The sequence below is a fragment of the Centropristis striata genome, chromosome 10, assembly GCF_030273125.1.
Source record: "Centropristis striata isolate RG_2023a ecotype Rhode Island chromosome 10, C.striata_1.0, whole genome shotgun sequence".
In the NCBI taxonomy this organism is placed as follows: Eukaryota; Metazoa; Chordata; class Actinopteri; order Perciformes; family Serranidae; genus Centropristis; species Centropristis striata.
In genome coordinates this window covers 33,833,774-33,977,952 of record NC_081526.1, presented here as the reverse complement: position 1 = coordinate 33,977,952, position 144,179 = coordinate 33,833,774, and the positions used below count along the sequence as shown (strand labels likewise).

The 144,179-nt window shown below is 41.1% G+C and overlaps 1 protein-coding gene across 1 annotated transcript; it reads right to left on the bottom strand.

Moving 5' to 3' along the window:
* Positions 1-27,717: 27,717 nt before the first annotated feature.
* On the bottom strand, positions 27,718-110,579 carry col6a3 (collagen, type VI, alpha 3). The gene is made up of 43 exons (XM_059342626.1): positions 110,339-110,579; positions 107,489-108,082; positions 105,879-106,511; positions 105,206-105,781; positions 49,856-50,467; positions 49,006-49,623; positions 47,952-48,548; positions 47,242-47,850; positions 46,768-47,102; positions 46,242-46,320; positions 45,975-46,120; positions 45,793-45,885; positions 45,629-45,682; positions 44,906-44,977; positions 44,772-44,798; positions 44,589-44,633; positions 44,334-44,387; positions 44,167-44,229; positions 43,074-43,139; positions 42,892-42,945; positions 42,765-42,800; positions 42,609-42,671; positions 42,285-42,347; positions 41,575-41,637; positions 41,191-41,253; positions 40,636-40,686; positions 40,232-40,267; positions 40,067-40,129; positions 39,391-39,453; positions 39,089-39,121; positions 38,809-38,845; positions 37,392-37,403; positions 36,805-37,298; positions 36,614-36,716; positions 35,388-36,089; positions 34,671-34,773; positions 34,536-34,588; positions 34,016-34,276; positions 33,272-33,358; positions 31,276-31,461; positions 30,510-30,569; positions 28,674-28,859; positions 27,718-28,557 (listed from the first exon to the last, which is right to left on the bottom strand). Exons 1-43 carry the CDS (start codon positions 110,412-110,414, stop codon positions 28,517-28,519), a joined length of 8,262 nt encoding a protein of 2,753 aa, XP_059198609.1. The 5' UTR covers positions 110,415-110,579; the 3' UTR covers positions 27,718-28,516.
* Between the last annotated feature and the right edge of the window lie 33,600 nt (positions 110,580-144,179).

Below are 144,179 nucleotides of genomic sequence, written 5' to 3'. Positions count from 1 at the left end.
CAGACAAAAAAATTATATATATATTTTTACATTAAAATTTGTATTTATCAATGGTGTAAACCAAAAACTATTTGTATTCTTCAATTGTAAAATTGTATAGCCTTTTTACAGCATATTAAAAAAGTTTTGACATTTAAGTCAACTAAAATGTGCTTCATAGCTTATGAAAGTCTCCGGCCCGGTGCCTTAACCTTTAAGTTTTGCCAACTTTGAGTTTAGTTTTGAGTTCCCCGAGACAGACTTGTTTCAAAATCATATTAATAAATGCTCAATATGACTATTAATAATGTTGGTAGGCTGTTTATTTAGACTTATTAGGTTGTTTATTTTCATTTTAGGCTCAATACAAGGTTTGCGGCCCCATTCCTTGATTTTCTCCCTTTTTTTTGGCCAACAGTGGCTCTTTAGTTAGTAAAGGTTACCCACCCCTAAAATAGATGATAAAGCAGGGTATGGTTTGGGGCGGGGCTACCTTGTGATTGACAGGTCACTAACACGGTGAGCCTTCAGGATGGAACGTGCCAAAATAAATGTGTATCCACGGCACAGTGGACATCTAAACAGTCGTGGACTTGTTTGTCGTGTTCTCGTCTCAGAACTTGACCCTTTCATGGTGAGTTTTCTTTTCATGAAAGTTTATTTGAACATTTTGTTCATTAAAAAATGTATTGTTCAGTGTTTAGTTGTACTGAAAGACACTCCAAGGAGTCCGATAAGTAACATACATTTTGTTTTAGCGTTAAAAGTTTATTAACGCTAAAATGTCCTTGCACCTCCCCAGTCCAAATATGGTCTATCCCGGTTTCAAAAAACAAAGATCGCGTTGGACGTAACCGCCAAATTGATGCTTGAAACAGGCGGACCACAAACCAATGGGTGCATCACGTGACTACGTCTGTTATTTCTATACAGTCTATGATATGAAACCAAACACCAGACTGGACAGTGTAGTGAATTTTACCACTAGGTGCTGAGTTTACTCAGCAGCCGTTTTAAGGCACCTCAGAGCTTGTTTACCAACAGAAGAGACTTCCTTTTTCATCCAGAATGTCTCAGTTGTCTCATTGGCTCAGTTTTAATTTTCTTTGAGACAAACTCTACCATGCTTCCACCAGACCCTACCACCACTTATGTATCTCATCCATGTTGCCGACCTCCTCTCTGCAGCTGATTGCACACAGTCTATGACACACTAACAAAATATTTTTAATCACATCATGTTGCACCATGTCCACGTCCGACACCACAGCTTTATTACTGGAGAATGTCTCTCTCCATTACTCTGCAGAGCATATGTGTTAAATCAAGGCAAGATAATCAATGATGGTGTTGTTATTCCAGACAGACGATATCATTAAAACATCTAAAATCAACTCAAAATCAGTTGCTAGATAAACTTTGCCTGCCCGCCCAGGACTATGTGTGGGAAACGAATACATTTTGGATTTGGCACCTTGACGTCATTGGCACAGGTTGCTGATGTAGGTGACTTGTAATTTGCCAGGAAGTGTCATATTAACAGTAAAGGTTTCAGGTTTGTTCATTGGAAGCCTAAGAATAAACACAACTGGAGAAAAAAAGTCTGGTCTCAATGCAAGCTTTATTTAGGTAACAGGTAAAGTTATGCAGTGCTGGACCTATGACATGGACAGGCCAACAGCTGAAGATTGTGATACACAATGTGTGTGTGTGTGTGTGTGTGTGTGTGTGTGTGTGTGTGTGTGTGTTCTTGTACTCCCTACATAGTGAGGACCACAACACATTTTTAACCAACAGAGTGAGGAAATTTTTGCAAAGTGAGGACATTTCGGCCGGTCCTCACTTCTTTAAAGGCTTTTTGGAGATTTCAGACTTTGTTTTAAGGGTTAAAGGTTACATGATAATGATAATTAACTGAAACTGTATTGTGTGGTTACAAAACGAACTAAAATTAGAGTGAAAATGTCCTTCATTTTCGTCTTTTTCAACTTTTTCATACATAATGAAGATGGATAAGACAAAGGAAATTAAGGCAAAATTTACTGTGACCTCTTTTAATCTCCCACCCAACAAATACCCCATTACAAAAAACTACAACTAACACTAAAACTAAACTAAAACTAATTAATTTAAAATAAATAAACACTAAACTAAAACTAGCAAACTCACTCTAAAAGATAATTAGAACTAACTGAATTTGAAAACAAAAATTCACAACCCAATTAAAACTAAAACTAATGAAAAATTCAAAACTATTATAACCTTGATAGGGAATCCACAATTCCAATGAGGGTCCTCACAAAGATAGAATTTGTGTGTGTGTGTGTGTGTGTGTGTGTGTGTGTGTGTGTGTGTGTGTGTGTGTTGTTCTTACAGGTGTATCTATGAGCTACAAAGGCATGATTGTACATGATTGTAGTCACATCTTACTTCTGTGAGAACATAAACTGTCTGTGCTCCCGTTGGGCCTTCTTATAATTATTCAAATATAACACTCCAAATGCAGACAAACAGCGTGCATGAAATAAAACTGGTGTAAACATATTCACTGGGCCAGGGCAGCAAAACCGGAAATCACCCTGACACTACCAGGTAATGTGATATTGGTGCATATCATAAGAATCAAAGCTATTTTTAGTTTGTCCACATAGAAACAAACTCCAATGGTATGAGCTGCTTCGGAAAATTATTAACATCAGTCCTTCAGTCCACAAACGTTTACATCTGTTACAGGATTTAACCCAGTTTGCATTGGTGAAACATTTTGGCCAGTCATCAAGTCAAAGTTAAATGTCACCATAGGAATGAACCCAGTCTGAATCTGTAATCAAGCAGTAAGTAACATCATGGGAAGTGATGGACATTTTATTTTGTAAAGGCATATCTGGCTGCCATCTGTTCATCAATGCTATGGAGTAAATGTCTGGTGGTGATTTTTCCTAAGTCCCCACTGCATCCTGTTTTCAACAAGTATAGACAGTACTTATTTACTTTATTCCTATTTGATCTACACTAGCTTGAAGTGGCAGACATTAGACGTGATTTAGTGTGAAATTCTGTACATCAGAGCCATTCCTTGCATGTTTGTGGTGGAGAGGAACTAATTTATTTCATTACATGGTTGGCTTTGTTTTAAAATTGCCCTGTTGGATACGATTGCAAACAGATATTTCCGTTTGTTTTACATCTGCTTTGTTTTTTTCTTCCTTGCTCGCCTTGTTAAGTCAATTCTAGCAACAATTGTTTTTCCACTTTGTCATATTCAGTGAAAGTGGCTTTTTTTCACACTTTCAGTAAATGCATCTCACAGCTTCAGATGGTTCTTCTCACCTATATATAGAAACGTTAGAGTGTGTTTGTGTATTTGCTGTATAAACACGTGTTGACTCAAACTCATGTACAGGCTTGTGTTGAAGCAGCATTGGCGTCCTGACAGCACAGCATGCCAGAGTCATTCAGCACAAGTGTGAGCATGAGAAGGTAACTGACCCTGATCACCCTCCTGTCTGTCCCAACCAGAATAAATCTGTACACAGACGCACGTGTAGCCGCACAAATCTAACTGATGAAACGCTCAGTTGAAGTTGCACAGCATGAGGTATGTCAGTGCAAAAATAAAAGTAACATGTATTAATGTGGATAACCTTAATGTGTTTCAAGCGTGAAAGTAAAATGTTATAAAACATGTTGTAACTAGGCCATCTGGCCTGTGTTAATTCAATTTGAATTAGTGGTTTGGGGAAAAGCACAATTAAAGAACAAAGAACTTGTCCTGACACAATCAGTCCTTTCAAAACCACATCAGGCATCTGTTGTCAATGGTCACGGTGAAAACATTCAAAATTGCCGCTTAGCTCAGTTGGTTAGAGCGTGGTGCTAATAACGCCACAGTCATGGGTTTGATCCCTGTACGGGTCAGCATATATTAAGCCCAAATTTAGCAAGTCACAACAATAAACACAACTGGAGAAAAAATATTTTTAATCACATCATATTGCACCGTGTCCACGTCCTACAGCACAGCTTTATTACCAGAGAATATCTCTCTCCATTACTCTGCAGAGCATATGTGTTAAATCAAGGCAAGATAAGCAATGATGGTGTTGTTATTCCATGGTGTGTGTGTGTGTGTGTGTGTGTGTGTGTGTGTGTGTTGTTCTTACAGGGCTGAAAAATTATTAAATTTAGCAGAAAGTCACAAATGGTGATTACATTCCTGATTGGTTCAAAAAGCAACAAGTTCTCCAACCTAAGCGACAGAACAGGTCGTGTGTCAGTACCACAAATTATGCGGCTGGTGAAACATCCCGTGTTCTAAAAATAGCACAAACGTTGCACACTCACGTAAGGCTGCAGTTTCTGTGGATATATGTTAAAAACCGCACTGAGCTAGGTTCAGGGCAAAAAACGTCCAGGTAAGGCGTTATAAAAGACAGTTTGAACAGTAAAAATCTGCCGTTTGTTCGACTCATCAAGGGAATCTTGGCTGTCAATCACAACTACGTCAGCAAGATGGCAGTGAACGCATCACAGCATCTCTCTTTAGACCAGATCTGGCCATCAGGTGGACTGGGGTCCACATCCGGCCCGTTGGCTGTCCCTGTCCGGCCCGCATGAGGTTACCCCGAAATTAGAAATCAATACAACCACAGTGCTTTTATTTTGAAGCCAATTTACGTATGTGCGTGCATGCATAAGCACCTGCACAAATTCATCTTGTTAAAAACACTTTGCTTTTTGCACAGGGTAGATAAATTGTTTTTTCACTGCATAAGATACATAAGAACGGATTCTAGTGATTCAGTACACGCAAAAGAACAGCCGTTACCACCACTAGTCACGAAACCAGAAAATGTTTTTTTCTTCACTACATTAAAACAAAATAAATGCAGAAAGCTTTAAATGACTTTTTATTAATAGTCCATGAATATTTAATTTTAAAAATGCATAATTCAAGTGATGATTAATCACAAATGTAAATATCAATTCATTTGTTAATAAATTTTTATTAATTAGATTTATTTCTCTATTTCTACAGTTTTACTTAATTCAATTGCTTTATTTCTTGAATATTTTTCTCTGTGTTTCTATGTCTGTGTGCTAATAATCAGGGTTGGGTAGTAACAAATCACATGTAACTGAGATTAGGTGACAGATTACAAAAAAATAAGTAATTATCAGCCCACATTACATTTGAAAAAATGTGCAATGAGATTATAGTTACATTGTCAATGATTACCTGACTATATTTTTATTAAAATGTTTTTTTATTTTATCTGTTTAAATTGTTTTTTAAGTGTTATTTGATTTGACCAGTTCTAAATGCTGTCTGAATGCTACTATCCAAAAAGTTAAGTTATTCCTCTCAGGTTGCCATGTTGCCAGTTTTGGTAATGGTGACTTTTTGTTTTTCAATGATCATTTAAGGATAATTGAGTTTTTATTGGTGTGTGTGCATTCGGTGAACATGTCGTAAATAATGATGTGCTTTGGATAAGAGCATTCCTCAGCATTTTAAATGCTGTGAACCAATACATTTGTTTAAACTTGTATTAACGCTGACAAGTTTCACACAGACACGTAAAAACGTCTCATATGTAACATAACACAGGTCAACTTTAAGGCCACCAATAATGGAAAGAAGTTCATTTGTTCAGTTCAGCTCATTTGTTTGAGTCCTGCATGTAAATCAGTCTTTACGGTTCAGTCTTTAAAACCCTTTCAGACCATTAATCTTGAGAAACTTGATGCGTGCGGATAACCGACACAGTTTTAAAGGCTTCATGATACATAAAATATGTCAGGATGATGTTGTGACCCAGCTGGGAGAAAGCTTTGAAGTGAACACTCAAGGTCATACTGTATTTCCAGAACATTTTAACTGCTGTGGGTCCAGCAGTGAGTTTCACAGTCGCATGCTGGTTCAATGAAGAAAAACAATGTGGTTTTAGATGATCTTTGCTATTGTTCCCATGCATGCATTACCCGGCATCCAGCCTCAGAGACAGGGACCAGTAACAACTTGCTTTAGAAAAGGTTAAATGTTTTAACCTTGTGCTACATGAACTCAGCTTTAACACTTCTGTTGGACAAACGGCTGAATTTTACTGGGATTTTTTCATTCTGTCCGATCACTGCTATTTTCATCATGAAATACCAAGAATGTGCTGTTCAAAACAAGTGTTCTGTAATGAACTACAGACGCTGTTAAATAATGTCAGCACTTAATTTCAGTCTTTTTGTGAGTTTCTCACAGTTCATACAAATGGTCTGCACATTTCTGACTCTCTCATTCACATGTTTCCAGTCCAACCTGCTGTCTTTGAAGTGGCTGAGATCACTGTTTTCTATTATTTGTACATCATCTTATTTTTGTTTGCAACGAGCCTCCAGACAGATAGCAAATTTAAGAAACAAGAAACAGAAAAGCTTGTTGGGAAAATATGGATTTTGTTCATTTTGACGTTTGAGTGAAGAAAAAGAAAACTTGTGGGATCTTAACTGAGTCAATGGCCTCACGACTTTTGCACGGATGCTCACAAAAAGCTCCAAAGGGGCTTCGGTGAGGTCATTCTTTCCAGGGGTCAAAGGTGACTTCTGCCTTGTATCATATAACTTGCCGTTGACATGATGTTATAGAGGAACTGCAAGGGAGGTATACAAACACAGTTCTGCTAAAGCTGGGGTTTGTTTCTTTGGCCCCGCTCCAACAAAACTGAGAAACTGCAACAGCCCAACATTATACTTTCTGTTTGTAGGAAGTAAGCATCACCATGGAGTCAGTCAGTTAGCTGGGGGCTGTTTATTACCTCTGCCAATGAGGTTATGTTTTCACTTCTGTTTGTTTGTCTATTTGTCAGCAGGATTATGGAAAAACCACTGGAGGAAGGGTGTATCATGGGCCATGGAAGAGCTGAATCATGCGGCGGATACACAAAATATTATTATTTTTTACTTTAATTAGTAATGCAAGAAAGGCCTTGGTGGCACCATCTGAGTGCCCTTCTACTTTCTTCTTTTTTTGGCAAAATTGGCAGTTCCTGATGTCTGTGTACCTGCTGGTGTACAGACAACTATCACATGATTACTGTGATACTGAAGAAAACTTTAATACATGATGATTTTCAGGTAACTTAATTAGGAGGTATTTTTGCAAATTCACGGTATATAGAGTTATTACTCAGAAAAGTACACAGTTTATCTTAAATTGTGGTAAGCTGGCATGGGTAACTGTGTCACAGCCACTGCTGCTTAAACAGTGGAGCGAGCCAAATCTGAAGCCATAAACTGTATAAAAACAGTCATGTCACACATTGGTTTGTGGACGGCATCAACATCTTGGTTTTTGCAACCAATCATTTATTGAAATTCGTCATTTTGTTCATTTTAAGCGATCAACTTGGTGAACTGAAAACACCAGATTACAAAAACACCACCAATTTACCATCGGTGACTAGGGCAAATACCAGAAGGGCAGCCAGACTATGACTGCTCAGAACAGGTCACCATTACATCGAAAAAGAAAAATAGCGTGTCTGTGTTGCTTTTTGTCTCAAACTTTTTATGTTAACATTTGGTTGCTCTTACTGTTGAATTTTACCATTTTATACAGTCTATGATTTTAACATAGGGCTCCTCACTGATGTTGGCATGCACCTGTCCCTCCACCTCCCTTAGAGGCACACCTTACACCTTACAGATACAAAAAACAACTGTCAATGAAGCTGTTAATCCTCTCCAACAAAAGGCAACTATATACATTGATGTGCTCTGTTTTCTCTTTCTCCTTCTCTCCAAGTGATCTTGGTTTTTGAAACCAATCATTTATTCAAATAATTCATGCTGCAGTGAAACGCAACTTGTTAATCAAAACTATTTTATTAGAATATAACATAATACAGCCTGATATAGTTGCAGCTGCATGGCCGACAGTATGGAAAGCTCTGAATAATACATGCAACATGGCAAATGGCGAAATTACTGGGCTCTGAGGAAAAGTTATAAAAGAGTTATTTTGAGGGTAGTATAGAATTTGCCTCTGTATTGGGAAATAAGTGCACTAAAAGTACTAATATGGGAAATACAGAAAAAAAATAATAACGTTTTGGATTATTGTATAATGCAATAATAGTGTGTGGTTGTCACAAAATCCCATGGCACACGAGTCACGACACACCGGTTGGGAAACGCTGCACTACACAGTGTGAACATAAGGCACTAATAATAAATATGTTCCTTAGATCTCAACAGCTTGCATTCAACACTGCACTTCCTTTGGCCCTCAGCAGTACAACCGCCAAGCATGAAGTCGATTGGATGAACGTTTGAGAAAAACTAGAGACGGAGACTTGTCATGGCTTAAATATTTCAATGCTCAGCAGTTCTGGCAGTGTGAGTATCAGGTGGAGATGATGTGTTCAGCAGTCTCATGGTGGTTGGCAGGTTTCACCTGACAGGGGATGCCTTGGATGGAGAGGAGATGATCCAGTAGAGGGCAGCCTTCACTTACAGTTGTGATCTCACAGATGCACAGTAACCTGACATGACACATACAGCCCACTATTATCAGATACTAAAATGCATCATAGACACGTTTATAAAGCCTTCAGCAATAGTAGCAATATTTGGATAAGAGAAGAAAAAAGCAGATTTCCGGCTTTTTTTTTTTTCAACTTTTCTCTTGCTCCAACTTAAAGGGAGGGGGGGGCGTTGTTTAAGTTTTCATTAACAGCAGTAACAGCTCCCTCACATCCACAGAGAAAATGTTTCCATGTGGGACGATGAGTCATGAGCATGAGACCATGAGAAGAGTCCAAGAGGATGTGGGAGACTGGATGGAGGATAGTGATGAGAAAAAGAGGGAGAAGAGGGGGATCAGAGAGGAAGAGAAGGAGGAGAGATGGTGCGAGGGCCCGGTAGGAGAGAAAGAAGTGGTGGGAGGAAGAGTGAGGGAAACATTTCAAAGACATTGCTGCACGAGTGCCAAGTGGACAAATATCTGCTGCAATGAGACAAAGACAGAGACTGGAAACTGGATATATCTGGGGTAAAAGTGTATTCTCCAGTATCGTATTGTTGAGGTTATGGGACTTTTAGAGCTTACAGCATGGCTGAAGTAAAAATAACTGGGTTTCAAATGATGTTAACAAACTGGAAATGTATGAATTTGTGGCAGCGTTTTAAGATGTGTGACCAGTGGTCTCAGGTCTCAGGCAGCCTGTACTTCAACTTCTTTACTTTAAGGCCACTCTAGGGTCAAATTAATCAAATTAAGATGATTTTTCTCTACTGGAAGGGTACCCTAAATGGCAATTTATCAGGTTTTCTCCATTTTTTGGAGCTCTTCTTTATGTTTTCTACATTCTACAGGCATCTTAGAGGGCACTATCACCCACTCTGAATGTTATCAGACGACTGAATGGGCGTTTATCAGCAGTTATCAGCCTGGAAGTATGAGCAAGTAGGGGCCTACTCGGCCTGCAAGTTAGGCCAGTAGTTTGTTATTAGCCCATTGAATGGGAAGCTATATGAATGTGTGTTGTTTAGCAGCTCCTTCCAGCAATTATGCACAACACCACCTTAGAGAAGTAGTTTTGTAGTCTAATGCTGAGGTAACTTCGGCCTTTTCCTCTCTCCTGCCCTTCCCCTGAGTCCACCAGGATTTCATTCCAAGCCACATCCAAACACATTCTAATGTCTTGGATTCGTCATGGATTCATCATTTGTGTTTACTTTGGCCAAGCATGATAAATAACATACTTATTCTCTTATATACAGACAAAAACCTAGTGAGGACTCTCCAAATGCATGCAACAAGTCCTGTATCCTTCAACAAGCTCATGAGAACCATCAGAACGTGAAAAATCATTCTCACGAATGGAGAATTAGATGCAGTTTCTCTATGCAGCTGTTTTTCCAAGCAGTGTGACCTCAGTAAGAGTTCCCACATAATGGCCACAGGCCCTCACATCTCTTGTCCAGGAGATTTCCTAATCCACTCTTAAAAGTCAAGATCCAGCAGGACTTGACTTGGCTTAAAGTGTCCTGCTGCCAGCCAAAACCTATGAGTCCACTGTGTACGTTTTATTCCTGTCCTGCTTCTGAGTGCATCACCTTTAGAGAAAATTCAGTGAGGAAAGTTAATACAGATCACTAACAGAGTACAGTGAGGACACACAAAAGCATGTTTTCTTTTTATCCACTTTTAAAGTCCGCTCTTATTTGAAAAAGACAAAGTTAAATATAAATATCCTCTTGATGCCAAAATGATTTTTTGCATTAAGGCTGCTTGACTGTTACATAATAGTTTTTGGAAAGTATGAGGCTGGGAGGATGACATTGTTAAGGGGACAGAGCAGAGATGGCTCTTTCTGCATGTCAGCCTCAGCCAGCTGGAATAAACACATCTCTTCTTCAGACTGTCTTTCAGCTGTAATCCATTAAATCAAAATCCTTTCAGAAACAAAAGTGAATTTTATTCCTCATGTGCAATGTTTGCTTGTATACTTGGAGATAAGTTAGACGTGGAAAAACTTCACAATTAAAGGCTATGTCTTATTTTCACGAATCCCACTAGCCCACAATGAATATTTGTATATCTACTTCCTCTGTGGCACAGAGTTCCACTCTTATCTATCTATAAAAGCAAGAAGTGTGTGTGTGTGTGTGTGTGTGTGTGTGTGTGTGTGTGTGTGTGTGTGTGTGTGTGTGTGTGTGCGTGCGTGTGTGTGTGTGTGTGCGTGTGTGTGTGTGTGTGGTTGTGTGTCTTGGGCATATCTTGCTGACCATTAGTCAGACTGACCTCAGATTTCGTATGTGGCTTGCGCATGGCACGAAGGTGTGCATCCTCGATCTTGAAGATTTTCGAATAATTTTTTCAAAATATCATTATTTACGTAGGATGTGTTGCGGCATTGCACTGTTTCCGATCGGACGCCTTTTAGAGGAGCTCCGCCCCATTGTGTGATAGGCCTACACCTGGTCAGTAACACAATTCATTCTGGATTTCCACCCTGACTCATCTCATCTGTAAGTCTATTTAGCCTACCTGTCTTTCAGAGTTTTAAAGTGCACTACAAGGTTCGATTTTCTAATAATATTCCAATAGTTACCAGCAAATATCAATGTTCAATGTGTATGTGCTGGATGGTGTGGTACCTTATGAAAAGTAAGTGTTTTATGGAGTTGCAGATGTTGTTGTAGCGCGATTAGCATGCTAAGCGGAGATTTAGCTTTATTCACTTCTTATGTTGCATTACTATGTAATTCAGGAATGATATTCATGTTACTTAGCGCAATGCCCAAAATAATTTGATATGAGATACTTACATGCAATATAGTATATCAGGTAATTGGGTTCATGTTAATGTACTTTTAGTGCAGCATACTGCGTAATGTGCTATCTCACGATGAGCATGCTAACCAATACATACTTCCTACGGGCACTGCACTAGTAACTATTAAAAACACATCAATGAGTCACACTGCTGCGCTGAGTGACATGTTCCTTCAGTCCCAGATACACAACACTACCTTATACTTACCAGAACACAAATGGAATAAAAACTACAGTCTTTTCAGCCGTGCTGGTGGTGTGGCTTTGGGGATGGCAATGTCAGGTGTTTGGTTAGTTTGGTCCAGATGGAAAGATTTAAGTATTGGATGCATTGCCATGGAATTCGGTGAGGCATTCTGATACTTGATGTGTTGTAATACTTGATGTCTTGACTTTTCATGCAATCATCAGGTATTGCAAAACTTGCAAAACGAAATACCTGAAAAACAATTTACATTCACATCTTTCCCGCAGGGCCAACTGTCTTTTCTATCAAGTTTTTTGGTCTGACCAGTGAAACAGGTAGATGTTGTTTTCCCCAATCATACTTTAACTCTTCCCCTGGACTCAGTGCCGTCAATAAACAGCACTAAAACTAACTCTTTGGTAAGGTTCATTGTTTCCTCTAGGATTCTTTTCAGCAGCCACTATTCCATCTTTATCATTGCATATTTTAATGAATTTTTGTAAAGGAGAATAAGGTTTCTTTTGTTTTATTTAAGGCATCATATTTTGACAGCCTTCTTGTAAATTGCTAAACTAAGTTGCTTGTAGCCTTATTCTACTATTAGAATTAGAAGAGTATAACTCGGTGTGACTGTGCACTGTTCACTCACCATGCAGCGCTGTGAGCTTGTGTTCCCAAACCATCAATCCAAACATGTCATTGTGGTTTACAGGAAGCCACAGACTCCCTGTCCCATGTTATTATATTTCACTTTCTCTGAATTCTCTAGATATTTGAAGGTATTAGTCACCTCTTCACATACCGACACAACTTACACTTCGGATTGTTGTCACACAGGATGGATGTAAGGTCATATTCTCAACTGGCCCCCTCTCTTTTTTGTTGGAAAAGATAGTACAATAGAGGTGGTGGCAGTTGCTTAAGTCCAGGGTTTAATAGATTTGTGTGTTTCTTATGACCACCACAGGCTCCACCATGTCTTTCTTTAATTATATAGTGGGAAAGTAAGATCTGATCACAAGTGTTCACTTAAAGAGAAGATTTATATTGCCAGCTGTGAACTGACGAACTGAAGCTGTTCACTTGTGATCGGATCACCTGAAACACATGTTAATGCAGGTCTGAATTATGAAATTTCAGGATTTTATCAGATTTATGGCTCATACTTTTCCAAGTGCGCTTTTGTAAAATTGTTCTCACTGCCCACATGAAGAAGGACCTGAATAAATAGTGTAAGTATCTTCCCATTTGTCCCCGAGTCCTAAAATGATAAGCCTGAGTTCCCATGTCTGAGTTCGCACAGAGGCACAGTTGCACATGAGCTGAGCATGTGTCATAATATTGTGAAAAGTATGTGCTTTGCGGACAGTTTGTTTGACAGGTTTTAGAAGGAAAGAAAACTGAATAAAGTGATAAAATGGTCTGCTCAGACACTGAGCTGGCATCTGTTGACTTCACACAGAGACAGAGAGAGACAGACGAGCTCACACACATCAGAAGAATGGTCTATTTAAATCAGCGATAATGCAAAACATATTTGGAAGTCATTTTCTTTTTTTTCATTTTCATTAAGTTGTGGTTGGTGAGTTTTATTGGTAAACATGTCTATGCTGTATTTAAGATCAATCACAGTTGCAAAACTGGTGAATCTAAAATTGCCCCTTTCCAATTAAAGCACATTTCATATTTACAAGAAAACTCAATATGTGACCCCAATGTCATTGGTTTCTACAGAAATTACATCTGGAATTTATTTAAGCATTTTGTCCTTGGTCAGAAGCTGCATGTGAAATGCCTCATCATGTACAAATAAGCACTAATGAATGAGGCTAGAAGAGTAACGTTATACCAAGCTGAAAAGCACTTCAGTTCAATTCAAAATCCCAAAATGCCCAAAATCATAAATCACAGATTGTCCTCAGAGAGCTTTATGGTCTGTGGAAAAAAAATAAAAACATTTTTTAACACGGTAAAAAGTAAGAAAGCTCAGGGAGAGCGACAGAGGAGGGGTCCTCTCCCACAATGGACAGATGTGCAATAAATGTGATTTGTACAGAACATATGAATATAATAAAATAAAAAAAAATTACAATACAGATTATGTGAGAGGGGGAGCAAGAGATGCACATCAGTAATAAAATACAGCACTAACACTATAATGATGTCTGTGACTAATAATAGGAATAATCTTAGGAATGAATGTTATAGAATGAAAATATTAAAAGTAATATTACCCAGCATGAGACTCGCTTTGTTTTAGTTGTTTTTGCTTGTTCTTTGTTTTTATTGTTTTTATTGTTGGTCTGTCCTGCCATGTACAGCACTTTGTATCAGCTAACACTGTCTTAAAGGGCTATATAAATAAAGTTGATTTGATTTGAATATCAGTTATTGTAGTAGTTATAATAATAGAAATTCATAATAAAATAATTTCCAGCTTTTTTGCCATTATCGTATTCTAATTATGTTTTCTGTTCTATGTCTATTTCTGCAATGTAAGATCCTCATTGTAAAGCACTTTCTTGCATGAAAGGTGCTATACAAATAAATTGTATTATTATTATTATTATTATTATCATTATTATATAAGCAGTGGCTTCTGTAGGCTCAAGCCGAGAGGAGCTCCAGTTTAGTTCACTTCTTTTAACTCCACATCACCACAATAATTTAAGTCCCCCCTCCAAAAAAAAAAAAAACTCTTGGGCCACAGCCATCCTGTCCTGACATGACATCACATGAGGACATGTTGCAACAAGGTCTTTATATATGCAGCAGTGCTCCCCAACACCTCGAAACAGAGTTTAGTGTGTACATTTGGCGGCGCTCCCCTTGAAGTCCCCCTTTAAACTTGTGCCACTTATTGTCTACTCAGTAAAGTCACATACAGACAAACAAAAAAACTCTCACTGGGAATAAATAGCTGACAGGATACACTAAGCATGAACTAAATAAACACTAAGCACACAAAAAAAGCAAGTCAACAAAAGCACATGAGGACATGTGACTTTGCACTGGTTGGCAGTCTGGCATTAATATTGTTGAGCAAAAAAGTTGAACTGACAGAGGGAGCTGCTCAAAAGAAAGCTGTTGTTGTTCTCTGTTCTTTCTGTGCCAGCATCTCCCTTTGTTAGCATGATTGTTTCCATTTGTGCAGAGGGTAAATAAGGCAACTTGTCATTGCAGTCTAATTTGTAAAGTGAATAGCTGCAGCACAAGCTCTGTAACTTTATTTGGCATCCTGGTGTATCTGGCCTCTCAGTTCCACCACTAAAAGTATTTTTTAATATAATATACAGATGGGGACAATGGTCCCTAACAGCAGTGACGTGACTGGTTATCTTCATCCCTTCCTGTTTTCCTTATCAGAAAGAAGAGATAAAGATTAATGTTTTAATCTAATTTTCCTCTCTGAGAACACTTTTCACACCGCTGACTCAGGATGGAAAGAATGTTTTCCTGTCAGACTAAAACTAAGGAGTGGGTTGAATTTAAGTTTTATTGGTCTGATTAAACTGCCACAGCATGATGTGGAAAAAGGGAAAAAGTAAACATGAAGGTGACTTTTTCAATTTGTTGATTTTTGAATTATTGACCGAATTAGGTGATTATTAGTCATAAGGTACACTAATTATCTCAAGTGTGATCTGAACCTTTCAGAGGGTAGTTAAGAACCAGTGGGCATGAAATATGACAGGCCTGTCTTATATCTCTGGCTGCTTGTGATAAACACAAAGAATTGCCCAATATGTCATTTGAAATGAACGAGGCACCTTTTTGGACATGAGGTATTTTCCTGGTCACTCTCCACACACCGACCTGTCTGAGAGTTCATGCTAATAAACTTGGTACAAGCCCCGGCACACCCACAGAGGTGTTTTCATCTTCAGCCAATTAGACCTCTGCTCAGGTTGAAGCTGTGCAGAGCTCTGTGTGCAATTACATGAGCTCACCAAACACCAAGAAGATACTAAATGTGTCCCACTCTCACAGGTGCTGCAAAACAGCAGGGGAAATGTCAAGTAAACGAAGCCAGGACACGGCCGACCACTTTAACCCGGGCATTAAAGGGATAGTTGGGACTTTTTGAAGTGGGGTTGTATGAGGTAAAGTAAATGTATTAGCTGCAGTAAGTGGTCTGTGCATTCCCAGTTTGGAGAACCAGACACTCCAGGCAGGATACTAATGAATGTATTGCTGCAGAGACTCACACAAAACATATTTTAACCACATAAACATTTTTCTCAACCGTAGAACTTCCATGTTTCTACGCATTAGCGCACTTTTATGCTTTGCCAACGGCTGCAGAACAGCTGTTGGTGAGAATATGGTGGAGTTCTCCGGTTGATAAAAGGTAGTGCCAAATTAAATGGCTGTGGAGAGCAACAAAAATCAGTAGACATATTGTAAATATAGCGTGCACATAAATGGTAGAACATTTTAGGGTGGGCCTTTGTTTAGGTGGTTAAAATATGTTTTGTGTCAGTCTGTCTGCAGCAATACATTCATTCCTTTCCTGCCCTGTCCTGTCTGGTTCTCCAAACTGGGAACGTGCATTTACTGTCATTGACTGTGGGTAAGTACCTCATACAACCAACTTCAAAAAATATGAAATATCCCATTGAATACACCAGCCAGTATGTGATTGTTGAGCTTCTTAATCTAAAACCATCAGCGCTTAAGATACAGTCTGTAACTTTTAAATGAATACATTTTGTCAGATTGACTGTCTTTATCTGTCACAGGTACTCTGTGAAAAACAATTAGGAACCATGATTCTGTTTGTGCGTTTGCCAATGTCTCACGTCAAATGTTTTAAGAAACATTTTTTAGTGTTTAGCTGTAAATGGGGGTTTGCCACAGCTGGTAGGTGGAACTTGTTTTTTCGCTTTTTAAAATGGCTATTGGGTCACGAACTGTGATATTTTACAGCTAAACAGTCACTTAATCAGTCATTTAACTAAACTATCTAACTACGTATCTTTTATTTTCTAAACCTAAACAGTTTGGCACCTTAATAATTAAAGTGAAAGTCAAATGGAACGAAACAGTGAGCGGTCTGATAACAACCTTCTGGACCTGCTAGTAGGTGGAGCAGGCACCTTCTTAACCAGATGAGGCTGATAACAACTGATACTGGCCATTTAATGGGCTGGAACAGAACAGGTAGAGACAAAGTGTGTGTATGTGGACTGTATTGAAGTAGAAAGTTGATCTTTAAAGTGAAATTTATGTTCGTGTTTTGGCTGTTTTGATTCCTCTTCCAAATAGGTTCAACTAAACCTTCTTTGTTCTTAGGAAAACAAGCGCACATTTCTTGTCCCACTGGACTTCTTTATAGTGTCCAGAAACCATAACCAATATAAATGATGGCCAAAACTAAGACCCCCAAGTTGTAATAAATAATAATTATCCTTTAAAAACATACAGATATCTACAACTATTTTTTCTCAAATGTACCTATATTTCTTAAACAGTGAAACTACATGAAGAGTTTTTCAATAAAGCTTTTGTGTATTCACTTGGGGTCTCACAAACACAATAAGTAGTAAAAGACAAAACTGACTCACACTGCTGAGTGTGCTCATAAACAGCATAATGTAGTGCAATAGTCTACATTTTCATAGAGAGCTCACATGTGAAGGATGTCAGAGTGAAAACATCTGTCGCCCTTGAGAGAATCTAAAGAATGTAGTCAGAAAAAGACTCCTTATCAGAATGTGTTTTTAATCTCTCACTCTGGAGATTCAGCTGAATTCCTCCTGTGGTGGTGCTGTTACCTTAACGGGAGGTCAGGGGCCTTCAGGAGTTACGGTCACTGTGAAAAAGATGGAAGCTCTTGTCCTCAGTGCTGAATGGTTTTCAGACTGAGATGTAAGAGGTTTCTAAATTGTCGGTTGGCTGTTTTTGTTGTTAACAAGCGTACACTACGGCCAAATGTTTTATTATGGTTCTAACATACAGTATGTGCATGGCTTAAAACCACTTTCTCTGAAGAGAGCACGAGTTCTGCTCTGTGTTTATAGTTGGAAACCTCAATGGAAACTTAACTACATGCAGATAATTTAACCAAACTAATAATATTAATGCAGAACTCATTTGTGGAGGATGGTGCTTTAATAAAGACAATTAAACTAATGTCTAATCCTGCAATTCGATGTGTTTCATCAAGCAGCATAATTAACTGCAACCAGTTACCAAAAGAAAGATATTTCAACACTTACGATTTATTGCTAAGTGGGTTGTAATTTGTCTTAATGGTAATATTGGCTTGTGATCAGTCATTTATAATTGGTGCCCATTTTTTTCTATTTTTATCACAACAATGTGCGGCTGGAGTCTTTGGAAATGTTTTTTTCTTTGTGTGTCGGCCCTACACTCTGTAATGTGATAACATAATACAACACAACAGCACAGGAAACTACTGGATTTACATTGAACATAAAGGGTCACCCTGTAAATTGTTATGTAATATTCCAAACTAAAGCTAAAGGTACTAGCAACTGAAGAAGACTGTGGTATTTGGTCAAAAGCTCTGGAAAAGTCGAAAGAGGTTATGAATCATTTTTGACACACCAGTTAACACACAGCCCTTGAGCAAGGCAGTTTCAGCACCCTAAAACCCTAATTAGCTTAATGGAATTCAGCCATTATTCATTTAATTATTTACACCTGTGTTTTTACTATAAGGGCCTATTTCAACAGGGCTGTTTTGTCTGTTAGACTGAAGGTTCTGCACTGACATCACTCACATGTGACCTGTAATCAGTCACTGATGCACAACACCTCAAAGTTGCCAGGGTTTGGAACCTTCCCATCCATCCTTTTACTGATGAAATAAATCCTGTCTGGCATTATCCAGAAAAGGCCTAGAAGCCAGAATATTTACGATCACCATGAACCTCATAAGATGTCACATTGTGCGGGTGATCCAGTCCAGCGGCATATGAGTCAATCAATTAATTGAAAGTTGGGCCACTAAAACTAAATTTACTGCAGTAAGCTGCAGCAACATTTGGTCATGGTTGTATGTGATAAGCTTTGCATAACAACAGATATGATTCAAAAGTAAATCAGGTGTTTATTTGCCAATTTTGCCATATTTCTTTTAATTCCTTGGAGGAACATGTTTTTTTTTTCAATAATTAATATTATTATCAGGGGTATAGGGGGTGTTTTGTGAGCAAATATGTTTCCAATCAATCTACAGGCCAAACACCAGTCCATAAACCAATGGGCGACAGATAGAGCCTGACCTACATTTTGGTTGACAGATTCTGTCGGCCGATATTGGCCTATAAGTATCGGTGTCCCATATGTGCCATTATGAAAACGTATTTATTTTTTTTTTTTTTACATAATATGTAATACAGGAAATGTAGCTTGGCATGATTTAGAAATGGTGTCAGCGATTTATTTTTGACATTTTCTGTGTAAATAGTCAGCAAATGCCTGGAACGTAACAGTAGTGAAGAATTGGCTGAATGGCAGTAATACATTGTTTGTATAATGTATAATATATGTTTAATAATCTTAAATGTTACAATAATATAAAATTTTATGTTTGAGAAAGTACCTTTGCAGAGTGGTGAAAAATATGTGCACAATCCACATAAAAAAATATGACTTTATCGCAATTTCCCCCTCTTAATCAGTATCGCCATCGGTCTCAAAAGTCCCATATCAGTGACAAGTGACACTTCTGGTTCCCGAGAGTGAGGCACCATGAATATTCAGAGAAACTTGTACAAACTTCAGGAATTGCTTATCAAGAAAAAAGTTACCAAAGCTTGCAGGCCAGGATCAGCTCATGTGTTCATGGAGTTATTCTGCTTCCAGCTAAGAAAACATTCCAATGTTAAAGAGTCTATACTTTTTTCTGATTTACCAAATAATTTTAAATGTCATCTGACTGAGAAACATTTTATCTCTTTGGTTTTGTGACAATCAGTCAGAACAATGAGAACCGTGCTGACCCTGTTGTCACCATAAAATTATAACATTTTTGAGGAAAAAGGAAAAAAATCCACAAGTGAAGCAACTTCTGCTCCTTCTGTTCTCTCAGATCTATTTGCCCTTTCATGTTTGAGGTTTTACTTGGCAACAGTCAGCAGTCCAGGAAGATTCGCAGACTGTGTGCTCAGCATTTAGCCTGACCATGAATGGGCAAGAGCTGACCAGCATGTTGGGGATGCCACTGGCAAGGGAGCCAAAGTGAAGAGTGGGAGAGGGAAGAGATGAGTCTGCTGGTGGTTTCTGCTGTGACTCAGGAGCTGCAGATAGTGGGAGTGTATTTACAGCTCTGCTGCTCAATGTGAAAGTCATTACAGGCCCCTGACTTTTATGGCTCTTGTGGAAAGATGCAGGGCCAGCAGTGTGAGTCATCGATGGGACGACTGCATGTGTGCTGCTACAGCAGTAAAAACTCTTCACTGCTTTCCCCGCCCCTTGTTCTTTTGGCCACATACAGTATGAAACCACCAGGGACGGAGCAGAGCTCCCACGCTCGCAGTTTAACCTTGCCAAGTTCATCAATTGGAAAGTAGTTGAGCAAACCACAGCTACATAATCTTTCACTTCTGCTTCAAGGCCCCATTAAATGCTGTTTTCCCTGGGTTTCCTAACATCACAACACAGTTTGAATCCCCAGTTATTATTTCACTCATCTTCAAAAAAGTTCATGCAGATGAAACCAATGCAGTTTCCCCAAACTGTTTAGAAAAACCACACGTTCTTCAATGATGTCTTTGAACGTTTAAGTTGGTGGCACGACACTCAGCCTGTGTTTACACTGGCATTCCCTTGGTCATATATGAATCATCAGCCTGTGGAAATGCCCACACAACCACTGGTTTGGTAGAGACACCATATAGTGGAACCAAAAGAAGCCTGTTCACTTAACTGGAATTGATGAGAGCCCCTCTTGTCCAATTGGTTCCTGATAATATGTCCTCAAAACCAGAAGACTACATGAAGTTTCCTTCGTTTGTTCCTATCCTCTAACACAGCTCACAGCAGACTTTCATAAATTACTGCCACCATTTGCAGCAGGGGGTCAACATGTCCTCATACTTAAACTTCGTTGTTTTAGGTTTAATCATGTGATGCAAAACTTCATGTAAGACATAGAACATGATGTACCTACACACTGTTAAAATACAGAAGTAACTTAATGTACCAATGAAGCTTCATAAACCATATTCTTTATTTCATGAGCCTCATAGATGGAGCTCTTGGTTTAAAGAAACAGGCTCAAAGAATGGTAATTCAGCGTGCTTTTGACGTCTTTTTCAACAGAGAGCACCCTCTACTGGGCTGAGTAAATAAAAAAAAGGTTCATTAGCTACTTTAAAAACAATATATGGGGTCATTGTTGGGGAGAGGACAATCTCTAATATTAAGCTTTCATAGAAAGTATGAGAATATGTTGCACATGAGGCTGACGTTGTTGTTTATGTATTTGGAGAGGAGTAAATGAAAGGGCTTAAATGGCAAGCAAGGAAGCTCTAAAGCCACAGATGCATGTTGTATGCTAAAAGTGTGTTGATACTTGATGTTGCTGAACAACACGTGTGCATATCATAAGCCTTTACTTCAGGGCTTATTTTCTTTATTTATCAAATACCAAACTTAAAACTTCCACTGGGGATTCTATGGAAACTCAGAGCAGAGTTCACATCTACAAAACTGTACAAACTCACTGGACTACCCCCAGTGGCTTATGTGAAACCATATAAACTTAGTTTATAGTCCATCCAGAAACTGCCTGGACAACGGATCCAGTACTATCCAGTATCCACACTGTTGTTGAAAGGTTTGAATAAGGACAAAACACCTGGAGAGGAATGGGGCCCTTAGTAATCCAAGTCTCAAGTAGTCTAAGAAAGCATTGGAAGGGCAGTGTGAATTAGTTGGGATAGGAAGGGAGGAGAGAAGAAATCAGGATTGCCCTTTTTCACATGTTCTTTATGACCCATTCATCGCCTTACAGAAACAAAATGATGATTTGCTCTATTTAACATTGCTGAGGTTATTTGTTTTAATTCATGTGCTGCTGGGTGGCAGTATGTTGGACGGGAGAGGGTGGTTTTCTTTGGCATGTGCTGAATGCCTCGGCAGTGTACCACAGTCAGCTGCTGTTAGTCACTTTCTGCTCATTGTGGAAAATCTGACACAGAAAAACCAGTTGCTGTGGCCTCTGTTTTTTGTTTTACATGGAGGACTGGCAGGGTTTTTCTTTTTTTTAGACTCTAGAAGTGTCAAATCAAACAAATGTGACCATGCTGAATACATCCAAACAAGATGGTGGCTTGTCCACTAGGTTTTACAACTTGTTAGCATTAGTAGTGGTGTGTTACTATAGTTACGAATTAAAAGATGGAATATGAGCAAGGAAGGTGTGAATCAGCGTATCGGCCCCATGATACGATTTTATCCCAATACTTGAGTCAAGATACAATATTATTACGATTTTAAGCATTTTGCGATATGGTGAGTATTGTGATACAATATATTTCGATTTAACTGTTTAACTGCATATTGTTTCAACAAAATTCAATTCAATTAAGAATGTTTTTGTCAGATAAGAGAAAATTCTCAGTCTATTCATCTCACTTCAGTCTTTTTATTTCTCCACAATGAGAGTCAAAGCCACAGACTGACCAACAAAGTATTCAGTCAAACTGAACTGATATCAAACATGTATGGACGACAACAACTGCAGCATTTTATCAAACTTTCAAAAACAACAATATTCCCTACTCTCATTTTTTAAATGAAACATTTTTTTAAAAAAGCCGAACTTTCCAACATGATATCCTGATGCACATGGTGCCTGATACCAGGATCTCGAGTACATTCCTAAAAGTGAACCCGCTACAGCCTCCGAAAAAAAAAAAAACTGCGGAAATACTGACAGCGCCTGAAAGCTAAATATCGATACCTGGCGGCCATGAATCAATATAATATCGCCAAGCAAAATATCACAATACTATGCTGTATCGATTTTTCCCCCCACCTCTGGAAGGAAGTACTTGCAGTTAAAGCACCAATACAATGCAGAAATACTCCCATTACAAGTAAAAACCCCAGATGCAGTCTTATCAGCATAGTATACTTCTGTAAATGTTCTTATTACATTACAATTATATTCAACATCCCATTGACTTGCACCAAAAGTTAAGCACCCACACTGCATCAATGCAGTGTGCTTACTGAAATGACAATGAGGCTGAATTTCTTCCATGGATAACTCAACATTTGGGGAAGTTAGATGTGGAGATCAATGCTCTCATATCTGTCCACTAAATAAGGCCTTTTCACGGAGAAATGGCCACTGAGATATGTGCATTACTGATCACCTCCAACTAAATGCAAAGTACAGTGCACCATGCCAGTGTAAGCTCATTAAATGCAATGAAGTTTGCATGTGAATGGAAGTTATAACACTTATTGGCAAGCTCCATACAGCTTTTAGAATCTTTACACATCTGTTCAAAAGTAGAAATACCCACCCACAGAGAGAAACAGACACCACAGGAAGTCTCACCACTAATTGTCAGCAGTTGCTTTCAGTGAGAGATTTGGATTTGAATAATTGTTCTCAAGTGTGATGTTATAATTATACTTACAAGATTTAAGTTGATGTGATGTGGGACATTGGAACACGCCCACATTAAGCAAAGGCTCGAGCAGCAAAGAATGCAAAACCAAAATGACCAACTCAAAGTGTATTCACTGCCTGTCACAGTTACATGGTAACAAGTACATAACAAGTACAACAAGTACATCTAAAGCTTTAATTCAGATGCTTCCTCACTATATATCATCCCTTTAAACTCTAAACTCACATAATTATAGTACTGGCTCACAGAATAGATTATTGCTGCTCATTCCTTTAATCAGAACTAAACTAGGAAAAGTCATTATTTTGCAATGAACCTTATACATACTCTGCAAAAAAGACGTTTGATCATTTTCGTACAATTTTATAATTTACTGTATGTATTTCTTGTATTTTATTATCTACTTCCTAATTATTATACTGTGTTTTAATATCTATCTATCATACATTGTTGGTTTTTGTAAGCTGTTCGTTTGCAAGCTGTAAAAGCAGCCGATTCAATCATTGTCAGACTTTTGTAATAGTAATTTCAATTACAGCCACTTGAGATTTCCAACCTCCCCATTTCTACCACTAGACATCAGGTTCTGATTTTTTTTTGTTTTTTAAATTGTGATGCCCAGACTTAACTTTGCACCTAAATACAAGATCCTTCAGGACCCCCCAAGTGTATGAAATGTATAGGTTTCCCCATCTTCTGGGTCTTTTTTTCATCTGTGACTGCTTGCGTGTTGATTGACCTTTTCTTTGCAAAGAAATAAAACCCTTGTCGGCCAGCAGAAGTCTCTATTTCATTCTTCACCAGCAGCAGAGAAATTTCTACAGCACTATATGTGAGTAGGGGCCTGCTCTGCCTTCTAGTAGGTAGAGCAGTTCATTATCAGCTCATTCAATGGACATATATATCAGCGTGTATTGCTTGGTGGCACCTGGAAGTAAAAGTCGTTCTAAAGGAAAGTGGATCAAACAAACCCAGGACTTTCATCCAGATGTTCATGTCCTGTGTGAAGCTGAAAGGAAATGCAACGTCACTTGACTTCAGTGCGTCACGTTTTTATATAACCAACGCAACTTTGCCACAACTTTTTTGCATTTGTGTGCATTTATTTTACTTTTAAAACTATCTTTATAATGCCTAACCAGACACTTTTTGAGCCCTAACCTTGAAGAAGTAGTTTCGTTTACTGAATCTAATGAAACTGTAGGTTTTTTTCAGTGCCGAAAGTGAGCCGAACACAGCAAGCGAGCTGATAACAACCTGTTGTACCTACTAGAAGGTGGAGCAGGCCATTGGATGGGCTAATAACAGTCTAATAGCCTACTATACGGTATAGTAGTCCCCTACTTGACAATACTTATGGGATGATTCGCCCATTCAGCAGTATGATAATGTCCCTGATCAGGTGGTAAATGGGGACACTTCCTCAAGGTAAAATTAATTGATAGTAAAAAACAGTTATAACTACATGACCTGAAGTACATCGACACCTAAACATCTCATTCTAAAGCCATGGACATTAATGTGCTGCTATAACAGTCTCCACTCTTCTGGTTTCAGGCTTTCCACCAGATGAACCTGGCTGCAGAGTATTAGTGAGGTTCAAAGCTGATGTTAGGTGATAAAGCCTGGCTCGCAGTCAGAGATCCAGCTGGAATCTCACAGCTGTGGCTCAGCAGGTAGAGTGATTCTACATAGTGCACATTGCATGTTAAAATCAGAATTTTGCACACAAAAAATGGTTTTGATTAGGTTATATATCACAAATATAAAAAAACACTAACTTTCAGAAATGGCCTTAAATATTAAGAGAATGTTGAAAGTGTAGAATCCTTGTTTTCATCAAAACATGATGTATGTATTGATGAAGACTGTGGGTTTTAAGTCTTCATCACAAACTTCACTCTGTGTTCTGTACTGGGAAAAGGTGGTGGAGCGTGGTGTTAAATAGTGAAGTGATGACAATGAGAGGAAATCAGGGGAGTTTATAAAAACAATGAGCTGTTTGACATCTGGATGTTTCACTCTGGGGTTGATGAGAGAACACAAACCCATGCCTTTTATATCCACTGACCAAATATTTAATCTTTTCCTCTCCAGACAATGACAGAGCTTGCACGTCTCACGTCTTCACTTTGTTTGCTTTTACATGATTTATGTCTGATCTCTCAAGGGATGTCTACATCCACAGTCAAAGAGGCCAAATCCAGTCTATGTGCAGTTGTTTTTACCCTGTAAAACTAAAAACATTGGGCCAAATTTGGAAAAACTGGCGTAACCATTTGCAGAAGGATGCTGTAAGGGCCAATGAGGGCCAGTTCAACAATAATAATTTAAGTTAAAAACAATTAAAAATGAATGATGATAATTTCATTGTAATTCATGCAATGCTTAGAGTATGTTAGTTTAAAATACACAATTAGTAATGTTTAAAGGGTTAAAAATGTTTCTATGCTTTAAATTTTACATTATGATGTCACTATACAGTGGTAACTATGGTAACTGACTGTGTATCTTGAGTTTCGTTTTTAGTCAGAACATGGTGGAAGCAACATAGTCTTTTGACCGTGCGTCAGACTTGTAATTTACTTTGTTGTTTTAAAGTAAACATTTTAAAAGACAAAGAAGTTGTCATGTCTCGTCGCGGAAAAAGAGTGTCTTTGTCGACTGATTTTAGAAGTGGCGCAGTTAAGAAGGAAGACCAACGGAGTGCCGCTACAGATGCATTGAATTGTGGAACAAAACTCCTCATGTTCATGAAATTCCCAAACAATCATGATAGCACAGTGTCCTCAGTGGTAGCTTAAAAACGTGTGCTTCGTAAATTGCTGTTACGAAACACTCATTAGGTCACTTCTGTTGGCATCAGTCATCTGTGAATATCTCAACCTGAATGAAGCAAGGGTGGCCAGTTTAAATCTGGTACTTGGATTATCTCAGCAGCCTGACAGCAACTTTATGGGTAATAGTATTAAGGTTGTTTGACTATACAATTCAAATATCACCCAAACACCATTTGTTTTGGTCTGCTACTAGACTATTTTAGCCAGGGTGGAGGTGCATGTCTAATCTGGCCTTCAGGTCTTTCAGGGAACCCATGCAACAGAATTCAGATGATCCAGCTTCTGAAAGTACACACAGTATATATTAAAGCCAAAGTGTGTTGCCTTTCAGGCATAAATCTGAATGAACTTTTATTTTGAAGGAGCTCTTATTTTGAAGGGCAGTTTTGACACTAAACTTCCTGGTTCTGGGGTTGTTTTGGGTCTGTACTTAGAGGAGACTAGCTGAATTTGCACAACTCCATTTCTGTGTTCAACTCATGATTTCACCACTGTAAACGCCACAGAGGCAACATCGTAAGTGAATAATTTTATAATTACATTCATAAGTTAGTGTTAAAAATATCATTTACATGAAAGATGTATTTCATTTATTTGTAACTAAAAACGTTTTTATTTACATTTATTTACATGGGGAAATCACGTTACAGAACTAAATAGAATTTTTTGTATTTGTCTTTGTCACAGTTTTCACTCTGACCTTGTAATGAGAGAAAGAGCCACAGTGAAGAGCAACTAAAGCTAACTACGACTCACGTCTTCATTTAGAAGGAAGAGTTTAGCTAGTTGTATAGCTGCAGTTGCTACACTCCAGTGAGGACAACATACAAAACCTTCCAGACATACAAAACATAGAGCATTTTGCGCTATATTGATATTTAGCATTCCGATGGCCTGGTATTTTCGCCTTAGCGGGCTCACTTTTAGGAATATACTGAAGATTGTATCATATGAAACTAGAAGATCTAAGGAATCTATGGGTACCATTTGCGTCAGGATATCGTGTTGGTTTCGTGGTGATATTCAAAGCGGCCATGTGACCTCTGACGTCATGCTGTCTCAATGAAAACAGGCTCCCACAAGTCTCCTCTTTACATATATGGCATATAAGAAAATAACACTATACAATACTTTCTTCATTTGCAAAGACTTGAGGCCAAATGCTGCTATTGTTGTCCTCGCATTGTTGAGAAGATTTGGTTTCACACCGTTCTGAACACTGTTTGGAGATTTATTTTTCTACTCTTAGCTCAGACTGACGTGAGCTTGTGACAGATTTCTGTATATTTCTATATTGCATCCACTCCAGGCATGCTACTTAGTTAACATGCATGTAGCTGCATGAACATTTCAGGGAAACCGGTTATCTGGGCTGCTGATGTTGTTAATTTCTTTACATTTCTCATCCCATTCTTGCTGGAAAATTTTCAATTGTGCAGATTCTTTAAAAATCTGCCAGTACTGAACATCGATTGACAGTTTAACCTACAGAAATGAGTTTCCAACAGGCATCTTAGATGCACTAATATGTCAGCTGCTCCTCTTTTCACTCCAATTTGAGCTCATTTTAAGTTTACTGGAAGAGTAAAAGGCAGTAAAATACAACCAAATAAATGAAAGGTGACATTTTATTAACTTCTGGTTTTATGCAATATCCAGCTCGTCTTGAAGCTCCCATGAAAGGATGTAAATTATAATATATTATGCTTTTGTCTTAATTTCAAAAAGAAGAAAGAAAAGAATGAGTTGCTCATGTTTATTAGAAAGTCTAATTCATGTTTATTTCCCCCTAAACCCAGATGAAACACAAATTTCATTAAAACCAAATGAAACAAAAATAAAAACAGCTTGACAAAGTACATTCCATTTCTCATTAGCTGGAACTTGTGTGTTTGAGGCAGTGGATCCAGAAGTGCACTTAACATTACATTAATGTTTGGTCACTGTCATTTAAATACACACCACCATACAAGACCTGTGTAAACATTGCTGTGGATTCTGTGACTGTAAAATAGTGAAGTAATGATTCCACAGGGATCAAGTGAGTTTAAAACAATAGCTATAAATCAATAAAAGCCAATGTTGCTATGTGAATGTGGAATGTAAAAAATAAAAATAAAAACACAATATAGAAAGTAACTGCAGTGAATATTCCAGCCCTGCATGTATTGATGTATTGCTAATCTCTGTCCAAGATATTCATATATGTTTCTTGCTTAATTATAAAACTGCATTTGAAAAAATATGAAAAACTTGTATGATGTCATTGTTCCAGAAAATGGGACTTTACAAAACTGAATGCACTTAACAACTCCATTGGTAAAATAAACATACTATGTAGCACCAGTAGGTAAAATCGAATCATGCAGCAAATCGTGTTGCCTTCCTTCTTGTTGTAAAAAAAAGACTACTTCAAGGATTTTGGGGATAAAGTCCATTTTTGTGGAATCCAGTGCAGCCACCGTTGCTTTGGTATTGCATCCTTACAGTATGGCCATTTTGGATGGTTCTCCTCAATCCCCTAAACAGAGGTGAAAGCTGGCCATGGTGAGTCCTATGTTCTTATTGAAGCAATGACTCCTTGGTTGAGGGGTGCTGGTGGTGAATGGAGAAGAAAAACATTTAACAAAGAGCAGAAATTCCCATTCAAGTCATAGATTGGCAGCTGATCAGAGATACTGGAAGGTTATTAATTTGAACAGAACATATACCTGGTTTTCCACAAGCCTTCACACACTCCTGATGCGTGTCAAAGCTATTCTGGTTTCCACCGCAGCCTCCATACCAGAAGCGTCTGCAGCTCTTGCTGGGGGCATCAAAGTACCACTTGAGGACAAATTTGGCACAAGAACCTTCTTCTTTGGGGAGCTGGCAAATGTCCACGGCTGTAGAGGCCGCTGTGAGGGGAGAGAGCAACAATCAGGGTAGAACACAAACTGTTCACTAAATTAGACTGTAAAAATGAACAACACTGCAGTATGTAGATCATTACCATTATACATAATGACTGGTAATGAAGAGATGATTGCAGCATAAAGCCAGCGAGCTGTTTGTGTTGTGGAAAGGGAATCGGTATAATTCTTATAAATGTTTTAAGGAAAGAACCAAAGCACTTCCATTTATTCTTCCGCAATCACAAGATAAAGCACATAGACCCCGTATTACTGTAAGTATCTTGTGCCAATTTACTCCAACGCTGACGCCATACTGACAAATTGAACTTGCTCTGTGTGAGGACCGCTGCCAAAAAAACAATGAACCAGTGAACAAGGCTTTCCATTCATTTTCTCAGTGGTTATGACTTGGCTTGCTCCTGTGACAAAAGCATAACCTTCTCATTTTCCATGCTTGGCTTTTCACTTGTTCCGTCAGTCATTTAGACCATCGGAGGGGCAGTGGCGGTGAGGTCGGTGGGTTTCTAGTTGAATACAAAGGATTTGTTGTTTTGCAAAGTAAGCACAGTATGTGGAAACGGAGTTATGTAACAGTGACATAAGATGCGTAACTGGCAACTTGACGATCAGATTTATGGCCAACATTAGGGGTGGTCTGAAGAGGTTTAACTTGGATCATGTTTTGAGGATGTGGATTTGCTTGTTTGAAACTAGACCAGGAAGGAAGTGTTTTTCTTTACTGGCTAGCATTTGCAAAGCATAGCCTACACGTGCACATCACAGGTTCAAAGGGAGGGAAGTAACAGAAACATAATACTGTAGGGCAGGGTTGTCAAACTCTGGCCCGTGGGCAATACCAAATTATTATCCTATTATTGTACCATAAAAGCTGACCCGCCAGTATTATACGGCGCATATACAGCTAATACTACAAATCCCACAATACCCTGCTGTTGTTTTGGCTCGTCAATCAGGACAGGACCCAGAAACGTGCTCCTCTGTGACAGTCGTCATAGCAACCTCAAGCTAGTGCTGTCTCCGAGCTACCCCTTCCCAAAAACGGCGAAAAGAAAGGCAGAATTTATTAACCTGTTGAAAAAGTTTATTTTGATATTTAAATCAGAAGGATGCAAATAGAAAAGAGGCATACGATTTTTATTTATTTTTTATTTAATAAATTAATGGCATTGATGTGTTTTTTATTTGAAATTTGATTTTGCATGTCTGCACTATTTAGTTATATATTGTATCTTTATAAGCATTGCTGGTTCCATATTTAATGTTAAAGCAAAACATGTTTGGTATATATTAAAAGGTTTATTTGTTCAATGTTGGCCCGCGATTTTATTCAAGTTTTAAATTTTGGCCCATTGTGTATTTGAGTTTGACATCCCTGCTGTAGGGCAACACATAATTCGTCATGTTTCTTGAGTGTATCGGAGACGAGGTGGATGGATGGACGCCAGTATTGGAGCAGTGGTGACCATGATGAGCACACAATGCAAAAGAAGAAATGGTCGCACATTCGTAGCCACGATGCAAACAAAATTTTAATAAACTATAGATGTTTTTGACATGAAATTCTTATTCAGGTTATTCAAAGGAAAGGCAAAAGATAGGCACATTAATAAAAAGGTGTAAGGCAGATCTTACCAGGACCCGGCAGGATCTCCACCTGTTCATCCTGCTGCACATTTGCCTGAGGCTCTGGCACTGAAACATGAAACATGAAAATATAAATGTAGTTTCAGCTTAGTGAAACAGACTTTCACCAGCTGCTTGAAAACTATCTAAGAGGATTTTCAATATGGTGTGAAGTGGATATAAATGACCACAGACATTTAATCATATGCAATCCTCATTTTCTGTCACAAATGATCCACATCGGCTTTTCTTTTCCGACATTAACTTCCTAGAACACTTATCATAGTTTTGTATAAAGATGTAGGAAAATGTTCCCATTAACTCAGCGATGATGATGCAATGAGACACTTTTCTGGAATAAGAGTGAAATTAATTTTCCTTCATTGGATTATGTATTTAATTTAGGCCTGTTGCCCTTTAATTACTGTCAAACTAGAGGCTCCACAATCCATTTGGTGACGACATGGTGACTATGTCCATTACTTTTACACAGTCTGTGTGACATACAAGCAGCTTGGCTCAACAACACATATTCTTTAAAAAAAACCCTGTAGGCCTAATCATCTAGAATTAGTTGGATGACAGTTTTGCTCTTTTGTTTTTTCTTTTGGAGTGGTGATTAAAAAGAAACGCATTACAAACTAAAATTTGTCTTTTGCACGTTGAGAAATCCAAAGTTTGAAATAAAAAATGCTGCGTTATATTGTTTATACTATGCCATCACACCAGGGGGCAGCACATTCCCTCATGGGACCTGCCAGTGACAACCACTCACCTGACCTCATGCAGTTTTTCAAGCAGAGTGCTTCAGTGTCGAACCTATTTTCATTGCCTTCACAACCTCCATACCAGAACTGTGTACAGATCCCGTTCTTTCTGTCAAAGAACCACTTAGCCTGATAGTCTTTGCACGGCATTCCAGGGTCATAGTCAAGAGAGCATGGGTCTGCAAATTCATTAACTAGAACATGCACAAAGAAAAAAAAAATCAAGACAACAGCAGTGATGGATAAGAGTCAGAGAGAGAAGATGAGTTTGTGTTAAATTCATTAACAACTACATGAGGCATACTAAAGTTACTGTGCGCTGTTAACCCTTTATCAGGCAAAGAACTATATTTGGTAATTAGAGTCAGGTAATATTTCGAGAAAAAAGTTGTATATTTACTAGATTAAAGTGGCAAACCTACAAGAAAAAAAGATGCAGATTTAAGAGATTAAAAGTGGCAAATCTGCGTTAAAAAAGTCGCAGATTTACGAGAAAAAAGTGGGAAAAAAGCTACTTTTTTCTCCCAGATAAAATCTGTAATATCTCATAAATCTGTGCATTTTTTTCTCGTAGATTTAATTTCGTCAACTTTTTTCTCGAAATATTATTTTCGTATGTTTATTTTACACATTCTGGCAGTATGTAATATCCTCTAATATTCTCTATGGTTGAAATTTGGAATTATTTCAATGAGTGTCCTATTAAGGGTTAAAGTGGTGAATCTGGGAGAAAAACGTTTTTTTCCCACTTTTTTCTCGTAAATCTGCGACTTTTTCGCGCAGATTTGCCACTTTAAATCTCTTAAATCTCCAACTTTTTTTCTTGTAGATTTGCCACTTTAATCTAGTAAATTTGCTACTTTTTTCTCGAAATATTACCTGAAGTTACCAAATATAGTTATTTGCCTGATAAAGGGTTAAGGAAGATGCAAGTAATGGAGTTAGTTCTTAAGGGATCTAACGGGGTCAAAGGAGTCTTAGTAGTGGTTCATTCTCATGGGCCAAGGGAAGTAGCATTCAAAAAGATTCTACAGAAGGTTCATCATCATCAGGAGTTTGGACATTTAGAAATTAAGCATTCAGTAGAAGGAAAGAAGTGTAGGTTTCCATTGGTGAATAGGAAAGTTAGTTATAACTACAGCTACTGTTTTGTTAGTTCATTTTAGTCATCTACCATCTACAGGGCTCCGTGGTCCACTTTGCAATTAATTGAATCCACTGGAGTCTTGGCTGCATTGTGTGTTAATTCCTTTCTGGGACAACACTGTGTGAATTACAGGGTGCTGGTACATCAAAGTACAGTACTAACTGAAATCTTAAAATGGAGATGGGGGTAATGCATTTCTGCTCTTATAGACACAACTGAATGACAGTCGGGTAGGTGTAGAAGCATGCCCCTTCTGAATTTACAGCCAGTATAAATGTTCTCATGTCTCAGTCGCGCCTTAAGTTTTGTGTCTTCCAAGCAGCAGCAGCTGGAAGGCTTAACTCCTTTAACAAATATGCACTCTGTAAATTTTATTCATTGCCTCTATATTCCCACAGGCCCTTTACTCCAAATTTATATGGATAATGCAACCTCAACTCCTTTCTTTGTCAGAATACATTAAGGAAAAGATGAAATCTACAAGCAGTAGTTTTTCTTAATAACCCACATTGTGTTTTGGCTTGTACTAGTGAGATGATTAATAGCATATTTGTGTTTTGTTTCAGTTGAAATATTGCTGCATTACAGCATAACACTTTTAGTTGAAACACCAGGTTTTATTTATATGACTAACATTCTGCCTCGGAAACACAGCCAAATACAAATGGACCATGAGTATTAATGAAGCAACCAAATATAGAGTAAATATTCAATGGATGTTTGCTAAGATATCACACATTTTTTCTGTAAAATAATAAGTTATGCAGGTTCAAAATGAAAGAGCACAGGTCAAATAAGGAAAAAAACCTATGCACACACAAACCTGCGCATAAACATGTGCATGCGCAGTCACTCACCAGTCTCTGGTTGGTCCAGTGGAGCTGTGTTTACAGTACTGCTGCCGGGGCTGGCTGCCTTATGCTCTGGCTTGGGCTCTGCTGCTTCTGTCAAAGTGAAACCATTAGTGTTTAGTTTTAGTTAATCATTTATACTTTGGGTTATTTATCTGCTTTCAACAACCCCATAAAAACCTTTAAGGCTTTAAAGATGTAAAATAGAACCACAAAATCAGTTTGCAAAATAAAAGACCTACAGTGAGTTTGCAGATAAAATATTGTTATTTGGTGCAAATGATCAAGTTACTGTCATCCAATGTATTTAGTATAATTTTATATATAAACCCTCATCGTACATACTGGGGTACATGCAGACCCCAGAGGTATTATTCTATCTTTATTCTATCACTCCAATTTTTCATGACTTTGTCAGTCAGTTTGTTCCTAATAAGATAAAATAAAATAAAATGTTTACACTATCAGAGGGGTAGGTCAGACACAGTTCCTCCTGTGCTTTATCTATTTTTTGTTTTACCTGATATGCAATTATTGTCCTTAGATAACAATAATACATATTTTCTATTACTATTAATGCTAAGAAATATGTTAACATTTTCTTTTAATGGTTGTTTCCTACAACAGGATCACAGTCAGACTTCCTTGTATGTTAAATATGTTGGAGGGATGAGGGTTAAATAATATCTTGTGGGATAAAAAGGAGACTTTCAACATCTCTGTCAGTGGTCAGTGTGTTGATGGACTTACTGGTGGTCATGATGCCTTTGCGGGTGGAGACGATCTGACCCTCTGAAGTGTGGGCGGTGACCACAGCATGATATGTTTGAGCGCTCTCTAAGTTGTCCACGGAAAGCTCTGTACCAGAAACGTTGGTCTTCAGCACCAGGGCATGGTCGTGCAGCCGTGTCACCACTACCTCAAAGTAGACGAAGAGTTTAGGATCTGGGCTGGTCCAACGCAGTTTCAAGCTGCTGGAGGTGACGTTAGAGACGTGCAGCTCTTCTGAATCTGAAAGCGTGAGATAAAGTGGGGTCAAGGCTAGAAAATGCACGAAAAAATCACGTTTGCGACCAGTAGCCGTTGTGCTAATGTCAGAGTGACGAATATGATACTGGTTTTAATGGTCGAGCATCATTTTAGAGGTCATTTTTCAACAGATGGCTGATGCAGATTCAAGAGCAGCCAGTGTTGTGGTTACCAAAAAGTACTTTAAACTGACATTGCTTGGTGATGTAGTTTAAGTTCATTTTAATACAAACACACTTACCTTTGTGCTTTCTTTGATGAACTGCCTGGTGATTTTCATGTTTCTGATGTTTCCTGTAAACAAATCAAACCATCATTGTTTCCGGCAAATGGATAGAAACCTTTTTCTAGGGCCTAAACATATTACAATACTTACTCGTGTTGCTGTGAAGCTGTAAAGGGGTTTTTAAGTGGCTGGTCACTCTGGAACCACTTGCAGTTTTTGGAGACTTCAGGGGACATGTAGAAAGCATTTTCAACTGAAAAAGCAACAACACAGATTGTCACTTACGGGGACTTGATTTAACTTGTATGAGACAAAATCTATTGATAAAAGCAAGAAGCGTGTGTGTGTGTGTGTGTGTGTGTGTCTTGGGCATATGTCGCTGACCATTAGTCAGACTGACCTAAGACTTCGTATGTGGCTTACACATGGCACGAAGGTGTGCATCCTCAATTTGAAGATTTTTTAATTCATTTTTCAAAATATCATTACTTACGTAGGACGTGTTGAGGCATTGCACTGTTTCTGATTGGACGCCTTTTAGGGGAGCTCCGCCCCATTGTGTGATAGGCCTACACCTGGTCAGTAACACAATTCACTCTGGATTTCCACCCTGACTCATCTCATCTGTAAGTCTATTTAGCCTACCTATCTTTCAGAGTTTTAAAGTGCGCTACAAGGTTCAATTTTCGATATATATAGATAGTTTCCAGCAAATATCAATGTTCAATGTGTGTGTGCTGGATGGTGTGCGTACCTTATGAAAAGTAAGTGTTTTATGGAGTTGCAGACGAATACATACTTCCTACGGGCACTGCACTAGTATTTAAAAAAATGAATATCAATAAAATGAATCGATCTTGGACTTACTGGTGATGTACTTTGGCAGCAGCTGGCCGAAGGTCTGGATGTGTTTCTCGTAAAAGTGTGAGATGGTGTCCAGACGCTTGAAGAAGACATCTGACGGCTCGCTGGCCATGCGCGACAAGACCCGAGCATCTCCAGCGGTCAACTTCCTGCCTACACCAAAGATTACCAGGAAGTAGCCTCTGCACTTGACCTCAGTGGCAATACGCACCAGCTGCTGTTCTTCTTCCTCCACACTTCCTGTAACAAACAGCATCAGTACTCTCTTGTCACGGTTGAGAGGTGACTTCTCAAACACCTCCTCCACTGTTGATTCGATAGCTGCTGCCAGTGCCCGGCCACCCTCTAACTGTGGTGTCTTCTCCAGCAGGAATCTAACAATGGCTTGGGCAGAGTTGTGCTCGGCCAAACCAATGTCCACGTGGATGGGAGAGCCGGTTTTGTTGTGGACGAACTCATAAGGTGCTTGCTGGATCACAGAGACTCTGGCCTGGTGGACGGATGATGTGGGATTTGTAGACACTTGTAGCTGCTCCACTATGCTTGCGATGTAGCGTTTGATCTCGGTGAAGACGGTCGGGTAGGTGGACTCGGAGCTGTCCATGATGAAAGCCATGTCGATGTCCACATCTGTGGTTGAAGACCTCCTATCTCGGCTGCCCACTGGGGGCTCATAGTCACACACTTGGTCTGGAGAGCAGAGGTCTGAAAAGGGAAAAAGCATAATGTTACTTAAATTGCTAAATGGAGGCAATGTGTACAAAACTGAAGCAGTTTTTCAACCTATTCAATGCCCCACCTGGCCTCCCTACAGAGACTTCAGTCTTTTAGGTCAGTGGGAAAATCCCTAGGTTATCTACAAATTTGACTGCATTATTCTTTGTAGGAATAACTATAAATGATGAATGAGAGTTGCCCGGAATTTTCTCAAAATGGGAAATTAAACAACGATTCCTTTGAATAGTAATGTATTGGAAATGTTTTACCCATCCAAATAATTTTGTCTGATGATGGAGCTAAACAGCCATGTCAGTTGGGGTGTGCTCAAACAAACCCAGGAGACCATTGTTTTAACCCTGTCCTATCCCCCCTCACTGTTACCATGAAGCGTTGGTGTCTAAATCTAACCAGGTAGTTCAGTGTTAAAACGTGATTAAAACAGCGATCTTCACATGTTCAAAACAACTTTGTTTCAAAATAATTGTAATTAATAAACAAACAGCTCTTACCAAAGCACACGTGGCAGTTCATCACCTTTTGGAGAACTGAATTGTACTGTGCACTTCCAGGGCTGGGAAGGACAATGACCTGGCCCAGGGCGGTGTCGTTCACCTGGTGTACAAGAAGAGACAAAATTAACGAAAATACAATGTACACTGCAAATATACTTTGAGGTATCTGTGTAGTTTTTTTGTTCTACCTGCAGAGCTCTGCTGAGTGCTCTGTCCTCTCGGTTCACCAAGAACAGAGTGGCAATTCCAGCATCATGGAGGCGAAGAGCTGCACTAGTAACTGCCTGTGCCCGACTGACTGTCCCACCGACGAAGAAGACGGCCACCTTCCTCATGAGGAAGCCGCTGCGCACTCTCTTGAAGGTGTTCTGGGCCACAAAGCTCATGGCTGTCTCCAAACTGCGTTCCTTGTTGGTTTGCAGGGTCTGCAGTCCCTCGATGTGCTGCACCAGGGCACGTTTCTTTACAGCGTCAGCGAAGCGGACCTCAGTGGTCACTTCGTCATTGTACAGGGTTACAGCAACACGAGCTCCTCTTGGACAGTTGCTCTCAGAGATGGTGATGTCTTTGACGAGACGCAGGACTGTGTCGCGCATGTTGTTGAAGGCTGGGCGGCCGACGCCTCTAGAGGCATCGAGGGCGAAGGCCAGCTCGGTGGGGTAGAGCGGGCATTCCTGCTGACCTAAAGGCAGAGGGAATGTTAGTCTCTGTATAGTCATGCATATAGTAGCTTAACAAATGTCATAATCGAATGAATACTGTTTTTTGTACTTACCATAACAGCAAGCTGATAGAAAAAAAGGAGTAAAAATGTGGTGAGACATATTTGTAGCACATAATACCTCAATATCCATTACTTATAATTGTTGGGTAACACTTTATAATAACCAACTAAGTGGTGTTTATAGATGGTTTATAGACCAATTATTAACAATTTACAAAGTGCTATACATATTTAATCTTTAAATGTTTTCAATCAATTTCTTAAAGGTATATGAATCATTTAAAAACCATTAACATACTTAATATGGTGTTAAACCAAACCTATCTGTTTACCATTTATAAATGATGGTTATTGTAAAGTGTTACCAATTGTTGTTATGGAATGGCTTTATTGGTAAGGGAGAGTCACCTTAAATGCAATACTTTACAATCAAAATAAAAGTTTTACCCACAAAAATGTCATCACGACCTTATCATGTCAGAATGTGGTCAGTGCAACATTTAAGATAACTGAGAAGTATTAACAGGATTCCTCTACTCTGCATGTATTTGTTCTTTGTCAATTATTATCATTTTTACATGTCATGCAGTCTAGTTCTGCTCTGTAAGGAAAGCTACAGCATGGGCACAACCAGCAGCTCATTTGTAACACAAGTGGATCTGAAAGAACAGCTCGATTCATTTTCATCTTTGTTTGCATGTCACATCTTGGCAAATACACGGATGTCGGATGTCATTCAATTATATTCTGCATTAGATTAGGGTCGTATAGTATTTTTACAACATCATTGAATCAAATTCACTAACTATGAGGTAGGGATGTATTCAACTCTGAATATGTTAAGAAAACAAATATTTTCCATACGAATTTGCTTGTTATTATTGGGAGAAAAGAAAAAGTTTGTGTATTAGCATTTATGTTTCTTAAATTGATGAAAAGCAATGTATGGGAATTATGAGGAAATATATAGCATAATTAATCATGTGCCAATAATAAATCAATTTGATACTTTGAAGGCACAGAAATTGCATTGCCAATGAATAGGAAGTTAGAAAAAAGAAAATGTGCCCTAAGTGTAACTTTGTTGATTTAACACATACTGATGTTTTTTTTTATGGCCATTACTATGAAGATGGTAGATTTGGTACATTTTTAATAATATCATTATGCCTTTTCCATTATCTAATCACATCGTTGGTATGAAATCAACATAAAACATTTGCTTGACTAAAATATTGTTGATTTGCTGTAAAAGGATTTTGCAGCACTGTTACTATCTGACACTGAGCAGCATCCACTTTACGTTTAGTTCCTCACAACTTTTGATTTGATGGTTTATGGTAATAGACACATGTAGGCTGTTTGCCTTGAAATATTGCTTGTGTGGTTGAAAAAGTCTGAGTAAGGGTGAAAAGTGAAAAATGTTACAATTATGCCGACTCTCCCCTATTTATTAAATGATACTTACGACAGTTGTCTCTGATCTTCTTTACCAGGTCACATTGCTGAGGACAGAGATTTTGAAAAAAATAATGAAATATATTGATCAGAGGCATCAGAAATAGGTTTCAGTCCATTCATTCAATACATTCAACCTTTATTTAAATCTGGAGTAATCATTGATGACGTGTACTCATTTCTAATATACATTTATTCTAACTGAATAAATTATTCTTACTGAATAAATGTACAAACACTCAAAAATAATTATTATTAAATTCTAACGGGTTTCACATATGAGCACTTACCACCACACCGGGTCCTCTCGGTCCTTTCTGACCCTATAAGAACCAAAACAGTTCAATATTAGCAGCTGGACATGGCTACAATTAAAAGCACTTTATTTTGTGTATTGCTTATATAAGATGATTATTTTTGTTCCATCGTGTTAAAATCTTAACAATAACACTTGTGCATTATATACTATGTGTCATAAGTTTGAATGATGTGAATCAGCAAAAGTAAACCCCTAAGATAGTGTTCAGTATATTGTAAATAATAACTAAACATACAGATTTTACTCAGCTTATAAGCAAAGGGTAGAACTTACATATGGCCCTGGATATCCAACCTCTCCCTTCTGTCCAGGTGTACCAATTTCCCCAGAGACACCCTAAAAAGAATAAAGAGAAAAAAATATTCACTTTTAAATCTGTTCAACTGCAAATATTAAAGTGCATTGTCATGCAGCTCATTCGTTGCCATGACTGGATACTACATGTCTGAACTTTAAAACCAGTCCTGTACCGTATCACGCTTAACATCTGTGTCCAGTGATCATCATTAACTGTGTCAGAGAGCTGCCTATCAATATCAGCCTCTGTCCAGACTGAAAATGTCAGGCCCTTTGTTCTGAATCTGTCAAGTTTCTTGAAAAAAGGAGCTTGTTTGCAAAAAGAAGAGCATGTATTGCTTGTTCATTAACAAATCACTTGAAAAAGCATTTTAGTAAATGCTAAAACGTTGACAAGCCGCAGATTCAAATACTTCATCAGCTGAGTCTTGTGATCAGTCAGCTTTCATCAGATGGACTAACTCTCTACATGCTCGTCCCTGCAGTGTGACTGCTTTCAATCACAACAGTTATACCTGCATTTTTTTCTGAAATGTTACTAGGTCTTGAGGTAAAGGTTAGGTTAGCAAATGCGATACAAATGTATCAGAATATCGATCCTTGCTCCCATTCACACATGGCCCAGTGCAGGACATGGGGACTGGAAACGTACCCTCTGTCCACGATTTCCTGCAGGTCCAAGTCCACCCTTGTTGCCAGGGTCACCAGCTGCTCCCTAAAATTATGGAAGTAAAGAGAATGCAAATGTTAAAGGAATCCGCATTGGCCTCATTGTACAGCACAACATCATTTGAGCCTTTGTTGAGATCTCCATTACCTTTGGTCCTGGGAATCCTGGGAAGCCCTCGTCACCCTGTAGAGGAAACATACTTTGAGTTTTCATTGTATCAATATCCTCTCTCTTATCATATCTTTAAATGTGCCAGAGCCATCGCATTCTTTATAGTGCTATTCAGCATCATAGAAGACATGAACTGTATGTGTGTTTAGAAATGCTCTTTATTCAGTGTCTTAAGCATCACTTTTATTTGATTCCATCAGAATAGCCAGTATTCCTGCTGATGGTCACGTTTGCTTATGTAGGTCGTATGAATGCATCACTATTAACTGCAGAGTAACCTGATAAAAGTTCTTTGTGGTTGTTTTATTGTTGATGACTTCAATCAAAATACAGACACAAATACATACATTATTATATATTAGAGGTCAAAATTCACTTGCCTTTCTTCCTTTAGGCCCTGCGACACCAAAGCCATCTCTACCATCTTCACCCTATAAACAAAAAAGAAAAAAAATATGTACAGTGCTTTCTTTGTAAAGTGCTTATTAACTTTGCTGCATGCAGCTTCTCCCCTTTGTCCCAACGCAACAGTGTTGTTAAGTTACATCAGGCAATGTTGTGGGACTCATTCAAGACAGAACACATGAATAGGATCCTTCTTAACAACAAAAAAACAATTCCTTAATTAAAAACACTCCACATACATTCTCAGATATAAAACACTCAGCAATATAAGTATTGGTTTAAACCACACATTTGGCAGTGATGCAAAGAATATTCTCTTCAACTTGCAGGCTGCGGTGAACTTCTCCTGCCAAAGCATTTTCTTTCACAGGGACATCTATTGAGAAGATTATCTAATAATCATTGACTGTATTATACTATAATAAATAATGTAAATCTGATATGTATGAGGAAGGATATGTCTTATTTTGCTCTTTTTTCACTGGTTTTACTTCATGGTACATGCACAGAAGATCTGGTTTCATTCTTACAGACTCTCCACGGGGTCCAAGAGGTCCAATAACACCCTTAGGTCCTGGCTCTCCAGGCTCTCCCTACAAAGACACAGAGATTAAGACAGGGACACAAAAAGTTAACGATTCAGAGAGAAAGTCAAAGCTTCAAATTAAGAGTGAAATATTTCTTTAAGCTGCCGGGTCAGTTACTATAGATTTAATTAAGTGACTTTGCTTTTTTTGCAGTAGATCTCAAGCAGAGCCTTGATGTTTTCTTCTCGAGCTTTAACGTTTGCTCAAATAGACGACACATGTGTGTCGAGTAATGTGAGAGAGCTAGGCTTAGGCCAGTATGTTATAAATGAAACAAGTCTGTTTTGGAAAAACATAAGCCACGACAAATTATATTCCACTCAATACCTTGCGACCAAGAGCTCCTCTTCTACCCTTTTCTCCACCAGAACCTGGGATACCTCCGGGACCCTGAAAAAACAAAACATTAGGATATTAGATGACAAAGTTTTCTCAAAATGAAGTATATTTTGCACAAGATTTTCAGTCAGTTAAACCAGTGTGCCTTTGTAGTTGTAGATTTGTGTCATACTCAAGTTATTGAGTAATATGTCTGCTCTGTGTTCACATTTTGAGACCATAAAAAAGGAGCTACACTCTCTCCTGCCGATGCAATGATTTATTAGGACATAAACAATAAAAACCAATGTATCAGCAGCCAACCGGCCTTCATCCACTGCCAGGACACAGATTGTTCAAGCCTTACTCTTGGCAGATCCACCCCAATGAACTTATCTGCTTTTCTGCAAATTTATTTTAATGATACAAAATAAATCTTAAGATATGTAATAAATTGTACCCATAAGTATAAATGGCATGATTTGAATTAGTATTGTGTTTCATATGTTACAGACATAAGAAAAATTGTTAATTTCCATCAAAAGAATATATTAAATATGATAAGGAAAAAGTCTTGACATTTAACAGCCATTTCTTATCATATTATATTTAGTATTTGGGCATAAGGGACAGTTATTTTGTACTGAAATATATAATGGGGTCCACTTCTTAGTTTCAGGCACATTGGTAAATAAAATGAACCTAACAAATTCACTCACTCTGGGTCCAGGGTTTCCATCTTCTCCTCTGGGTCCTGGTGCACCATTTGGTCCAGGTGGACCCTTAAAAGAAACAATGCAAACATCGATGATGCACCAGTTTCTTGCATGTTAGAGCTGAACTTTCAGCCCACAGGAATGAACACACATCTTAGAAATATAAATACTCCAAGCAGAGTCCAGTCAAAACAATATGTCATATTGCTTATGCAGCCAAGAAAAGTATTAACAGTGATGAAAACATTCGCTATAATACATTTTTTGGCAAGTGCATTTGTTGCAATAATAATCTGCCAAATACTGTGAAAAGAATGACAAACTTACTCTAGATCCTCCAATACCAGGCTCCCCCTGAACACCATCACCTCCTGGCTTTCCGGGATTTCCCTTTAATGACACGCATGCAGCAACATGTTACAATCACTGCTATTACACTGCAATAAATGTAATATAATGTGTGTTATCACCCAAGAGACTTACAGCTTGTCCAGGTGGGCCTCTTCTGCCATTAGCTCCCTAATGAAGTGGGAGTAGAAATGAGTTGTGATTCACAAAAACATGACAAGTCAGTATTTAGCGAAGATAATGAAGACATGCAAAGTCATACCCCTCTTCCGACTTCACCGGGGCCTCCCTTCTTTCCATCCGCACCAGGCTCTCCCTATCATTTGGGAGTAGATACCCAAATTAAACAAATGTATAGAAACAGAACCAACCGTTTCCTATTGAAAATGTATAGGGAGGCTTTTTTTTCCCAATAGCAATACAATGTGTAAATTAGGACATTACCGCTGGACCAGCATCACCGGGGTCTCCTTTAGGTCCTGCGCTGCTGTTATCTTCTCCACTTGTACCCTAGTTAGACAGATGGCAAATGGTGAATGGACATTAACACTACAAGTTCTTAATTCATTTTCCGTAAACGCTTAGCTGAACCAGGGTTATGGTGGGTTGGAGACAAACCCTGTTCAGGTCACCAGACTAATAGATAGGGAGAGACAACCATTCACACTCACATTCACACTAATGTAGAGTCACCAATTATCCTCCCATGTCATTGGACTGTGGGAGGACCCATGCTGACATGGGGACAACATGCAAACTCCACACAGAAGAGCCCAAAGGTTAGATTTGAACCTGGACCCTCTTACTGTGAGGCAACCCATTCATACTGGTGGCCGAGACTAACATTCCACCTGCTCATCAGTAAATTAAAAATTCAGTCTGATTCAACGATGGGACAGCCTTCTGGAGCAATTTGGTGTTCAGTACCTTGCCAAAAGATACTTTGTTGGGCTGGGCAATATATCAATATTATATCAATATTGTAATATGAGACTGGATATCATTTTGGGTATTGTAAGTGTTGTCTTTTCTGAGCTTACCATATTGTTCTAGTCATTATAGTTGTTATATTAATATTATTAGTGATAATCAAAACTTAAAAAAATATTAAAATATTTGTTTAGCACTAATAGTCAACCTAAAAATATCGTTGCAAAATCTGTATCAAGGTATTTGTTAAAAAATATTGTGATATTTGATTTTCTCTGTATAGTTATAACACCACATACTAGACCTGTGTTTTTATGACTGATCACTGTTGAGAGCCTGGCTAAAGTGCCTGAGAACATTGGCCATCAAGGAAGGAACAAATGTAACTTCATGACTTAATCCAAGATTGTCTGGGAATTCAAAACAGGTAATCAGTAAATTGCACTCTCATTTACTATGTGTAGATAAAAGCAAATTTACAAACATTTGACAAGTAATGCACTTAAAAACCCTCGATAATCCTCCTAAATCAGTTCAGGTGTCAAAGCGTAACACAATATGTCATCAAACATTAAATGTCACCATAATCAGTTTCCTTAATACTCACAGGGTCTCCTCTGATTCCCATTTCTCCGATGTCTCCTGCTTGTCCTTTGGCACCTTTGGGACCCTAAAATCATTGAATGTATTAAGTGATCAATACTAACCATTTGACCATTTTAGAGAACAAAGGGGGAGCTAAATATAAAGCTAAAATTGCATTCAGTCACTCACTCTTCCGCCAGGGTTTCCTCTCTCTCCTGGGGGTCCTGCCACTCCACTTTTGCCCTGAAAACATACAGCATATGTCAATTAAAGCCCACATTCATGCATAAAGCAAAGGAACATGCATATGTTTTTACCACATTAATGTATTGGTGGGACTTGCCACACAGCTCAGGACAAACAGTAATTTGACATGATTCTGTAATATGTATTACATACAAGAACAAATGGATTGAAAGATTGAATCAAATACAACACACTTACTTCTTCTCCATTGATGCCATCAAGCCCAATTTCTCCAATTTCACCCTGCAACACAATAGCAGTTGGTTAAAATTATGGATGCCCTCAACTAAAAAAATCTTAGTTGGCCAACATTCTTTAAATATTGTTTTTACCAGAGATGTGCTCATAAAAAAACCTTTAAAATAAATATAATGTACTCACCTTTTCTCCTGAGTACCCACGAGAACCCTGAACATAAGAAAAAAAATGTTACACCATTATATTAAATAAATAAAAGTAATATTGACTATTTAAAGTAAGGATGAAGTTGTTAAAGTTTAGATGAAAGCTTTTACCTTGACACCTCTTTGTCCAGGACATCCCTGGAAACCCTGGGTTCCATTCACACCAGGAGGTCCCCTCTCTCCCTGTTATCACAGAATAAAGCCAATTAAATATTTGACAAAATACAGGAAGGATGCAAAAGGAACACAAAGTATAACATATAGAAACGGAAGTGGTGGAAAACATAAAGAAAGTTTGAACTGAACTTTTTGAAAACAGAAAACATGGTTTTACATATATATAGATCAGGACAGCCCTCTCATTGAAACACTGTCAAACTGTGACTTCATACTTAAAATTAAAAAAAAATACTAAGTTGTAAAGATGCATCGTGAGACAGTAAAAGATGTATTCAAATGTGTGACGATTAAAGTCGGTTGAGATGAACAATCAACCCTCAGAAATGTTGTATTTTGTGTCTGAGAAATAATAAACTGAATCTTTTTCAGTAATAATTTGTCTGCAAGCTAATTCTATTAAAAAGAGAAACCGCCCGTAACCCCGGGTTGATTGTATCGTTACATCCCTAAAAAAAATAGGGTTTGTTCACTGTTAAAAAAATTCAAATTGATTTGATCGTTATTAGTTCGCTTTTTAATTTGCCAGAACTTTTGTTAATGACAAATGTCAGCTTAGCTGGCTGGCATTAAATCAAAGTGGTTTAAGCTAGTACACCAGATTGGAACAGCAACTTTTAAATCGACCAAACTCAAAAGAAAAGTATTCAAACTTACAGGTCCACCCTCATCTCCAGGATGTCCCTGACTTCCTGCTGATCCTGGATCACCCTGAAAGACAAACAAAAGCAAAACAAAGCATTAGCCCATGATAAAAATCCTTTTCTGTTATAATGAAGGCAAAGGCTCAGAATTATTTATTTATTTTTGACATTGGGTACCTTAGACCCCCCGAGTCCAACTGCTCCTCGGTCTCCTCTGTTTCCGTTACATTTGCATGGCACTCCACAGCACTCCCTCTCTGCAATATTGTCCTACACAGCAAAAGAAAATGAATATTTATAAATCCAAGGGGAGTAAAGAAAGCTTACGAAAGTCTTGTGACTGACTGGTTACTACTCACAAGTTCTTCCATTAGCTCATAGTCCAAGTCCATGATATTGAGTCGTAAGGGTCTGGTGTATCTGAATCCGCGACCAAATTCCAACTGCAAAGCCTCCTCAAATTTGGGCACCCGCTCCAGCCCGACCAGAATGAAACTTTTCACTCCTGGTTTGCACATGCAAGAGTTTCAGCAACATTTCATACTTGCAAATGTGACATTGTTATAAAGTCACAGAGATTTAAGGTTAGCTAGTCATGACTGGCCATTTGTACTGTATCTTTTTACCTGACTTCTGAAGCTCATCAACGCTCTTTTTCATCTCAGTAATAGAGGCGTCAATCCCATCAGTCAGATGAACGACAACCTTCAGGGTAAAAGCACAAATTTAATTTCACACTTTCCTACATTTCAAGTTTAAACTTGTGATGACCTTTTTTTTTTACTCTGATTGTGATGTAAATACTTTCATACTTGCTATGTGCCAATACAGAGTTAAATCCTATATTCACCTAAATGGTAACTAAATATTAATGCTAAAGTTGTGAGTGCTAAAGTTTTTTTTAACTACTTCATTCAAATACTGAAGGTTCAAGCTCAGAAATATTAATTTAATCATTTTAAGTGATTTGAAATGATATGAATGAAGATTAACTGGCAGAAAGCTACTTCTGAAACTGATGTGACACAATCCACCACAGAAAAGACATATTGCTATCTTACTTGAAGCAAAGAAACACTGAGGGGGGTGAATTCCCAGATAATGGATTGGACTCCAGTTTACTAGTTTATTGTTTACATGTAAGTAACCAACCTTGACAACTTCGTCCTGTCTGCTTTTGAACCTATTGGTGTACGCTGAAATGGTCTTGCCATTGAGGACAAAGGGGCCGCGACTCCGTAGTGCTTTGAAGGCCTCAAACAGCTCATCAGCATTGTCTGTGAAATCCAGCTGGACAGGCTCAGAGGCCGAATCCATGGCCAGCATGCCCACTTGCACTGTGGGAATCTGTCCAGATGAGCAACTGATAGTTGCCATTTTGGAAATCCTCTTCAGAATGGCACCCATCTTTGTCTGGAGGTTGGTCTGTTCACTGAAGATGTTCTTGGCATTGACATCAAAGCCCACCAACACCTCTATATCGCAGGCTGTCAAGAAGATAATTTTTTTTTTTTTGCATTATTTGTGAATTACAGAAAACAGAAACTTTTAATTGTAAGTTGCAAAATTATAATAATAATAATACTGCTCAGGATCAAAGTCAATTAAAAACACTATGTCTCTTACTTTTAGAAGTGTCTTGCACACCAACACACAGCTTCCCTTTCACTTCATCATCCAAAGTCTCCAGGATTTGCTCAGTGAGTTCCGAAAGTTCCAGAATTCTGCTTGCTCGGGCCACAGTGGTGGGCTCACTTGCTAACTCTTCTAACTCGTTCTGAATATCGCCCACTCCTACGGCAAAGACTCTCACACCTTTTTTCTTTAAACCAAGGGCAGCTGTTTTACCATCATCAGCTGAACGTCCTCCAGTGAAGAGCATTAGGATCTGAGGAGTGCCCTCATCCACCCTACTGCCTTTTTCTTTGGTAAAGTAAACATCTTGAACATGGCTAATGGCTGCACCGGTGTTGATTATGCGTCCACCTTTGTAATCTGCTTGTTCAATGGCTTCTTTAATTTCTTCCCTTTTCTTGTATGTGTTGAGGTAGAAGGTGTCAGTCACATCTGTGGCATAATGTGCCATGCCGATCCGCAAGTTGTCTCTATCAGTGAAGAACAAATCAATTAGATTGCTGATGAAACTTTTCACTTCATTGAAGTTGTTCCTGCCAAAGTTAATGGAGCTATCCACCAAAAACACTATATCAGCCTTTCTGGATGGAATCGGGTCCGCTATGAAAAAAAAGAAGGGATATTGATTAGGATATGGTAAAGAAGTGTGAGAATGGGATAACAAATGGAGAGAAATATAATCAAAATACTTTAGCACTTACTTGTATCAATCTCTGTTGGTGGTTCCACAATCATAGTCCCCTTTAACCTTTCAATAACCCCCTGTTTGATTGATGGTAGGCTAGGGAAGTCACGGACCTGGAGGACATCAGCTGGTGTGGTGGCAATTTGGGTGAGCTGCCTTGTGTCAGCACCAGCAGCTCCAACACCAACGCAGTTGACATTTTTGTTCTTAAGCAGAGGTCCAAAGAAGGAAACATCTGTAGGGGAACGTCCACCTGTGAGAACCACAAGATGCTGGGAGGCCTCAGTCTGACGAACACCGGCTGAAGGAATCAACTCATTTTCTACAACAAATTTGATGGCTTCAGCCAGATCTGATGACCGACCACCCATCTGACGAAGTCTTTTGATAGCTGAGATAACGGCTGGCTTATTGTTGTGAGAGTTAAGCGAGAACTCCGTTTTCGGTTCAGCTGCATACTGGACAACAGACACACGCACTTGATCAGGCTGCACATCAAGTTGTTGGACAATGTTTAGGATGAAGTCACGGATATGAGCAATGCCAGCAGCACCTGTATTGTCTGAGCCATCAATAAGGAAGATAATATCCTTTTTCCCAAAAGGTAGGATGTCTGAAAAATAAGCACAACAAAGAGAAAGGCAGATATACTTACTGTGAAATATAAAAGAAAAACACCAATGTCAACTAACTCCTGATACCATGGTCTGCATCTTTTGATATGCTGCTACGTGTCCATTTATTCCTGACATTGGACACCTACTGAGCACTTCCAATTGAACTGTCTGTTCATCATTCTAAATTAATGCGCTGGCTTGTTATAACCATAGCAACAGAGATGCAGTCAAAGTCTCTGTTTACAATTTATCTTCTTTATATAATGAGCATCCTTCAGTGCTTTACCCCTGCATCACCAGTGCACTCTGATGCATGTTTTTTGTAAACCATGCATTAGGAATATAAAGCAATGTTTAAAAGCAAATGGTGAAAATGTGTATCACCTATTGCTTTGAGCACTTACAACTAAATGTTAATCTGAACCTTGAAAATATAAAAAAAGTTTTTCTTACCTACAGTAGTAGGAGGAACATAACTTTGAATGATATCAGCAGTAGATATTGTTTTGACTGAATCAATGAGTTGTGACTCGACTCTTGGAAGCTGCTGGAAACTGTCAACTGAAAATGCAAGTTCGGGCTTCAGGGATATCTGTCTCAGTTCATTAGGGTCTGCATTCCTTGAACCAATGGCAAGAGGTGCAACCTGGTTTCTCTTTAGTTGGTCAGCTGCAGCAGATACATCATCTGAAGACTTGCCACCTGTAACTAGAATAAGGAACTGTGGCACACCATCCTCGATGCGGCTTCCTGCTGACCTCTGGTAGATGTTTCTGTAGACCCACTCAAGAGCACGACCTGTGTTCAGACGGTTTCCACCTTTGCTTTGAAGTCTTGTGACAGCCTGGCGTACCTCATCTTTGGTGGAGAATTCATTCAGTAGAAATTCTACCTTTGCGTCATCACTGTACTGTACCACTGAAATCCGGACTTGATCCAATCCTACATCCAGCTTCTCCACAACTCTTCTTATCATTTCACGAATGGAAGGGAACTCACTACGTACCGCTGTTGTACCATCAATTAGAAACACAACATCCCTTTTTTCTCCTCTGGGGGCTGGTGTGATTTCTGCTCAGAAAGAATGCAGGCATAGAATGCAAGGTATACTTTATTATTTAACTAAAGTTAAGAGTTTCAAACATAAATTGATAAACAGACAGTATCACTGAAAAAGACAAATATCATGTAAAAATCAGTCAAATGTAGAATAACATACACTGTTAAACTACATGGGGCTGGGTGTGTCAGAATGTGTTTAGGCTTAAAATTATTTTTGATATAATTTATTTGGTTAAATTACCTGTAATGGTTGGGAATACTGGACGCATCCTGTTGATGTCATCATCTGACAGCTCGGTGAGAATGGTGATTAAGTTTTCTTGGACTGTGTAGAGGCCAGGGAGGTCATCTACAGGAAAGGCAAAGTTTGGCACATATGACACCACTTGAAGCTCTGAAGGGTTAACATCCCTGGTCCCAATGCTGAAGGGAAGAACTCTGGATTGTTTTAGGGATGTTGCTGCACTACGGATGTCATCTGTTGAAGAGCCACTGGAGACAACAATTACAAACTGCGGTACACCCTCTTCTTTCCTGCTACCACGTTGTGCTGTCAGAACATCCTGACTGACAAACTGCAAGGCCTGACCCAGGTTACGTTGTCTTCCTCCTCGCTGCCTCATTCCCCTGACTGCATTCAAAACACCTTCTTTGGTTGTATGTGTGTTCAGAAACATGTCAGTCTGAGCATAGTCAGCATACTGGACCACGCCAATCCGGATCTTATTCTCGCCCACATTGAGACTCTCCACGATCCTGCGGATAAATTCCTGGATGATAGGAAATTCCCGTCCGACACCATCAGATCCATCAACAAGGAAAACGACATCCTTCCGGGGGCCCTGTGTCTCAGCTGAAAAAGATGAAGTTAATATTATATTCTGCTACAGAACTGATCAGAATATGGAATAAAAGGTCAAAGAACATTACAGCAGAAATTGTACACCAATGTATGATAGCTTTTCATAGACTTTTGGATTCCTTCTTGGCTTGATAACACAGAGAAAAGGTGAGTACAATAATGTGGCCCTAAACCAGAAGCCTAGGTTTTATTGCCAAATATATGGCGATCTTGCGCTTATTCTGAAGGTCGTTACTTACTAACTGTCTTTGTGAAAGTAAATGAAAGGTAGATTGGTCTGACAGCAATGAGTGTGCAAACTAAACTTGACAGTTTTGAACATGAGTATTGGATATAAACATATATGTGATTATTACCAGTGAAGCATGTTGATTTGAAGTGTAAACAGTGGATGCATGTATGCGGATACAGCTAAGTTCCAGTCTGACGCATCCGATCACGAAAGTGACATGGAAAAGTGTAACGTGAAGTTTCAAAATCTGCTCATCCTGGTTCTACTGTCACAATAAAAATGAGGCCCATAACCTTATTCAAATGTCCTACATTAATTAAGATATGTTTTATGACAGAAAGGATAGAAACAAGCAAGGGAGCCTGTCGTGTTAACATACCAGGTGATTCCATGGAGACACGAATGACAGCAGCCTCCACAGAGGACTGAAGTTGCTGTAGGACTTTGGGTAGATCAGTATATTCAGACACAGTTAGAGCATAAGTGGGATTGTGGGCTATCGTTTGCAATTCTCTGGAGTCAGAGCTCCGAGTTCCAATTGCAAAGGTCAGGACACCCAGCTGTTTGAGAGCAGAGGCTGGTGCATCCACTCTGTCAAAAGACCTTCCACCACTTAGCAATACTAGGACCTGTGGAACTCCTTCTAGGCGCCTGCTTCCAGCGGAGGAAGTGAAGACATTATCCCTCAAGTACTGGAGAGCCGCTCCAGTGTTGAGGGATCTTCCGCCTTTGTGCCTCATAGCTCTGACAGTGTCAAGTATGTCGCCTTTTTTTGTGTATGTATTCAGATAGAACTGGACAGCTGGTTCTCTGCTGTACTGGACTATAGAGACACGGTCTTTGTTTTCTCCCACATTGAGTTTCTCCACCACTCTCTCAATAAAATCAAGCATGGCAGGGAAGCCATTCCTTGTGCTATCAGAACCATCCAGAAGGAATACGATATCCTTTTTGGCAGTGTCAACTGAGAAAAAAATAGGAAGACAAGAGATAAAAATCTCTGCAGAAAGTATGTTTGTAGACTTATCAATAAGTTGTGGCCTAATTTATTTTTATATTTTTTTGGAAAGCACCTTGCACTGCCCACATGTCTTTTAAACAGAGGGAAAGTACACCACCATATCTATTTCAATGCACACATGGAGCTAAACAGCTGTTCTACTTCATTTATTGTTTCTCAGTGTGGCTGCAAAACAAGTCAGGTAGCCCATTGGGCCAGAAAGAGGCCGTGCTTGTTAACATACCAAGTACAGTTGGTGATTCCGGGGTGACATCAATAACCACAGCCTCCACAGAGGACTGAAGTTGCTGTTGGACTTTGGGTAGGTCAGATAAGTCAGACACAGATAGAGCATAAGTGGGATCGTGGGCTATCTTCTGCAATTCTGTGATATCAGAGCTCCTAGTTCCAATTGCAAAGGTCAAGACACCCAGCTGTTTGAGGGCAGAGGCTGGTGCATCAACACTGTCAGAAGACCTTCCACCACTTAGCAATACTAGGACCTGTGGAACTCCTTCTAGGCGCCTGCTTCCGGCAGAGGCAGTGAAGACATTATCCCTCAAGTACTGGAGAGCCGCTCCAGTTCTGAGGGGTCTTCCGCCTTTGTGCCTCATAGATCTGACAGTGTCAAGTATGTCGCCTTTTGTTGTGTACGTGTTCAGATAGAACTGGACAGCTGGATCTCTGCTGTACTGAACCACTGAGACACGGTCTCTGTTGTCATCCACACTGAGTTTCTCTACTGTTCTTTGGACAAAGTCTCGGATAGCTGGGAATCCAGTTCGAGTAGCATCAGATCCATCCAACAAGAACACAATATCCCTTCCTGATGGCTGTCTGTCCACTAGATAACATAGAAATTGAGACATATTTAATTTCATGTGTCAAACTTTTCCTGTGCACAAGTGAGATGATAAAAGCTAACCTCAGGGTTTTCAACACTAACTCTATTAATACTGGCACAACTGCTTTGCTCAAAATGGTCCTGGCTGACCTGAACGTAGTGAAATATACTTTGATACAATTCAGTGTGCATCACATCATGGTGTGTGAATGTACAGATCAACCTCTTTCTTACCAGTTACTGTTGGTGAGATGGGCCTGGCCCTCAATAGCGCTGTGCTCATTACAGAGGAGAGCTGTTCTTGGACACTGGGGAGTTCAGCGAAATCAGACACTGATAGAGCGTAACTAGGATCATGAGATATCTTCTGCAGCTCTCCACTGTCAGAGCTCCTTGTTCCAATGCCAATGACAACGATGCCCTGCTGTTTGAGAGCAGAGGCTGGGGTATCTACATTGTCATAAGACCTTCCGCCATTTAGCAGGATCAACATCTGTGGTACACCTTGCAGGCGCCTACTCCCGGAGGAGTTTGTAAAGACGTTGTCCCTGACGTATTGGAGGGCAGCCCCGGTGTTGAGGGGTCTGCCTCCTTTGTGTCTCAGCCCTCTGACCGCATCCACAACATCCTCTCTTGTGCTGTATGTTTTCAGATAGAAATGAGCCTGTGGATCTCTGCTGTACTGCACCACAGAGACACGGTCTTTGTTTTCTCCCATATTGAGTTTCTCCACCACTCTCTCAACAAACTTAAGCATGGCAGGGAAGCCATTCCTTGTGCTATCAGAACCATCCAGAAGGAATACGATATCCTTTTTGGCAGTGTCAACTGAGAAAAAAATAGGAAGACAAGAGATAAAAACCTCTGCAGAAAGTACGCTTGTAGACTAATCAACAAGTGGTGGCCTAATTTATTTTTACATTTTTTTTGGAAAGCACCTTGCACTGCCCACATGTCTTTTAAACAGAGGGGAAGCATACCACCATATCTATTTCAATTCACACATGGAGTTAAACAGCGATTCTACTCCATTTATTGTTTCTCAGTGTAGGTGCAAAACAAGTCAGGTAGCCCATTGGGCCAGAAAGAGGCCGTGCTTGTTAACATACCAAGTACAGTTGGTGATTCCGGGGTGACATCAATAACCACAGCCTCCACAGAGGACTGAAGTTGCTGTTGGACTTTGGGTAGGTCAGATAAGTCAGACACAGATAGAGCATAAGTGGGATCGTGGGCTATCTTCTGCAATTCTGTGATATCAGAGCTCCTAGTTCCAATTGCAAAGGTCAAGACACCCAGCTGTTTGAGGGCAGACGCTGGTGCATCAACACTGTCAGAAGACCTTCCACCACTTAGCAATACTAGGACCTGTGGAACTCCTTCTAGGCGCCTGCTTCCGGCAGAGGCAGTGAAGACATTATCCCTCAAGTACTGGAGAGCCGCTCCAGTTCTGAGGGGTCTTCCGCCTTTGTGCCTCATAGATCTGACAGTGCCAAGTATGTCGCCTTTTGTTGTGTACGTGTTCAGATAGAACTGGACAGCTGGATCTCTGCTGTACTGAACCACTGAGACACGGTCTCTGTTGTCATCCACACTGAGTTTCTCTACTGTTCTTTGGACAAAGTCTCGGATAGCTGGGAATCCAGTTCGAGTAGCATCAGATCCATCCAACAAGAACACAATATCCCTTCCTGATGGCTGTCTGTCCACTAGATAACATAGAAATTGAGACATATTTAATTTCATGTGTCAAACTTTTCCTGTGCACAAGTGAGATGATGAAAGCTAACCTCAGGGTTTTCAACACTAACTCTATTAATACTGGCACAACTGCTTTGCTCATAATGGTCCTGGCTGACCTGAACGTAGTGAAATATACTTTGATACAATTCAGTGTGCATCACACCATGGTGTTTGAATGTACAGATCAACCACTTTCTTACCAGTTACTGTTGGTGTGATGGGCCTGGCCCTCAATAGCGCTGTGCTCATTACAGAGGAGAGCTGTTCTTGGACACTGGGGAGTTCAGCGAAATCAGACACTGATAGAGCGTAACTAGGATCATGAGATATCTTCTGCAGCTCTCCACTGTCAGAGCTCCTTGTTCCAATGCCAATGACAACGATGCCCTGCTGTTTGAGAGCAGAGGCTGGGGTATCTACATTGTCATAAGACCTTCCGCCATTTAGCAGGATCAACATCTGTGGTACACCTTGCAGGCGCCTACTCCCGGAGGAGTTTGTAAAGATGTTGTCCCTGACGTATTGGAGGGCAGCCCCGGTGTTGAGGGGTCTGCCTCCTTTGTGTCTCAGCCCTCTGACGGCATCCACAACATCCTCTCTTGTGCTGTATGTTTTCAGATAGAAATGGGCCTGTGGATCTCTGCTGTACTGCACCACAGAGACACGGTCTTTGTTTTCTCCCACATTGAGTTTCTCCACCACACTCTCAACAAAATCAAGCATGGCAGGGAAGCCATTCCTTGTGCTATCAGAACCATCCAGAAGGAATACGATATCCTTTTTGGCAGTGTCAACTGAGAAAAAAATAGGAAGACAAGAGATAAAAACCTCTGCAGAAAGTACGCTTGTAGACTAATCAACAAGTGGTGGCCTCATTTATTTTTACATTTTTTTGGAAAGCACCTTGCACTGCCCACATGTCTTTTAAACAGAGGGGAAGCACACCACCATATCTATTTCAATGCACACATGGAGCTAAACAGCTATTCTACTTCATTTATTGTTTCCCAGTGTAGCTGCAAAACAAGTCAGGTAGCCCATTGGGCCAGAAAGAGGCCGTGCTTGTTAACATACCAAGTACAGTTGGTGATTCCGGGGTGACATCAATAACCACAGCCTCCACAGAGGACTGAAGTTGCTGTTGGACTTTGGGTAGGTCAGATAATTCAGACACAGATAGAGCATAAGTGGGATCGTGGGCTATCTTCTGCAATTCTGTGATATCAGAGCTCCTAGTTCCAATTGCAAAGGTCAAGACACCCAGCTGTTTGAGAGCAGAGGCTGGTGCATCAACACTGTCAGAAGACCTTCCACCACTTAGCAATACTAGGACCTGTGGAACTCCTTCTAGGCGCCTGCTTCCGGCAGAGGCAGTGAAGACATTATCCCTCAAGTACTGGAGAGCCGCTCCAGTATTGAGGGGTCTTCCGCCTTTGTGCCTCATAGCTCTGACAGTGTCAAGTATGTCGCCTTTTGTTGTGTACGTGTTCAGATAGAACTGGACAGCTGGATCTCTGCTGTACTGAACCACTGAGACACGGTCTTTGTTGTCATCCAGACTGAGTTTCTCTACTGTTCTTTGGACAAAGTCTCGGATAGCTGGGAATCCAGTTCTAGTAGCATCAGATCCATCCAACAAGAACACAATATCCCTTCCTGATGGCTGTCTCCCCACTAGATAACATAGAAATTGAGACATATTTAGTTTCATGTGTCAAACGTTTTCTGTGCACAAGTGAGATGATGAAAGCTAACCTCAGGGTTTTCAACACTGACTCTATTAATACTGGCACAACTGCTTTGCTCAAAATGGCACTGGCTGACCTGAACGTAGTGAAATATACTTTGATACAATTCAGTGTGCATCACACCATGGTGTTTGAATGTACGGATCAACCACTTTCTTACCAGTTACTGTTGGTGTGATAGGCGTGGCCCTCAATAGCACTGTGCTCATTACAGAGGAGAGCTGTTCTTGGACACTGGGGAGTTCAGCGAAATCAGACACTGATAGAGCGTAACTAGGATCATGAGATATCTTCTGCAGCTCTCCAATGTCAGAGCTCCTTGTTCCAATGCCAATGACAACGATGCCCTGCTGTTTGAGAGCAGAGGCTGGGGTATCTACATTGTCAGAAGACCTTCCGCCATTTAGCAGGATCAACATCTGTGGTACACCTTGCTGGCGCCTACTCCCGGAGGAGTTTGTAAAGACGTTGTCCCTGACGTATTGGAGGGCAGCCCCGGTGTTGAGGGGTCTGCCTCCTTTGTGTCTCAGCCCTCTGACCGCATCCACAACATCCTCTCTTGTGCTGTATGTTTTCAGATAGAAATGGGCCTCTGGATCTCTGCTGTACTGCACCACAGAGACACGGTCTTTGTTTTCTCCCACATTGAGTTTCTCCACCACACTCTCAACAAAATCAAGCATGGCAGGGAAGCCATTCCTTGTGCTATCAGAACCATCCAGAAGGAATACGATATCCTTTTTGGCAGTGTCAACTGAGAAAAAAATAGGAAGACAAGCGATAAAAACCTCTGCAGAAAGTACGCTTGTAGACTAATCAACAAGTGGTGGCCTCATTTATTTTTACATTTTTTTGGAAAGCACCTTGCACTGCCCACATGTCTTTTAAACAGAGGGGAATCACACCACCTTATCTATTTCAATGCACACATGGAGCTAAACAGCTATTCTACTTCATTTATTGTTTCTCAGTGTAGCTGCAAAACGAGTCAGGTAGCCCATTGGGCCAGAAAGAGGCCGTGCTTGTTAACATACCAAGTACAGTTGGTGATTCCGGGGTGACATCAATAATCACAGCCTCCACAGAGGACTGAAGTTGCTGTTGGACTTTGGGTAGGTCAGATAATTCAGACACAGATAGAGCATAAGTGGGATCGTGGGCTATCTTCTGCAATTCTGTGATATCAGAGCTCCTAGTTCCAATTGCAAAGGTCAAGACACCCAGCTGTTTGAGAGCAGAGGCTGGTGCATCAACACTGTCATAAGACCTTCCACCACTTAGCAATACTAGAACCTGTGGAACTCCTTCTAGGCGCCTGCTTCCGGCAGAGGCAGTGAAGACATTATCCCTCAAGTACTGGAGAGCCGCTCCAGTATTGAGGGGTCTTCCGCCTTTGTGCCTCATAGCTCTGACAGTGTCAAGTATGTCGCCTTTTGTTGTGTACGTGTTCAGATAGAACTGGACAACTGGATCTCTGCTGTACTGAACCACTGAGACACGGTCTTTGTTGTCATCCAGACTGAGTTTCTCTACTGTTCTTTGGACAAAGTCTCGGATAGCTGGGAATCCAGTTCTAGTAGCATCAGATCCATCCAACAAGAACACAATATCCCTTCCTGATGGCTGTCTCCCCACTAGATAACATAGAAATTGAGACATATTTAGTTTCATGTGTCAAACGTTTTCTGTGCACAAGTGAGATGATGAAAGCTAACCTCAGGGTTTTCAACACTGACTCTATTAATACTGGCACAACTGCTTTGCTCAAAATGGCACTGGCTGACCTGAACGTAGTGAAATATACTTTGATACAATTCAGTGTGCATCACACCATGGTGTTTGAATGTACGGATCAACCACTTTCTTACCAGTTACTGTTGGTGTGATAGGCGTGGCCCTCAATAGCACTGTGCTCATTACAGAGGAGAGCTGTTCTTGGACACTGGGGAGTTCAGCGAAATCAGACACTGATAGAGCGTAACTAGGATCATGAGATATCTTCTGCAGCTCTCCACTGTCAGAGCTCCTTGTTCCAATGCCAATGACAACGATGCCCTGCTGTTTGAGATCAGAGGCTGGGGTATCTACATTGTCAGAAGACCTTCCGCCATTTAGCAGGATCAACATCTGTGGTACACCTTGCAGGCGCCTACTCCCGGAGGAGTTTGTAAAGACGTTGTCCCTGACGTATTGGAGGGCAGCCCCGGTGTTGAGGGGTCTGCCTCCTTTATGTCTCAGCCCTCTGACCGCATCCACAACATCCTCTCTTGTGCTGTATGTTTTCAGATAGAAATGGGCCTGTGGATCTCTGCTGTACTGCACCACAGAGACACGGTCTTTGTTTTCTCCCACATTGAGTTTCTCCACCACACTCTCAACAAAATCAAGCATGGCAGGGAAGCCATTCCTTGTGCTATCAGAACCATCCAGAAGGAATACAATATCCTTTTTGGCAGTGTCAACTGAGAAAAAAATAGGAAGACAAGAGATAAAAACCTCTGCAGAAAGTACGCGTGTAGACTAATCAACAAGTGGTGGCCTCATTTATTTTTACATTTTTTTGGAAAGCACCTTGCACTGCCCACATGTCTTTTAAACAGAGGGGAAGCACACCACCATATCTATTTCAATGCACACATGGAGCTAAACAGCTATTCTACTTCATTTATTGTTTCTCAGTGTAGCTGCAAAACAAGTCAGGTAGCCCATTGGGCCAGAAAGAGGCCATGCTTGTTAACATACCAAGTACAGTTGGTGATTCCGGGGTGACATCAATAACCACAGCCTCCACAGAGGACTGAAGTTGCTGTTGGACTTTGGGTAGGTCAGATAATTCAGACACAGATAGAGCATAAGTGGGATCGTGGGCTATCTTCTGCAATTCTGTGATATCAGAGCTCCTAGTTCCAATTGCAAAGGTCAAGACACCCAGCTGTTTGAGAGCAGAGGCTGGTGCATCAACACTGTCAGTAGACCTTCCACCACTTAGCAATACTAGGACCTGTGGAACTACTTCTAGGAGCCTGCTTCCGGCAGAGGCAGTGAAGACATTATCCCTCAAGTACTGGAGAGCCGCTCCAGTATTGAGGGTTCTTCCGCCTTTGTGCCTCATAGCTCTGACAGTGTCAAGAATGTCGCCTTTTGTTGTGTACGTGTTCAGATAGAACTGGACAGCTGGATCTCTGCTGTACTGAACCACTGAGACACGGTCTCTGTTGTCATCCAGACTGAGTTTCTCTACTGTTCTTTGGACAAAGTCTCGGATAGCTGGGAATCCAGTTCTAGTAGCATCAGATCCATCCAACAAGAACACAATATCCCTTCCTGATGGCTGTCTCCCCACTAGATAACATAGAAATTGAGACATATTTAGTTTCATGTGTCAAACGTTTTCTGTGCACAAGTGAGATGATGAAAGCTAACCTCAGGGTTTTCAACACTGACTCTATTAATACTGGCACAACTGCTTTGCTCAAAATGGCACTGGCTGACCTGAACGTAGTGAAATATACTTTGATACAATTCAGTGTGCATCACACCATGGTGTTTGAATGTACGGATCAACCACTTTCTTACCAGTTACTGTTGGTGTGATAGGCGTGGCCCTCAATAGCACTGTGCTCATTACAGAGGAGAGCTGTTCTTGGACACTGGGGAGTTCAGCGAAATCAGACACTGATAGAGCGTAACTAGGATCATGAGATATCTTCTGCAGCTCTCCACTGTCAGAGCTCCTTGTTCCAATGCCAATGACAACGATGCCCTGCTGTTTGAGAGCAGAGGCTGGGGTATCTACATTGTCAGAAGACCTTCCGCCATTTAGCAGGATCAACATCTGTGGTACACCTTGCAGGCGCCTACTCCCGGAGGAGTTTGTAAAGGCGTTGTCCCTGACGTATTGGAGGGCAGCCCCGGTGTTGAGGGGTCTGCCTCCTTTGTGTCTCAGCCCTCTGACCGCATCCACAACATCCTCTCTTGTGCTGTATGTTTTCAGATAGAAATGGGCCTGTGGATCTCTGCTGTACTGCACCACAGAGACACGGTCTTTGTTTTCTCCCACATTGAGTTTCTCCACCACACTCTCAACAAAATCAAGCATGGCAGGGAAGCCATTCCTTGTGCTATCAGAACCATCCAGAAGGAATACGATATCCTTTTTGGCAGTGTCAACTGAGAAAAAAATAGGAAGACAAGAGATAAAAACCTCTGCAGAAAGTACGCTTGTAGACTAATCAACAAGTGGTGGACTCATTTATTTTTACATTTTTTTGGAAAGCACCTTGCACTGCCCACATGTCTTTTAAACAGAGGGGAAGCACACCACCATATCTATTTCAATGCACACATGGAGCTAAACAGCTATTCTACTTCATTTATTGTTTCTCAGTGTAGGTGCAAAACAAGTCAGGTAGCCCATTGGGCCAGAAAGAGGCCGTGCTTGTTAACATACCAAGTACAGTTGGTGATTCCGGGGTGACATCAATAACCACAGCCTCCACAGAGGACTGAAGTTGCTGTTGGACTTTGGGTAGGTCAGATAATTCAGACACAGATAGAGCATAAGTGGGATCGTGGGCTATCTTCTGCAATTCTGTGATATCAGAGCTCCTAGTTCCAATTGCAAAGGTCAAGACACCCAGCTGTTTGAGAGCAGAGGCTGGTGCATCAACACTGTCAGAAGACCTTCCACCACTTAGCAATACTAGGACCTGTGGAACTCCTTCTAGGCGCCTGCTTCCGGCAGAGGCACTGAAGACATTATCCCTCAAGTACTGGAGAGCCGCTCCAGTATTGAGGGGTATTCCACCTTTGTGCCTCATAGCTCTGACAGTGTCAAGTATGTCGCCTTTTGTTGTGTATGTGTTCAGATAGAACTGGACAGCTGGATCTCTGCTGTACTGAACCACTGAGACACGGTCTCTGTTGTCATCCAGACTGAGTTTCTCTACTGTTCTTTGGACAAAGTCTCGGATAGCTGGGAATCCAGTTCTAGTAGCATCAGATCCATCCAACAAGAACACAATATCCCTTCCTGATGGCTGTCTCCCCACTAGATAACATAGAAATTGAGACATATTTAGTTTCATGTGTCAAACATTTTCTGTGCACAAGTGAGATGATGAAAGCTAACCTCAGGGTTTTCAACACTGACTCTATTAATACTGGCACAACTGCTTTGCTCAAAATGGCACTGGCTGACCTGAACGTAGTGAAATATACTTTGATACAATTCAGTGTGCATCACACCATGGTGTTTGAATGTACGGATCAACCACTTTCTTACCAGTTACTGTTGGTGTGATAGGCGTGGCCCTCAAAAGCACTGTGCTCATTACAGAGGAGAGCTGTTCTTGGACACTGGGGAGTTCAGCGAAATCAGACACTGATAGAGCGTAACTAGGATCATGAGATATCTTCTGCAGCTCTCCACTGTCAGAGCTCCTTGTTCCAATGCCAATGACAACGATGCCCTGCTGTTTGAGAGCAGAGGCTGGGGTATCTACATTGTCAGAAGACCTTCCGCCATTTAGCAGGATCAACATCTGTGGTACACCTTGCAGGCGTCTACTCCCGGAGGAGTTTGTAAAGACGTTGTCCCTGACGTATTGGAGGGCAGCACCGGTGTTGAGGGCTCTGCCTCCTTTGTGTCTCAGCCCTCTGACGGCATCCACAACATCCTCTCTTGTGCTGTATGTTTTCAGATAGAAATGGGCCTGTGGATCTCTGCTGTACTGCACCACAGAGACACGGTCTTTGTTTTCTCCCACATTGAGTTTCTCCACCACACTCTCAACAAAATCAAGCATGGCAGGGAAGCCATTCCTTGTGCTATCAGAACCATCCAGAAGGAATACAATATCCTTTTTGGCAGTGTCAACTGAGAAAAAAATAGGAAGACAAGAGATAAAAACCTCTGCAGAAAGTACGCTTGTAGACTAATCAACAAGTGGTGGCCTCATTTATTTTTACATTTTTTTGGAAAGCACCTTGCACTGCCCACATGTCTTTTAAACAGAGGGGAAGCACACCACCATATCTATTTCAATGCACACATGGAGCTAAACAGCTATTCTACTTCATTTATTGTTTCTCAGTGTAGGTGCAAAACAAGTCAGGTAGCCCATTGGGCCAGAAAGAGGCCGTGCTTGTTAACATACCAAGTACAGTTGGTGATTCCGGGGTGACATCAATAACCACAGCCTCCACAGAGGACTGAAGTTGCTGTTGGACTTTGGGTAGGTCAGATAATTCAGACACAGATAGAGCATAAGTGGGATCGTGGGCTATCTTCTGCAATTCTGTGATATCAGAGCTCCTAGTTCCAATTGCAAAGGTCAAGACACCCAGCTGTTTGAGAGCAGAGGCTGGTGCATCAACAATGTCAGAAGACCTTCCACCACTTAGCAATACTAGGACCTGTGGAACTCCTTCTAGGCGCCTGCTTCCGGCAGAGGCACTGAAGACATTATCCCTCAAGTACTGGAGAGCCGCTCCAGTATTGAGGGGTATTCCACCTTTGTGCCTCATAGCTCTGACAGTGTCAAGTATGTCGCCTTTTGTTGTGTATGTGTTCAGATAGAACTGGACAGCTGGATCTCTGCTGTACTGAACCACTGAGACACGGTCTCTGTTGTCATCCAGACTGAGTTTCTCTACTGTTCTTTGGACAAAGTCTCGGATAGCTGGGAATCCAGTTCTAGTAGCATCAGATCCATCCAACAAGAACACAATATCCCTTCCTGATGGCTGTCTCCCCACTAGATAACATAGAAATTGAGACATATTTAGTTTCATGTGTCAAAAGTTTTCTGTGCACAAGTGAGATGATGAAAGCTAACCTCAGGGTTTTCAACACTGACTCTATTAATACTGGCACAACTGCTTTGCTCAAAATGGCACTGGCTGACCTGAACGTAGTGAAATATACTTTGATACAATTCAGTGTGCATCACACCATGGTGTTTGAATGTACGGATCAACCACTTTCTTACCAGTTACTGTTGGTGTGATAGGCGTGGCCCTCAAAAGCACTGTGCTCATTACAGAGGAGAGCTGTTCTTGGACACTGGGGAGTTCAGCGAAATCAGACACTGATAGAGCGTAACTAGGATCATGAGATATCTTCTGCAGCTCTCCACTGTCAGAGCTCCTTGTTCCAATGCCAATGACAACGATGCCCTGCTGTTTGAGATCAGAGGCTGGGGTATCTACATTGTCAGAAGACCTTCCGCCATTTAGCAGGATCAACATCTGTGGTACACCTTGCAGGCGCCTACTCCCGGAGGAGTTTGTAAAGACGTTGTCCCTGACGTATTGGAGGGCAGCACCGGTGTTGAGGGCTCTGCCTCCTTTGTGTCTCAGCCCTCTGACGGCATCCACAACATCCTCTCTTGTGCTGTATGTTTTCAGATAGAAATGGGCCTGTGGATCTCTGCTGTACTGCACCACAGAGACACGGTCTTTGTTTTCTCCCACATTGAGTTTCTCCACCACACTCTCAACAAAATCAAGCATGGCAGGGAAGCCATTCCTTGTGCTATCAGAACCATCCAGAAGGAATACAATATCCTTTTTGGCAGTGTCAACTGAGAAAAAAATAGGAAGACAAGAGATAAAAACCTCTGCAGAAAGTACGCTTGTAGACTAATCAACAAGTGGTGGCCTCATTTATTTTTACATTTTTTTGGAAAGCACCTTGCACTGCCCACATGTCTTTTAAACAGAGGGGAAGCACACCACCATATCTATTTCAATGCACACATGGAGCTAAACAGCTATTCTACTTCATTTATTGTTTCTCAGTGTAGGTGCAAAACAAGTCAGGTAGCCCATTGGGCCAGAAAGAGGCCGTGCTTGTTAACATACCAAGTACAGTTGGTGATTCCGGGGTGACATCAATAACCACAGCCTCCACAGAGGACTGAAGTTGCTGTTGGACTTTGGGTAGGTCAGATAATTCAGACACAGATAGAGCATAAGTGGGATCGTGGGCTATCTTCTGCAATTCTGTGATATCAGAGCTCCTAGTTCCAATTGCAAAGGTCAAGACACCCAGCTGTTTGAGAGCAGAGGCTGGTGCATCAACACTGTCAGAAGACCTTCCACCACTTAGCAATACTAGGACCTGTGGAACTCCTTCTAGGCGCCTGCTTCCGGCAGAGGCAGTGAAGACATTATCCCTCAAGTACTGGAGAGCCGCTCCAGTATTGAGGGTTCTTCCGCCTTTGTGCCTCATAGCTCTGACAGTGTCAAGAATGTCGCCTTTTGTTGTGTACGTGTTCAGATAGAACTGGACAGCTGGATCTCTGCTGTACTGAACCACTGAGACACGGTCTCTGTTGTCATCCAGACTGAGTTTCTCTACTGTTCTTTGGACAAAGTCTCGGATAGCTGGGAATCCAGTTCTAGTAGCATCAGATCCATCCAACAAGAACACAATATCCCTTCCTGATGGCTGTCTCCCCACTAGATAACATAGAAATTGAGACATATTTAGTTTCATGTGTCAAACGTTTTCTGTGCACAAGTGAGATGATGAAAGCTAACCTCAGGGTTTTCAACACTGACTCTATTAATACTGGCACAACTGCTTTGCTCAAAATGGCACTGGCTGACCTGAACGTAGTGAAATATACTTTGATACAATTCAGTGTGCATCACACCATGGTGTTTGAATGTACGGATCAACCACTTTCTTACCAGTTACTGTTGGTGTGATAGGCGTGGCCCTCAAAAGCACTGTGCTCATTACAGAGGAGAGCTGTTCTTGGACACTGGGGAGTTCAGCGAAATCAGACACTGATAGAGCGTAACTAGGATCATGAGATATCTTCTGCAGCTCTCCACTGTCAGAGCTCCTTGTTCCAATGCCAATGACAACGATGCCCTGCTGTTTGAGAGCAGAGGCTGGGGTATCTACATTGTCAGAAGACCTTCCGCCATTTAGCAGGATCAACATCTGTGGTACACCTTGCAGGCGTCTACTCCCGGAGGAGTTTGTAAAGACGTTGTCCCTGACGTATTGGAGGGCAGCACCGGTGTTGAGGGCTCTGCCTCCTTTGTGTCTCAGCCCTCTGACGGCATCCACAACATCCTCTCTTGTGCTGTATGTTTTCAGATAGAAATGGGCCTGTGGATCTCTGCTGTACTGCACCACAGAGACACGGTCTTTGTTTTCTCCCACATTGAGTTTCTCCACCACACTCTCAACAAAATCAAGCATGGCAGGGAAGCCATTCCTTGTGCTATCAGAACCATCCAGAAGGAATACAATATCCTTTTTGGCAGTGTCAACTGAGAAAAAAATAGGAAGACAAGAGATAAAAACCTCTGCAGAAAGTACGCTTGTAGACTAATCAACAAGTGGTGGCCTCATTTATTTTTACATTTTTTTGGAAAGCACCTTGCACTGCCCACATGTCTTTTAAACAGAGGGGAAGCACACCACCATATCTATTTCAATGCACACATGGAGCTAAACAGCTATTCTACTTCATTTATTGTTTCTCAGTGTAGGTGCAAAACAAGTCAGGTAGCCCATTGGGCCAGAAAGAGGCCGTGCTTGTTAACATACCAAGTACAGTTGGTGATTCAGGGGTGACATCAATAACCACAGCCTCCACAGAGGACTGAAGTTGCTGTTGGACTTTGGGTAGGTCAGATAATTCAGACACAGATAGAGCATAAGTGGGATCGTGGGCTATCTTCTGCAATTCTGTGATATCAGAGCTCCTAGTTCCAATTGCAAAGGTCAAGACACCCAGCTGTTTGAGAGCAGAGGCTGGTGCATCAACACTGTCAGAAGACCTTCCACCACTTAGCAATACTAGGACCTGTGGAACTCCTTCTAGGCGCCTGCTTCCGGCAGAGGCACTGAAGACATTATCCCTCAAGTACTGGAGAGCCGCTCCAGTATTGAGGGGTATTCCACCTTTGTGCCTCATAGCTCTGACATTGTCAAGTAAGTCGCCTTTTGTTGTGTATGTGTTCAGATAGAACTGGACAGCTGGATCTCTGCTGTACTGAACCACTGAGACACGGTCTCTGTTGTCATCCAGACTGAGTTTCTCTACTGTTCTTTGGACAAAGTCTCGGATAGCTGGGAATCCAGTTCTAGTAGCATCAGATCCATCCAACAAGAACACAATATCCCTTCCTGATGGCTGTCTCCCCACTAGATAACATAGAAATTGAGACATATTTAGTTTCATGTGTCAAAAGTTTTCTGTGCACAAGTGAGATGATGAAAGCTAACCTCAGGGTTTTCAACACTGACTCTATTAATACTGGCACAACTGCTTTGCTCAAAATGGCACTGGCTGACCTGAACGTAGTGAAATATACTTTGATACAATTCAGTGTGCATCACACCATGGTGTTTGAATGTACGGATCAACCACTTTCTTACCAGTTACTGTTGGTGTGATAGGCGTGGCCCTCAAAAGCACTGTGCTCATTACAGAGGAGAGCTGTTCTTGGACACTGGGGAGTTCAGCGAAATCAGACACTGATAGAGCGTAACTAGGATCATGAGATATCTTCTGCAGCTCTCCACTGTCAGAGCTCCTTGTTCCAATGCCAATGACAACGATGCCCTGCTGTTTGAGATCAGAGGCTGGGGTATCTACATTGTCAGAAGACCTTCCGCCATTTAGCAGGATCAACATCTGTGGTACACCTTGCAGGCGTCTACTCCCGGAGGAGTTTGTAAAGACGTTGTCCCTGACGTATTGGAGGGCAGCACCGGTGTTGAGGGCTCTGCCTCCTTTGTGTCTCAGCCCTCTGACGGCATCCACAACATCCTCTCTTGTGCTGTATGTTTTCAGATAGAAATGGGCCTGTGGATCTCTGCTGTACTGCACCACAGAGACACGGTCTTTGTTTTCTCCCACATTGAGTTTCTCCACCACACTCTCAACAAAATCAAGCATGGCAGGGAAGCCATTCCTTGTGCTATCAGAACCATCCAGAAGGAATACAATATCCTTTTTGGCAGTGTCAACTGAGAAAAAAATAGGAAGACAAGAGATAAAAACCTCTGCAGAAAGTACGCTTGTAGACTAATCAACAAGTGGTGGCCTCATTTATTTTTACATTTTTTTGGAAAGCACCTTGCACTGCCCACATGTCTTTTAAACAGAGGGGAAGCACACCACCATATCTATTTCAATGCACACATGGAGCTAAACAGCTATTCTACTTCATTTATTGTTTCTCAGTGTAGCTGCAAAACAAGTCAGGTAGCCCATTGGGCCAGAAAGAGGCCGTGCTTGTTAACATACCAAGTACAGTTGGTGATTCCGGGGTGACATCAATAACCACAGCCTCCACAGAGGACTGAAGTTGCTGTTGGACTTTGGGTAGGTCAGATAATTCAGACACAGATAGAGCATAAGTGGGATCGTGGGCTATCTTCTGCAATTCTGTGATATCAGAGCTCCTAGTTCCAATTGCAAAGGTCAAGACACCCAGCTGTTTGAGAGCAGAGGCTGGTGCATCAACACTGTCAGAAGACCTTCCACCACTTAGCAATACTAGGACCTGTGGAACTCCTTCTAGGCGCCTGCTTCCGGCAGAGGCAGTGAAGACATTATCCCTCAAGTACTGGAGAGCCGCTCCAGTATTGAGGGTTCTTCCGCCTTTGTGCCTCATAGCTCTGACAGTGTCAAGAATGTCGCCTTTTGTTGTGTACGTGTTCAGATAGAACTGGACAGCTGGATCTCTGCTGTACTGAACCACTGAGACACGGTCTCTGTTGTCATCCAGACTGAGTTTCTCTACTGTTCTTTGGACAAAGTCTCGGATAGCTGGGAATCCAGTTCTAGTAGCATCAGATCCATCCAACAAGAACACAATATCCCTTCCTGATGGCTGTCTCCCCACTAGATAACATAGAAATTGAGACATATTTAGTTTCATGTGTCAAACGTTTTCTGTGCACAAGTGAGATGATGAAAGCTAACCTCAGGGTTTTCAACACTGACTCTATTAATACTGGCACAACTGCTTTGCTCAAAATGGCACTGGCTGACCTGAACGTAGTGAAATATACTTTGATACAATTCAGTGTGCATCACACCATGGTGTTTGAATGTACGGATCAACCACTTTCTTACCAGTTACTGTTGGTGTGATAGGCGTGGCCCTCAAAAGCACTGTGCTCATTACAGAGGAGAGCTGTTCTTGGACACTGGGGAGTTCAGCGAAATCAGACACTGATAGAGCGTAACTAGGATCATGAGATATCTTCTGCAGCTCTCCACTGTCAGAGCTCCTTGTTCCAATGCCAATGACAACGATGCCCTGCTGTTTGAGAGCAGAGGCTGGGGTATCTACATTGTCAGAAGACCTTCCGCCATTTAGCAGGATCAACATCTGTGGTACACCTTGCAGGCGTCTACTCCCGGAGGAGTTTGTAAAGACGTTGTCCCTGACGTATTGGAGGGCAGCACCGGTGTTGAGGGCTCTGCCTCCTTTGTGTCTCAGCCCTCTGACGGCATCCACAACATCCTCTCTTGTGCTGTATGTTTTCAGATAGAAATGGGCCTGTGGATCTCTGCTGTACTGCACCACAGAGACACGGTCTTTGTTTTCTCCCACATTGAGTTTCTCCACCACACTCTCAACAAAATCAAGCATGGCAGGGAAGCCATTCCTTGTGCTATCAGAACCATCCAGAAGGAATACAATATCCTTTTTGGCAGTGTCAACTGAGAAAAAAATAGGAAGACAAGAGATAAAAACCTCTGCAGAAAGTACGCTTGTAGACTAATCAACAAGTGGTGGCCTCATTTATTTTTACATTTTTTTGGAAAGCACCTTGCACTGCCCACATGTCTTTTAAACAGAGGGGAAGCACACCACCATATCTATTTCAATGCACACATGGAGCTAAACAGCTATTCTACTTCATTTATTGTTTCTCAGTGTAGGTGCAAAACAAGTCAGGTAGCCCATTGGGCCAGAAAGAGGCCGTGCTTGTTAACATACCAAGTACAGTTGGTGATTCAGGGGTGACATCAATAACCACAGCCTCCACAGAGGACTGAAGTTGCTGTTGGACTTTGGGTAGGTCAGATAATTCAGACACAGATAGAGCATAAGTGGGATCGTGGGCTATCTTCTGCAATTCTGTGATATCAGAGCTCCTAGTTCCAATTGCAAAGGTCAAGACACCCAGCTGTTTGAGAGCAGAGGCTGGTGCATCAACACTGTCAGAAGACCTTCCACCACTTAGCAATACTAGGACCTGTGGAACTCCTTCTAGGCGCCTGCTTCCGGCAGAGGCACTGAAGACATTATCCCTCAAGTACTGGAGAGCCGCTCCAGTATTGAGGGGTATTCCACCTTTGTGCCTCATAGCTCTGACATTGTCAAGTAAGTCGCCTTTTGTTGTGTATGTGTTCAGATAGAACTGGACAGCTGGATCTCTGCTGTACTGAACCACTGAGACACGGTCTCTGTTGTCATCCAGACTGAGTTTCTCTACTGTTCTTTGGACAAAGTCTCGGATAGCTGGGAATCCAGTTCTAGTAGCATCAGATCCATCCAACAAGAACACAATATCCCTTCCTGATGGCTGTCTCCCCACTAGATAACATAGAAATTGAGACATATTTAGTTTCATGTGTCAAAAGTTTTCTGTGCACAAGTGAGATGATGAAAGCTAACCTCAGGGTTTTCAACACTGACTCTATTAATACTGGCACAACTGCTTTGCTCAAAATGGCACTGGCTGACCTGAACGTAGTGAAATATACTTTGATACAATTCAGTGTGCATCACACCATGGTGTTTGAATGTACGGATCAACCACTTTCTTACCAGTTACTGTTGGTGTGATAGGCGTGGCCCTCAAAAGCACTGTGCTCATTACAGAGGAGAGCTGTTCTTGGACACTGGGGAGTTCAGCGAAATCAGACACTGATAGAGCGTAACTAGGATCATGAGATATCTTCTGCAGCTCTCCACTGTCAGAGCTCCTTGTTCCAATGCCAATGACAACGATGCCCTGCTGTTTGAGATCAGAGGCTGGGGTATCTACATTGTCAGAAGACCTTCCGCCATTTAGCAGGATCAACATCTGTGGTACACCTTGCAGGCGTCTACTCCCGGAGGAGTTTGTAAAGACGTTGTCCCTGACGTATTGGAGGGCAGCACCGGTGTTGAGGGCTCTGCCTCCTTTGTGTCTCAGCCCTCTGACGGCATCCACAACATCCTCTCTTGTGCTGTATGTTTTCAGATAGAAATGGGCCTGTGGATCTCTGCTGTACTGCACCACAGAGACACGGTCTTTGTTTTCTCCCACATTGAGTTTCTCCACCACACTCTCAACAAAATCAAGCATGGCAGGGAAGCCATTCCTTGTGCTATCAGAACCATCCAGAAGGAATACAATATCCTTTTTGGCAGTGTCAACTGAGAAAAAAATAGGAAGACAAGAGATAAAAACCTCTGCAGAAAGTACGCTTGTAGACTAATCAACAAGTGGTGGCCTCATTTATTTTTACATTTTTTTGGAAAGCACCTTGCACTGCCCACATGTCTTTTAAACAGAGGGGAAGCACACCACCATATCTATTTCAATGCACACATGGAGCTAAACAGCTATTCTACTTCATTTATTGTTTCTCAGTGTAGCTGCAAAACAAGTCAGGTAGCCCATTGGGCCAGAAAGAGGCCGTGCTTGTTAACATACCAAGTACAGTTGGTGATTCCGGGGTGACATCAATAACCACAGCCTCCACAGAGGACTGAAGTTGCTGTTGGACTTTGGGTAGGTCAGATAATTCAGACACAGATAGAGCATAAGTGGGATCGTGGGCTATCTTCTGCAATTCTGTGATATCAGAGCTCCTAGTTCCAATTGCAAAGGTCAAGACACCCAGCTGTTTGAGAGCAGAGGCTGGTGCATCAACACTGTCAGAAGACCTTCCACCACTTAGCAATACTAGGACCTGTGGAACTCCTTCTAGGCGCCTGCTTCCGGCAGAGGCAGTGAAGACATTATCCCTCAAGTACTGGAGAGCCGCTCCAGTATTGAGGGTTCTTCCGCCTTTGTGCCTCATAGCTCTGACAGTGTCAAGAATGTCGCCTTTTGTTGTGTACGTGTTCAGATAGAACTGGACAGCTGGATCTCTGCTGTACTGAACCACTGAGACACAGTCTCTGTTGTCATCCAGACTGAGTTTCTCTACTGTTCTTTGGACAAAGTCTCGGATAGCTGGGAATCCAGTTCTAGTAGCATCAGATCCATCCAACAAGAACACAATATCCCTTCCTGATGGCTGTCTCCCCACTAGATAACATAGAAATTGAGACATATTTAGTTTCATGTGTCAAACATTTTCTGTGCACAAGTGAGATGATGAAAGCTAACCTCAGGGTTTTCAACACTGACTCTATTAATACTGGCACAACTGCTTTGCTCAAAATGGCACTGGCTGACCTGAACGTAGTGAAATATACTTTGATACAATTCAGTGTGCATCACACCATGGTGTTTGAATGTACGGATCAACCACTTTCTTACCAGTTACTGTTGGTGTGATAGGCGTGGCCCTCAAAAGCACTGTGCTCATTACAGAGGAGAGCTGTTCTTGGACACTGGGGAGTTCAGCGAAATCAGACACTGATAGAGCGTAACTAGGATCATGAGATATCTTCTGCAGCTCTCCACTGTCAGAGCTCCTTGTTCCAATGCCAATGACAACGATGCCCTGCTGTTTGAGAGCAGAGGCTGGGGTATCTACATTGTCAGAAGACCTTCCGCCATTTAGCAGGATCAACATCTGTGGTACACCTTGCAGGCGTCTACTCCCGGAGGAGTTTGTAAAGACGTTGTCCCTGACGTATTGGAGGGCAGCACCGGTGTTGAGGGCTCTGCCTCCTTTGTGTCTCAGCCCTCTGACGGCATCCACAACATCCTCTCTTGTGCTGTATGTTTTCAGATAGAAATGGGCCTGTGGATCTCTGCTGTACTGCACCACAGAGACACGGTCTTTGTTTTCTCCCACATTGAGTTTCTCCACCACACTCTCAACAAAATCAAGCATGGCAGGGAAGCCATTCCTTGTGCTATCAGAACCATCCAGAAGGAATACAATATCCTTTTTGGCAGTGTCAACTGAGAAAAAAATAGGAAGACAAGAGATAAAAACCTCTGCAGAAAGTACGCTTGTAGACTAATCAACAAGTGGTGGCCTCATTTATTTTTACATTTTTTTGGAAAGCACCTTGCACTGCCCACATGTCTTTTAAACAGAGGGGAAGCACACCACCATATCTATTTCAATGCACACATGGAGCTAAACAGCTATTCTACTTCATTTATTGTTTCTCAGTGTAGGTGCAAAACAAGTCAGGTAGCCCATTGGGCCAGAAAGAGGCCGTGCTTGTTAACATACCAAGTACAGTTGGTGATTCCGGGGTGACATCAATAACCACAGCCTCCACAGAGGACTGAAGTTGCTGTTGGACTTTGGGTAGGTCAGATAATTCAGACACAGATAGAGCATAAGTGGGATCGTGGGCTATCTTCTGCAATTCTGTGATATCAGAGCTCCTAGTTCCAATTGCAAAGGTCAAGACACCCAGCTGTTTGAGAGCAGAGGCTGGTGCATCAACACTGTCAGAAGACCTTCCACCACTTAGCAATACTAGGACCTGTGGAACTCCTTCTAGGCGCCTGCTTCCGGCAGAGGCACTGAAGACATTATCCCTCAAGTACTGGAGAGCCGCTCCAGTATTGAGGGGTATTCCACCTTTGTGCCTCATAGCTCTGACAGTGTCAAGTATGTCGCCTTTTGTTGTGTATGTGTTCAGATAGAACTGGACAGCTGGATCTCTGCTGTACTGAACCACTGAGACACGGTCTCTGTTGTCATCCAGACTGAGTTTCTCTACTGTTCTTTGGACAAAGTCTCGGATAGCTGGGAATCCAGTTCTAGTAGCATCAGATCCATCCAACAAGAACACAATATCCCTTCCTGATGGCTGTCTCCCCACTAGATAACATAGAAATTGAGACATATTTAGTTTCATGTGTCAAAAGTTTTCTGTGCACAAGTGAGATGATGAAAGGTAACCTCACGGTTTTCAACACTGACTCTATTAATACTGGCACAACTGCTTTTCTCAAAATGGCACTGGCTGACCTGAACGTAGTGAAATATACTTTGATACAATTCAGTGTGCATCACACCATGGTGTTTGAATGTACGGATCAACCACTTTCTTACCAGTTACTGTTGGTGTGATAGGCGTGGCCCTCAAAAGCACTGTGCTCATTACAGAGGAGAGCTGTTCTTGGACACTGGGGAGTTCAGCGAAATCAGACACTGATAGAGCGTAACTAGGATCATGAGATATCTTCTGCAGCTCTCCACTGTCAGAGCTCCTTGTTCCAATGCCAATGACAACGATGCCCTGCTGTTTGAGATCAGAGGCTGGGGTATCTACATTGTCAGAAGACCTTCCGCCATTTAGCAGGATCAACATCTGTGGTACACCTTGCAGGCGTCTACTCCCGGAGGAGTTTGTAAAGACGTTGTCCCTGACGTATTGGAGGGCAGCACCGGTGTTGAGGGCTCTGCCTCCTTTGTGTCTCAGCCCTCTGACGGCATCCACAACATCCTCTCTTGTGCTGTATGTTTTCAGATAGAAATGGGCCTGTGGATCTCTGCTGTACTGCACCACAGAGACACGGTCTTTGTTTTCTCCCACATTGAGTTTCTCCACCACACTCTCAACAAAATCAAGCATGGCAGGGAAGCCATTCCTTGTGCTATCAGAACCATCCAGAAGGAATACAATATCCTTTTTGGCAGTGTCAACTGAGAAAAAAATAGGAAGACAAGAGATAAAAACCTCTGCAGAAAGTACGCTTGTAGACTAATCAACAAGTGGTGGCCTCATTTATTTTTACATTTTTTTGGAAAGCACCTTGCACTGCCCACATGTCTTTTAAACAGAGGGGAAGCACACCACCATATCTATTTCAATGCACACATGGAGCTAAACAGCTATTCTACTTCATTTATTGTTTCTCAGTGTAGGTGCAAAACAAGTCAGGTAGCCCATTGGGCCAGAAAGAGGCCGTGCTTGTTAACATACCAAGTACAGTTGGTGATTCCGGGGTGACATCAATAACCACAGCCTCCACAGAGGACTGAAGTTGCTGTTGGACTTTGGGTAGGTCAGATAATTCAGACACAGATAGAGCATAAGTGGGATCGTGGGCTATCTTCTGCAATTCTGTGATATCAGAGCTCCTAGTTCCAATTGCAAAGGTCAAGACACCCAGCTGTTTGAGAGCAGAGGCTGGTGCATCAACACTGTCAGAAGACCTTCCACCACTTAGCAATACTAGGACCTGTGGAACTCCTTCTAGGCGCCTGCTTCCGGCAGAGGCACTGAAGACATTATCCCTCAAGTACTGGAGAGCCGCTCCAGTATTGAGGGGTATTCCACCTTTGTGCCTCATAGCTCTGACAGTGTCAAGTATGTCGCCTTTTGTTGTGTATGTGTTCAGATAGAACTGGACAGCTGGATCTCTGCTGTACTGAACCACTGAGACACGGTCTCTGTTGTCATCCAGACTGAGTTTCTCTACTGTTCTTTGGACAAAGTCTCGGATAGCTGGGAATCCAGTTCTAGTAGCATCAGATCCATCCAACAAGAACACAATATCCCTTCCTGATGGCTGTCTCCCCACTAGATAACATAGAAATTGAGACATATTTAGTTTCATGTGTCAAAAGTTTTCTGTGCACAAGTGAGATGATGAAAGGTAACCTCACGGTTTTCAACACTGACTCTATTAATACTGGCACAACTGCTTTTCTCAAAATGGCACTGGCTGACCTGAACGTAGTGAAATATACTTTGATACAATTCAGTGTGCATCACACCATGGTGTTTGAATGTACGGATCAACCACTTTCTTACCAGTTACTGTTGGTGTGATAGGCGTGGCCCTCAAAAGCACTGTGCTCATTACAGAGGAGAGCTGTTCTTGGACACTGGGGAGTTCAGCGAAATCAGACACTGATAGAGCGTAACTAGGATCATGAGATATCTTCTGCAGCTCTCCACTGTCAGAGCTCCTTGTTCCAATGCCAATGACAACGATGCCCTGCTGTTTGAGATCAGAGGCTGGGGTATCTACATTGTCAGAAGACCTTCCGCCATTTAGCAGGATCAACATCTGTGGTACACCTTGCAGGCGTCTACTCCCGGAGGAGTTTGTAAAGACGTTGTCCCTGACGTATTGGAGGGCAGCACCGGTGTTGAGGGCTCTGCCTCCTTTGTGTCTCAGCCCTCTGACGGCATCCACAACATCCTCTCTTGTGCTGTATGTTTTCAGATAGAAATGGGCCTGTGGATCTCTGCTGTACTGCACCACAGAGACACGGTCTTTGTTTTCTCCCACATTGAGTTTCTCCACCACACTCTCAACAAAATCAAGCATGGCAGGGAAGCCATTCCTTGTGCTATCAGAACCATCCAGAAGGAATACAATATCCTTTTTGGCAGTGTCAACTGAGAAAAAAATAGGAAGACAAGAGATAAAAACCTCTGCAGAAAGTACGCTTGTAGACTAATCAACAAGTGGTGGCCTCATTTATTTTTACATTTTTTTGGAAAGCACCTTGCACTGCCCACATGTCTTTTAAACAGAGGGGAAGCACACCACCATATCTATTTCAATGCACACATGGAGCTAAACAGCTATTCTACTTCATTTATTGTTTCTCAGTGTAGGTGCAAAACAAGTCAGGTAGCCCATTGGGCCAGAAAGAGGCCGTGCTTGTTAACATACCAAGTACAGTTGGTGATTCCGGGGTGACATCAATAACCACAGCCTCCACAGAGGACTGAAGTTGCTGTTGGACTTTGGGTAGGTCAGATAATTCAGACACAGATAGAGCATAAGTGGGATCGTGGGCTATCTTCTGCAATTCTGTGATATCAGAGCTCCTAGTTCCAATTGCAAAGGTCAAGACACCCAGCTGTTTGAGAGCAGAGGCTGGTGCATCAACACTGTCAGAAGACCTTCCACCACTTAGCAATACTAGGACCTGTGGAACTCCTTCTAGGCGCCTGCTTCCGGCAGAGGCACTGAAGACATTATCCCTCAAGTACTGGAGAGCCGCTCCAGTATTGAGGGTTCTTCCGCCTTTGTGCCTCATAGCTCTGACAGTGTCAAGAATGTCGCCTTTTGTTGTGTACGTGTTCAGATAGAACTGGACAGCTGGATCTCTGCTGTACTGAACCACTGAGACACGGTCTCTGTTGTCATCCAGACTGAGTTTCTCTACTGTTCTTTGGACAAAGTCTCGGATAGCTGGGAATCCAGTTCTAGTAGCATCAGATCCATCCAACAAGAACACAATATCCCTTCCTGATGGCTGTCTCCCCACTAGATAACATAGAAATTGAGACATATTTAGTTTCATGTGTCAAAAGTTTTCTGTGCACAAGTGAGATGATGAAAGCTAACCTCAGGGTTTTCAACACTGACTCTATTAATACTGGCACAACTGCTTTGCTCAAAATGGCACTGGCTGACCTGAACGTAGTGAAATATACTTTGATACAATTCAGTGTGCATCACACCATGGTGTTTGAATGTACGGATCAACCACTTTCTTACCAGTTACTGTTGGTGTGATAGGCGTGGCCCTCAAAAGCACTGTGCTCATTACAGAGGAGAGCTGTTCTTGGACACTGGGGAGTTCAGCGAAATCAGACACTGATAGAGCGTAACTAGGATCATGAGATATCTTCTGCAGCTCTCCACTGTCAGAGCTCCTTGTTCCAATGCCAATGACAACGATGCCCTGCTGTTTGAGAGCAGAGGCTGGGGTATCTACATTGTCAGAAGACCTTCCGCCATTTAGCAGGATCAACATCTGTGGTACACCTTGCAGGCGTCTACTCCCGGAGGAGTTTGTAAAGACGTTGTCCCTGACGTATTGGAGGGCAGCACCGGTGTTGAGGGCTCTGCCTCCTTTGTGTCTCAGCCCTCTGACGGCATCCACAACATCCTCTCTTGTGCTGTATGTTTTCAGATAGAAATGGGCCTGTGGATCTCTGCTGTACTGCACCACAGAGACACGGTCTTTGTTTTCTCCCACATTGAGTTTCTCCACCACACTCTCAACAAAATCAAGCATGGCAGGGAAGCCATTCCTTGTGCTATCAGAACCATCCAGAAGGAATACAATATCCTTTTTGGCAGTGTCAACTGAGAAAAAAATAGGAAGACAAGAGATAAAAACCTCTGCAGAAAGTACGCTTGTAGACTAATCAACAAGTGGTGGCCTCATTTATTTTTACATTTTTTTGGAAAGCACCTTGCACTGCCCACATGTCTTTTAAACAGAGGGGAAGCACACCACCATATCTATTTCAATGCACACATGGAGCTAAACAGCTATTCTACTTCATTTATTGTTTCTCAGTGTAGCTGCAAAACAAGTCAGGTAGCCCATTGGGCCAGAAAGAGGCCGTGCTTGTTAACATACCAAGTACAGTTGGTGATTCCGGGGTGACATCAATAACCACAGCCTCCACAGAGGACTGAAGTTGCTGTTGGACTTTGGGTAGGTCAGATAATTCAGACACAGATAGAGCATAAGTGGGATCGTGGGCTATCTTCTGCAATTCTGTGATATCAGAGCTCCTAGTTCCAATTGCAAAGGTCAAGACACCCAGCTGTTTGAGAGCAGAGGCTGGTGCATCAACACTGTCAGAAGACCTTCCACCACTTAGCAATACTAGGACCTGTGGAACTCCTTCTAGGCGCCTGCTTCCGGCAGAGGCAGTGAAGACATTATCCCTCAAGTACTGGAGAGCCGCTCCAGTATTGAGGGTTCTTCCGCCTTTGTGCCTCATAGCTCTGACAGTGTCAAGTATGTCGCCTTTTGTTGTGTATGTGTTCAGATAGAACTGGACAGCTGGATCTCTGCTGTACTGAACCACTGAGACACGGTCTCTGTTGTCATCCAGACTGAGTTTCTCTACTGTTCTTTGGACAAAGTCTCGGATAGCTGGGAATCCAGTTCTAGTAGCATCAGATCCATCCAACAAGAATACAATATCCCTTCCTGATGGCTGTCTCCCCACTAGATAACATAGAAATTGAGACATATTTAGTTTCATGTGTCAAAAGTTTTCTGTGCACAAGTGAGATGATGAAAGGTAACCTCACGGTTTTCAACACTGATTCTATTAATACTGGCACAACTGCTTTTCTCAAAATGGCACTGGCTGACCTGAACGTAGTGAAATATACTTTGATACAATTCAGTGTGCATCACACCATGGTGTTTGAATGTACGGATCAACCACTTTCTTACCAGTTACTGTTGGTGTGATAGGCGTGGCCCTCAAAAGCACTGTGCTCATTACAGAGGAGAGCTGTTCTTGGACACTGGGGAGTTCAGCGAAATCAGACACTGATAGAGCGTAACTAGGATCATGAGATATCTTCTGCAGCTCTCCACTGTCAGAGCTCCTTGTTCCAATGCCAATGACAACGATGCCCTGCTGTTTGAGAGCAGAGGCTGGGGTATCTACATTGTCAGAAGACCTTCCGCCATTTAGCAGGATCAACATCTGTGGTACACCTTGCAGGCGTCTACTCCCGGAGGAGTTTGTAAAGACGTTGTCCCTGACGTATTGGAGGGCAGCACCGGTGTTGAGGGCTCTGCCTCCTTTGTGTCTCAGCCCTCTGACGGCATCCACAACATCCTCTCTTGTGCTGTATGTTTTCAGATAGAAATGGGCCTGTGGATCTCTGCTGTACTGCACCACAGAGACACGGTCTTTGTTTTCTCCCACATTGAGTTTCTCCACCACACTCTCAACAAAATCAAGCATGGCAGGGAAGCCATTCCTTGTGCTATCAGAACCATCCAGAAGGAATACAATATCCTTTTTGGCAGTGTCAACTGAGAAAAAAATAGGAAGACAAGAGATAAAAACCTCTGCAGAAAGTACGCTTGTAGACTAATCAACAAGTGGTGGCCTCATTTATTTTTACATTTTTTTGGAAAGCACCTTGCACTGCCCACATGTCTTTTAAACAGAGGGGAAGCACACCACCATATCTATTTCAATGCACACATGGAGCTAAACAGCTATTCTACTTCATTTATTGTTTCTCAGTGTAGGTGCAAAACAAGTCAGGTAGCCCATTGGGCCAGAAAGAGGCCGTGCTTGTTAACATACCAAGTACAGTTGGTGATTCCGGGGTGACATCAATAACCACAGCCTCCACAGAGGACTGAAGTTGCTGTTGGACTTTGGGTAGGTCAGATAATTCAGACACAGATAGAGCATAAGTGGGATCGTGGGCTATCTTCTGCAATTCTGTGATATCAGAGCTCCTAGTTCCAATTGCAAAGGTCAAGACACCCAGCTGTTTGAGAGCAGAGGCTGGTGCATCAACACTGTCAGAAGACCTTCCACCACTTAGCAATACTAGGACCTGTGGAACTCCTTCTAGGCGCCTGCTTCCGGCAGAGGCACTGAAGACATTATCCCTCAAGTACTGGAGAGCCGCTCCAGTATTGAGGGGTATTCCACCTTTGTGCCTCATAGCTCTGACAGTGTCAAGTATGTCGCCTTTTGTTGTGTATGTGTTCAGATAGAACTGGACAGCTGGATCTCTGCTGTACTGAACCACTGAGACACGGTCTCTGTTGTCATCCAGACTGAGTTTCTCTACTGTTCTTTGGACAAAGTCTCGGATAGCTGGGAATCCAGTTCTAGTAGCATCAGATCCATCCAACAAGAACACAATATCCCTTCCTGATGGCTGTCTCCCCACTAGATAACATAGAAATTGAGACATATTTAGTTTCATGTGTCAAACATTTTCTGTGCACAAGTGAGATGATGAAAGCTAACCTCAGGGTTTTCAACACTGACTCTATTAATACTGGCACAACTGCTTTGCTCAAAATGGCACTGGCTGACCTGAACGTAGTGAAATATACTTTGATACAATTCAGTGTGCATCACACCATGGTGTTTGAATGTACGGATCAACCACTTTCTTACCAGTTACTGTTGGTGTGATAGGCGTGGCCCTCAAAAGCACTGTGCTCATTACAGAGGAGAGCTGTTCTTGGACACTGGGGAGTTCAGCGAAATCAGACACTGATAGAGCGTAACTAGGATCATGAGATATCTTCTGCAGCTCTCCACTGTCAGAGCTCCTTGTTCCAATGCCAATGACAACGATGCCCTGCTGTTTGAGAGCAGAGGCTGGGGTATCTACATTGTCAGAAGACCTTCCGCCATTTAGCAGGATCAACATCTGTGGTACACCTTGCAGGCGTCTACTCCCGGAGGAGTTTGTAAAGACGTTGTCCCTGACGTATTGGAGGGCAGCACCGGTGTTGAGGGCTCTGCCTCCTTTGTGTCTCAGCCCTCTGACGGCATCCACAACATCCTCTCTTGTGCTGTATGTTTTCAGATAGAAATGGGCCTGTGGATCTCTGCTGTACTGCACCACAGAGACACGGTCTTTGTTTTCTCCCACATTGAGTTTCTCCACCACACTCTCAACAAAATCAAGCATGGCAGGGAAGCCATTCCTTGTGCTATCAGAACCATCCAGAAGGAATACAATATCCTTTTTGGCAGTGTCAACTGAGAAAAAAATAGGAAGACAAGAGATAAAAACCTCTGCAGAAAGTACGCTTGTAGACTAATCAACAAGTGGTGGCCTCATTTATTTTTACATTTTTTTGGAAAGCACCTTGCACTGCCCACATGTCTTTTAAACAGAGGGGAAGCACACCACCATATCTATTTCAATGCACACATGGAGCTAAACAGCTATTCTACTTCATTTATTGTTTCTCAGTGTAGCTGCAAAACAAGTCAGGTAGCCCATTGGGCCAGAAAGAGGCCGTGCTTGTTAACATACCAAGTACAGTTGGTGATTCCGGGGTGACATCAATAACCACAGCCTCCACAGAGGACTGAAGTTGCTGTTGGACTTTGGGTAGGTCAGATAATTCAGACACAGATAGAGCATAAGTGGGATCGTGGGCTATCTTCTGCAATTCTGTGATATCAGAGCTCCTAGTTCCAATTGCAAAGGTCAAGACACCCAGCTGTTTGAGAGCAGAGGCTGGTGCATCAACACTGTCAGAAGACCTTCCACCACTTAGCAATACTAGGACCTGTGGAACTCCTTCTAGGCGCCTGCTTCCGGCAGAGGCACTGAAGACATTATCCCTCAAGTACTGGAGAGCCGCTCCAGTATTGAGGGGTATTCCACCTTTGTGCCTCATAGCTCTGACAGTGTCAAGTATGTCGCCTTTTGTTGTGTATGTGTTCAGATAGAACTGGACAGCTGGATCTCTGCTGTACTGAACCACTGAGACACGGTCTCTGTTGTCATCCAGACTGAGTTTCTCTACTGTTCTTTGGACAAAGTCTCGGATAGCTGGGAATCCAGTTCTAGTAGCATCAGATCCATCCAACAAGAACACAATATCCCTTCCTGATGGCTGTCTCCCCACTAGATAACATAGAAATTGAGACATATTTAGTTTCATGTGTCAAAAGTTTTCTGTGCACAAGTGAGATGATGAAAGGTAACCTCACGGTTTTCAACACTGACTCTATTAATACTGGCACAACTGCTTTTCTCAAAATGGCACTGGCTGACCTGAACGTAGTGAAATATACTTTGATACAATTCAGTGTGCATCACACCATGGTGTTTGAATGTACGGATCAACCACTTTCTTACCAGTTACTGTTGGTGTGATAGGCGTGGCCCTCAAAAGCACTGTGCTCATTACAGAGGAGAGCTGTTCTTGGACACTGGGGAGTTCAGCGAAATCAGACACTGATAGAGCGTAACTAGGATCATGAGATATCTTCTGCAGCTCTCCACTGTCAGAGCTCCTTGTTCCAATGCCAATGACAACGATGCCCTGCTGTTTGAGATCAGAGGCTGGGGTATCTACATTGTCAGAAGACCTTCCGCCATTTAGCAGGATCAACATCTGTGGTACACCTTGCAGGCGTCTACTCCCGGAGGAGTTTGTAAAGACGTTGTCCCTGACGTATTGGAGGGCAGCACCGGTGTTGAGGGCTCTGCCTCCTTTGTGTCTCAGCCCTCTGACGGCATCCACAACATCCTCTCTTGTGCTGTATGTTTTCAGATAGAAATGGGCCTGTGGATCTCTGCTGTACTGCACCACAGAGACACGGTCTTTGTTTTCTCCCACATTGAGTTTCTCCACCACACTCTCAACAAAATCAAGCATGGCAGGGAAGCCATTCCTTGTGCTATCAGAACCATCCAGAAGGAATACAATATCCTTTTTGGCAGTGTCAACTGAGAAAAAAATAGGAAGACAAGAGATAAAAACCTCTGCAGAAAGTACGCTTGTAGACTAATCAACAAGTGGTGGCCTCATTTATTTTTACATTTTTTTGGAAAGCACCTTGCACTGCCCACATGTCTTTTAAACAGAGGGGAAGCACACCACCATATCTATTTCAATGCACACATGGAGCTAAACAGCTATTCTACTTCATTTATTGTTTCTCAGTGTAGGTGCAAAACAAGTCAGGTAGCCCATTGGGCCAGAAAGAGGCCGTGCTTGTTAACATACCAAGTACAGTTGGTGATTCCGGGGTGACATCAATAACCACAGCCTCCACAGAGGACTGAAGTTGCTGTTGGACTTTGGGTAGGTCAGATAATTCAGACACAGATAGAGCATAAGTGGGATCGTGGGCTATCTTCTGCAATTCTGTGATATCAGAGCTCCTAGTTCCAATTGCAAAGGTCAAGACACCCAGCTGTTTGAGAGCAGAGGCTGGTGCATCAACACTGTCAGAAGACCTTCCACCACTTAGCAATACTAGGACCTGTGGAACTCCTTCTAGGCGCCTGCTTCCGGCAGAGGCACTGAAGACATTATCCCTCAAGTACTGGAGAGCCGCTCCAGTATTGAGGGGTATTCCACCTTTGTGCCTCATAGCTCTGACAGTGTCAAGTATGTCGCCTTTTGTTGTGTATGTGTTCAGATAGAACTGGACAGCTGGATCTCTGCTGTACTGAACCACTGAGACACGGTCTCTGTTGTCATCCAGACTGAGTTTCTCTACTGTTCTTTGGACAAAGTCTCGGATAGCTGGGAATCCAGTTCTAGTAGCATCAGATCCATCCAACAAGAACACAATATCCCTTCCTGATGGCTGTCTCCCCACTAGATAACATAGAAATTGAGACATATTTAGTTTCATGTGTCAAAAGTTTTCTGTGCACAAGTGAGATGATGAAAGGTAACCTCACGGTTTTCAACACTGACTCTATTAATACTGGCACAACTGCTTTTCTCAAAATGGCACTGGCTGACCTGAACGTAGTGAAATATACTTTGATACAATTCAGTGTGCATCACACCATGGTGTTTGAATGTACGGATCAACCACTTTCTTACCAGTTACTGTTGGTGTGATAGGCGTGGCCCTCAAAAGCACTGTGCTCATTACAGAGGAGAGCTGTTCTTGGACACTGGGGAGTTCAGCGAAATCAGACACTGATAGAGCGTAACTAGGATCATGAGATATCTTCTGCAGCTCTCCACTGTCAGAGCTCCTTGTTCCAATGCCAATGACAACGATGCCCTGCTGTTTGAGATCAGAGGCTGGGGTATCTACATTGTCAGAAGACCTTCCGCCATTTAGCAGGATCAACATCTGTGGTACACCTTGCAGGCGTCTACTCCCGGAGGAGTTTGTAAAGACGTTGTCCCTGACGTATTGGAGGGCAGCACCGGTGTTGAGGGCTCTGCCTCCTTTGTGTCTCAGCCCTCTGACGGCATCCACAACATCCTCTCTTGTGCTGTATGTTTTCAGATAGAAATGGGCCTGTGGATCTCTGCTGTACTGCACCACAGAGACACGGTCTTTGTTTTCTCCCACATTGAGTTTCTCCACCACACTCTCAACAAAATCAAGCATGGCAGGGAAGCCATTCCTTGTGCTATCAGAACCATCCAGAAGGAATACAATATCCTTTTTGGCAGTGTCAACTGAGAAAAAAATAGGAAGACAAGAGATAAAAACCTCTGCAGAAAGTACGCTTGTAGACTAATCAACAAGTGGTGGCCTCATTTATTTTTACATTTTTTTGGAAAGCACCTTGCACTGCCCACATGTCTTTTAAACAGAGGGGAAGCACACCACCATATCTATTTCAATGCACACATGGAGCTAAACAGCTATTCTACTTCATTTATTGTTTCTCAGTGTAGGTGCAAAACAAGTCAGGTAGCCCATTGGGCCAGAAAGAGGCCGTGCTTGTTAACATACCAAGTACAGTTGGTGATTCCGGGGTGACATCAATAACCACAGCCTCCACAGAGGACTGAAGTTGCTGTTGGACTTTGGGTAGGTCAGATAATTCAGACACAGATAGAGCATAAGTGGGATCGTGGGCTATCTTCTGCAATTCTGTGATATCAGAGCTCCTAGTTCCAATTGCAAAGGTCAAGACACCCAGCTGTTTGAGAGCAGAGGCTGGTGCATCAACACTGTCAGAAGACCTTCCACCACTTAGCAATACTAGGACCTGTGGAACTCCTTCTAGGCGCCTGCTTCCGGCAGAGGCAGTGAAGACATTATCCCTCAAGTACTGGAGAGCCGCTCCAGTATTGAGGGTTCTTCCGCCTTTGTGCCTCATAGCTCTGACAGTGTCAAGAATGTCGCCTTTTGTTGTGTACGTGTTCAGATAGAACTGGACAGCTGGATCTCTGCTGTACTGAACCACTGAGACACGGTCTCTGTTGTCATCCAGACTGAGTTTCTCTACTGTTCTTTGGACAAAGTCTCGGATAGCTGGGAATCCAGTTCTAGTAGCATCAGATCCATCCAACAAGAACACAATATCCCTTCCTGATGGCTGTCTCCCCACTAGATAACATAGAAATTGAGACATATTTAGTTTCATGTGTCAAAAGTTTTCTGTGCACAAGTGAGATGATGAAAGCTAACCTCAGGGTTTTCAACACTGACTCTATTAATACTGGCACAACTGCTTTGCTCAAAATGGCACTGGCTGACCTGAACGTAGTGAAATATACTTTGATACAATTCAGTGTGCATCACACCATGGTGTTTGAATGTACGGATCAACCACTTTCTTACCAGTTACTGTTGGTGTGATAGGCGTGGCCCTCAAAAGCACTGTGCTCATTACAGAGGAGAGCTGTTCTTGGACACTGGGGAGTTCAGCGAAATCAGACACTGATAGAGCGTAACTAGGATCATGAGATATCTTCTGCAGCTCTCCACTGTCAGAGCTCCTTGTTCCAATGCCAATGACAACGATGCCCTGCTGTTTGAGAGCAGAGGCTGGGGTATCTACATTGTCAGAAGACCTTCCGCCATTTAGCAGGATCAACATCTGTGGTACACCTTGCAGGCGTCTACTCCCGGAGGAGTTTGTAAAGACGTTGTCCCTGACGTATTGGAGGGCAGCACCGGTGTTGAGGGCTCTGCCTCCTTTGTGTCTCAGCCCTCTGACGGCATCCACAACATCCTCTCTTGTGCTGTATGTTTTCAGATAGAAATGGGCCTGTGGATCTCTGCTGTACTGCACCACAGAGACACGGTCTTTGTTTTCTCCCACATTGAGTTTCTCCACCACACTCTCAACAAAATCAAGCATGGCAGGGAAGCCATTCCTTGTGCTATCAGAACCATCCAGAAGGAATACAATATCCTTTTTGGCAGTGTCAACTGAGAAAAAAATAGGAAGACAAGAGATAAAAACCTCTGCAGAAAGTACGCTTGTAGACTAATCAACAAGTGGTGGCCTCATTTATTTTTACATTTTTTTGGAAAGCACCTTGCACTGCCCACATGTCTTTTAAACAGAGGGGAAGCACACCACCATATCTATTTCAATGCACACATGGAGCTAAACAGCTATTCTACTTCATTTATTGTTTCTCAGTGTAGGTGCAAAACAAGTCAGGTAGCCCATTGGGCCAGAAAGAGGCCGTGCTTGTTAACATACCAAGTACAGTTGGTGATTCCGGGGTGACATCAATAACCACAGCCTCCACAGAGGACTGAAGTTGCTGTTGGACTTTGGGTAGGTCAGATAATTCAGACACAGATAGAGCATAAGTGGGATCGTGGGCTATCTTCTGCAATTCTGTGATATCAGAGCTCCTAGTTCCAATTGCAAAGGTCAAGACACCCAGCTGTTTGAGAGCAGAGGCTGGTGCATCAACACTGTCAGAAGACCTTCCACCACTTAGCAATACTAGGACCTGTGGAACTCCTTCTAGGCGCCTGCTTCCGGCAGAGGCACTGAAGACATTATCCCTCAAGTACTGGAGAGCCGCTCCAGTATTGAGGGGTATTCCACCTTTGTGCCTCATAGCTCTGACAGTGTCAAGTATGTCGCCTTTTGTTGTGTATGTGTTCAGATAGAACTGGACAGCTGGATCTCTGCTGTACTGAACCACTGAGACACGGTCTCTGTTGTCATCCAGACTGAGTTTCTCTACTGTTCTTTGGACAAAGTCTCGGATAGCTGGGAATCCAGTTCTAGTAGCATCAGATCCATCCAACAAGAATACAATATCCCTTCCTGATGGCTGTCTCCCCACTAGATAACATAGAAATTGAGACATATTTAGTTTCATGTGTCAAAAGTTTTCTGTGCACAAGTGAGATGATGAAAGGTAACCTCACGGTTTTCAACACTGATTCTATTAATACTGGCACAACTGCTTTTCTCAAAATGGCACTGGCTGACCTGAACGTAGTGAAATATACTTTGATACAATTCAGTGTGCATCACACCATGGTGTTTGAATGTACGGATCAACCACTTTCTTACCAGTTACTGTTGGTGTGATAGGCGTGGCCCTCAAAAGCACTGTGCTCATTACAGAGGAGAGCTGTTCTTGGACACTGGGGAGTTCAGCGAAATCAGACACTGATAGAGCGTAACTAGGATCATGAGATATCTTCTGCAGCTCTCCACTGTCAGAGCTCCTTGTTCCAATGCCAATGACAACGATGCCCTGCTGTTTGAGAGCAGAGGCTGGGGTATCTACATTGTCAGAAGACCTTCCGCCATTTAGCAGGATCAACATCTGTGGTACACCTTGCAGGCGTCTACTCCCGGAGGAGTTTGTAAAGACGTTGTCCCTGACGTATTGGAGGGCAGCACCGGTGTTGAGGGCTCTGCCTCCTTTGTGTCTCAGCCCTCTGACGGCATCCACAACATCCTCTCTTGTGCTGTATGTTTTCAGATAGAAATGGGCCTGTGGATCTCTGCTGTACTGCACCACAGAGACACGGTCTTTGTTTTCTCCCACATTGAGTTTCTCCACCACACTCTCAACAAAATCAAGCATGGCAGGGAAGCCATTCCTTGTGCTATCAGAACCATCCAGAAGGAATACAATATCCTTTTTGGCAGTGTCAACTGAGAAAAAAATAGGAAGACAAGAGATAAAAACCTCTGCAGAAAGTACGCTTGTAGACTAATCAACAAGTGGTGGCCTCATTTATTTTTACATTTTTTTGGAAAGCACCTTGCACTGCCCACATGTCTTTTAAACAGAGGGGAAGCACACCACCATATCTATTTCAATGCACACATGGAGCTAAACAGCTATTCTACTTCATTTATTGTTTCTCAGTGTAGGTGCAAAACAAGTCAGGTAGCCCATTGGGCCAGAAAGAGGCCGTGCTTGTTAACATACCAAGTACAGTTGGTGATTCCGGGGTGACATCAATAACCACAGCCTCCACAGAGGACTGAAGTTGCTGTTGGACTTTGGGTAGGTCAGATAATTCAGACACAGATAGAGCATAAGTGGGATCGTGGGCTATCTTCTGCAATTCTGTGATATCAGAGCTCCTAGTTCCAATTGCAAAGGTCAAGACACCCAGCTGTTTGAGAGCAGAGGCTGGTGCATCAACACTGTCAGAAGACCTTCCACCACTTAGCAATACTAGGACCTGTGGAACTCCTTCCAGGCGCCTGCTTCCGGCAGAGGCACTGAAGACATTATTCCTCAAGTACTGGAGAGCCGCTCCAGTATTGAGGGGTATTCCACCTTTGTGCCTCATAGCTCTGACAGTGTCAAGTATGTCGCCTTTTGTTGTGTATGTGTTCAGATAGAACTGGACAGCTGGATCTCTGCTGTACTGAACCACTGAGACACGGTCTCTGTTGTCATCCAGACTGAGTTTCTCTACTGTTCTTTGGACAAAGTCTCGGATAGCTGGGAATCCAGTTCTAGTAGCATCAGATCCATCCAACAAGAATACAATATCCCTTCCTGATGGCTGTCTCCCCACTAGATAACATAGAAATTGAGACATATTTAGTTTCATGTGTCAAAAGTTTTCTGTGCACAAGTGAGATGATGAAAGGTAACCTCACGGTTTTCAACACTGACTCTATTAATACTGGCACAACTGCTTTTCTCAAAATGGCACTGGCTGACCTGAACGTAGTGAAATATACTTTGATACAATTCAGTGTGCATCACACCATGGTGTTTGAATGTACGGATCAACCACTTTCTTACCAGTTACTGTTGGTGTGATAGGCGTGGCCCTCAAAAGCACTGTGCTCATTACAGAGGAGAGCTGTTCTTGGACACTGGGGAGTTCAGCGAAATCAGACACTGATAGAGCGTAACTAGGATCATGAGATATCTTCTGCAGCTCTCCACTGTCAGAGCTCCTTGTTCCAATGCCAATGACAACGATGCCCTGCTGTTTGAGAGCAGAGGCTGGGGTATCTACATTGTCAGAAGACCTTCCGCCATTTAGCAGGATCAACATCTGTGGTACACCTTGCAGGCGTCTACTCCCGGAGGAGTTTGTAAAGACGTTGTCCCTGACGTATTGGAGGGCAGCACCGGTGTTGAGGGCTCTGCCTCCTTTGTGTCTCAGCCCTCTGACGGCATCCACAACATCCTCTCTTGTGCTGTATGTTTTCAGATAGAAATGGGCCTGTGGATCTCTGCTGTACTGCACCACAGAGACACGGTCTTTGTTTTCTCCCACATTGAGTTTCTCCACCACACTCTCAACAAAATCAAGCATGGCAGGGAAGCCATTCCTTGTGCTATCAGAACCATCCAGAAGGAATACAATATCCTTTTTGGCAGTGTCAACTGAGAAAAAAATAGGAAGACAAGAGATAAAAACCTCTGCAGAAAGTACGCTTGTAGACTAATCAACAAGTGGTGGCCTCATTTATTTTTACATTTTTTTGGAAAGCACCTTGCACTGCCCACATGTCTTTTAAACAGAGGGGAAGCACACCACCATATCTATTTCAATGCACACATGGAGCTAAACAGCTATTCTACTTCATTTATTGTTTCTCAGTGTAGGTGCAAAACAAGTCAGGTAGCCCATTGGGCCAGAAAGAGGCCGTGCTTGTTAACATACCAAGTACAGTTGGTGATTCCGGGGTGACATCAATAACCACAGCCTCCACAGAGGACTGAAGTTGCTGTTGGACTTTGGGTAGGTCAGATAATTCAGACACAGATAGAGCATAAGTGGGATCGTGGGCTATCTTCTGCAATTCTGTGATATCAGAGCTCCTAGTTCCAATTGCAAAGGTCAAGACACCCAGCTGTTTGAGAGCAGAGGCTGGTGCATCAACACTGTCAGAAGACCTTCCACCACTTAGCAATACTAGGACCTGTGGAACTCCTTCTAGGCGCCTGCTTCCGGCAGAGGCAGTGAAGACATTATCCCTCAAGTACTGGAGAGCCGCTCCAGTATTGAGGGGTATTCCACCTTTGTGCCTCATAGCTCTGACAGTGTCAAGTATGTCGCCTTTTGTTGTGTATGTGTTCAGATAGAACTGGACAGCTGGATCTCTGCTGTACTGAACCACTGAGACACGGTCTCTGTTGTCATCCAGACTGAGTTTCTCAACTGTTCTTTGGACAAAGTCTCGGATAGCTGGGAATCCAGTTCTAGTAGCATCAGATCCATCCAACAAGAACACAATATCCCTTCCTGATGGCTGTCTCCCCACTAGATAACATAGAAATTGAGACATATTTAGTTTCATGTGTCAAAAGTTTTCTGTGCACAAGTGAGATGATGAAAGGTAACCTCACGGTTTTCAACACTGACTCTATTAATACTGGCACAACTGCTTTTCTCAAAATGGCACTGGCTGACCTGAACGTAGTGAAATATACTTTGATACAATTCAGTGTGCATCACACCATGGTGTTTGAATGTACGGATCAACCACTTTCTTACCAGTTACTGTTGGTGTGATAGGCGTGGCCCTCAAAAGCACTGTGCTCATTACAGAGGAGAGCTGTTCTTGGACACTGGGGAGTTCAGCGAAATCAGACACTGATAGAGCGTAACTAGGATCATGAGATATCTTCTGCAGCTCTCCACTGTCAGAGCTCCTTGTTCCAATGCCAATGACAACGATGCCCTGCTGTTTGAGATCAGAGGCTGGGGTATCTACATTGTCAGAAGACCTTCCGCCATTTAGCAGGATCAACATCTGTGGTACACCTTGCAGGCGTCTACTCCCGGAGGAGTTTGTAAAGACGTTGTCCCTGACGTATTGGAGGGCAGCACCGGTGTTGAGGGCTCTGCCTCCTTTGTGTCTCAGCCCTCTGACGGCATCCACAACATCCTCTCTTGTGCTGTATGTTTTCAGATAGAAATGGGCCTGTGGATCTCTGCTGTACTGCACCACAGAGACACGGTCTTTGTTTTCTCCCACATTGAGTTTCTCCACCACACTCTCAACAAAATCAAGCATGGCAGGGAAGCCATTCCTTGTGCTATCAGAACCATCCAGAAGGAATACAATATCCTTTTTGGCAGTGTCAACTGAGAAAAAAATAGGAAGACAAGAGATAAAAACCTCTGCAGAAAGTACGCTTGTAGACTAATCAACAAGTGGTGGCCTCATTTATTTTTACATTTTTTTGGAAAGCACCTTGCACTGCCCACATGTCTTTTAAACAGAGGGGAAGCACACCACCATATCTATTTCAATGCACACATGGAGCTAAACAGCTATTCTACTTCATTTATTGTTTCTCAGTGTAGGTGCAAAACAAGTCAGGTAGCCCATTGGGCCAGAAAGAGGCCGTGCTTGTTAACATACCAAGTACAGTTGGTGATTCCGGGGTGACATCAATAACCACAGCCTCCACAGAGGACTGAAGTTGCTGTTGGACTTTGGGTAGGTCAGATAATTCAGACACAGATAGAGCATAAGTGGGATCGTGGGCTATCTTCTGCAATTCTGTGATATCAGAGCTCCTAGTTCCAATTGCAAAGGTCAAGACACCCAGCTGTTTGAGAGCAGAGGCTGGTGCATCAACACTGTCAGAAGACCTTCCACCACTTAGCAATACTAGGACCTGTGGAACTCCTTCTAGGCGCCTGCTTCCGGCAGAGGCACTGAAGACATTATCCCTCAAGTACTGGAGAGCCGCTCCAGTATTGAGGGTTCTTCCGCCTTTGTGCCTCATAGCTCTGACAGTGTCAAGAATGTCGCCTTTTGTTGTGTACGTGTTCAGATAGAACTGGACAGCTGGATCTCTGCTGTACTGAACCACTGAGACACGGTCTCTGTTGTCATCCAGACTGAGTTTCTCTACTGTTCTTTGGACAAAGTCTCGGATAGCTGGGAATCCAGTTCTAGTAGCATCAGATCCATCCAACAAGAACACAATATCCCTTCCTGATGGCTGTCTCCCCACTAGATAACATAGAAATTGAGACATATTTAGTTTCATGTGTCAAACGTTTTCTGTGCACAAGTGAGATGATGAAAGCTAACCTCAGGGTTTTCAACACTGACTCTATTAATACTGGCACAACTGCTTTGCTCAAAATGGCACTGGCTGACCTGAACGTAGTGAAATATACTTTGATACAATTCAGTGTGCATCACACCATGGTGTTTGAATGTACGGATCAACCACTTTCTTACCAGTTACTGTTGGTGTGATAGGCGTGGCCCTCAAAAGCACTGTGCTCATTACAGAGGAGAGCTGTTCTTGGACACTGGGGAGTTCAGCGAAATCAGACACTGATAGAGCGTAACTAGGATCATGAGATATCTTCTGCAGCTCTCCACTGTCAGAGCTCCTTGTTCCAATGCCAATGACAACGATGCCCTGCTGTTTGAGATCAGAGGCTGGGGTATCTACATTGTCAGAAGACCTTCCGCCATTTAGCAGGATCAACATCTGTGGTACACCTTGCAGGCGTCTACTCCCGGAGGAGTTTGTAAAGACGTTGTCCCTGACGTATTGGAGGGCAGCACCGGTGTTGAGGGCTCTGCCTCCTTTGTGTCTCAGCCCTCTGACGGCATCCACAACATCCTCTCTTGTGCTGTATGTTTTCAGATAGAAATGGGCCTGTGGATCTCTGCTGTACTGCACCACAGAGACACGGTCTTTGTTTTCTCCCACATTGAGTTTCTCCACCACACTCTCAACAAAATCAAGCATGGCAGGGAAGCCATTCCTTGTGCTATCAGAACCATCCAGAAGGAATACAATATCCTTTTTGGCAGTGTCAACTGAGAAAAAAATAGGAAGACAAGAGATAAAAACCTCTGCAGAAAGTACGCTTGTAGACTAATCAACAAGTGGTGGCCTCATTTATTTTTACATTTTTTTGGAAAGCACCTTGCACTGCCCACATGTCTTTTAAACAGAGGGGAAGCACACCACCATATCTATTTCAATGCACACATGGAGCTAAACAGCTATTCTACTTCATTTATTGTTTCTCAGTGTAGCTGCAAAACAAGTCAGGTAGCCCATTGGGCCAGAAAGAGGCCGTGCTTGTTAACATACCAAGTACAGTTGGTGATTCCGGGGTGACATCAATAACCACAGCCTCCACAGAGGACTGAAGTTGCTGTTGGACTTTGGGTAGGTCAGATAATTCAGACACAGATAGAGCATAAGTGGGATCGTGGGCTATCTTCTGCAATTCTGTGATATCAGAGCTCCTAGTTCCAATTGCAAAGGTCAAGACACCCAGCTGTTTGAGAGCAGAGGCTGGTGCATCAACACTGTCAGAAGACCTTCCACCACTTAGCAATACTAGGACCTGTGGAACTCCTTCTAGGCGCCTGCTTCCGGCAGAGGCACTGAAGACATTATCCCTCAAGTACTGGAGAGCCGCTCCAGTATTGAGGGTTCTTCCGCCTTTGTGCCTCATAGCTCTGACAGTGTCAAGAATGTCGCCTTTTGTTGTGTACGTGTTCAGATAGAACTGGACAGCTGGATCTCTGCTGTACTGAACCACTGAGACACGGTCTCTGTTGTCATCCAGACTGAGTTTCTCTACTGTTCTTTGGACAAAGTCTCGGATAGCTGGGAATCCAGTTCTAGTAGCATCAGATCCATCCAACAAGAACACAATATCCCTTCCTGATGGCTGTCTCCCCACTAGATAACATAGAAATTGAGACATATTTAGTTTCATGTGTCAAACGTTTTCTGTGCACAAGTGAGATGATGAAAGCTAACCTCAGGGTTTTCAACACTGACTCTATTAATACTGGCACAACTGCTTTGCTCAAAATGGCACTGGCTGACCTGAACGTAGTGAAATATACTTTGATACAATTCAGTGTGCATCACACCATGGTGTTTGAATGTACGGATCAACCACTTTCTTACCAGTTACTGTTGGTGTGATAGGCGTGGCCCTCAAAAGCACTGTGCTCATTACAGAGGAGAGCTGTTCTTGGACACTGGGGAGTTCAGCGAAATCAGACACTGATAGAGCGTAACTAGGATCATGAGATATCTTCTGCAGCTCTCCACTGTCAGAGCTCCTTGTTCCAATGCCAATGACAACGATGCCCTGCTGTTTGAGAGCAGAGGCTGGGGTATCTACATTGTCAGAAGACCTTCCGCCATTTAGCAGGATCAACATCTGTGGTACACCTTGCAGGCGTCTACTCCCGGAGGAGTTTGTAAAGACGTTGTCCCTGACGTATTGGAGGGCAGCACCGGTGTTGAGGGCTCTGCCTCCTTTGTGTCTCAGCCCTCTGACGGCATCCACAACATCCTCTCTTGTGCTGTATGTTTTCAGATAGAAATGGGCCTGTGGATCTCTGCTGTACTGCACCACAGAGACACGGTCTTTGTTTTCTCCCACATTGAGTTTCTCCACCACACTCTCAACAAAATCAAGCATGGCAGGGAAGCCATTCCTTGTGCTATCAGAACCATCCAGAAGGAATACAATATCCTTTTTGGCAGTGTCAACTGAGAAAAAAATAGGAAGACAAGAGATAAAAACCTCTGCAGAAAGTACGCTTGTAGACTAATCAACAAGTGGTGGCCTCATTTATTTTTACATTTTTTTGGAAAGCACCTTGCACTGCCCACATGTCTTTTAAACAGAGGGGAAGCACACCACCATATCTATTTCAATGCACACATGGAGCTAAACAGCTATTCTACTTCATTTATTGTTTCTCAGTGTAGCTGCAAAACAAGTCAGGTAGCCCATTGGGCCAGAAAGAGGCCGTGCTTGTTAACATACCAAGTACAGTTGGTGATTCCGGGGTGACATCAATAACCACAGCCTCCACAGAGGACTGAAGTTGCTGTTGGACTTTGGGTAGGTCAGATAATTCAGACACAGATAGAGCATAAGTGGGATCGTGGGCTATCTTCTGCAATTCTGTGATATCAGAGCTCCTAGTTCCAATTGCAAAGGTCAAGACACCCAGCTGTTTGAGAGCAGAGGCTGGTGCATCAACACTGTCAGAAGACCTTCCACCACTTAGCAATACTAGGACCTGTGGAACTCCTTCTAGGCGCCTGCTTCCGGCAGAGGCACTGAAGACATTATCCCTCAAGTACTGGAGAGCCGCTCCAGTATTGAGGGGTATTCCACCTTTGTGCCTCATAGCTCTGACAGTGTCAAGTATGTCGCCTTTTGTTGTGTATGTGTTCAGATAGAACTGGACAGCTGGATCTCTGCTGTACTGAACCACTGAGACACGGTCTCTGTTGTCATCCAGACTGAGTTTCTCTACTGTTCTTTGGACAAAGTCTCGGATAGCTGGGAATCCAGTTCTAGTAGCATCAGATCCATCCAACAAGAACACAATATCCCTTCCTGATGGCTGTCTCCCCACTAGATAACATAGAAATTGAGACATATTTAGTTTCATGTGTCAAAAGTTTTCTGTGCACAAGTGAGATGATGAAAGCTAACCTCAGGGTTTTCAACACTGACTCTATTAATACTGGCACAACTGCGTTTCTCAAAATGGCACTGGCTGACCTGAACGTAGTGAAACATACTTTGATACAATTCAGTGTGCATCACACCATGGTGTTTGAATGTACGGATCAACCACTTTCTTACCAGTTACTGTTGGTGTGATAGGCGTGGCCCTCAAAAGCACTGTGCTCATTACAGAGGAGAGCTGTTCTTGGACACCGGGGAGTTCAGCGAAATCAGACACTGATAGAGCGTAACTAGGATCATGAGATATCTTCTGCAGCTCTCCACTGTCAGAGCTCCTTGTTCCAATGCCAATGACAACGATGCCCTGCTGTTTGAGAGCAGAGGCTGGGGTATCTACATTGTCAGAAGACCTTCCGCCATTTAGCAGGATCAACATCTGTGGTACACCTTGCAGGCGTCTACTCCCAGAGGAGTTTGTAAAGACATTGTCCCTGACGTATTGGAGGGCAGCCCCGGTGTTGAGGGGTCTGCCTCCTTTGTGTCTCAGCCCTCTGACCGCATCCACAACATCCTCTCTTGTGCTGTATGTTTTCAGATAGAAATGGGCCTCTGGATCTCTGCTGTACTGCACCACAGAGACACGGTCTTTGTTTTCTCCCACATTGAGTTTCTCCACCACTCTCTCAACAAACTCAAGCATGGCAGGGAAGCCATTCCTTGTGCTATCAGAACCATCCAGCAGGAATACGATATCCTTTTTGGCAGTGTCAACTGAGAAAAAATAGGAAGAAAAGGGTTTTTTTTTTTGGAAAGCACCTTGCACTGCCTACTTTAATCTTCATTACAGTTCAATTTGCATTATACCATGGTCTTTGAATGTAATTTGTAAAATGTGAGATTTCAGCTTGTGCCTGAGAATGATTTCATGCTGATCTTCCTGGGAAAAAAACATGTAAATTCCAAATCAGGAACACAAGAAAGCCTTGTAAATTGCACATAAAAAATAATTTCAGTAGCAATTTTAAGAGGACATATGTATTGTTTTGCACAGTTTACTCTCCCTCAGAGAAATAGAAAATGAATTATCTTCAATATGTTATAGATAAGTTAATTTTGGACCTGCACTTAAATGGTAAATGGACCTGCACTTATATAGCACTTTTCTAGTTGCTTTGCGATCACTAAAAGCACTTTACACTACAGACTTTGCTCATTTACCCATTAACACACACATTCATACAGATGGCAGAGGCTACCCTAAACATTTGTGTTTTGCAGTTACGCTCTACTTCAGAAAGGTTTGTGTTTTTTGTACTAACAAGGAATATTTTTCAGTCACAATTTGTCTGCAATCTAATTTTGTTAAAAATAGGGCTGGGATTATACTGGAGCACCAACTGGCGTTCATGAGTTCAGACAACAACAAACCACAGTGAACATAAACGAAGAAGCTGATGAGACCGCTTTGGTTGGCCCACGTGGATGCGAAATTTTCTTTAAAAACCCGAACGGATGGAAGCGTCGATAAGAGCAATGCTTGTGTGCAAGTTATGCAACAAGGAATTTGCATATCACCACAGCACATCGAGCCTCAAGTATCACCTCAATGCAAAACACATAGCAGCTAGTGGCTAGTGTGGTAGCTAGCGTGGATTATGATTTACTTAAAAAACCAAAGTATTGGGGTGGTCGGTAGCGTAGTGGGTTACTCAGGTGCCCCATGTGTAGAGGCTACAGTCCTCGCTGCAGCTGGCCCCGGTTCGAGTCCCGCATCGGACGGCCCTTTACTGCATGTCATTCCCCTCTCTCTGCCCCCTGTTTCCTGTCTCTCTTCAACTATCCTGTCCATTAAAGGCATGAAAAAGCCCAAAAAAATACATTAAAAAAAAAAAACCAAAGTATTATAGTTTAAAGAAGGTCTACCTACCTATAGGCTACCTGAATTTATGAAATGTACTATATTTCTAAATATGCTATTGCTACACTTAATGGCAAAAATTGCACTGGTCTGTTGGACTTGAACAAAAATAAACAATATTTTTGTTGCTTAAGCTTATGTATTCAGTCATTATTCAATGGTATACTAAAAATCAATGTGAAAAAAAATACTTCTCTCTGTTCTCAGGTCAAATATTTATATGCGATTAAAATGCGATTAATTTCGATTAATTACTTACAAAGCCTCTAATTAATAAGATTAATTTTTAATCGAGTCCCAGCCCTAATTAAAAACAATTGTGAGAAAATGCTATCATTTCCTTATAGTTATAGTTATAGTTACTCTAATGATGAGCGATAGTTTGGAGCCATTCTTTGTGATCATGGTAAAAATGGCAAATTGAACATGCAATAGGTAAAAGCTGTGTACCTGAACATATTCATGCAGTTTATAGTATATGCAATTATCTTACCAATAACTTCTGCTTTTGAATCTTCAGTTTTCAGTTTTTCATTTGAAATTGCACCTACAACTTGCTCTTGTATATTTGGAAGTTCAGTTACTTCAGACACTGATAAAGCGTAACTTGGAGCATGTGATATCTTCTCCATTTCTTTGTGGTCAGAAGTTTTTGTTCCAATGGTTAATATTGTGACATTGCTTCCTTTTAGAGAAGCAACGGGCAAATCCACACTGTCACTTGATGGTCCGCTACTTAAAACAACAAGAATTTGTGGCACATTTGCAGTGTGTCTGCTCCCCGAGGCAGCAGTGAATACATTTTCTTTAACATATTTTAGAGCTGAGCCCATTTTCAGAGGTCTTCCACCTTTATGTGAGAGCCTTCTGACAGCTGTTAGGACATCCTCCTTCCTCATGAATGAATTCAAAAAGAAATTGGCTCGTGCCACGTTGCTGAATTGAATCACAGAAACTCTGTCTTGACTTGGCCCAATGTTAAATCTTTCTATGACTTTATACAGGAAATCTTGAATGGTTGAAAATCCATTTCTCGTATTATCAGATCCATCCAAAAGAAAGACAATGTCTTTGCCCTTTTCATCACTTTGCTCTGTTAATGAAAATAGATATAATTTGTATGATATTAATCACAATTATTATGAATTTGTCATAAAGAACATTTTTTATTTGAAAAAAACATTTAAAAATTCAAAATTCATACCTGCTTTAGTTTCCTCCTCAACCCCCATTTGAGTAAGATGACTCATCAAACTTTGTTGAATACGAGGGAGATTTACAAAATCAGGGACTGAGTAAGCATAATTTGGGTCAGAGGACATGACTTGCATCTCAGCTGAGTTTGACATTCGTGATCCAATTGCAAATGTGACAACCCCTGCAGACTTAAGCATACTTGCTGGGCCTCGTGGAGAATCTCTTGATCTTCCACCAGCCAGTATGATTAGTATTTGCTTTGCACCTTCATGATGACGGCCTCCAGCATTTGAAATGAAGACATTATCCCTCACAAACTGCAGCGCTGCTCCAATGTACTGAGGCCTTCCACCTTTTGGTTTTAAGCTTGCTATGTGCTTAAGGACATCATTTTTTGTTTTGTAAGTATTCAGATTGAAACTGACTTCAGCATTGTTGCTGTACTGTACAACAGCAACTTTATCTTTTCCTTGGTTCAGGTCAAAGCTGTCAACAATTTTTGCAACAAATTCACGTACAGCAGAGAATCGACTCCTGACATCATCAGATCCATCAATGAGAAAAGCAATATCTCTATTCACAGTCGAGGTTGAACCTATGAAGTACACAACCATGTAAGTTATGTTACTGTAACTGTACTGTAATACATGTAGTTTGCAGGGTTATATATATATATATATACCTATAAAAGAGAAGGTTAACTTAATTAATACTTATTTTCACTCACCTACACCAGGGATGAAAGTGCCTTTGTGAGATGCAATTTCTGAAAGCAACTGTTCTCTCACAAGAGGCAAGTCAGAACTCTCCTTAACAAAATACTCCACTCTAGGACTGTGTGCTACTTGCTCCATCTCCAGCCTATCAGCATCATTCACTCCTATACTGAAAAGAACAATTCCAGCATTTCTCAGTCTGCCAACTGGACCTAAGACATCATCTTCTGACTTTCTCCCACTTAGGAGAATCAGAATCTGCGGGACTCCCTGCTGAGCTCTGCTTCCAGATGAAGCAATGAACACATTGTTCATCACATAATCAAGGGCTGCACCTGTGTAAACGTTGGACCCTCCTTTCAGTTTTACATTGCTCAAATGACTCAAGGCGTCTTCTTTCATTGAGTGTGTGTTTAAGAGAAACTCAGTTGTGGGCTCTTTGCTGTACTGAACCAAAGCAACTTGTACTTTGCTTGGCCCCATTTCAGTTTGTTTGACAAGCTCTCTGATGAAATCTAAAATGTGTCTTTCGCTTGCTCGCAAATCATCAGATCCATCAAGTAGAAAAACAACATCCACACTCGGGAGCTCTAATTCTGTGATTGACGAAGTGTCTGAAATGAATACAAACATTTTACATCTTTGCTGTACACAGAAACATTTCATATACCCATGTTATACAGTGTAGAAAACATCTAAATAAATATAATAATAAAAAATACTAATTATTTCCAGGTCTTACCAACAGTTGGAGATTCAGGTTTTTTTTGAGCACCCCTCAATGTGGCTTCCACAGATGGATGTATGGTTTGCAGATTTTTAAAGTTTGAGACATGAAAATAATGTGCTGGAGTGAGCGAGATGGTTTGCATTTCCAGCGTATCTGCATTATTTGTTCCAATAGTGAAAGTCTTTATCCCATTTTCTTTGAGTGACTGTGCTGGTCCTCTGACATCATCATCTGATCTCCCACCACTAAACAAATACAGATATTGAGGGACTGATTCTGCACTTCTGCCTCCAACTGAAGCAGCAAAGACGTTGTCTCTGACAAACTCGAGTGCTTTGCCAATGTTGAGGGGTCTCCCGAACTTATGCCTTATAGTTCTAACAGAACTGAGCACATCATTCTTGGATGAATAAGAAGTCAGGTAGAAATTGACTGTGGCATCACGGCTGTATTGAACTATAGCCACTTGGTCTCTGTTCTCATCAAGATTTAAACTTTCAGCCATTTTTTCAATAAATCCTCGAATTTCTTCAAAGCCATTTCGCGAGTCATATGATCCATCAATCAGAAATACTACATCATGTTTCTCAGAATCTGCAACAAAGGGATTTGACAAGTAAGCAGCTATAGTGACAGTCCTCTAGGATTCAGTCATGGAAATCATGGAATGTTTAGCTAAAAGGTTAAAACATTTCATCTTACCAAAGGCATTTGTGGGAGCAGTTTGTTCTACATGGTGTGAAGCATCTCTTAACATTGACAACACATCCTGCTTAGCAGTAGGAAGCTCCTCGTAATTAGTCACAGAGACCGCATATTTGGGTTCATGAGATATTGTCTGCAGTTCAAGGGTGTCAGCATCAGTTGTTCCAATGGCAATTGAAATGACGCCAATCTCTTTCAGCATTCTGACAGGGGTTCTTATGTCATCTCCAGATCTTCCACCACTCAGAAGTATGAGTATTTGTGGAACTCCCTCAAGAAGTCTACTTCCTGAGTCAGAAGTAAACACTTGCTCGCTCACATACTGGAGAGCTGCTCCAATGTTGTGAGGATAACCTCCTTTGTGATGGAGACCTCTTATTGCATTAAGAACATCGTCCTGTGTTGAGTAACGTTTCAAGTTAAAATCAATCTCTGGCATGTCGCTGTACTGGACCACAGCCACACGATCTTTGTTGGCCTCAATGTTTAGGTCTTCAACTATTCTTAGCACAAAATCTGTTATATCTGGAAATCTTCGCTGAGAATCATCGGAACCATCAAGCAAAAACACAACATCTCTTCTGTTGGGATCTGTAATAGGCATTCAAACACATTGTATGATGAAATTTGTGATGAAAAGTGCTTTATTCCTGCAAATATTCCATACCCCCATGTGCATAACTTGCTCAGCTTTTTTTTAGCCAACCATTTTTGTTGATGTAATACCCACCACTGGAACAATGCTGCAGAGCATTTTTTGACAGAAATGCCAAATCATGACCAAAAAGGAGAAGCTGTGCACACGGTGTACAACAGTAAGTCATTACAGTCTTACCATACAATGCTGATTTGATAGCAGGGGGTTCATCCTTCTTGATGACAGTAAATATTTGTTGTTCTATGTCTGACAAATCATTGGTGTCTGCTGCAAAGAATGCCTGACTGGCTTCCTGTGAAATAGACTGAATCTCAAGGGTATCTGCATTCTTTGTTCCCACCACAAATACCGTCACACCAATCATTTTTAAGTTTTCTATGGCATTTCTGACATCATCACTGGAACGTCCGCCAGTTAGGAGAATCAGAATCTGAGGGACACCCTGTTGTTGCCTACTTCCAGAAGAGGCAAGGAAAACATAATCCTTAACATACTGAAGGGCTGCACCAGTATTGAGGGGTCTGCCTCCTTTATGCCTCAGAATTTGCACATTGTCAGCAACACTCTGCTGTGTTCTGTACGTGTTCAGAAAGAATTCAACAGAGGGTTCTCTGCTGTACTGCACCACTGAAACACGATCTTTGTTCTCATCCACATTGAGTTTGGCCACCATTCTCCCAATAAAGCCAAGCATTGCCTCAAAGTCATTTCGCATTTCATCAGAGGAATCCAGTAAAAAAACAACATCACGTTGAATGGATTCAGTTAGAGCTGCAGAAACTTTAACAGACACAAGGAATAAAGAGTTACATATGAAGTTATCCAATAAGATAGATAGATAGATAGATAGATAGATAGATAGATAGATAGATAGATAGATAGATAGATAGATAGATAGATAGATAGATAGATAGATAGATAGATAGATAGATAGATAGATAGATGATCTTACCTAATGCATCCTGTGATTTTTGTCTTGGCTGTTGTCGAGGCACCCTTTTCACAAATGCCACAAGTTGTTCAAGGATGCTTGCAATAGCATCAAACCCAAGCACAGAGAAAGCATAGGAAGGGTTATGTGCAATCATTTGGAGCTCAATTATGTCTGCCTTTCTTGTTCCTATGCAGAATGGAACAACTTTGTCCTGTTTTAGAGCCGCAGAAGCACTTGCAACATCATCTTGAGATCTTCCCCCATTCAACAAAATCAATATTTGGGGGACACCATCTTGATGCCGACCCCCAGAGGATTCAGCAAAAGCGTTTGTTCTCACATAGTTGAGAGCTGCCCCAGTGTTGAGGGGTTTGCCTCCTTTATGGTTCAATTGCTGGACAGCAGCAAGAACATTTTGTTTATCTTTGTAGGTGTTCAAACTGAAATGAGTCTGTGGATCGTTGCTATACTGGACAACAGACACACGGTCTTTGGTCTCACCAACACTGAGTCTTTCTATCACTCTTTGGACAAAGCTTTTAATTGCTGGGAAGCCACTTTGCGTGTCATCTGAACCGTCCAATAGAAACACTATGTCTCTTTGTGGGGACTCTAATTCAACTACAAAAGAATGGGAGAACCTGGTTTAAGAATCAGACATATAAGTAAAGTACATTGTGGAGCAATCATGACACATTATGTGGTTTTAATAGCCACAAGAGCTGGTTATCAAAATTCACTAATTACTGCAACAAGAGCTGGTTATCAAAATTCACTAATTACTGCAATAAAGAAGATGTTACATGACAGAACATAAAAAGAAAAGTTAGATTAAGAAATGGTTGAGAAATAACTACAAGATAAAGATCATGTCCTCTTTCACAAATGAAAGATTGAGAAAGCTGTAAAAAGATGTCTATAGTGTTCTTTTATTCTAAATATTCAGTCAATGATGTGATTATCATTGGCTCAAGGAAGAGCTCAAGAATAGAAGGAATTTGCTGATTTGAAGGTGTCGATAAAAGAATCTCCAAGGTGCAAGAAGAGGATGAGAGCCAAACAAGGAACAGCATTTCAAGGAAGTTGCCTGTAGCCAGCTGAAACCGTTTGAGACACATGAAACTGATCGACTGACTTTTTTTCAGAAGATGATGCAGTTTCATTGGAATTCAAACTATGAATGAAGCAGGGAGTCTGGGCGTGAGTTTGATTGTCAGATCTGTGACATTTCTTACCTACAGCAGTGGGAGGTTGAATTTGTATTTCAGCCTGGACAAATGCAGCTATCTCCGGCTGAATGGACAAAAGTTCACCAAAGACAGGAAGGTTGAAAAGAAATTCTGTGGAGAAGGCAATTTTTTGAAGCTCTTCCTGTTTAGCGTTTTTCATTCCAATGGCGAAAGACAGAATCCCGAGTTGTTTTAGGTCTAAAGACGCTCCTGAAACTTCATCATTGGATGTGCCACCAGTCAATAAAAACAGAATCTGAGGGACTCCCTCGAGGCGTCTGCTGCCAGATGAAACCGTGAAAACATGGTCTCGCAGAAAGTGTAGGGCAGCCCCAGTGTTCCGAGGTCTTCCTCCTTTATGGCGGAGACTTCTTACAGCATAGATGATAGCCTTCTTGGATCTGTGAGTTTTTAGGTTAAAGTAAACTGTGGTGTCATGACTATACTGTATGACGGCCACTCGAACCTTATCTTCGCCAATGTCCAGCTCTGCCATCATTCTTCTGATGAACTCACGCATAGCTGGTAGTCCATTTCTAGAGTCATCCGACCCATCAAGGAGAAACACTATGTCCCTCTTATTGCTTCCTGTGTCAGCAAATTGATACATGGATAGACAGAAAGAGAATTCACGAACTGTGCTTTCAAGACTTTTTTACACTCATGCTTATTCATCAGCATGAGCAAGTTAGAAGCTCAGAGGAATAAACTGAGCATGGAAAGAAAGATAAGCCATTGCTCTGAAAGTGGTATTTCAAGCAGAACTGCTCAAGGACCATCTTTTTTATGAGAAAGATGTATGAAAGAATGTTTCAACTCATGTTTATAATACTATTATTGTGGGCAATTGAACGAGGTATAGAAAAAGGCTTCATTTTTCAAAACACAAGAAAGTTGCTTTTATTAAACGGAGTAGATTTTCTAGTGAGGATAAACAAAAATGTCATGCAACAGAAACGTGCCAAAACAATTAATAACTGTTTGTCATTATACTAATTATTAATGTTAAATAATTTAACAAATATTCTTTGGAGAAATAGTATCATAGAGTGTAAGATATTTCATTCTGAAAACTAAATGTGGAATTCTTACCTAGTAAATCAGGGATGTCAGTCACTCTTTCCTCGGTGTCGGTGTTTATGTTCAGTGTAGCAATAAGTTGTGATTGGATTGAGGGCAACTCTGAAAAATCTGTGACCTTGGATGTAAAACCAGGTTTGTAGGCAATCATTTCCAACTCTGAAAGATTTGCATCTCCAACTCCAACCCCCACTGACACAATTCCATGCTCTTTAAGAGCAAAAGCTGGGCTTCTCACATTATCAGTGGATGGTTTCGAACTTAGAAGAATTAAAATCTGGGGCACTCCTTCTAGCCTTCTACTGCCAGTGGAGGAAGTGAAGACACTGTGCCTCACAAACTGGAGAGCTCCCCCGATTTTAAGGCGCCTTCCACCCTTGTGCCTTAAATTATCTATGGCATTTATAATGTCATTTTTTGCCTTGTGAGAATTGAGATAGAAGTTGACCTCAGGATTATCAGCAACCTGAACCACAGACACTCTGTCTTGGCTCTCACCGAAGCTTTCGACTATGCTCTTAACAAAGAGTTTAATCTCTGGGAATCCTTTTCTTGTGTTATCAGAGCCATCCAGAAGGAACACAATATCTCTTTTTGTAGCATTGCTTTGTACTAAGACAAAACAGATTAAAAGATTCAGTTATTCTGATGAAGCAACAACATCAGTGGAAGTGTTGTTTTTCTTACAGCAAGCTCAACACGCCAATGAGAAAGAAGATTCAGCTTACCTTGCCGTAGAACTACAGTCAGCTCTTCACTTGGAAGGCTCACGTAGTTATTGAGCTTCTGTGGTATGGTGCTAAGCTCACTGAATTCCCTCACATTGAAGGCAAAGGAAGGGTTGTGTGAAATGGCCTGAATCTGCTTTGGGTCTGCATCCTTGACACCAACACCAAACGGTACGACTCCCCCTGTCTTCAGTGCACCAGCAGGATCCTTCACGTTGTCTCTGGACTTGCCTCCAGCCAAAACGATTAGAAACTGAGGGACATTTTGCCCAGCACGGCTGCCATACCGTTCAGACAGGATAGTGTCCTTCATGAATGTCAGAGCACTTCCTGTGTTTAGGCTACGTCCACCAGCCGGTCTCATACCATTAACAGCTCTTATCACCTCATCTTTGGTTTGGTGAGTGTTAAGGTAGAAAATTGGAGTTGGCCTTTCACTGTGTTGAACCACTGAAACTCGTACCTTGTCCGTCCCAACGTCAAGTGGTTCAATGACTTTAATGATAAAATCCCGGATGTAGGCGAAATCATTTCGAACACTATCTGTGCCATCAATGAGAAAGGCAACATCCCTTTCTGAGGAAAAGCAACAAAAAAATGTTTCAGTATGTAAACCCCTATACAGTACATCACATTTAATTCATGAATAGAAACAGAGAGATACAACACTCACCATTTTGCTCCTCAGGGAATGATGCAGTTGTTACATCAGTATCGCCAACCACTGTGATCAACTTTGGCATGATCACTTCAGCCATAGCTGGTAAATCAGAGAAGCTTCTTTCATGGTAAGCCAAGTCTGGAATAAAGGCAACTGTTTGCATTTGGGCTTCATCTGCTTGCCCAGAACTGACTGTGAAGGTCAAAACACCAGCAATAGCCAACTTATCAGCTGCGGTTTTAGCCTGATCCTGGGCTGGACCACCTGTGATCAGAACCAACACCTGCTGGACTCCCTGCCTTCTACGTGACCCAGTTGATGGCTGGAACATGTTTTTAAGGGCATAAGTCATGGCAGCTCCTGTATTCAAATTTGAGCCTCCAGTCAGCCTGAGTTGAGAGACTTTATCCACAACATCCTGTCTGTTGCTGTAGCTGTTCAGATAAAACTCAATTTTTGGAGTGTCCGCAAACTGCAGGAGACCAATCTTGACCCTGTCAGGACGTACATCCAGCTGGTTGACCACGTTGATAATGAAGTCTCTTACATAGGGGAAGTTACCGCTGCCAATGTAATTTGAGCCATCCACAAGGAAGACAATGTCTCTGATCACTTTTTGAGTCTGCACTGTGGTTATCTCCACCACTAGAGAAAAGCACAAAACAAAAAAAATTATCATTTGTGTAATGACACAGGCATATATTTTCAGGCTCTGGAAGATGTCACACTGTTACTGACGTACTTAGCCTGCATTATAATCTGTGTATAGCACTGTGTAGTTATTATGAATATTCAAGGGTGCTTATAACTATGAGTCATAACAATAACCATAGCACATTATAAATAATTTACAATTACTTATAAACCGAGGTATCATAATACTTCATAATATCTGGTCATTCACTGACATTGTTTTTGCAAGGCCATGTCTGTCTATATATGCGTTTTAGAGTTAGGATAAGTCAAACCCCCCTTAACCTTTGAATCACATTGATGCATTGTAACAATGATTATAAAGCATAAAAATATAAATATGAAAATAGGTGTATTACAACTATAAGAATTATAATACTACAGTGGTTCCAAAAAAGTTGTCACTTTGTCTGAAATTTACATAAAAAAGAATGTGATTATTTGCTAATCATTGAGACATTTAAAAACTGCACAAAGACAAAAAGTATATTTAATGTTCAAACTTTTGTTTTTGTAACTACACTCTACTACTGAATATGATGCCATCATAAATGTACAGAGTCGCAAAATGCTGTCTGAGTATTCTAGTCAGCCTTGCAGTGTTTTGGCACCTTTAAATCCAAGTGTTTAAATTCCTGTTACCTGTTACTAAAACTGGACTTTCATGACTGTATTTCATATTTTCGTGTTCATGTTTGATGGGACATCATTTTTTCTTTGCTGGCGGAGTGATGAAAGTGGCAAAAAGCACTGTATACCATGTTGGTCCAAAATGTCTTAAATGTGTTCAGTTGGGTTTTTCATATGACAAAGAAGATACATTGGTTGTTTTGTAATTTTTTTCCTTCAGTTTGTCACTTTATCATTTATTCAATCCTTTGAATTACTCTTAAAAATGCATTGAATGTGCTTAAAGGACAAAGCATTACCTGGCTCGGTTGGTACTTCAGTCACCAACACCCCAGACAGAGTGGAGAGTGCATCAACAACTGCCTTCGGATTGCGAAGCAGTGCACGGAAGTCCTTCAGTTTGAATGCAACACTGTCAGCAAAGGCAATCTGCTTCAGCTCCTGCTCATCAGCAGCCTTGGAGCCTGCAGCTAAAGTCAATACACCCATTCGGTGCAGGGCTGTAGCTGATGCTTCCACACCGTCGCTGGACTTTTTACTGGTCATCAACAGTAAAAGCTGGGGCACACCCTCTCGAATACGACTGCCTTTGTCAGCCCGCAGCATGTTCGTCCGCACAAAGTCCAAGGCAGCTCCGATGTTGACTGTCTGTCCGGGTCTTGGTCTGACATTGTCCAAAGCAGCTGTTAGTTCTTCCCTCGATCCATAGGAGTTGAGATCCATCTCAAGTCGAGGGACATTGCTGAACTGGGCCACACCCACTTGAACTTGGTCTGGACCAATTGGCATGATGTTGACGAATCGCTTGATGAATTCTCGCACTGAGGTGAGGATTGTTGCACCCATTGTGCTGTCCATTAGGAAAATGATGTCTCTCTTTCCAACTGCCAGAACTAAAAAGAAAGAAAATAAATTAATATGACATAAAAGCTGATTTTAAAAGATGTGTAATAATAAATCTGTAAGTACTAAAAGGCTAACATAACATATCGTATACTATAATTCGTTTTCTCCTATATTTGCGATTTATGTAAGTATTAGGGATAAGTATTGGGGATACATGTTAACTAATGTGGACATTAGAGGAAAAAAAAAATTTTTATTTTGAAAATATATATATATAAGTCAAAGATACATTTTTAATCAATGTTTTGCCAGCTGCAAATGGACATGTTTATATATATATATATATAAACATGTCCATTTGCAGCTGGCAAAACATTGATTAAAAATGTATCTTTGACTTATATATATATATTTTCAAAATAAAAAATTTTTTTTACTAACTAACAAATTTTTTGTTTTAAACATTATGAAAATGAAATTTAACACAACATTATCAATAGAATGTGAAGAAGTGACAGTGTTGATGTTATATCAAAGGAGTCTATTGTGTTGCAGAGATATAAATTAGGAAGCTAACCAGCTAGCCTGTAACGCCCGCGAATGTAATAATGCCCACAAACGGAATAAACCACAAACATAATAATAATCTGCAGCTTATAATGCAATAATCGCACAAATGTAATACATTTTCCTTGAATGTCTGAGTTTCAAACTTTTGGAATGCCATATATTTGCATATTTCTTGATTCTGGATTTTAATAAGGGAAAATAATTTTAACAAGATAATTTAACTATATCAAAACTATATCAGTCACATTAGCCTATTATTCAAAGAAAGGTATTTTATACAGGCTACACCTTGAAACATGTCTAGAAGGAGTCTTTAATGATTTAATTGTTGTTTATTTACATCACAAAATGATGACTTAATTGTGATAACGTTCACAGTTATTATTTAGACACATGTAGCACACTGAATTGAATCAGATTATTGATTATTGCCTATGCAATAAAAACTGTTTAAACACAAAATAACTTTGTGAACGGTGTAGTGTGTGTGTATAGGCAAACAAACAAACAACAACCACAACGACCATTATTCTTTGCCTAATTACATTTGTGGGAACATATTAAAGTATTAAAAAGTTGAAGATTTTCACTTCCCCATCAACGCAATAAGCCCCTGCAAACTTAATAGTTATTACATTTGTGGGAAATGGTGTGTTACGTTTGTAGTAAGCAGCAGCTATATTGTGTTTGTGGGATTATTGCATTAAAAGCTGCAGATTTTTATTACGTTTGTGGTTTATTACGTTTGTAGGCATTATTACATTCGCAGGCGTTACATAGCCCCGGCCTGTCCTGTCCTATAATACCACTTGTCTGTTGCGAGGTGATTGTAAGCCTAAGTCCAGTCTTCGCTCAGAGAGGAAGAAGAAGTAGATGTAGCTGTGCCAATAGCTGTACAGCAATTAGCAGCTTTTATTTACATCTAAAACCAAAACTAAATTTAAATCCTACACATGAACTGAGTGTCTCTGTTTAAGAGACTGTTGCAATGGTTAAGTTCCTGGAGTGCTTAGCTCCGTGCTAATGAAGATTACTCACTCAGAGAGGTGTCACAGTTGGCAATGCAAGAGGAAGCAGAAGTGAGGCAGGCGAGCCAGGATCCGGGCTAGGCTGAGAGCGGCTCATATAAACCTGCTCTACAGTGTTTTTTTTGGCCCACACCCTCTCTCTTGTCAATGAGCTGCAGGAGATGGGCCTGTGGATTACCAATTAACAAATGGCTGTCCTATGGTGATATTAGAGACCAGGCTGTATGAAAAAATACCCATTTTAGGTCACTCGTGGAGCTAGCAGGCCTCATCGTCCTACCACTTGACTCTGCATTGCATCTGCATGTGCCTCCTCTCTGCGGGGCTGTTGGCCTCTATGCGCTCTGCCGCTGAACGTGTTATCTCTGCTGGAGGGGCCAGTCCATTACAGTCTCTTTAATCTCCCTAATCTTAGTTCAGGTTGAGGTCTTAAATTTGGAAAAGTTCAGTTCCATAAACATTTTTTAGGAACAAGGTGAATTATTGTCCCCTGTTTTTGGAGCATGTGGCCATGAATTACATATTGCACCTTTAAAAGCCTTTATGACAAGTGAGAACATAGCAGTTTTAAGTTTAACACAATAATATCTTACCGTGCACCCTACATTACATTCATTATGAGCTCTTTAGGGTTTTTAATTTTTTGAATTAAGCTCCTCTTCATAACCACAATGCCTCGCCAACATTTACAGAGAAGTTACATACCTTCTGTGAACTCATTGTGAACTATAATGGTGCGCTGGATCACCCCGTTAATGTATGGGAGCAGCTGATCACCCATGTTCGCCACTGCTCTGATATCAGGGGCTGACAGGACAAAACTTTTATCTGTAGCAACTGCTTCCAGATCTGCAGTGGCCGTGTCACCAATCGATGCACCCAATGTGATAACGCCAGCCCTCTTAAGGGCCCGGTCACCGGCACCAGTATCATCAGTGGATGGCCCAGCACTGATAACCACCAACATCTGGGGCACACCCTCGTCTGCCCTGCCCCCAGCTGTTTGGCTCAAAAGGCTGCTCGCCACTTCCTCCAAGGCGGCCCCCAGGTTAGACTCGTCTTCCCCAGAGTAGGCAAGGCCTTTCACCGCTTCCAGGACTGATGATTTGCTGTCATAGCTATTTAGATAGAACTTTATCTGTGGGTCGCCGTTGTACATGGCCAAGGCCACCCGAACAGTGTCCCTGCCCACATCAAGGCGCTCAATGATTCTCACAACCAAATCACGCACATAGGGGAAGTTTGCTGCTCCAACGTTCTGTGATCCATCAATTAAGAGTACTAGGTCAGCTGAATCTTGTGCTTCAAGGAGAGAGAGAGAAAACAAAACAAAATGGAACTTGTGAAAGCGTTAACAAGGTGAGACAAGGACAAAGAAACCAATCAAAGAACACGTGCTAGTATATCATTGCATGTGTAAAGTAACATTGAAAGTGAACAATCAATAACATTGCAAAACACATCATACTGCATGTTGGCTGAACCAGGGAGGTTTCCTAAAGTCAGGTCATTTGTTAATTTCTTCCCCCCTAAAGGCAGTTTATTACTCTTAGTCAGGATTACTGTAAGCTGTAAGGTGATTTGTCTAAATCACAGAAAAATAAAATTATTCGAATAGAATGTATATTACAGTACCATAAGGGTAACTGATGAATATATATATATATATATATATATATATAAATATAGATATAATCACAACATTTCATAATGATTAATTTACGACTTTAATAGTTTATTTAATTGGTTATTATTTAATTAATTAACAATGACAGAATATTAACAATCCACTTAGGAAGAAATTTAAAAAAGAATCCTTGCTAAATATTTTCCAATACTAAAATACTAAATAATTAAATAAAATATCTAGAGTTGCTCAGGAAAAAATAGAATTGTCAGAATAAAATTAACTTAAAACAAGAGCAATCCATTATAAGTGCAAGTCAAAAGAATAACAATACATGAAAAAATATATAATTATAAAATAGACCAAATTGTATAATATTTCCCTATATTTGCTCCACTGAGTTCAGCCATCCCATGCAGACTCTTGTTACGGACCTCAGATACAGTGACCAGCCATGACCCTGTGGCAAATCCTTGGTGCCTGCAGGTTTATAGTACTTGAGAGAAAAACTGTATGTCGGTAAGAAATTTGTATATTAGTTTGTTGGTCCCAATTAATTTAAATTTTTAATTTCATGTACTAGCCAAGGTAATGTGTTCTTTGGACACTTTGTATGTATTTAGTTACATAGCAATGTCTTTTGCCATTCCAGTAACATCAGGTAACCTAGTGTAACCTGATGTCTACTGAACAATACTCTCAAAGTACTTCTGCAGGTGAAGGATAAGTCCAAGCAGGTTCATCGCTGTTTCAAATACAGAATATTGCACATATTTTACAAAGATAGACATTGTGATCGATAAAGACAAACACACAAAATGCAAGACAGATAAGCAGTGGTGCATGGTTAGCTTTTGTTAAAAGCTCATTGATTGGTTTAAAGATGTAATGTTTTTTTTAAAAGTTTAAGGCATTCTCAAGTCCATTTTCTTTCCCAAAGGATTTTCTGAACGAATGTCAGTCTGAGATATGAGATAAGGATTTTACAATGTCATTCTTTTGCTTTGTGTTTTATCTACTGCTGTGTCGAGGACAAATAGTCAATATTTAAGACAATACGTGAAGATGATGTCTGAGGTTATAGCTGTATGCCAATAAAGAATCCAAATCACTACCTCTCCTATCGCACACTAAATTTAGAAGCACCTGTGACTTAAATAGCTTTCTGCCATCAATGCACAGACATATATCCGTGCCATTGTTACATCCTAATCTAAGATGCTGTAGGAATGTCAACAACATGCAGATCTTGTTGAGATTTTTTAAAGCATTAGGGGAATATTAAGTGTGATAAGACAAAAACAAGTGATGTTAATGTTGCAGGTGGATAGTGAAAGGTTATTGTGGTTAAAAAAAATACTTGATTGTGTTAATAATAAAATTCCAGTCACGGCCACATATGCAGCAGCTTTGTCCTGCACATGAAGACACATTAGTAATGGTAGTGACACTGGTCACATTTTGTTACCTGTCCCTCCTCCAGCCACGGGGGCCTCGTTTGCCACGGGACCACCCCCTGACCGGGTCACTGCGCCGCAAATCCCCACTACTAAATCTTGGATTATATCCCGCAAAGTCAGAAAAGAGTCTACACTGAACACATGAGTGTTATGAGGCTTGCTAGCCATCTCCCTGAGCTCCCAGTCAACTGCATCCTGAACTCCAACTGCAAACACCTCCACGCCCGCCAGCCACAGCACCTGAGCCGGCTCGGCCACATCATCCTGGGAGCGCCCGTCTGTTAGCACCACCACCACTTGGGCCACACCTTCAACTGCACGGCTGCCCGCAGCAGTGGTCAAGTGTGTACGCATCAGGAAATCCAGACCCAGGCCGGTCCTGGTGCCCCCCCCACGATACGGCATAGCCTTGATGTGCGCCAGGACCCCCTGTGTTGTTGCGTAGCTGTTGAGCTGGAACTCAGTTTGTGGCTTGTTATTGTACTGCACAAGGGCAAATTTAAACTTGTCCCCTCCAACATGGTGCAGTGATTGAGTCAAGCTGTACACAAATTGTCTGACATGCTCAAAGTTCTCCACTCCCATACTCCAGGACGAATCCACTAGAAAGTATATATCAGCTGCCAACCCTTGTGCACAATCTTCGAGAAGAGAGTGTTTGGAGGACAAAAGTGAAGACCAGTGAAAATTTGCTTGTTGTTTGGTACCAAAATATTTCTTTGGTGCTGAAAGCTTATACTGTTGCACAATACAGCTGAAAAGTTTGACAGCATCATTCTGCTTTGTTTATAAGAAGCGTTTGACTGGACTGGGTACTCAAACACTCGTTTGGCCTCTATTATTTTTTGTCAAATTCTTATGTACACAGTTTTTTATTACAGATTATAATAATAATTGAAAAAAAGCCAGTTCACCAACAACAATGCTCATTAGAAGTGAAAAATCCCATAATTATTTTACATGTTTTTTGGATGAATGAATGGGTGCAGATTCTATATATTTATGAGAACAAAAAATGAGGGAAAAATATATATGTATATATCCCACTGAGCATTGCTGAAAACTGAAAAAAAAAAAAGCATTAAAAGCAGACAAATCATCTGCAAAATGTGAACACCCTGCTGAGTGAAGCTGAGATTAACTTGTTTCAACTTACCTTCCTGAGCCTCGAGGTTAGGGAGGAGCCCTGCGAACAGGACACCCAGGAGGGCACACAGCGGTAACAACCGATGCCTCTTCATCTTCTCTCACCAACACAGCAAAGGGGACACCTGTGAAACCAGAAGCAGATATGATGTGAATACGCACCAGAAGCCCCATCCGACCAACACAAGGCCTGGCCAACACTTCACACCTCAAGTAAGCCGACTGTTTTTATATTATTATCACTTTATGATTATTTACAAAAACATGTCCCTTTACAAACTTGGCCTTCTTTAAAGGGACAGTTCACATAAATTTTTTTTGGTCTATTATCTGTAATGGTATTTATCATTATAGATTGTTCTGGTGTGAGTTGCTGAGTGATGGAGATGCCAGCCATAACGGAACTACATGGCACTTGAGATGCTCAAATCGGCAAAAAGAACATTTGAGAAACTTGGAAACTGACACACGGTAAAATATATGTTGGCATGTTGCATATGTTTCTGCAAACTGCAGGTAGGTTGCTTAAACCTGTTGCAAACACTTGACAACAGCAACACTTTAAGGGAAAGGGGGAAAGAACAGGGGAAGGCTTAAAAAGGCTGCTCTTTAAATATAACACACAGCTTCACGTAAACTTGCCTTGCTGACCAAGAGTTCAATATCTAACCTTGGACACACCACATGTCCCCTGTAAGCCTTTTCTGCAGCTTGTGCAGGAATGTGAGATTTCCTACTGCTACTACTGTTTAAGTGTCACTATGTCCCAGTTGCCTAACACTGGGATGAGCATTTTTGACATTTCCATGAGCCAATGGCCAAAAATGAAAATTCAATATCCAGCACTTCATCGCAGACATTTCTAACCTTTTGGTTTGAGGGAGCCTTTTGGCTGCAGTATCAGCAGCAGACCTGAAATACAGAGTGGTAATAATTAAAACCACCTGTTAAAACTTCCAGCCAATGTGCTTGAGTAATTAACTGCTTGGCAATGACTACATTTTCCAACTCACAAAATAAAGCGTTCTTAAGAGGGGTGTCGGACTGGAAAGTCCAGCTTCACAGCAGGGATGTGTATTTTCAATGTAGTCAGATTTTCCCCCTTTGTGATGTTAAGTAATGTCACAGGAAATGAAAGGAAGGTCACGCGTGGCACACTGCTGAGAAGGTATGCATGCATGTACAGTCACAGTGTCATTCTGAGAGAAGATAGAGAGAATATGCAGCTTTATATATTATATATGCTTACTTATTTTGCCTATAGTACAGGAACTATTTCAGTTCAATGACAGAATCTGATCATAGGTATAAGCATTTATAAATATTCATAATGCTTTATAATGATAAACGTAACGCACTATTAAAGCATTTTATAATGACATATGGTCAAGTATCATAGGGATCATGCAAGGATCATAGTGTGTTATATTTCTCATAGATGTACTTCATTATAATCTTTTTCATAATGCATTATAATTACTGGTATAATGCATAATAATGTGATTATAAGGTTAGGCTCAGGGGTTATGCAAATACTAACCCTATATCACATTATAAGTACGTTTATCATACATTATATAAATGGGCTTGCAAAACCAATGCCAGTAAGCAGCAGTTATAACCTATTATGATTGATACTTAGCCTTATAAGTCATCATTAAAAAAAATTATGTCATCACTGTCAGTCTGGGGATAACTCATTTCAAGTCCTGGTTTAATGGACCTTATGACACTAATTTGTCTTCATTGGGTAATCAGCTCTTTCAAAGATAGATATTTAGATACACACACACACACACACACACACATGATTCCATTCCCTCCCCTAAACCCTCAAACAGCCTTTAGGAAAGAAAATGGAATCCTCCCTTTTTAAACTCTCTTGGTCTAAAACTCACAATGGTCCACACAAAGACAGCCAAGTGCAAACAAACACACATAATCTATTAAATGTCAGACCACCCTGAGGTGATAATAAGGGTCCAGAAAGAGCCCCAAGAGCAATTACATTTTATTTGCACTGATTCAAACGTAAAAATGCAAAACTCTGACCTGAGAAAAACAAATGGCACTGAAATGAACCCAAACTTCCAACTGTGATGAGGCACACCCTCCTCTCTGCAATTAAGAAGGATTTTCATATGCATATAAAGACTTAAATATAACAAAAAAGGGGTTCTGGAAAATACAGTTGCCTTTATAGATTGTGGCTAATTACCAATGAAGTCTCCACCATTAGACTAATGATGCAGGAGTCCCATAGGAGTCTCTTGAAAGACTTTGTCTCTGCCGGCGGTCCAACAATAAAGAATCAGCACTAATGAGTGTACTGAAAATGGTATTAGGGTATAAGAAATTTACTGTGTGTCTAATATGGATACTGAGGCACAGCTGTGACAACACAGAAAATAACCAACGCCATCTAGTGGAAGTTGCAGGTATAACATGGAACAAAAAAATACTGTCTAGAATAAAGTAGAACAGACAACTTTGTTCCTGTTCATCTTTTTTTATCATTAACAATTTACAATAATTTGCGACTGTAAAATAATGTTAATGCAAAATTTACAGTATGACATTATTAAAGGCATTCCCTCCTGTTTTGTGCTTTCTCTGACTCACCCAACAATGTTAAAGGGACACACCGAAATCAAAGCCGCATATTTTTCCACCCACCTGTAGTACTATTTCCTCTCATCACGTGAAGTCACATTGACTATGTTCATTATTTTTATACATTCTGTGCCAAGCTGTGGGTTTGGCCTAATTTTGCTATTTGTGCATACCTAAACATATAAGATAAGAGAGATAGAACTTTATTAATCCCGAAGGAAATTCTGGTTCCAGATTGCTCAGAAGTTACAAAAACAATCACAATATAGGATAATATAAGAAAAACAATGAACAAAATAGGCAATAATAATAATATAAATATAAAAAATATAAAAAGTAAAATGTCTAAGGGGTAAAGTGAGTAAAGTTCAGATGACATGGCAGGATATAATATATAGATATATTACAGATGAAAATGAACATAATATAGTCCATGGTGTTGAAAATTGTATTGCACAAGATTTTAATATTTGTCTGATATATTAGCTTCCCTCCCTGCAGAAAGGGGAGGAGTTATACAGTTTGATATTGTGTGAATGTATGTTTGGCCACTGAGCAGCTGAAGGTTCAGAGTCTTGGTCAAGACAAATTTCCTGCAGGTCCTGACTGGTAACCCTCCAGTGACAAAACTGCTTCCCTATGCTTTAGGCTATCTCTACCAGTGCCAGTTTAAAATTAAAAATTATTTTGACAAGCGGGACTAATGAAACACAAGGCCCAGGCTGCACAGGCCTTAGACTAAAACACAATATAGATAATGCCAAAGTGACTTTTTCCTTACTTTGCATTGCGCCTGATTCTAAATTTTGGCCAACAACACATTCCAACTCTCAGTTATGCAAAGTGTCCCTGTCTACAGGCTACTCTCTGATGTGCATTCCAATCCTATTTAAATCCTATTTAAATGAAAAGGTTTTTTTTGCTGTGGATAAAAAGAGACCCTTTCACAAGGACAGGAAACCCTGACTCAGGTTAGTCTTGAATCAAAGCCATCCACAATACACAGCAATAATGAATTATAAACACATGGCTGACGTATTTAATGCGACACTGCAGGCGTCGAGTTCGTGTTTATACTCTGCTGTGTCTGCTGTTTATGCAGGCTGCACTTCGCAGATGAGAGAGAAACTAGGAAGTGGTGGAAAAAACAGTTACATGTGTACTCACTCTTTAGACAGAGCCATCAGTGTGGACATCAAAACTGACCAAACAAAACTTAACAAACAACTACAGGAATGTTGGCCGTTCAGTTGGAGTCTGAGGAAAATTACTGGACTAAAAATAATATCAGTGTTCGTGTTTGCCCACTGTGAGCTAGGTGGGGTCACTGTTGTGCCCGACAAGATCATGATGATTGTGAATAAATCGTTTCTTTTTTAAAATGAAATAAACATGTGAAGCGTTTGGGGAATACCTTTTAACCAAGTAAAAAAAGTTTAGAAAGCACGTATCCTTTGAGCTGATCTATACATTGTGAAAAATATGTATCCCTGCAGTCCCACAATGCTGTCACTATCCAGATATAGCACCTAAATCACCAAGTGCCTTTATTTCAAGGAAATCTAAGCTGTCTTGGCCACTGCAACAGATGTTTGTGTTCTCCTCTCATGCTCATGTGATTTCAGGTCACTCAAAAGCCACTGCAGAGTTTGCCAGGCCTGGCCGATGTGTCAACACTATGGCTTCCCCTCAACGCCACAGAGGAAACACAGTAGCACAGTGGAGAGCTGTTTGCTCTGATACAAGCAGCCCAAACAATAGAAGCATGGGGGATTACATGAGTGAGGAAATTGAGAAAGACAGTAGAAATAAGCTGTGTCCAAATGACTTTACTAACTTAAAGCTGCAATTATTGTTTTTTTCTCTTTCGTCTTTTGCAAATGCTTCTTACACACTCAGCAGGAACAGAGCAGCATTAACATTCATTTGGACTTTATGGCGACATTTTTGTCTTCACCAACTCCTGAGGGAAACATCTGGCTCTTTAGCTGCTAAACTCTAAACTATGTTCACCAGCTAGTCGTTAACTTTAGTTGTCAGCCATTTGGTGCTGGGCAAGTCATGTACAGTGGGTTTATCACTGAAAATAGCTGCCTCCAAGTTAATTAAAGCATTTAAACTGATCCAAAACACTTAATTTGCAAGCTATACAATCAAAACAATGATCTAAAAGACACAGATAAGCTCCACTGAGAATGATCACCAGCCAGTCCTGTCTCCTTAATGGGGTTCTCACTACAAGAGACCTATCACACTTTGTCATTTAATCCACTGTTAAAATAAACATCAATTTTGATAATGCAACAAGGTATTGTAGTATGCCCACATAACATGTCAGGGGTAATCCAAAACTCACAATACACAGTTGGACAATACAAAAGGCTCTTAATTTCCTCACTGGTGAAAGTGACCATTACTTTTACTCTGGTATACATCTCAATGTGCACCAAACATTCTCCTGGCATTCCTGGGGAACTCAATCACTCCATTGTTGAGCTCTTCTTCTTTCAGAACATGTGCAACAGTTAACCACAGCTCACAGCTTCTGAACTGTCATACATCCAAGCTTATGAAATGAGCATCTTTAAAATAACAAGGTTACATTTTTGTCAGGAGAAGAATGAGTCAATTACACAACAACTAGTAAAGCCTGTGTTACAGTGTCCCAAGTTAGCCAGCATGTAATGTTGAGGCATATCAACATCAACATCAACTTTTTATGTTATCAATTATATCACTTTGTTATCAATGCATGCCTTTTGTTCCTCTGGGGAATTGTTTTGGCATTGCACCACCTAGCGTCAAAGAGCTGTGTGTGCTCAAAGTGGGTGAGTCATAAATGAAGCGCTCTCTTCTTCTCTCTATTCATTTTCACTTTTTTCCATTTAAAACCACAATATGTACTGTTCTGTAAAAAGCTTATGAACCTGTTCGTCAAGCTTACATTTTACTTACAACCAGGCTTGGAATTTCTTCATTTTAGGGGCAAGGCCATTTGGCCTTCCTGTTCACACTTATTTTAAGGGCACAAAGGCCACATGACAGGGCATAAAGGCCATTTGGTTAAATTACGCTGGTTTTACCTTTCAGATTAATACCTTAACATTCTCATTCACCAAGAAACATTAATGCACAATATATTAAATATATTAGAAAGGACCTTTTTGGAAAATGACAAAGGAACCTTTTTTGAAAAGATGGCAAATGCATATATTTTGAAAAGATTGCAAAATGAATCTCCTGCCTGAGTTCATCTAAGAGTAAGGAAAGAGAAATGCCTCCTCCTGCCATAAAAAAGGAACCTGCTGAGGTGAAATTTACATCAGCTAAATGTGGAGCCCTTGTCCCTGAGGTAGGGAAGACGTTAGCGTTATCCCAACTAGCTAGCTATCGCTAGTTTTCATGACGCAAAAATGTAACGTTAACGAGTCGACTTTAAATAGGCTAATACAATGGTAATTACCTATCAATAGTACTTTATATATAAACGTAAATGTTAAGTTCTGTCAAATACTACCACATACTTCAGTCACAACATATCAAAACAGCTTGTCCCGCTAGCTTACCTGTGCTGCGCATCAACACATGGCTCATTAGAATATTCTAATGAGCCATGCGTTGATGCGCATGTCTGAAGGACGGGGAGTGGGTCGGGTTAGCCTTGTGCTTATACTATACCCACCCTGCTTACAGCTTATAAACTGAACTTTAAATCAAGTTATGCATTAAGAGTTAGCTAACTCAGCCTTCTGCTAGTTAAAGCGTTTTTTTGTTGTTGTTGTTTCTCTCTCATGATTTTAAATTGTGTTACCTCATGTGTAATGTGTAGTTTGATTGTGGTTTATGTGAAATTTTATTTTATTTTTCTTGTAGAGGGTGGGGAGTGGCTCTGTGGCTCCTGTGTGTAACGCCTGTGTTTTTCTGTTTTTTCCTGTGAATGTATGCTAGTTGTTTAATTTAATTCATGTTCTAATATTTTTGCACTATAAAAAATTAGATATTTGGGTGAATGATTTATATTATTAGACTGTGGGAGGTGTGTTTAAGAGAGTTTCTGTATTGCCATATTATTTATAGTTTATTATAGGCTAAACCATTTATTGTGAATTAAATGAAGAGAAGAGCTGTGTGTGCTCAAAGTGGAGGGTGAAGAGTGGCTGTGTGGCTCTGTGTAACGCTTGTGTTTTTCTGGGTTTTTTTGTGAAGAATAAACCCCACAGATACTCATACATCTCACTTATTCCTACACAACACAACGCAGAGTGTGAGAGCAGAAAGCCTTCTGAAACATCTGTTAACATCAAGATGGTCCAAACAGGAGGAGATGAGGAGTTATGATCTGTAAGCGTGGGGTCCACTTGTGCGAACCTCTGTGACTATGTGCTATGGCATTACTAAATGTTCATGTGTAATCCAGTCCCCACCATAAAACAACTGGCTTCAAAGTGAGCTCAGCGTTCAGAGCGAGCAGTGAACAGTTTATGTTATTCAGTAAGCAAAACACGCTGCTCAGTGCACCGTATATAGCAGAATATCTCGCTCGGTGGCGTTATTTATAGTTAATACTGTCAGTTTGCATTTACAGAGCGAGATAGATGCTGCAGCGTGCCCATGAGCACTCTGAAGCACGTTTGCAGCTGGACCTCACACACTCATTTATAGCCAAGACCACACACACACACACACATGCACATACATAAACACACTCGCACAAGCTTATAGTGCAGCGCAGCACAAATTCCCTCAGACAGACAGATACCGGTATAATTAATTGTACATTGCACCAGCTACACCAGGCGGACCTCCGAGGATCACTTCACAAAAACAGAAGGTGTTATAAAGGTTTTTGTGCACAAAGGTACAGAAGCCCTGAGAGGCAAGTAGGTAAAAAAAACAACATCTGTTGATCTATTTCCTAAGTCTGATCTAGATTGTTCTCTCCTGTGTTTATTACTTAAGAACAGGTGGAAGGAGAGATGTTTTTCTCCGGACATTTTTTTTAAGTTTGTGATTGTCATTTGTGAAATAAGTTTTTTGTTTTGGCAGGTTTTGTTTGTGTTCTTGTTGTTTTTGGTTCTTTTTTCTGTGTTTATTGTTGTAGACTCATGTCGGCCATAAGACCATGTGTTAAAAGTGTATTGAGAAATTAAAAGTCACCTGTCATAAAACACAAATGCTTTTAGTCCTAATTACAACAACAAATGCCAAGAAAATTCTCCTGACCAAAAAAAAGCACAGATTAAAAACATAAGAAACTTGAAAAGATTGTCCTAGCAAAACTATTTATCATCTGTTCTCGAGTCATAAACACAGGAGAGAAAACATTTTCAAAATGATTACCAACCTAAAAGGTGATTAGACATTTGTTTTTTTGTTTACAACTTGATTGTACTGCCCCCAAGTGGCCATAAAAATGTTTTAATTAAAGTCTAGATTCTATAAGTCAAAGATTTAGAAAGTGATCGATGTTAAGAGGCATGGCAACTGCTGATAGTGGAGATAATGTGATGTCTTTATGGTGCAGTGAGCGGTTTGTCCATACAGACGTACATTTCTCCCCAAACATAATTTCCATCACCAAAAAAAACAAAAAAGCGTGTGATCATAATCACAACTCCTGCATCAGTGACACAGCTGCATTTCTTTTTGCAACAATTTCCTCAACCACAGTAAAGCAGAAATTACATCATTTAATATGTTAAATATGATCACTTCTTCTTACAGATGATGTTTATTATTTCACTCTTGTTTTAATCTTCATTCATTATAAATTATGTTGGAAATCAAGGTTACCTACATATACTAAAGGAAATGGCTGTATTGTACAGTTAACACAAAGCACAAAATAATATGCATCTAATAAGAAACCTAAATGTTCAGCTTTAGCCGCTCCTGCAACACTTTATTACAGACTACAACCATGTACATATCAATTATAATGTCGACAAAAGCTATCAATGCCAAAATGCATAAATCAGTTCTAAAGATGTGTTGATATTTTCGTTATGCACGACGTCTCTTCACAAGCCGTTGACAAATTTGAGACATCAGTCAAATAAGTGAAGTCACGAGGGACGTGAGTCATTTCTACATAATGCAGCTTCTGACTGTGAAACAACTCCACACTGCCACTCACTGGCATCATGAGAGAAAATATAATTTGTGCATACAGTGTGTAGGACTCTGCGCTCCACATGTATGAGTCACTCATGATGCTGTGCAGCCCTGTCTTCAGCTGGAAGGATGTGACGTGACATGTGTGGCACAGATGAGAGGAGGATCAATGATGAAGTTAAAAGAGGGAGGGGAGGCAGGCTGGGCGGGCGGGCAGTTCCACACAGCTGGTGTGAATTAATCCGTCTGACACCTAGCAGATGTGTGTTCAAGCATCATGGCCAGTGTGAGCTTGGAGTTCAAGTATTAGACGTGACACTGGTGCACTATTGGTTAGGATGGGAGAGAAGAAGTAGCTTGCAGCAAAGACTGAATGGTCATTGTTAACAGCTGGGTGAGATCAGTTGATTTAGCTATTTTTCACCTGATGCACCTTTTAGACAATTGGGTGTTAAGTCATCTTCATCAATCAATCAACACCTTAGAATAACTACACTGAAAAAAGAAAATAGTTGAACCAACTTAATTGAAATGTTTCATTTGGTAACACCTAAATGAATTAAGTTCTTTCAAATTAATTTAATATCAGTTGTGTTAATCTAACTTATTAAATTAATTTGAAAGAACTTAATTCATTTAGGTGTTACCAAATGAAACAATTCAATTGAGTTGGTTCTTTTTTCAGTGTACAAACCGATGCACAACAGTGTGAGTGATCTCCCCCTGAATTAAATGTTTGCAGTAATATCTGGTTGTTTCCTTAACCGGAGAACATTGGAGCAGCAGTTCACTACTGAGACTAGACCGTTGTGAAAAAAAAATGTCCCATACTTCCAAACATCTGTGCTGCATCATGGAAAAAAAGACAAAAAGCTGGAGCGAGTGCAGTAGTCATAAAACATACTAATGCTGATTTATACTGATATATCCAAAAATCCTTTGTTAAGAATCCTGACATGCAGCGCTGCCAATAGCAATTTAGATTCTATCAGGAGTACACAGGAACAAACTGCATTTACTCAAGTACTGTACAAGCATCTGTTTCATTTATTTTGTACGACAAATGATGACTCCACTACATTCTAAATACAAATACTTTATACGTTTCTACGAAGGGTTCAAAGAACTAATTTCTTTGAAGCATAACCATGCAAGGCAATTTTTTTCTTTTCTAAAATGCTGTGAAGGGGTGGGTACTAAAACCTGGTATTAAACAAGCCCCAGGGCTCCATCACTGAAGACTGTAGTGTTAATAAGTTCAGACATTACTGGGTCTTCCATCTGCACTTTTTTACATCTTGGTGTATAATATTACTTTTAGTGTATTTTATTATGCTTCTGCAAGCAAGTCAGCGCATTCATCATTTCAGAGTCATTAGGTTCTTTAAATGCATGTGTTGGCATTAAAAACAAAATAAAATATACTTTTGAATACTCAAGTACTTTATATACCAAGAACTCCAGTACTTTAACTCAAGTAAAAAATTTGACTGATCAACTTCCACTTGCAATGGAGTAATATTTGACCACTACTGGATACTAGCTTCCAATTGGAGTTGTTGCATTGTCATAATTCTGGTAGTAAATTATGTGGAAATGGTTCAGACACATAAAAAGGCAAATCTGGAGTTTCCTCCCACTTTTGAGCGATGACCAGGTTCTTCCTCTTTGTTTCCTAGCAACAGTTTACACCCAAACATACAACTATGTGAGAGCAGTACCTCAAGTTATCTCCAATGTCACTTCATTATGTTGTCACTTGGAGGAATATAATAACTTCATTTCACCATGAAACACTGCAATGAAGACACAGCTGAATTCCTCCCTACTTGGACAGTCTTTTAGGAGAAGTGGAAGATTAATGGCTCACACCTGGTTCACTAAACAGTGAAGCCCACTACCACCACCCTCCCCACCTCTTTTGTCCAATGGAAGAAAAAGCCCCCCTGGTTCTTCTAGTTCTTCTGGCCAGTTGTGTGGAAAACACTTTCTTCACACTTTTCCACTCCTGCACTCATTTCAGAGAGGGTGTGGTTTTGGGCTACTGCTGCAGTGGAAACATCTACCCATCCAACTCTTCTTTACAGTTCACATGTGGGAGTGGAGATTTGAAACATTTGGATGCGACTGTCCCATTACCGACAGATTTCCCATTTACATTTCATTGAATGATTAAAATATACTTCCAGTATACCAGTTAGGTGCACAAACATGAGCTATTGAAAGATGGTCAATTAAATGTCTTATCTCTTGACAGAACATACAGCAAACTTGCTGCATTACATAATGCACTAATTACACAAAATCTTCAATCTACCATAGAGATAACATTACAAGTTAACAGTGACATGACACTGTACAGCTCTAACACTCCTCTGCAAACAACTTGAGTCTTTAGATGTTTTCTCACCACAATTATTTCACACCTATACAGTAAATTAAACTTTGCACAAACCAAGAATGTCAGTCCTGAGAGAAGCTTTTTAAGCACACACACCCCTCTGCACTCCCATGCATCGTACATAACATTGCTGAGGTTTCCTCCTTCACCCTAACTGTGGCTCACCTCTTGCCCTTGCAGCACTCTCACCGCTAAAGTATAGGCTTCAGTCATGCTGCTAAACGCATGCTGTCTGATATTTATGACCTATATGCCAAAAACTCTGTGCAAACCTATTATTATGACACCGATCATGAGCTCACATGTTATGACTTGAAACTATGCAATGGTCAATGCACTATTTATAATCAACATACAGTGCAATCAAGGTCAATCCTTAAAGAAAAATAAAACAAGCATGCATTTGTAAATTAAAAATAGCCTCTTTCTGCAAGATCAACAGCAGGTTTAAAACTTACCCTGAGCTGAAGTAGCTGTACTCCACTGTATTTGTTTTTGAAGAAAAAAGGATAATATCAGTTATGTAAAGTGACTGCAAGCGGGACTTTTGTTCATTATCCTCCTGGTAAATTCCCCCAGCTGGCTTTTCCAGCACCTTCCAGAGGAAGGCGGCTGAGCAAAGCGGTGAAAAGGTCACTAATAAGAGATGTGCAGAGAGGGGTCCTGATTGAAGGGAGGAAATGGTAGAGAAAGAAAGAGACAGACACCCTCCCAGTCTCACACCAGAGGAGCTGTGGTGCTCAGTTCAAGGCTGGGATGGGACAAACTACCAAACTTCTGGAGTTCTGCCACCTCTCTCTTCCTCCTCCCACTTTCTCCAAAGAGAGGAAAAAAGAAAAGAAGAGGGAGAGAAGAGGGTGAGCGGGGGGGGAAGAAAAGAAGTAAATGAAAACCAGACACAGCCCTGTTTGGTCTGGAAGTGAGCAGTGGGGAGGATGATGTCACAAATGTGAAGCGGGATTTTCTCCTTACCTTTTCCTACATGCTGCCCCTCTACCTCTGTGGGGCCTTTTCTCTTACATTGGTAGTTACACTAAAGGGACACTTGAGTAAAAACATATTCTGGTTTGAGTTAACATTGGTAAAGTGTTTTAGGCCATGCAAGTTTTGTTTTTTCTTAATGACAGATTACATACTGTGTCAATTTACATCCCATTGTCTCAACAGCTGATAAATATGATGTATTGTGTGCGGGCCATCCGAGCCAAATTAAACAAATACACTCACAAATCATGAAGGAATGTCAGGACAGTGTTCTGGCAGAGGTTGAAAACGACAATGTTAAGGAAGAGCGATGACACGATGCAATGAATGTAATTGTCCCACGACAATAAAATAGCATCCAGCAAACGCAGCCTATTACATTGCTTATGAGTTCATTTTTATTACCGACACTCTCGCACAGCCACACATTGCAGACTATGTGGGTCTTGTTTAGATTTAGCTAATGGAAAAAACACATTATACTTAATATACTTGATTGAGTTCATGAGAGACTGTAGCTGTGTCTCAACTGCATACTATACATTAACATATTTTTTTCCTAATGCTATGCTTAAACACTGGGAAAATAACTAAAGAAAGTCTACTTTGAAATTCCAGCATGTACATTAGCATCGCTGATTTTAGTGGACTGCTGACCAGTTTTCCTAGCAGACAGTCAATAGCCACGTCACATACTATGTCACATGAACCCAAAATAAATGCTAGTGCTGTGTCTGCTGCTGATATGTTTGCTAAATGGTTTAATATGACCCAATGCATACTATGTCAAATGCATTATGCCAATGCATTCCTACTGCATCTGGTCGCAATTGCAGTATGCAAGCCAGCATGATTTTCACCCACACTCCATCATGCAGCATATACTGTATGAGCGAGAGGGTCAAAGTTCAAGGTGCAGTACATTACAGTACAGAAAGTAAGATAAAGTATGTAGTGCCATTTTGAGCATGTTCTGCTGCCTGGTCAAAAAGATCAATGAATGCAGTTTTAAACATTTCAGCTTATAATTTTGAAATGCTTCACATTGAAATTGGCAGTGTATCATCTATGACACAAGTACTGTACGTTAATGTATACTTTTAGCTTGAGTACAGAATGTATTATTAGTATGGAATATTTTACAGTATAATATAAACAGTGGACAACACAGCACACTAAATGTCAACAGGAAAGATGCCTCAGCAGCGCTTTGTTGAAGTTCAGGCCAAATAAAGGGAGGATTGCTCCAACATTTTTGTGTCAGTGAGCTAAAACAGACTTTGTTCCCAGAGGTCAGTATACTATGAAATGGATTCCCTTACTCTGTGAATAAAAGCTGAGCTCTTGCAGCAGTTGAGCAAAGGTTATCCCTGTTATCACATTTACATATCTTCAAATGCAAAAACCAGAATTACCACCTCATATTAGCAACTCTTATGTTGCCACGACAGGAGACAATGCTTCATATATCAATAGTATGGCATTCAATAATAGCCAGGAAAGTATTTCTGCATAACATTATGATGTCAAAGTGAAGTTGACCTTCGACTTTTTTTATATAACATATATTACTTCATCATTTTATGGCCAAAAAATATGTTTTGTGATGTCACACTGACCTTGACCTTTGACTAAAAACTGATTAGTTCGTAGTTGAGTCCAAATAGACGTTTGAGGCCAAATTTGAAGAAATCCCCTTCAGGCATTTCTGAGATATTGCATTCATGAGAATGGGATGAATGTGAGGTCACACCGACATTGACGTTTGACATATAAAACTAATTGGTTCATCCTTGAGTCCAGGTAGATGTATGTGCCAAGTGTTTTAAAACTATCCTTAGATATTGCAATTAGATATCGCATTCACAAGACTGGAACGGATATGAGGTCACAGTGATTTTTGACCATCAAAATCAAATCAGTTCATCCTTGACTCCAATTAGAGGTTTGTACCAAATTTGAAGAAATTCCCTCCAGGCATTCCTGAGATATTGTATTCATGATATTGAGAATGGGATGAATGTGACCATGAGACATCCAAAATCTAATCGGATGTGAGGTCACAGTGATCTTTGACCACCAAAACCAATCAATATCAAATTGGTTCATCCTTGAGTCCAGGTGAATGTATGTGCCAATTTTTTAGAAAGCTATCTTTAGATATTGCATTTAAATATCACATTCACAACAATGGAAAGGGTGTGAGATCACAGTGATCTTTGACCATCAGTTCATCCATGAGTCCCATTAGACATTTGTGCCAAATTTGAAGAAAATCCCTTCCAGGTGTTTTTGAAATATTACGTTCACAAGAATGTGAGGGACAGACGGGCTGTCGCCGGTGCAGAGGCATACAAACGGGGTACAAAAATCCCCATATGGAAGTTTATATAACACACATCCATGTTCTGTTGTCTGTAGGTCATTACTCACACCAGCTATATTTCCTGCAAAGCATTGCAATGTTATGGCAGCGCTTGGCAACCACTGTTGTAATGTTGATTGAGTTACGAGCTGTTACATGTTCTGAGAGAAAATGCGATAAGCAGCTAAATTGGCCCATTGCACTGAATGATTTAAATGCTTCTTTCATTAAAATTGGTGACTTAAGTTCTCCCCTTTTATCAACATGGTGGATCAGCTCTTATATAACATGTTCATCTATGCTGTGAGTGAAGATCAAAGCGAGGAGCAGATCGGCTGCATCCAAAATATTCCGTCATCATTTCGGAAACATGTCTTACATATATTCCCTTGTGAGTGAGTGCTAACCCAACACAGACCCTCCAAAATCAAAACCTTTCACAGTCACAGCGAGACAAGGACTAATAATTACATTGTTGGGTGATGTTAGTGTCACGCTCACAGCCTTTAACCATTTTCTGGGATGTCAAAGCAAGGTAGAGCTGACATCTGTGGTGAAGAGATTCTTTAATGCATGCCACCAAGGTGACTTCATGCGGGTGGATGAAAGTACAGAGTATTTCCTGTGATGCTTTTAAAAGCTGCCCTTACTCTTGCTCTCATTAATTACTGCCAGCTTTCATAACACTGACAGGTATGTGATACATGACAGATGAGAATCACTCAACTTTTTACTATTTTACGGATAAAAAATAGAACAAACCGACTTGTTCCCCAGTCTCCAGATGATGTTGTAGGTGTGACTGTAAGGTTTCTACAGTGTGTGGAAATTATGAAAAGCAGAGGAAATGTGTCCTTAAGCTTTATAAAGCCATGAATACACACTCACTGTTTGTTCTACTTCCAAATAAAAGCAGGAGACTCCCCTTCACATAACTGGAGTATTCAATCTGGTTTCTGGAAGGTGCTTTCCTGTGCCTGTGAAGACGTTACCATTAGGAACAAACTGTTCACTGGCCAGTTTTTGGGAAAATGCATGTGTTGATTCCACTAACACACTTATTTCCATCGCAGCATAAGCAAATAAATGGGTGGAGATGGATTGGCCTTACGTCACTCCAACCGTGACAGATGAGGAAAGTATTAATACTCACAGTAACGGCAGATGCTTAACAGAAGGAGGTGCAAACAACACTGAGCAGTTATACTTTAAGCTGCCTCACTTCAGCCATAACCCAGCCCAAGGATACATATGTGTCCCAGTATAAATGTGTAGTTCACATAAGGATATTCTGCAAAGGAGCATTACACTGGCGGCAATGTTTTTTTTCATCTTCCTCATCTGCTGTCAGGTTTTGTGATAATAATAATACATTTGATTTACATAGCACTTTTAAAGGTACTCAAAGTCGCTTAACATAACACATTGAAACAAATAAAAAAACAGATCTCTTACTTAAGTAAACATACTAATACCACACTGTGAAATTACTCCACTACAAGTAAAAGTCCTGCTTTCAAAACTTACTGAAGTAAAAGTATCAACATCAAAATGTACTTCAAGTATCAAAAGTAAAAGTATGAGTTATACAGAATGAACCCACTCAGATTGTTATTAATGTTGTAAATATATTATTAGATTATTTGTATTGATGCATTTATGTAAGCAGCATTTTAATTTTGAAAAGATAGGACTCATTTTTACTACTAATACGAGGTTTAATTGAACAAATGTCAAATCACTTTAAATTGTATTTCATATTTTTTTATGGTAAATCTTCCTGAAAAGTAACTAAAGCTGTCAGCTTAATGTAGTGGAGTAAAAAATACTATATTTGCCTTTAAATGTAGTGGAGTAGAAGTATAAAGTTACATAAAATGGAAATACTCAAGTAAAGTACAGGTACATCAAAATTGTACTTAATTACAGTACTTGACGAAATGTACTTAGTGACGTTCCACCACTGCAATACATATGTATTAATGAGCAAAGTCACTAAATTCTGAAACTATAAAACTATAAACTATGAACCAGTTATGGGAAAATCACTGGAAAAGACTATAAATTGTAAAGGTGTTGCTAGTCTTGTGTTGTTTCGTAAAGCAGATGCTGTGCAGTGCACAATGTATTACTGTAAGACTTCATATACTTCAAGTTAAAGGCATTATATTTACTGCATATCAGTTCAGTTTAGAAGTTTAGATTCTTAAAAGATATATGTAATCTGAGATCCACTTGACAGCATGGCTAAATCAAAGTCAACATGGTGAGAAATGTGTGCTTACTGACCTCCAGTTTAAATTAAAACGGTTCATGATGGGAGGTCAGATGCCAAATGTTCAATTTTAGACTCAGGTCAGGTTCAAAAGTGCACCAGAGATCTGCAGAGACTTTTAATCAAAGCCAGTGATATGCCTGGTGGTGAGGTGATCTGCCTTTTTCTTTTGAGCTGGATCACACAAGCTTTACTGTTCAGTCTCTTATGACAGTGCAGGCATATGGTGCATCAGCCCCGAGTCAGCTCTAATCCAACAAAACAGTCTGCAGTGTTTCGAGGGACCGTTTGGTTAATCGTAGCGGTCTCTTGTGTTTGACAAAACACCAGTAACATGAACGGCTGAAACACAAAGTCATAGTCAAATCTTTTCTGTGGTTTCATATTTCTGCAAAGGGCTTAATGTTAACTGGTCCATGTGCTATACTTTCCACTTTCTGAATGACTTTGACTCAGTACCACCCAATGACTCATGACAATATGAAACTCAGATGAATGAAAATACTTTTTTTCAGCTAAGGTTATATGCTCTCTTCTATAATGAACTGCAGAAATGGTGTTGTACACATGGTAATCCAGAGACCAGTTTATGAATAACAAAGACAATGAAAGCATACAAAATCTGGTGCGATTTTCCGTGTCTTAGAGGTCACTTAATAGTGGATTTTGGACTATAAACCAGCAAAAAGGGCGGGGACTTTGAGTTACTTTTTTGTGCTTCCAGCAGGTGGCCATACCCAAAAGCCAGGCTACTGTTCATTTCCTGAAGAGGGATATAACAATCACATCTGGACATAAAAGCCGAAGCATCAGTCTAAATATGGAACTTATCTAAAGACAATTGAGCCCTGACTTAAATAAGAGGCCAGATTAAAGGCTTCATTGTTCGCAGTAAAATGCTGAGTAATAGCTCCAGCTTCACTTGACAGGATGGCGGAGGCCAAGCTAGCGCTTAGGGAGCTTTTTGTTGTTTGAGGGGCAATTTGAGCGTGGTGTTAAAGCAGTAATTTCCCCTCACAGTTTATGTATATGTTATTTCTACAAACATTAATGTGTTATTCAAGGTTTATACACTGAAAGGTCTTTCACAAGGGTAGAATTGAGAGCACCAGGACGGACAAATGAAAACAGAGAAACACTTAATTTAAGTACAAGGACATAAACAAGTTACCTATATATTATGATTCATACTTATATTTTCTGCTCTTTAAAACATTTGAAGAGTGGTAATTGCATTGTACCTTGCAAATCTGGTCTGTTGCTTTTCTTCACTGTTCTATCCTGCAGACCCATGTTACACTGGGCCTCAATGGACCAATGGCAATGCTGCAACAAATAATGGTGCAAAGAGAGAAAGTTCAACTGAAAACACTTCTCCTCTAATCCTCTAATTCTTATGTCATCATCCCTCTTTGCAACGCACCTTGACTCCCACTGACTCATTTTCATCTACAGTATTATCTGCTAAAATAAATCGTTAAATGAAGGAGATAGAGGCTGTGATAAAGGGCATCCCTACCCCCTGTCCTTTTTCTTCTTTTTTTTCTGCAGTTTGCTCAACTTCTATCATGCTACCTCCAGCTCAAGACATCTCTCTCTCTCTCTCTCTCTCAATCTGTCTATATAGATAGATAGATAGATAGATAGATAGATAGATAGATAGATAGATAGATAGATAGATAGATAGATAGATAGATAGATAGATAGATAGATAGATAGATAGATAGATAGATAGATAAAAATCAGACGGCTTGAATCAAGCAACCAACTCCTTTCATCGTTGTATACGTGGTGCTTGGGACTTCCTGCCGTTACTAAGCAACCAAAACAGCTTGTGCGGCAGTCTCTTAATCTCCCATTAGTTTCAAACTGGTTTTCTAGCTACAAAATGGAAACATTTATGCTCAACTTTGACGTCCGTGATGGCCTAACTATGGACTAAATAAATAGAGAGAGACCCTCTGAAAATCTATATCCTTTCAGTCTCTGTTTGTGTATAAGTGAGTCAGAGAAATCACTGTCAGACCAGGCCGTCACCCACCGTGAGCTTTTGCTTAAATATATATCCTCCAGTTAATTTTATTTATGTTATTGTTTTTGTGGACTTTGTTCAGCATCTCCTTTATGAGTCCTTCGACCCAGATGTCAATCAAACATCAAACTTCAGCAGAAGTCCAAGTCCGTTTTTTCCCATTAATGTTGCATCTGTGGCTCTGTGTACATCTCACAAAATGCCTGCCCAGGTAGCCCACAATCTGCTGTGTTTTGGTTCATTTCCTATAATTGGGCCAGATTGCGTTTACAGTGCAAGGAGATCACAATGAGAAGAAGTGAAAAAACAAAAGATTATAAATAGTACAAACATAAGAATACACACAACCTGACAGAACAAGTGATTGATTTGTCTCCTCTTTGTGTCTTGAAACTATATTTTCCAATAAGGAGGACTGGCTATAATAATGTCACTTTATCATTATGATTTTGCATAAGGTACCTGTGACGGACAGCACAAAAGGAAAAAGACACATTTGAATAAACTGCCACAACCTATAACTTACTTATAAATAAACCTACTGTGTGGAAATGAGTATGAATCAACAGTGACATCTCTGTTTCCTATTCTAAAGCCAACTCCCTGAGACGTCTGACCCAAACATGAATGCACGCAGGGTACAACAGCAGTCAGTGGTTTTTCTTTATTAGAAACACAGCTTACAGCTTCTGAGCACAAAAGGAGCAAATCATTGTGTGAGAGTCAGTGCCGTACCGGCACCCACCCACAACCTCAGATCTTCCGATGCCAAACTTCTGACCCCCATCACCAGGACCAAGCACCGGACCAACAGAGCCTTTTCCACTGCTGCCCCAGCTCTCTGAAACTCCCTCCCTACACACCGCCGCAACAAAGACTCACTCCACACCTTCAAAAATCAACTCAAAACTCACCTTTTCAAGATATCCTGACTCCCACCACCAAACCTGAACTCAAAAACTCTCACCTCTGTTTTTGTTTTCTGTATTTTTTATTTGTTCTAATGTGTTATGTGAGGCGATTTTGAGTACCATTAAAAGCTGCTCTCACTTTCACTAAGTTGACCCTAATGATGTTACTTTGGGCTGCTATCCCCATCAGGCAGTACATACAGAGTTGGATGTAGCTCATAACTTTGACAGATGTGTGTGTGTGTGTGTGTGTGTGTGTGTGTGTATTCAGGTGTTAATGTAAACTGCTTACGGACAACATTGTTGGGGAGAGCAGATGGGGACTGGGGGCGGAAGGCAGAGAGGGGGAGCACCGGTCCTCCCTGAGTGAGGAAACAGAAACTTAAGCAGTTCTTCAAAACCTGCATTTTTTTAATGACTCGCTGTTCTTTCCATGTTGTGTGCTAATGTGTGTTTGTGTATGGGCTGTAGTTGAGTGCATGAGTGTTTTTGCTACTCTTCTGTAAACCAATTTCAGTTTTAGACCATCAAGATAACAACATTTTTGGCAAGTGAGGTCATTCTGGCCAGACATCAGGTCTAGGCTTCAGGCCTGATAATAGAAACATGATAATACTTTTATTAAAGGTCAACAGCAGCACTGTTGGTCAATGTTTTACCAATATTAACAATGTCCTCCTTAACACTTTTTGACTGTAATAGTTAAAAGGGGTCTTAATTTTACATCACAACTGGAATATGCACTATGTACAGTCAACTATGAGGTGAAATGTGAGGCATTGGGTGCTGTACAATGATGGTGTGCAATGTAATTTCTGCTGCTTGATACAAAAAAAGCTTGCACAGTTCTCATTTTCCATTACTAATGTTACCGGCCGGCTCTCAAGCAAACCACCAATCACAATCGTTCCTGATCAATTTATTTATCAACCAAAACAGGTGTTACTAGTGGTGGACCACCACCTGAAAATGAGCGAGAAACAGGAGGGCAGCAAACACAAGGAAGCCCCCTTATTATAGCAACATGCATTATTAATATGATGACAGGTTAGATTATAAGAGTATTATAATGGTGTCATGTGAGTCAACCAGTCAGCAAGATCTCCAACTTAATGACAGAACAGACCGTTCAAAAAGTAAATAAATGTACGTGAAAAGTTGTTTACTTTTGTTTTCACACATTTTTTTTATATTTATTTTCCAATATTGTGCAGTGTACTGTATAGCCTGTGTTTTTGTCAGTGTGTGTCTCCCTGTGAGTCGTTGCTAAGGGACAGAAACAAGGCCAAAGAGTATTTCTACAGGCCATTTCCTCTGCAGGGATGAACCCACCCCCTAAAATCTCCCAGAAGACTTGGCATTCTTGTTGATGAACTCATCTGATTTTGCATCTGTTTTAATCCCGTATCCTCAAAAAGTTTTGCCTGATCTCTATAGTTTGTATATGAGCAGCGAGAGGCAGAGAGGCTTGTGGCTTGTCCTTTTTTCTGCTTCGTCATCTCCAGCTTCAAAGCTCAGCATTTCAACATCTGAGGATGTTATAGACAAACAGAAACATGTAATCATTACTAAGGTAGGTGGAGGGTATAAAACAGTCTTTTATTTAGCTAAATGTCTGCACAGTGGGAGGCTCCCGCCCACCTCTGTTATAGGGCTTTAATGTATTTTTTTAACCATGTTGTTTTGTTTGTAAAGCAAACAATGGCAACCGTAATTGAACTGAATAAATCACAGATTCAGTTTCAGTCATAAAGAGTAGTATAGCTCACCACTGAGAACTGAAGTATTCAGATTCAGAGCATTTTATAGCAGAAACATATGTGCTGTTTGAGCGAAGCCTGTGATTAACCTACTCTAATGATTTTTGCCATTATTTTTAACACCCTCTATGGGGTCACTAAGAAATAAAGGAATTTTGAAAGACAAAAGCTAAATAGGAAGCAGACAGGCCTAACAGCTGGCCAAGATGGAAAAAAAGCAAAAGAAAAAATGTTTTAGGCCCACAAGGAGTTATAAAATGGAAATGTGTTGCACACATGAGGAGCACAGCTGCGTACCATCCTTCAGTGATTCAATTTCCTTTGATTCCCCTACCCTAACTCTTATCGGGATTAAACACTGATATTTTGGAATGACACCAAGCAGTCCAGATGATCCACACTGGTGGATATTACACTGACGTGGCCTTTCACTTTCCTACCTGGATCTTCATCTGCCTGCTGCTTTTATGCAGACACTCCAAAACAGTCAAATTAAACACATTTACAGTGAAGTATTTCAGTTGAGTTCAGCACTTTAGTTCCTGTTCAACATTTTCTTTTCTTGTGTATTCAACCAAATTGCTTCAATGTGTCACTGATAAGTTTAACGTGGTGAATCTTTTTTTTTTAAATGCACAACAAATAAACAATGATATGAATCACCTGACCTTCCCGAAGACACATTTTGAAAACCATTGGTCACAACTTTCACAAGGTTCCAATGCAAAGCAGTGCTTCGAGCAAAATGCTAATGTCAACATGCTAATGTGCCCAAAATGACAATGCAGAGTACTTATGTTTAGTAGGTATGCTCCACATTTTCACCATGCTAACACATTTAACGAAAGTGCCTCTAAAGCTAATGGTGTTAGTTTTTCAAGCATTTGATCTTAAAACCAGACTGACCGACTAACTGACTGTCCCCACAAGTCCTCCAAACCATACAACCACAGAGGTTGTTTTTATTTTCCCTCTAATCTGACCCATTGGAGTGTTTCCTAAATGAATGCCCCTACAGGTGGAAGATCAACTCTCATACTTAACGGTTGTGTGTTAAGTTTAACAAAACAAAACCACTTGTATAAGGTCACTGGGGGAAAGTGCATGCTTAGTCTGAGAAAAAGATGGTTAAAGAGCAAAATCAATTAACTTTAATTAGTAAGGTTCTTGAGGTAGCTACACACATCTCTGCCAACAAGTTACTGGCAAATGACTTATGTTCTGGTTACTTGGCCACTAGAGGGCGTCATTAACTACAAACGTAAATATGGGTCATTTGAAGCTGCTGTAAAAACGACCTATAGCCTACTAGCATTTACATTAGGTGCTTTTCCCTCTGGGTGTGGCTTGGGAGAGAGGATCCACCCAAGATCCACCTAACTTCTCCGGTTAGCGAGAAAGTACCTACCTCAGGTGGGTACTTTCTGAACTGGCGCTGATTGGATACGGTTGAGGCAGCTACTTCGCGCATGCGTGATTCTTTTGCAAACTGGACGCTGAGGGGTTAACATCTCCTGCTCTGACTGCAGCTGGGAGAGACTGCTGCAGGAGGACTGGGCCGCTTGTGAGTGCTTTGGGACGTCGCTAGGTTTGTCGCTAGTCTTTTTTTTTTTAAAGAGTCACTACAGGGGTGTGTACCTGTATGGGAACAGAGGCCAAGGGGAACTAACTAGTGGGCGGAGCCAAATACTCAGCCGCTTTCCAAAAAGTACTCAGTGGAAACACACCAACAGGGTCATTTTTGGAGAAGGAACGGTCTTGTCAGGATCTAATAATTATTAGCAGTGTTTGAAGCTAAATGCTGCTAAAGTGCCCACAAAGCTTACTCTATTAGCTATGTGCACCACATCCACTTGTATATTTGCACTAAATGAAAGTGACGTAAGCTTTGCAGGTATTCGATTGTAAAAGTGGTGGGCTGACTAACCATCCAGTGAGACTGACATTGCCTTTTCCAGATCCACATGGCTAGCATTGCTAAAAAAGCTTGGAATCTATTTTGACAAGGACTCACATTTCATGACAAGGCAGTGAATGCAATAGCAAAAAAAATATGCAAAACAGCGGAATGTCACAGGTTTAAGTGCAAAACACTGATCTGCCATAGGAGCCTGATATCTCTCTGTCTTCTCACTTGAAAAACCCATTTAGTGCTCTTACTTGAACTGTGTCAGTTTAGTAACGATGCGCACAATATCCTAACTGCTATGGTAAGTAAACTAGTTCTTTTATTTGTCTCTTGTCTGGGTTTTTATTTGCATGAGAGGATTACTGATGCCGTAGAAAATGCAAGCCGGTTAATGTGAAGGAACAAGTCATCTCTATCCAAGTGTCATTACTCAATAATTTCTCTTTGAAATACATTCACATGGCTCCACTATATTTTTTTAACAAACCGCTTTGAGCAACAGAACTCACTAACATGGCCAGTCACGTGATGCACACATATTTCCATACCCATTTTGGGTTTGGAAAGCCATTCTGGAATATTCCTCTCTTAGTTTTCCCATGGCCAACCTCAGGCCTGTTACACCTCTTCCTACATGAAAACGATGGAGTAACTGACCACACCTCCCACACCACCCACTCTATCTCACTGGGAGGTAGGCTCAAAAATAGGACCAGATACTGTCAGTTTGTAATCAAGAACATAACCCTCTAAACTATCTTGTGGACTACTGAAGATTTACTGTTATCAGTAGTTTTCATTTTGGGGAAAACGAAACTTATGGTTCTGATAACTCAAGGGCATACTTACTTTTTTAACACAGGCTTTCTGCAAATGTCTTTTCTGCTGAAAAGTAGCTGCAGTTTCTTTGGCTGCCGTTCGTCCCCACAAAGAGGCAGGGACTCAATGTCTTTCCAACACTTAACTGTTGCTGTAAGTTGCTTCTGGTGTATCACATCTCCCTCTCGCTCTGCCAAGTGCAGCCGCATAGTGCCCCCGCCTCCGGTGCTTCTCTGACTCACCAATCCGACCGAACAATGCCCACCATTGAACTCTCAATGGGTGTCTTTAATTGACAGCTGGAATCTATTAATGCTGTAGCCAGTAGCCATGGCTACTCCACAATAAATTAAATACGTACATATTCATGAATGAGAATGCATTTTCAGCAGGATTCAAGATGGAAACATGGTCGGTCTCTGTCTCATAGTCCTCAGTTGTCCTGAAAAGGCCCTTCAGAGCTGCACATGTTTAAGGGCTGACTCACTATACTGTCGCCTTTTCCACCCCTGGTCCATGAGTGGTATTTACCTTGAGAAGTTATAATTTCCATGATTTGGAGAAATGAGTTGGCTCGCTTGACATCTGGGAATAATTTATGTTCATCATGTTCTCCTGTTCAGTGCTTTCACACTATGGAAGTGGGGATAAGGGGCTTTAGACAACCAGACTTGTGTGCTGGCATGTTAGAAATTGAAAGTTGTGCAAATGTGAAGCATAACACACTTCAAACCTCCATGTGATTATGTACGAAATGTGCTGCATGTTTTTGACTATTGCTGAAAATCAAACTAAAGTCAAGCATCATGGACATTGAACCGGCTGTTTGCAACCGGACAAAGTTTGCAGCCAACATGACTCATTTTAAAAGTGCATCCAAGTCAGTGTCATGACACAAAAGGTATCTTGCAATTTTCAGCATGGGTATTTATGAAAAGCCTTAACTATGCAGCAGGATGTACATTGTGGTATGGGGGATGCAGCCAAGTGTCTGACAGAGCGGAGCAATGTTTAAGACTTTGGATGTTCTGTTTTACAGGTTCACTTGGGGGAGCAGTTATTACGTAATGGCAGAGGCACGACAAATGCTTCAACATGGGAGTAAATCAAACACCATTTTCAAAGGACAGATTGCTGTATTCCAGACCTACATTTGCCTTCATACCCAGTTCTGTATGTAACAAAGAACAGACACTTCAGGTTGGTGGTTTGCTGCGTGTCAAAAGGTCACTGTCCAAACTACTCTGCATCATATAAATGATTTATCTTAATTGTGGTGCTTAAGTGTGTCTCTGCACATGTATTAGACAGTCAATCTTGGACTGCATTCTGTTTGTCTTCTCTATTCCATGCTTCCTCTCCTTCCAAATTCCAGACATGTTCTGTTACTGTTGAATTGCTTCTTTATTCTATTTTTGTCACGCTCCTGTCTTGTATGACCTCAAAACTGACTTAAATGCTGCAGTTTTTCTAGGTGGCCCCAAAGGAAATGAATTAAGTGGCTTCAATGTCTCTCGAGGAAACCTTGTGTTGTTAAAACAACTTAACCTTTAACACCTAGACCACACGAAACCCATTTGCCCATACTTTAAAGCTGGATTAAGCAGAGTGTTTACAGTGAAACAAATAGCTTTTGGTTATGTACATTGTCTGATAATGCTACCAATCTCGCTGAGAATCAACCTGCTTTATACTTTTAAATTACTAAACTAGACTCAGATTACTGGAGTTGGAGAAGAAATCTGTTCTGTGAATCTGTGAAAAAATGATGTGGCCCAGATTATTTGTTAATGTCAGGGGTTTACAAATCCAGTCTTAATCCTCCCAAACTCTTTAGAGACTCATTTAGGCCCCCTTGATATTTAACATGGATGGATGGATGGACATTTAAGAGGTTGAGCTGGACTACACCAACCAATGAGAAACAAGCTGGAGCAACTGATGGCATTTCCAAGAAATGGTAAACAATCCAACCCATGAGGCTACCATTCTGAAAGATATGAATACATAACCAACCATTTTCTTATTTATTCTCCAATTTTATTCTCTCTGCCATGATGATCATGAATCTCACGTTATATATGTTTATTGCAACAGCAGAACATGTTAGATTTGGCGTCTACTTGATTTGGCATCACTCCTCAGGCAGTTACATTAGGTATTGAGGAGCATACAGGTGGATGCTGGGGTGGTGGTGGGGCTGAGAAAGCAAGCAGCAGGACAGATGCAGCAGCAGCAGCAGCATTGGCAGGCAGAGGGAGAGTTTGAGGATTATTTGCTAGATTGGATAGAGGGTGTGTTTTGGTGGAGGGTGTATGAGGAGTGGGGCATGTCATGTGTATGGCAGCACAGCTCGAGTTGCCTGCCAGAACTAGCTTGCAGGCGTCGCTCCATATTCTGTAGTGTGTGATGTGCTATGATTTCCAAATCTTGTGGCGTGCAATGTTTTGAGATAACAGAGAACATCTGTGAAGAACAATGGCATGGCACCATGACATCACTACAACGAAATCCAGCAGGACAAGAAACCCAACCAATCATTTAATCAGACAGATTGCAAAAGTTTAGATACATTCTCAAACCACTTGGAGCACCCTGAGGTGAATCCTACTTATAATTGGTCAGTCTGTAAACTGTGATGGACTGTTATAGTAGACAGTTTCACATCTTTGATTTTCTGTTTCAAAAATCTTGTCTGACCTTAACAATCATCTGATGGAAATTATGGTCCTAAACTGTTTTCAGCTATTATGTATCAGCGAGATTAGGGGTATTTTATTCAACAACATGGAAAGGTTAATTTGCGCTTGCTTTATCCTCAAGCTTGAATAATGTAATAACCTTATGTAATAACACAGCAAGAGTAATATCTCCCATTTGCAGACAGTGCAGAGAGCTGCTGCCAGCCTGTTCATCCTTGCTACCTTTTAGTGGTTGCTTGCCAAGCTTGGAACGGATTTTAACAACAATCTTTTGGCGAGGCTTTTTGCCAGACAACTTGGAAAGAACGCGAGAATGCACACAGCTGTTGCCCCCAGTAACCTTTTGGAGAAAGCATTGGTGGGAACAACGGACCCTGAGGACGCTCAATGCTAAGTGTAGAGGGAATTTTTAATTTTAGGATTTTTCCAATTAAACCGCTGTCCCAGGATCTCCCTATCCCACACACCATCATTTTCAAGACAAAACTTGAAGAACATTTTGTTATATAGTTTTGATATTGTTATTGATACTGTTTTGAGTATTTGGTGCTGTGTGTTGGTGTTGCATTTCAAATTCAAAAAGATAAAATCTAAGCAGTTGAGTCTGGTAGGATTTCTGTATTTCAATATAGACTGCCTTTTTCTGCATTTGTCTGGTTTCAGTCTTTAAGCTAAGCTAATTAAACCAGCTGCTAGCCTCATATTTCTCCCGGTCTGAGCAGTGAAGCAAACCCAGAAGTGCCTTCAACCTGCATTCTTTCAAAATTCCAGCAGGGGGCGCGGGTGGTTGCAAAAGAACTCCGGTCCTATCTATCACAATACAAAATGAGACGACTTCTCACTTGAGTAATTACCACAGAAAAGATTCTCGTGGCCACATTATGGTCTCAATCGCTAGATTCAAGTCTGCTTTGAGACAGTATGATGTTAACTGTGTAAATAATGATCCCATTTAAAAAGAAACAGATAATATCCACGGCACTGTGTAACAGCTGTAAACTTGTTTTTCGTGTTTTCATGTCAGAACTTTGACCTTTTCATGTAACGCAGAATTCGATGCTTCAAACGGGCTTTATACAAACCAATGCGTCCATTAATTATATACAGTCTGTGTGGTACACACATGAAAGTGGTATTAATCTTTTCATTCATCTCTTCAGCATATAAAGGTATGCTCTGATGAAGGAAAACAACTTCACCAAAATACTACATTGCTTTATTCTACCTCATCTACATATAATTCCCATCAGAGTGGGGCCTTCCTATCTGCATTGCTCCATGCAGTGCTTAAACAGAGAGCCCTGAGTGTCCATGTTGTTCCAGCAGTTAAGTGAAAAAGCTCTGGTTACTGGACCTTATAGATGCATGTAGTTCCACTTCTTAGCTTCTCATTGTTTTAGAGTCAGTGCTGCCAATTGAATGAGTCTACGCTTAAGACCTAATAGGAAAAACTATATTTAGGCACAAAAGAGACTTGGTTAGGGTTAGGAAACAATTGTGATCATCGTGTGTTAAAAGAAACCAACAGTGACTGTGTTTTTGCTCCAGACAGACGAAGATTTCTATTTCTTTGGGCTTTGTCATTTAAACATAAATATATGCTGCTATTGGCCTTTGGCTGAAGTGACTTAGGCCGAGGTTTCACAGATGCAAAACACAAAAAACACTATAACTCACACAAGAAAGAGGAATAGAGGAAAAAAAACTACTTAGTCCTTTCCTGGAACATGTGACACTGTAAAAGACCCATGTGTGCTTCTGCTCTAAAGCTGTCTTTACAATACGTCTTTGTCTTTTGGTCCAAACAGCTTTCGCATAAGAGAAAAAATGCATTGATGGCCAGCAGTGCCCAGCTGGAAGTGTGAAAGGAAACTTATCCAGCATAAAGCCTCCAACGACTTAAATGGGGGATTCCCATAAAACTGTTGGCTCTATAATCCCCTTGAGAGAACCCGCAAACAGCCTTTTGATATAAAACTGATATATGTTTCATTGCACAGACTTATTTTTAAGTGCAAGTAAAGTATAAGAACAATTCGAAATATAGTGACCACAACATTACCCCCAATTATTGATGAAACCAGTCTCCACCGAGAGTACCATGTCATGCAAGATCTTGGAAACAGCCACTTTTATGACAAAACCAAAATCTTTTCAGCCTCTCAGTATAAAAAATTACTCTGGGATGGTGTTTTACTGCAGACAGAAAAACCTTGCATGATGGTTTGGCTCTTTGTGCTGGTTTTCAAGTCGGGGAGGGGGGAATGTGGCCATTTCCTGCTGTTATGGCTGCTGATATGGCTTCATCACAGCATCTCACTGAAAACAGGCCTTCTTCCTGCTTTCCAATGATTACAGAGGAGAAACCAGGAAGAGATAATGAAAAGGTCCATATTAAAGTGAATGTTTATACTAAACAAGGCCTTATCACACAAGTGGAGGGGAAATCAGGCAAGAGAGGGAGACTTCGAAACCACATAATGATGACTGGTCAAGAGCAGAAATGTTGATAAAAATTTGTGGTTGAGTTAAGTTCTTTCTCTCGTCCTTCCAAATTGTTGGTTTCATGGTGGATGACAAATCTAGTTCAGACCAGATCTGAATGGGGTCACGACTTCAAGCACACAAGATCTCCATCTCTATAATCTACACTTTACAGATCAATTATATGTCTAATAAAGAAATAAAACCCATTAAATTGTTTAATTTAGCATGAGATTAGCATTAGCAGAAGTGATTATCTGTGCATCGTGTGTGTTCTGTGTCTTTAAGTCACTTTAGTGTGGACACCAATAGAGAGTTAAGAAGCAGATGGCCAAAGTGGGCATGTCTGTCTGTAAAGGGACTTCCATAGAATAATTTTTTATTCAGATATCTTTATATCTCGGTCAGATGTGGAAGAGTGAAAATCAAACATACAAACCTGTTGGTCGTTTGCATTCAGGTTTAAAACACACTGGCTTGTTTGCACTGGGTGCTGTCCAAGATAAAGCAGAAGAAACTGAATGGTAACAAACACTGGAAGATAACTGCAGGAACTGACTGTGACCGTGCCAAGCCTTTGTTGTTGAATTGTTTTCTCATAGAATTCAAAGAGTGTTTGAAGTTTTTGTTATTTTCCTTTTCTTGTTGGGTGTGGGGTTGGCCTCATAATTACCAGTAATCTTAAAATGTAAAAAAAACTAAAAATAATGCAATTGGTGATTAAACACGTCCTTAAAAAAAAGTAAGAACTCAATAAGATGAAAGGTATCATTTAGAAAAGTTGTAGTACATGAATTATTGGTATATGTATTATTTAATGTAAACAGACATCTCTTCTCAAGTCCAGTCACTATCCATCAGCATCTTACTGATGATTGCGGCCTTATGTTTCTATTTTGATGATAGCACTTCTTTACTGATTAAACTCCACAAACTTGTCATTT

What these genes read in the sequence shown, in the direction of transcription:
- col6a3 (XM_059342626.1), bottom strand. Translation starts at nt 110,414, where the DNA reads ATGGGTGATCAGCTGCTCCCATACATTAACGGGGTGATCCAGCGCACC. An exon ending in ATTCCCTGAGGAGCAAAATG is followed by an intron (nt 105,782 to 105,878) that starts GTGAGTGTTGTA and finishes GCTTTTCCTCAG; the next exon opens with AAAGGGATGTTGCCTTTCTC. An exon ending in CAGGAAATCGTGGACAGAGG is followed by an intron (nt 39,454 to 40,066) that starts GTACGTTTCCAG and finishes TATTCTTTTTAG; the next exon opens with GGTGTCTCTGGGGAAATTGG.